The 138,183-nt window shown below is 47.2% G+C and overlaps 14 protein-coding genes, 1 long non-coding RNA gene, 1 other non-coding gene and 1 pseudogene across 29 annotated transcripts in view; 11 read left to right on the top strand and 6 right to left on the bottom strand.

The window, feature by feature from the left end:
- Positions 1–6,456: 6,456 nt before the first annotated feature.
- Positions 6,457–12,609, bottom strand: LOC100821383. Of its 3 annotated transcripts, none has more exons than XM_003564130.4 (6): positions 12,256–12,609; positions 10,828–11,076; positions 10,180–10,353; positions 9,989–10,095; positions 7,603–7,922; positions 6,457–7,320 (listed from the first exon to the last, which is right to left on the bottom strand). In XM_003564130.4, exons 1-6 carry the CDS (start codon positions 12,445–12,447, stop codon positions 6,752–6,754), a joined length of 1,611 nt encoding a protein of 536 aa, XP_003564178.1. In that variant the 5' UTR covers positions 12,448–12,609; the 3' UTR covers positions 6,457–6,751. The 3 variants fall into 3 exon arrangements, with proteins under 3 accessions (XP_003564178.1, XP_024312724.1, XP_010227931.1); XM_024456956.1 differs by lacking the exon at positions 12,256–12,609 and adding an exon at positions 11,612–12,131; XM_010229629.3 differs by lacking the exon at positions 12,256–12,609 and adding an exon at positions 11,587–11,609.
- A 1,718-nt stretch (positions 12,610–14,327) lies between these two features.
- LOC100845044 (probable folate-biopterin transporter 2) lies at positions 14,328–18,205 on the bottom strand. The gene is made up of 5 exons (XM_003560929.4): positions 17,239–18,205; positions 16,334–16,593; positions 15,988–16,083; positions 15,725–15,895; positions 14,328–15,234 (listed from the first exon to the last, which is right to left on the bottom strand). The coding sequence occupies exons 1-5, from the start codon at positions 17,645–17,647 to the stop codon at positions 14,548–14,550; spliced, it is 1,623 nt and encodes a 540-aa protein (XP_003560977.1). The 5' UTR covers positions 17,648–18,205; the 3' UTR covers positions 14,328–14,547.
- Positions 18,206–45,879: 27,674 nt separating this feature from the next.
- LOC100821084 (origin of replication complex subunit 1) lies at positions 45,880–57,995 on the top strand. The gene is made up of 17 exons (XM_003564129.4): positions 45,880–46,721; positions 47,301–47,436; positions 47,526–47,678; positions 47,773–47,916; positions 47,985–48,136; positions 48,213–48,312; positions 48,409–48,531; positions 48,647–48,808; positions 48,948–49,005; positions 49,089–49,267; positions 49,909–50,032; positions 50,201–50,271; positions 50,424–50,519; positions 50,676–50,752; positions 51,754–51,837; positions 57,401–57,545; positions 57,658–57,995. The coding sequence occupies exons 1-16, from the start codon at positions 45,988–45,990 to the stop codon at positions 57,462–57,464; spliced, it is 2,457 nt and encodes an 818-aa protein (XP_003564177.1). The 5' UTR covers positions 45,880–45,987; the 3' UTR covers positions 57,465–57,545; positions 57,658–57,995.
- LOC112270282 lies at positions 47,586–47,663 on the top strand. Its single transcript, XR_002962677.1, has one exon. It is a non-coding gene; the product is annotated as a small nucleolar RNA snoR28 (small nucleolar RNA).
- Positions 57,996–58,597: 602 nt separating the features above from the next.
- On the top strand, positions 58,598–62,752 carry LOC100844736 (trimethylguanosine synthase). Of its 5 annotated transcripts, none has more exons than XR_729670.3 (5): positions 58,598–59,149; positions 59,240–59,375; positions 59,897–59,988; positions 60,114–60,208; positions 60,964–61,093. XR_729670.3 is itself a non-coding variant. In XM_010229628.3 (5 exons), the coding sequence occupies exons 1-5, from the start codon at positions 58,650–58,652 to the stop codon at positions 62,221–62,223; spliced, it is 861 nt and encodes a 286-aa protein (XP_010227930.1). In that variant the 5' UTR covers positions 58,600–58,649; the 3' UTR covers positions 62,224–62,752. The 5 variants fall into 5 exon arrangements, 3 of the variants coding, with proteins under 3 accessions (XP_010227930.1, XP_014752383.1, XP_010227929.1); XR_002964955.1 differs by having other exon boundaries at positions 60,114–60,220; positions 60,964–61,087; XM_010229628.3 differs by lacking the exon at positions 60,114–60,208 and adding an exon at positions 62,215–62,752 and having other exon boundaries at positions 58,600–59,149; positions 60,964–61,087.
- Positions 62,753–71,182: 8,430 nt separating this feature from the next.
- On the top strand, positions 71,183–77,259 carry LOC104581625. Of its 2 annotated transcripts, XM_014896902.2 has the most exons (5): positions 71,183–71,838; positions 71,931–72,066; positions 75,052–75,849; positions 75,992–76,060; positions 76,646–77,259. In XM_014896902.2, the coding sequence occupies exons 1-3, from the start codon at positions 71,723–71,725 to the stop codon at positions 75,472–75,474; spliced, it is 675 nt and encodes a 224-aa protein (XP_014752388.1). In that variant the 5' UTR covers positions 71,183–71,722; the 3' UTR covers positions 75,475–75,849; positions 75,992–76,060; positions 76,646–77,259. The 2 variants fall into 2 exon arrangements, with proteins under 2 accessions (XP_014752388.1, XP_014752387.1); XM_014896901.2 differs by lacking the exons at positions 75,992–76,060; positions 76,646–77,259 and having other exon boundaries at positions 71,192–72,066; positions 75,052–75,985.
- Positions 77,260–77,819: 560 nt separating this feature from the next.
- Positions 77,820–79,435, top strand: LOC100846894 (acetylserotonin O-methyltransferase 1). Its single transcript, XM_003564128.4, has 2 exons — positions 77,820–78,787; positions 78,891–79,435. The coding sequence occupies exons 1-2, from the start codon at positions 77,903–77,905 to the stop codon at positions 79,188–79,190; spliced, it is 1,185 nt and encodes a 394-aa protein (XP_003564176.2). The 5' UTR covers positions 77,820–77,902; the 3' UTR covers positions 79,191–79,435.
- A 1,935-nt stretch (positions 79,436–81,370) lies between these two features.
- Positions 81,371–87,963, top strand: LOC100844137 (acetylserotonin O-methyltransferase 1). The gene is made up of 3 exons (XM_014896896.2): positions 81,371–81,523; positions 81,614–82,449; positions 87,450–87,963. The coding sequence occupies exons 2-3, from the start codon at positions 81,628–81,630 to the stop codon at positions 87,747–87,749; spliced, it is 1,122 nt and encodes a 373-aa protein (XP_014752382.1). The 5' UTR covers positions 81,371–81,523; positions 81,614–81,627; the 3' UTR covers positions 87,750–87,963.
- LOC112271643 lies at positions 85,369–87,140 on the bottom strand. Its single transcript, XR_002964956.1, has 2 exons — positions 86,360–87,140; positions 85,369–85,610 (listed from the first exon to the last, which is right to left on the bottom strand). It is a non-coding gene; the product is annotated as an uncharacterized LOC112271643 (long non-coding RNA).
- Positions 87,964–90,490: 2,527 nt separating the features above from the next.
- On the top strand, positions 90,491–94,757 carry LOC104581624 (trimethylguanosine synthase). Its single transcript, XM_024458110.1, is given in 6 exon segments — positions 90,491–91,290; positions 91,376–91,511; positions 93,990–94,018; positions 94,020–94,073; positions 94,383–94,506; positions 94,611–94,757. Coding segments are annotated over 6 exon segments (1,215 nt in total). The 3' UTR covers positions 94,683–94,757.
- A 136-nt stretch (positions 94,758–94,893) lies between these two features.
- On the bottom strand, positions 94,894–96,853 carry LOC100846585 (UDP-glucuronate 4-epimerase 1). Its single transcript, XM_003564127.4, has one exon. The coding sequence runs from the start codon at positions 96,387–96,389 to the stop codon at positions 95,064–95,066; it is 1,326 nt and encodes a 441-aa protein (XP_003564175.1). The 5' UTR covers positions 96,390–96,853; the 3' UTR covers positions 94,894–95,063.
- A 1,827-nt stretch (positions 96,854–98,680) lies between these two features.
- On the top strand, positions 98,681–100,411 carry LOC100843833 (RING-H2 finger protein ATL13). Its single transcript, XM_003560925.3, has one exon. The coding sequence runs from the start codon at positions 98,884–98,886 to the stop codon at positions 100,204–100,206; it is 1,323 nt and encodes a 440-aa protein (XP_003560973.1). The 5' UTR covers positions 98,681–98,883; the 3' UTR covers positions 100,207–100,411.
- Positions 100,412–107,290: 6,879 nt separating this feature from the next.
- LOC100846281 (serine/arginine-rich splicing factor RSZ21A) lies at positions 107,291–110,872 on the top strand. 6 transcript variants are annotated; one of them, XR_001405261.2, is made up of 7 exons: positions 107,295–107,497; positions 107,712–107,818; positions 108,368–108,459; positions 108,826–109,066; positions 109,726–109,842; positions 109,938–110,070; positions 110,188–110,872. XR_001405261.2 is itself a non-coding variant. In XM_014896988.2 (6 exons), the coding sequence occupies exons 2-6, from the start codon at positions 107,730–107,732 to the stop codon at positions 109,957–109,959; spliced, it is 561 nt and encodes a 186-aa protein (XP_014752474.1). In that variant the 5' UTR covers positions 107,291–107,497; positions 107,716–107,729; the 3' UTR covers positions 109,960–110,867. The 6 variants fall into 6 exon arrangements, 4 of the variants coding, with proteins under 4 accessions (XP_014752474.1, XP_014752473.1, XP_014752475.1 ...); XR_001405260.2 differs by having other exon boundaries at positions 109,938–110,392; positions 110,484–110,867; XM_014896988.2 differs by having other exon boundaries at positions 107,291–107,497; positions 107,716–107,818; positions 109,938–110,867.
- Positions 110,873–118,012: 7,140 nt separating this feature from the next.
- LOC100845062 (cyclic nucleotide-gated ion channel 17) lies at positions 118,013–124,059 on the top strand. Its single transcript, XM_003564122.4, has 7 exons — positions 118,013–118,413; positions 118,998–119,496; positions 119,945–120,157; positions 120,311–120,597; positions 120,860–120,971; positions 121,769–122,005; positions 122,887–124,059. Exons 1-7 carry the CDS (start codon positions 118,355–118,357, stop codon positions 123,538–123,540), a joined length of 2,061 nt encoding a protein of 686 aa, XP_003564170.1. The 5' UTR covers positions 118,013–118,354; the 3' UTR covers positions 123,541–124,059.
- A 657-nt stretch (positions 124,060–124,716) lies between these two features.
- Positions 124,717–127,818, bottom strand: LOC100845671 (UDP-galactose/UDP-glucose transporter 7). 2 transcript variants are annotated; one of them, XM_003564124.4, is made up of 7 exons: positions 127,432–127,818; positions 126,513–126,618; positions 126,164–126,409; positions 125,907–126,017; positions 125,670–125,828; positions 125,272–125,415; positions 124,717–125,173 (listed from the first exon to the last, which is right to left on the bottom strand). In XM_003564124.4, exons 1-7 carry the CDS (start codon positions 127,467–127,469, stop codon positions 125,006–125,008), a joined length of 972 nt encoding a protein of 323 aa, XP_003564172.1. In that variant the 5' UTR covers positions 127,470–127,818; the 3' UTR covers positions 124,717–125,005. The 2 variants fall into 2 exon arrangements, with proteins under 2 accessions (XP_003564172.1, XP_010227926.1); XM_010229624.3 differs by lacking the exon at positions 127,432–127,818 and adding an exon at positions 127,172–127,389.
- Positions 127,819–129,085: 1,267 nt separating this feature from the next.
- LOC100843523 lies at positions 129,086–132,011 on the bottom strand (annotated as a pseudogene).
- Positions 132,012–137,350: 5,339 nt separating this feature from the next.
- Positions 137,351–138,183, top strand: part of LOC104582223 (formin-like protein 8) — a 1,366-nt gene continuing 533 nt past the window's right edge. The window contains exons 1-3 of the mRNA XM_010231612.3: positions 137,351–137,504; positions 137,668–137,929; positions 138,078–138,177. Coding sequence (XP_010229914.2) covers positions 137,351–137,504; positions 137,668–137,929; positions 138,078–138,177 — 516 coding nt within the window. The remainder of the gene's footprint in view (positions 137,505–137,667; positions 137,930–138,077; positions 138,178–138,183) is intronic.

Here is a 138,183-nt window from a genome sequence, read left to right as displayed (position 1 = left end):
AAAGCTCCAAACTCACTTGACAGATGGCCCCTGAGCCCCTCATAACCTCTCCTTTCTTGACCTAAATCTAAAAACTCTCCGTTCTTTCTTTAGCGGCGGCGCACCATGAACCATGTACTTTAGTTTGCATATATCTGTACTATTCTTTAATTTACAGTTGCGTCCGTCAGTCTCACATAATTGCTCAGTTTCTAGGACAATAGCATAGGTACCATAAAAGCAAAATATTCCAGACCGAAAATAATTGAAGCATTTTGGTCAGAAAATAAATTGAAATGACTAGGTCTATTATCCCAGATCTGCAAGGTGATATAGTGGTGTTGAATTTTTTTAGTGCCTTCAACTGATTGATGTGTTTGATTAATTGACTACTTAAGTAGAATATCTGATGCACATCGATTGAAGATTGCATTCAGAGATAAAAAGGCTTATAAGATAAAATAGGCCAGTCACCATTATGTCCATTATCTTCATAAATAAACTCCGTGCATGCATAACTGATCTAAATGCCAGACAAGAAAGGAAGATATGCATTATCCATTTTATTAACAGTTTGTGGGCTGACATGTTATTACATAATTTTTTTTTGTGAAAATTACTTAATTAATTGCCAGTGAAAATACGCAATTCTCTAGGAAACACAAATACATAAAGAGATTTCTGTAACTTAAAGCACCTAACCTCATGCTGAATATTTTGAATAGAGATATTTTGTGATAGGCAGACTGGTATGCAAACAAACACATAAACATATTTGATTGCTTGCTGAATGATCTTTAGTTTTAGCCATGCATTATTTCCAGTTCCAAGCAATACAATTGTCCTATCTGTTGTTTGGTAACGTGGCAGAACACGCAGACAGTGTTGCTGCAAGCAAAAAGGGTAGGCACTGCAATTATTTATCAACTAGGTGTTCACTATCGGAAAGCAACCTGCAGAGGCCCCATTGAGATGGCCATGACAACAAATAGCATTGCAACCTGGTCTGAGACCAAGCATTTCTTCGGTTATCTGCTCCTGACTACTTGTTGGGCCGTAAAAATGCTTAGGTGATTATGAACACCTCGATAATCAGAAAAATAGACACCTTGATATACTTTTACCTGCCCATTTTATAGGGAAGCACTGCTGTTCACGGTCCAGCAAAGCGCGTTTTTTTAAGTTTGCGTCAGCAGCAGGTCGTGAAATTCATATTATATGTAATGAAGCTTATTTGTTTTGTTAGGTTGGAATTTAAACATGTTCTCAAGTTGTCTACTACTATCTGTATTATGGCAGCTGCGGTTTAGTTTCATTTCATTTTGCATACAAGGAGGAAACTATACTTTTGCATCACGGTTGCTGTTGTAAGTCCGTCATGTACTGTCTATTCAATCCCTTTCTGAAGTTTGTGACTTTATGATTATCATTGGTTACCAGCTCACTTTTGAAAGATTCTAACAAATGCTTTTTTGTATGTATGCCTCTCCTGTACGGTGCAAATATCCACTATTCCATTGAAAGATTGACATTGAATTCGTCTACTAGATACATTATATTAGTATTAGTTCTATGCTGAGTTATCTACTCAATGACAAAGATAATCTGGATCAGGGTTTCTAGGTTTGCATCAAATAGCTGATTATTTTGAAGTAATTGATGACTCCAATTGGTGTACAAAGACTCTTAACTCATATGACATATGTTATTTCCTAATTTATTGTTACTCCAATTGGTTCAGAACACTGAGGTTTCAGAGATAAGACAACCAATTGGTTTGAGAACACTGAGGTTTCAGAGATGAGGATTTTTACGGTATCCCGGTACTCCAAAAACTTATATGGAGTACCGAACAAATCTCACGGTCCATATTAAAGAGCAAATTAGACATTTTTTCAAAGGAAAAAAATTGTTGATCTGGGCCGGCCCAAGTGGCGGCTGTCCCTCCCGATCCATGAACGAATCATCAAGTGATTAATTAAATTTTAGCGGCCATAAAGAACACCCGTGAATCACTTTAGAGTTGGAGGGACCCGATCAATTTATCTGGATAAGATGCATGAATCACTTGGAACGTCAAGTGATTAATCAACAAGTCTTTAGGAGAGAAGGAGAGAGAGATAAATCCATTCATCAAAATCCATATGCGTGCATGCATGATTAATCAACACATCGATTGCAGTAGCTGCATCATCGCGGGGTGGCGCTGAGTTGCTCCATCTGTTCGTCCGCTGTCCGGCACGGCAGGCGGCGGCTTCGTCCACTTCGCTCCGTCTGTTCGTCCGACCGCTGGCATGGCGCTCTAATCGCCCACCGGCGCAGCAACATCTGTGTCTCACTTTTTTCTAATTGCAAAGCATGATCCCATTTTTTTTAACGCTCACTGAGCACCAACACCGACACGCAGTTACTATTTTGCCCTGCAATTCATGGTACTCCAATATTTTTTTATCGGCACTCCGTGAGGCTAATGATGGGGTACCAGATAATACTGGCCACTGGATTAAGACAAATGAACGGTTCATATTAAATCCGGGGTATCGTAAAAGAACTCTTAGAGATAAGACAATCAACTTAACTGACTTATTGTGTTGAATAATTTACATAGATCGAGAATCAACTTTTAATTCCCTGGATATCCATAGAATGCCTTGTCTCTTTTCTACTCACTTATAGTTTATCTTACTGTGCTGCTTGTTTCCTACATAATTGCACACTTAATTAATGTATCTTTGTTGAATAAGCATATTTGTTCCATCAGAATTGTAGGCTGTCGATTATCCACGCCTTGCAGAATTTTGTAAGCAGATTGAGTCTTAAGCTTTCAAGTGGTGTACAAAGACCAATTGTTAATGGCTATAATTGGAAGTGGATATGAAATTATAAGCATTTAGCTAACATTTATAAAATTAAGTTCCCATAAATGTATACTTTAATAACATCCTGCATACTAAGTAGCGCATATCACTTAGCAGAATAAATTTCTCATATCTCATATTCACTGCACTGAGCATATATTTCTTATTGGATGGGGTGTGTTCATGTGTGGAAGTATGTCGAGGAATTGCTTTAATTTGGGTCTTAACTAAAATATCGTGTAGCTTTTGGATGTTCTTGATGGAAGAGAGAATGATGCTAAGAGGAAAAACTCTCTCCAAGTGGAAGATAAGATTATTTTGAGATCAGGCCTCACATTCTTTTTAATAGGGTAGAAGTCCTCCACCAGAGTAATCATTATTTATTAAAACATCTAGCTTTGTTTGTGATTTGCTCCTCACGGCGATAGGATGAGAGTATTGTGCACATACTCACATCAGTTAATCAAGTTTCATATGTAGGGGAGGATGTCTTTTTATAACAGAATGATACAATGATCTATCCAGGTCACAGTAGAAAGATTAGCACTGAAGTTGGAGAGTGCGTAGGATGTTGGTTCTGGCATCGTCGGCCAAGTTATTAATCAACCCACTCCCACATCTTGTTCATATAGACAAATGATTGATGATGAGATATGTCAGATTTCTGTAGCACGTGCTGATTCCGGTATTTGAGAGAACGAAGTCTGATTTCTATGATCAGATGTCATTGTAGTAGACCTCGCCGCCTCTTGAAGTCTAAACAAACATCATCTGACTGATCTGCACTTACTAGGCATATTCTTTTTATGCATATATTTTTATGAACTATTGATCAGATCCCTGCTTTAGTATGCGAGTTTTTCTAAGAGAAATCATGTAAAAACAAATAGAATGAAATACGCTAATGTCAGGCCGGGCATTGAAGAAAAGTTTTCATTGGGCATGAACTGTGATTGTTAGTGGTTTATTACTCGGTACTGAAATCATATTCATCGCTCTGATAGGATGGCGTGTCGCCGATGTGCTTAACGGCTACTGCCAGGATGTGCTTGGCTTTTACAGGCTTCCTCATACAAAAAACTAAGTCCGACTATGTCATCACACGCAGCAAAAATATTGTGGTCGCATAAACCAAAAACCAATTTTATCTTGCTAGCTGCGCAGCGAAACGCGCGTACACAACTAGTATAGCTTATAGGCTCTACAAAAGTAATAATCACCATATGGATTTTCAGTGTGCTTCCTAGAAGATGGGAAAAAACGACATACATGAGTTATCTTGACATCTCGTTATGTTTTAGATAACAGTGCATATGATATGTGAGAAAACATATATTGAGTTATGAATTTATATACCGTAGAAAATGACAATGATTCTGAAAATTGACCTGATGAGTTAACGTAAATCTTACACGACCGCCGATTAGCATAAATCGCATCCTCGTCGCCGCCTTCATTAGCAGGCCGCACAGGTTCCCGGCGGGCCGCCTTGGGCGGCGGCGAGGGAGGAAGTGACGGCGGCGGGCTAGGGTTGATGGGAGGGATCGGGCAGACGTACTCTTGAAAGGCAGAGATGAAGAAGGCGGACGCGCAGATCACCCTCCCGACGAAGGAGAGGAGCCCCATGATCCGCGATTCCGACGTGCTGGCCTTCTTCGTACTCGATTCGGCTCTCTCTGGTCCTCGGTCACGACGGCAGGCAACGAGGGGGGGCGCGCGACAGGCTGCTCTTTTTTCAGAGGAATCAACAGCCGCTCCAAATTAGAAATGACCATCGGACCGGGCAGTGAAAAAAGCCCAAAGGCCTGGCGGGACAGGGCCATCACAGACTAACCGGGCCAGGCCGGCCCATTATTTACAACCAAAACTATCCTTCTTTTATCCAAATTGCATCGCGTGCTGATATCGAACGGATTGTCAACCACCATCAATAGAGGAGCACAAAAGTTTTTGAGGTGAGACATGACGTTTAATATTTCTTCTATTATTGAAAAATTATATTTTTAATGAATATGGTTATACTAATTATTATAGATATTGGACCATACATGTCGCATAAAGTGGCATTATTAAACAACTTCTATTTTTGTTTATTTTAATACTTTATACAATTATTTATGTATTTGCATTATGAAATGTTTTTCTTTATTCTGCAGATAGCGTTAATATAATTCATCTTCCTCGTTCCTTTGTGCTACATGACCTACTAAAAAAATAGGCGTTGCTGGTGCTTCATACGAAGTAGAATGGATTGATTATGGTTTCATTGTCATGTTTTTAATTCTTTTGTGACTACAAGAAAGGATCGTGCAGGAATATCTGAAATCATCAATGGAAGTGATGATGTAAGGCTGCGGAAGATAAAGCTGTTGAGTTATTCAATGAGCGCATAAAGTTGATGATATAAATTGGTTGTAGAAGAACTAATATAAGCGTGGTAAGTACCTTGTTTCTATTGAGTTGGAGAATGTTCACAAAAAATATCTTGACGTCGAAGACAAAAGTTGATATTTCATAATGCAGAAGGTTATCACAATATCAATTGGGAAGCAGACATAGCTTCATCGACGGGTCCCGGCCTAGATCTGCTCAGCCACATTTTCTCCCACCTCATCGTTGTTGTCATAGTGTCGGGGAGGGTCACCCCACCATGGGAATTCCGGTCCGAAAGATGTGTCTGTTTTTTTTTTTCAAATAATATTTTGAAAGTTCATAAAAGCAAAAGTAAAAAATTAAAAGTTGAGATAAAAAACAAAAAAAGCAGAAAAGAAAAATAAAAACTATTTCCACTAAAGCTCGTCGATGGGATACCGCTCGGGGCGGTTTACTCCACCCAAACCAACAAGGAGAAAAAAGAAAAGGAAAAAAATCTAATCGGGCTCAGCCAAGCAAGAGAAGATACCAACAAGACGAAGAACAACGGATTTTTGAAATATCTATGCAACAAGCAACACTCAAAAAAAGAAGATAAAAAGCTACAAACCTCCTGCTTAGGAACCAACTTTGGTTTCATGTCAAACTGAAAACCACTGGATATATTGCTGATACCATTAACAAGATTATTATCATGGCTTTAAATAGCGTGCTATGACATTTAGCGCCGGTCTTCTCGAGATGCTATAGACGCTATAGCATGTCAAATAGCATTTTGCAAAAAAATGAATCAAATATTGCCCAAAATTAAAGGTTTCAGCATAACAATGTAATAGAAAATTCTTCAATAATTTACAAGACCAAATCCATGACATAAACAAAGATACGAGACATAATTAAAGCACTGGAGGCGTCGCCTCTGGTCGTGAGCTGAAGGGAAGGCGGCCTATTGCGAGGTGGAGGAAGGAGTCGTCTTCACCCGCTGCTGGTCATGAGTTGGAGGATCTACCACCTCCGCTCTCATGGTGGAGCCGGTTAGGTCTGAGAGACTTATAGTGAGAGATTTTGAGCCTGATCTTTAGTCCGACGTGGTAATATTTGGATTTTGGACGCTAAATTATTTAGCTAATTTAGCGACGCTACAGCAAATAGCGTTTAACGCCATTTAGCGTGCTAATAGCGAGAATAACGTCGTAGCAAGAAAAATTGCTTAAACGTAGCACCGCTATAGCGAGAAAATAGCACGCTATTTAAAACCATGATTATTATAGACAATTTGACACTTGATTTTACAGAACGAAATCGCATGTCTCAAGTTAAAAGAACCAATGAACATTCCGACTACCCATCCGAATCCTGAGACATACAGACAGCTGAGGAACCTACCGGATCACATTTACAGTGCGGGGCATTGGTGACCGAGACACTAGCACAGCTTGCTGAATCAGAAACGAGGGAAGGGGCTTACTTATTGCTCAGGTACAAATTTTTTTACAACGAATTCTTTCATCTGGGAGATGAAGGGAGCAAGCCCTGCAGCTTCAGTTCTCGGAATCCTCTGGAATCTTGAATAGAAACTGTGGTATCGAGGCGATGCGAGGCAGGTTCATCAGCAGCTCTCCAAACGAGTCCTTTCTAGACATGCCAGGCGGCTGGCTGGTATCTGCCGTTTTCCTTGTCGATGCCGAACTAAATTCATCATCTGAACCTCCTGAGTCCTCCCCGCCAATGCTCTCGCTGTCGTTTGGCTCAGGCTTTGGCTTGGTTGTTGGTGCTGAATCTTTCTGGAGCAAACAGCAAAGAGAGTCCACCCTTGCCATCAGTCGCTCGTCAGAGGCTGGTGCCTGTGGACCCTGTGTATCACCAAGAAGGTACTGTGCAATCTCCTCCAGTGATTCTTTGGTAGGCACCTCATCATTGGTCAATGAAGGATTGCCTGAAGTGATCTGCTCGTTTATGCAATTTCCTAGGTGGCTGACCAAATCATCCACTGACATGGACGGTCTAAGCCCAGGCACTTTCAATTGACTCCACCAGTTGGGAATATTGAATTCTTGAGATACACCATTAACATTTCTGCAGACAGCTTGTGCATTTGAAGTACTAGCTCCTGGTAAAATTAAGAACAGATTAGAAAGATATTTCATATGAAAGGCCTTGTAGCATACAATAGAACAGATGTTTAGAACATGAACACATTAGCTTATCACCCTTATTATATTTCAAACTAAATCAGAAAGAGCAAAATAACTAAAGCTGGTGTCAATCTTGAGAAAAAAATATATAATGGCTCCATCCACATGATTGCCCACATACACAGGAAAGGTATTGATACTTGTGTTCCATAAGCAGTGCATCAAGGATCAAGGTAAAGACTAGGGAATTCACGTACCTGGGTTTATTGTCTGAGCGAGAAATTCTGGTTGCTTTCCAAAATGATCATTTGCGTCATTCTTAGCAGACATGGATGAACCAGCACATGGTGACACAGAACCTGAAAACCCAGGTAAATCTTCAGGTTCATCTTTCAAATTTGCGAAGTCACACTTCGATTCCACGGGATCTTCAAATATAGAGCTTCTAGGTTCAAAAACTGGAGAATCCAAGATGATCTCCGCTTGTTGACTCAATTGATTTAGCCGCTGATCACACTGGACAAGCTTTTCAAAATTCTTTCCTAACAAGGTTGAAGGGCACTGCAAAAAATGCCGCCTGCAAATTTTAAAACAGTCATGGTATTAGATAAAGGCATCAAGAATAGGAGCCCCACAAGTAATAATAATAATAATAATAATAATAATAGATAATAGATAATACTTTGGTTATCTTAAGTCTTAACTACTCCCTCCGTCCCATAATTCTTGTCTCAAATTTGCTCAAATATGGATGTATCCATTCCTAAGAAATGTCTAGATACATGTGATATTTCGACAAGAATTATGGAACGGAGGGAGTACTACAGAAGAGTTTGATGCCGGCGATTCATTCACCTCTCCTGCCCCTGTTGCACATCCCTAAATTATCTCCAACAAAAACAGAAGATAGAACTCCTGACAAACAGATCAACTTAAACATGACTAATCTCCTAACTAATTAACTTAACCAGCTTCCTCAAAAATCTCTAGCAGCGGTGGAGCATGGCGCAGCCGCGCAGGTCACAGCAAAAGCTTGATCACGCATGAAGTTGGAGCCAAGAACAAGGTGGAGGCTGAGCACGATGACAGAGGCCACCAGCCAAGGTGCAGCTCGACCAACGACGACAGTGGAGGAAAGGGCATGGAATAGGGCAAGCCAGATAATGATGGCTCGATGTGCTTGCATAGGATAATCCATAGCAAAGTACATACACTTTGCTAGTAAACCAAAGGATTGCAGTAACTAGCAGACTTAGGTTTGAAGATCTACTAGTAGGTGTGCCCGTGCGTTGCTACGGGTCAACAAAACCACAAACTATTTTATTTTTCTGTGTAGTAAGCCTGCCGATGGATACCCGACCTGGATGGTTATAGGTTAAGTGTCGACGTCTATGAAAATGGATATACCCGATGGGTCGTCCCATTATTCATGTGTAGGTTATGGATATAGATTTATACTCCGTAGTAAGGTTCCCGTGCGTTGCTACGGACAAAAAAAAACGTATAGAGACATCAAATAAAATGATATATCATTTCTGAACATGTATTATCTGTAACCAAAATGCAATTGATAATCGTGTCATAACTATTGTGAATAATCTTGCCGAAATACTACATGTATCTAGACGCTTTTTAGGAATATATACATCCATATTTGGGCAAATTTGAGACAAGAATTATGGGACTATATATATTCAACATAGTGGAGTGCCCGTCCGTCCCCTCCCGGTTCTCTTTCCCGTTCGGCAAGGAGCCGCTGCAGAGGGTCTGACCGCCGACCGAATTGGAGCAGGAGAAGCGGGCACGGGGGCTAAGGTGCAGAGCACAGCGGCTGATAGGGCGAGGCGGCGGAGGGACAGCCAGCGAGGAGAAGGCCGACGGGCTGCGGCCAGACGTAGGAGGAGGCCGACGGCCGGCTGTCAGATCCTCTGCTCAGCCTTGCCGCCAGCGCTACTTTCCTCTCCACCCGCGGCAGAGGGAGCGGCTTCTTCCGATGGCTGCAATCGGCTGCAAGGGGGTGCGCTGGTGGTTGGCGGAGGCCGGGAAGGGGTCCGGCGGCTGGCGGATGTGGAGGTGGTGGGAGAGCAGGGGAAGCGGGCGGCGGCGTGGCGGCTTTGCTTGGAGGCGGGCACGCCCCACGCATCGGGCTTAGGCTTGGTTGTAAGACGGAGGAATCGTAAATAAGATGAGAGGGAGAGAAAATAGCGGTCAGTGGCATATTGCTTCTAATTTAAACGAAGTTGACTTAAGGAGCCCAACCATCACCACCAACTCCAATTTAATAGATAGTAATATATTCACATTTGCGTCGACTATTCAGTTTTTGTGATTATGTAGCCGCAGGCTTTTCTGTGAACCTATCTAAGATCTAAAAAGAAACTGAGTGAGTTCTCTCTATTTTTCTAATAATTGAGATGAAATTATAGATATAAATAAAAATCAGGTTAAGCATATGCTACAGAACTGCTGGTAGATAAAGCATGTTCTACAAATGCAATGAGGCTTCCAAAAATATAGAGCAAAGTCAGGCTATAATCGTACAGTCAAAATTCAACTAATCATTACTGTTCATCTCCTGAAAGAATACTTGGCATTTGAAGTTTGAATCTAGCTATGAAGTGCGGACACTGAGTAGTCCTTTACCTGTTCATACTTGCTTGGCCACCAGTGAAATCTGAAGTAGCCTGCCACAAAGTATGTTTTCTTGGTTGAGGATCTGTCTCTTTGAAAAAAAGAGGCGGTCGGGCCAGCTTCATACAAAAATGAAATTCTCAGGGAACAAGGTGTTGAAGTAATTATAATAATAAGCATATACATCTTCTGGAGAAACTTACCACCACTTCCAAGGATCCTTGCCCGTTTTCAGGGCAAGTTACCTTCAAAGCAGTAATATCTGACCACTGAATTTCTATCTTACTCTTAAGACCACCTTCCAGAACTTCCCACACAAGTTTATGCTTCGCAAAGTAACATTTTGCCACCAAATCACCTTCATATCGTGATATATACTGCCCAGAGATACAATTCAGTTAAAACGGTTGGGACCAAAGATTGTCAACCTGTGCTGTTATGTGCGCAACTGAACATTAGGTCATATTTCATATGTATTACAGGACTCATCAATACGCAGATACTAGATTACGCACAACTGATTGACTGGTGACTGCTGGAACAAAATACTAGCAAATTGGATATGATATAGGATGTGCATTGATATTTCACTAAGACTCCACACACAAACAAGAATCGATATTAAAGTTATCAGAGCAACTGTCACTAAATCAGAAGAATTTAATTTACCAACCGTGCCTCAATAAAGCATCACCAGCAAGGATCTTACTTGTCTAAATAGTACAGTTCGTTAATTTAAACAAATAAAGAAGGCCAGAAAGAAGGATGCTCACACCGAAGTACTAGAACACATTCAGATTCTCGCAGAATGATCATAAATAATATACTTAGGCTAAAGTACATTTCCTTACCTCCCATGTACCGATTCTCAATATATTTGCAGGAAAGTTTGAAGCTTTTAACCGTTCACCAGCTGATGATGTACCAGATTTAACATCCTTTTTCTTGGGAGGCTCACCACTGCAGTTGTCCGTAGAGGACTGTCCTGCATTCGAGTTTGCTTGAGAAAGCCTCATCTGAATCAAATCTAACAGAGATGGACTTTTTCTCAGACGAAGACCCAATGGACTAGGTTCGTCGAGTACATTCTGATACATGTCCTGCAATTGATGTAGGCACACAAAATATGAATCCCAAATCCATCGATTCTAAAAATATAACTAGCTAATCATATTTCATTAACTAAAGTTTCATTGGTAAATTGGTGAGAATAGTGATAAAGGAACACCTCAAATGAGTAATAGTTGTGCAACAACAAGAAAGTGTGTGCCCAGATAAATTTAAATAAACAAATATTGGTCTACATCTTTTGGTTCATATAGTTATTCAAATTTTCTTGCCTTCCACACTGACATAAACTATCATAAACATACAGCAACTGCTATAGTATCCCACATAAACTCTTGAAGGATTCCCTAAGCACCTTGCATGGTAGCCAGATAAAGAATTTCGAGAAAATGGCAGGAACACGGTGCATATTAGAAGAAATGGAGCATAATTATAGATGGACTTGCTTTATGGGGAATAAGTCCAGAACCAAGAGCCACATGTTAGCCAGATAATTGACAAACGACTACATCATACACCTCTAATGGGCCAAGAGGTATCACCTCCTTTTCTTTCAAGAATGATCACCTTGTTTGTAAGTACCCTTAATGGTCCATGAAACATTCTCCAATAGTCTAAGTAAGGAACTGAGCAGTTCCCCACCATTGCAACATCCTTAACAATGACCATGACCACGAAGTTGGCTAAACCAGTCTGCCATCCACGGCAAGCCTACAAGCAGTGAACCTTGAACTTCCTCAACCTCCCAGTAACACTGTAATAAGAGCCTTTGCATGGCACCACATATACTCACGGAGATACATTTCAGCCAGTTCATAAGCGCCACCCACACAGCCAGACTGTGACCCTACCTGACCATAGGAGCATCAAGCAAGACTGAACTAAAAGTCCCTCATTTCTCAGTAATTTGAGAATTAACAACATGAATGCCATTTGATTCTTTAAAAAAAAAGGAATCTTTCTAATAACACCAGCTTAAGCACTCTAATCATTCCTCGCCATCAAATTAGTCAACGCAAATTACTGTCCGTTGCAGCCACCGCTAGTCCCCAATCTCACACAGTCCGGATCGAATTAGGAAAGGCAAAAAAAAAAACGGCAGTGATTCGGACCAGAGCTCTCCTGTTCGACAGCAAAGACGAACAACCCCGCGGGTATTCAGCTCAGGCCCAGACCAAACTAAAAACACGGCACGTTCCCCGCGGATCTACCTGCTGCTGCTGCTGCTGCGGGGGCGGCGCTGGCTGAGCCGCCTTGGCGCGCTTGCCGAGCGGGCCGCGGTCGTGGTCCCGGAGCAGCTGCTCCTCCACCTCCAGCTTCACGGTAGCGGGCGGCGGCGCCAAGGCCGGCTCCCCGGCGGACTCCGCGTGCTGCCGCTTCCCCATGACCGGGAGCTGCACCATGCGGATCGCCGGAAACCCTAGGCAGCCCTAACTCTCCCGAGCACACCCGCAACGCCAAGGAAGGCCGAATCGAATCGGAGGAGGCCGGGGGGACGAATGATTCGAGGAAGGGGGAGCGCGAAGGCGCACGAGGAAGGAGACGGGAGGGGGTAGCTTTGGCCCTTGGGAAAGAGAAAGGTCCAGAAATAGACCGGGCACGCGAGCCGGCGCCCCGGGCAATGACAAGGTGGGGTCCCCGCAACGTGGCCCTCACAGGTCGGTCGCGAGCGTTGGGGACCTTAGGGAGTGGATAAACTGGCGGGGTGCAGCCGGGCTGGCTGGGGAATGGCGTTGACAGGTGGGGCCCACGTGGTTTCGCCGTATTTGGGTTCGGGTGTGCGAGTAGCCGTAACCGAGTAGGGGCTGTTCCTGTTCCGCTGTTGTACGAATACGGAGGACAGATGGTGCGGTGTGGATTGCCGGTCGCGTTGCCGCCTTCACGTGGAAAACGTTTTCACGGGTTGGACTTGGAGTTCGTCCGTTTTCGAAGAAAAAAAGGGAACGGATTTCAGAGGAAGTTGCGTTTTTGTACTTCCTTCAAATTTGACCTTTTTTTAAAGGTTATACATGTTCATCCATAACAGAATAAAAAAAGCAGTATAAATATGTGTACACACGACCGGACACATCAAAGAGACATGTGCACTGGAACTTAGCACAAACGATTCCAAGGAAAGAAAAATAATACTCCCTCCGTCACAATTAAGTGACAAAATATTACATGTATTTAGGCGTATTTTAGTATATAGATACGTTCATATTTAGACAGATTTGAGTTACTTGATATGAGACGGAGAGAGTAATAGAAAAAATCCCCTAAACCCCGTGCAACCGTCAAGCGCCGAAGAGGCTTAAGTATCAAAATCTTCTCAAGAAACACCATTCTTACAGTACGGCGTAATTAAGTCGACGTTCCTTGATCCAGCCAAATAGGTTACCCAGTTTTTTTTATCCGGAGAATCTGCATATTCATTGTTATATTTTTTAACAAGGTATCTATTTATTCATTCGAAATCAAGATCACATCTTGCAAGAGAAGAGGTATGATACTTTTAGGGGAATCCAACCAAACAAGATGTGGAGAATATCTAGCTAATTGAGCTAAGAGTTACCACATTCGCTTCACGTGGACAGTGGGTAAAGGATATCCTGACGTAATCAGTGGTAACATAGAAGCAATCGTCAAACACCGCAGCACCAATCCCAGCTGATCTTCCTCCTTGATTCATAACATCAATCACCTCCATACTATTAACGACAAGGCGCTTACATCAAACAGCAAGAGCAAGCTCCAGGCCAAGCCAAAGAGCCATGGCTTCAGCAACAGTAACACTCGAGCAGCAAGTAATTTTTTGGTTCGCCGCCACGACGAAATCACCTTTACGGTCCCGAAGAACAGCCCTAATAGCCCCATCAAGGGTTTCTTGATGGTGCTAGCTCAAATTTGACTTGTGCACCAGAGAATTGTCAACAAACGCCGTCATTCCAAACCTCTTGAGCTCTAGAAAGAAAGAAAGAACGTACGTATTTCATTCGTTTCCAACAGATAGTACGTGTCAGTTGGCTGCTTACCCTAAATTCGTTTCAATCATCATTGTTAGCGTGCACCAGCCAGCAACATCGCTATCGCCGCATCCTTCCCTTCCATTCGTTGTTGAAAATGAGTTGAGGAGAAGCCTAGTCCACTGGACATGGCCACCTTGGCACTAATTTATGGTTCATGACTTTCTTTCTTTTTTTGCGGGCAATGGTTCATGACTTTCATAGCATTGGAGTATCTGAGTATGAAGTGTGACTATCCAGGCCAGGCCCCACGGAAAAGGAGAAGTGGCACGTAGAGGAGCTCATAATATCATACAGTTCCAGGACTTAGCCAAAAAAAGATATATAAAGAGGGAGTTATCTGTATCTAACATTCAAAGATTTACTACCCTGCTGTAAAACGAATGAATACAACAACATGAACAAACAACGTGATGTGATTTTCCAATCCTTTTAACTACTCCGTATTTGTTTGTGTAATGGAGGAGAAAAAAATTAATAATCCGTGTATGCGATTCATCAACTCCTGTTGGCAAGTAGTGAAGCCTCATCGTCTTCACGTTCTACATCAAGATGCTCCTGATTCTTGGACTCTTGGAGCGAACCATTAGTGCGATTCGCGTCCACGGTAAGAGAAGCTAACTCAACAGTCGCTACTTGGCGAGCTCCAGCTTCATCATCCTCAGTCAGCAAATCAGCTGGCAGGAGGATAGAATTCGGGTCACTTCTCGGCACCAAGAACAACAGTGCCAATGGTAGTAGCCTCAGCACATTTCGAATTAGAATCGCAGCCCAGAGGTTTTTGAATTCTGTTCTTGTGATTTTCAACAGATGAAGGAGCAACCCACCAGCCCACGATCCTGATAGCAGGCCAATATTGTCAATGGACATGAGCAGCGCGAAGAATGTGCCCTCGATGCCAGGTGGGCAAAGTTTTGAGCTTAGCACCAAAAGAGGCATCCATTTGAGTCGGTTGATCATTTTGGCGACCCCCTCATCAATCACCGCGAAGTAGTAATCAGGTATGCCAAATTTTAGATTTAGACGAAGTACCAAGATCAGATCAAGCATTCCCGACAGGCTTAGTAGTAATTGACTTGAAAAAAGAAGGCTGCGAAAAGAATAGTCCTTGAGAATATTTTGATAAAGTATAACTCCAACAAGAGATCCCACTGACCCAATTGCAAAGATAAACCCAATGAATCCCTGGTAGAGTAAAATAACAATTATTAGTTTGCGTCAAAGATGGGTAAATACTCAAAAATGGCAATGTCATTTGCATCAGAGGAACCCACTCAGTTTCTTTTCTTGATATTTTAGAATACGTGCAGTCAAACTTACTAAATTTTGCCCATCTATTTGAAACAGTCTAACTGAATATAAAAATACATATAATGCATTTTCCTTGAAAGTAATTCAGTAACACTATTTTTTTTACTAATTTAATAATTTATATTTGCATGAAGTAATAAAAAAGACTATTGTCGAAATCACATGTCAAAGACTGAACAGACAGTAACATCAGATGAAACAAAACAGATGGACTTGTGGAGTTGCATATTTGAAGAGATGGAGACTAACATTACAGATATTTCAAGCACGGAAGAACTTTAACTGCAGACAAACTTTAATTTCAAGAGAAAAAAAAGAAAGCCATAGCAAGTGTGCATTATAGCAAAAATAGTTATAAGTTTACCTCGGAAAAAGATGGCCCTGCGGTTGGATCTGTGTACCAGTAGAACATTCCTTCTTGAATGTCCACACTCAGAGCAAGAGACATGTACATGTAAAAACATGGCCGCCATACTTCAGGGCATCTTAAGGTCGTTAACATTTTTCCACTGGCTTCTACAAACTTCATATGAGCCTAGTTTGTAGTTTCAGGAAAAAAAAATTAGTGCATGCAAACAAAGCCGTTGTATCTGATATCAAACAACATCAAGAACACGTTCTACTAACCTGCTTGTATGGAAAGTTAGGGATATGGACATCCTTTAGCAGCATCCCAGCTAAAATTACCAATGCAGAAGGTATAGTTAACATGCCAAGGGCTCCCTTGAGAAAGACAAGATTTATCTGATATCAGAAACCAGTACCGAGTGAAGTAATAAATGCACTTTCTACCCGACAAAACAGAGGAGCACAAGACCAATGTACTTATTCTCCATGCATACACAGAATGTATCTATGCACATAGTACTCTAGATTGGATTTATCAGGAAGAAATTTAGCTCGACTGATTAGAGATGATCAATGGGAAATACAAAGCGCTAAAACATGAGCATTGAGAGCTGGGGATACTCACTTGAGATCCAATTGCATGTACAAGAAAACCACTTATTGAGAATCCAATAAGACCTCCAACAGATGCACAGAATCCATTTAAGCTTATCATGTCAGCAGCAAGATGAGGGTGAATTAGACTGTTTTCAGCCACACAGGCATCGATAGTTACATCAGCTATTGCTACACTTGCACTCCCAGACATCAATGCCAACAATGCGAAAAATACATGAAGCTTGCTGTGAAGAGATACTATAAGCATCGCAATCACTCCCATTATGCCTGCATCCTCAGAAAAGAGAGAGAGGATAAAATTATGAAAAATAAATCTTAAATATAGTTCAGGGATAGTAGTAAAAATCCCATTGCTACAGGAATAACTGCAGCATTTTTTTAAAGTATGTGCACATACACAGCTGCATTGATTCCTGCCTAATTATTTGTCGAATTTCACATTCCTCTACGAACAAATCCAGATTTATGTGCCCCCACCCCCATCCCTATCACACTGAGTCTCCATTCGGAGGTTTTTCCATTTCTCTATATAGTTCAGTGATCAAATTGAAATATGGTTATCGCAATGGGAAGTAAGTGTGTTTTCTGATGTAGCTAGGATATGCACAACATCCTTCTTCAGATGCACAGCTTAACTAGTGCATGGCAGCAAAGAAATGACAACCCTATATATGAGCTATAGGGTTACTCGGTACTCAACATTCCCCGGTACCAAATCATCAAGCAGTACTGCGGTTCAGTACTCATCACTTGCCCAGTATTAGATCATGGAGCAGAGCACTACCATAATTTAGTCCAGATTTTCAGTTTTCGGTTTCACAAGTAAGCAACGAGTGTCAATTGGGGTACAGTGCAATCCCTGGAATTGACAGTTTTCAGAATCAGAGGTAAGCAGAACACTACGGTCCTTACCTGCAAGGACAAAGTACGGCCGGCGCCGGTAGCCGGCAACAGGGAGCACGTCGGTGAGCAGGCCCCATAGCGGCTTGATCAACCACGGGATGGACGTGACGCCATGGTACACCTGCGCCGCCGACGGCTGCACCTTCTGCACGTCCTTCCAGTAGTAGTCCGACGCGACGCGCGTGATGCCGCCCCCGAGCCCCTGGCTGACGCCGTACGTCGCCACCACGCCGAGCACGAAGCTCCAGTGCAGCTCCTTGACCAGCATCCGGAACCACGCCACCGGGGACGGCGTCCAGCCGGCCCCGCCCTGCGCCGGCGGCGGCGGCCCCCGGGCGTCATCGATGAAGACACTGGCGTCCTCTTTGCTGCCCCCCTTGTCCTCGGGGAGATCGTCGGCGGGCGGCCGAGGCGACATTTCTCTCGGATGCTCTCCCGCGAGATCTTCAACGGGCGCTTCGAGATCGCACGCTAAAGCTTGGAATCTACGTTCTCTCTCCTCGAATTGCTCCAAGCTGAATCTGGAGCTTGGCGCTGTATGTGCAAGAACAGATTTGGGGTTTCTTGATTCCTAAGCGCCGTAGAGACTGCAAAAATATCGGAGCTGGGAGCTAGGTGCATCTCTATCGATCCTAGCTTCTTACAAAACCCAAGAAAATGTCAGGGCTTGTGCAAGAACATCGAATCGAAGAGCTGCTTGAACCTTTCGTCACCCGAGGGGAAAATAGCGAGAGAGAAATTTGGACAAAGTCGCACTAGATTGGTTCATACTGCTCGAGCAGCCAAATACGAATAGCGTAGCGTACAACAAACATCAAACATTGGATGTCGAAAACAAGAGAAGAGCTGAGGAACGAAGAGATTATGGGAGGAACAGCGGAGGCGAGGAAGTCCTAAGAAAATGGGAGAATCCTTCGGGATTTGGGGGAAGGGCGTGGAGGGTAGCCGTTTGACCTGTTTTTCGTCTTAATTTTTTGGATTCTGTTTGCTAACTAACATCAGCGGAAGTTCCCGTCGCTGTCAGGTGGGACAGCCTTTAGGGGGCCCGCCGTGCAGCCGGAGTGGTGCGTTTGACGTGATTGATTAACTGTGGGATGTGTTGCTCCTCGGTTTCAGCGAGGGAGTGTTGTACTTTGTGGACTGGTGGTTAAGCTCTCGATCGGCAGACGAGATGGACCTACAAAGATTGGAGACCTAGTCGCTGACAGCAGCTTATATATCTCAAAGCAGGCCCACTGAGCAGGGGGGGTGAAGATTGGAGACCTAGTTGCTGACAGCAGTCTTTGGACCGACGGGAGAATGAAGTCTCACTCCTGAGACACGTGAAAGTGCTTCGACCACGCGCCAGCTGGACACGGAAAGGAGGCATGCGAACAGGCGATGCGGCATTGTCATCTTTGCTTGAAAAAAAAATCACACGCAAAATGTCTTGCATAAAATAAGTTGATCCGGCTATCTTCCCATTGTGAACTGCTCCCTGATCCAAAATAAATGTGACAGTTTTGAACTATGCTTACTCCGTTATACGATAGTAACAGTCGGTTTGATGGCACTCGTTTCATTTTATTTTGTAGAAATGAAACAGAACTCAAATTTTTATAAGACTTTATTTGGTTGAATTTAAATTTCCTTTTTAAAATCATGTTTGAGTGCCAAATGTATTTGTAGAACGAGAGATAAATTCAAATAAATGGTGCCTCTTGGAAAGTAATTGGGTTTAGGTATAGCCATATAGTTGTGATTCTTCCGGATTGAATTCCTATAGCCAAACACGTTGGTAACCGATATCCAAAGTGAATTGCAGGATTCGGCCCCACATTATGGGAGTCTAACGAGTTGCAAACTTATTTTGTAATTTTCCATGAAAACAGATATAAAAATTTAAAAATATTGTTTAACCAAATAATAAAAAGATAGACAAAAGCTAATAAAAAATAATAAATTATCATAATCAATCTCAACACCAAACTTAATGATAGAAACTATGCTACGATTGAATCTGTTGTTGTTCTCAACAACAATTAGAGTAAGAGGTGCCAAAACTTGGTGGCACAAGTACGAGTATAAAAGTAGGGCGTGTATGCCGGTCTTATAGCGAAGGTCGTCGTACACTTAGACAAATTGACACGTCGATATTTTTTGAATAGATTCGGTCCACCCTGCGGGTGCGACTTAGTCCTATGTTAGGAGAGGCTTCGAAGGGGTCGTTAGCCAAAGTGTTCGGGTCGATCGAGGCTCCCCGAATCACTTAGCGAGAGGTCGAAAGGGGGGCCCTCGTACTTGGGCCGAACGAGGCTTCCCAAGTAGCGAGGTCGAGATACCCTTAAGACTTTAACTCGGTTCCCTCTCCTTCGGGCTCGGGCCGAACGAGGCTTCCCGAGATCCCAAAACTAGAGCTCCTCTCAAAAAGCTTTTCTAGCACTCTCCCCTTAAGTTTATTCAAGTGAGAGTAAATGTTGGTGCATGCCCCCATGGGGGGTATTTATAACCTAGGAGTCCATGACAAAAGACCATGGCTACCCTTGGGGGAGAGAGAAAAATGGGGGCAAAATGGTAAAAGTAGCTTCTTGGTCCATAGCTTTTGTGTGCACCATGTGGGAAAAGTGGGGCTTGGTCCATGGTCCATCATGGACTAAGGGCCCTCTCTTCACACCTTTCTTGCCCCCTACTCTAGCTCAATTGACCCTTTGACCATGGCATGAGAGACTTGACTCGTTGACTTGTCTTCCTTTGCCACGTGGGCGTCTTGACTCGTGCTTGGGAAATATTGACCCAGTCGTCGCCACGTAGGATTTACGGCCCGGCCCATATAGGGGTTTATTTTACTACAACAGTAGCTGGAGGCATTGAGAATGCCTTCGGGTCAATCTTCGATGCGAAACTTCTGAGATTTTCCTTTCGCGAGAGGAAGAGATGTTTTGGTGGCTTTCCTGCAAAAAAGGAGCTGTGGTGGCGTTTTTGGGGTAATTCCATGCCTTCGGCTGTCTTCTTAGTGAGAAATCAGACTTCGGGGGGTATTTTAGCAAAAAAAACGGGACCCTAGGGGTCTCTCTACGAGAAAACCGGTGTCCCAAAGGACTATTTTGCAAAAATCTGGGACCCTGAGGGTCTCCCCGAAATTTCCGGGGTCTTATTGACAATTTTCCTAAAATCTTGGGCTTTCCTGCAAAAGAAACGAATCCCGCCGGCCATGTGGGCCAATTGGGCCGCCGGCGCACGAGGTGGGCCGGGAGCTGGGCCGGCGCCCAGGGAGCCTCCCGACCCTTTTTTTTATGTAGGCCGATTTCTTGGGCCATAGTGGGCCGCGGCCCAACAGGACCCGGTATCGGTTCGGCATCAAGTGACCGGATTGGATGGCCACGGTCGAGAGGACGCCCTAGATCGGACGACCCCTAGCCGTCTTCTTCCTTCATACGATGGGGACCGAACGGGCGGCCTCCCCTACCTTTTGCAGGCGTCGGGCGTAACCAGAGATGACGCTGGTGAGGCGAGGACGCGAGGGCCCGGGCGCGGGGCGCCTTCTTTTGGCCAGGCCGCTCCCCTTTAGGGAAAGGAGAGAGCCTTCCCTTTCTTCTTTTCCCTTCCCTTGTCTTGTTTCACAGTGGCCAAGAACGGCAAGGTGTCGACCTCCGGTTGGCCGGCGCGGACGCCAAGGATGCCCTTGGGGCCTATAAAATGGAACCAGGGGTTCATGGGGGAGCTCCACACCGGTCTTATTTGATCTTTCCGGCGCCGAAGCCTCGTTCGGCGGCGCCCGAAATTTCTTCGGGACTTGGTGTTCTAGGATGTCCTGCAGGGGTGGTAGCTTCTTCCGAAGGCGTCACGGAGCTAAGCATTGTCTCCGTCCGGCCAAAGCCTTTTCTCCGCGTCATCGAGCCAAGGTGGGGGCTTGGCGTCGTTGCGAGGTTACGGGGACCAAGGTGCCGCCGGTGCTTGCAGGTTATCCCGGGGGATCTTCACTGGCGACCGCGTCCTTTGTGCTCTTGTGAAGGTATGGCTAGCTCTCCTTGGGTCGAGCATTGAGCTCTCGGGTGTGGCTGGCCTCGCCGGTTATTTCGTCGAGCACCTTTGGTGCGAGCCGGGACTACCTTCGAGCGACAGAGCTTCGGGGTGCCGGGCGCGGCGGGCATGGTTACGACGCGGGCGACGTGCGCGGGGGCAAGCTGGGAGTTGGTCGGCACGGAGCGAGCGCGCGGGCTTGGAATTGGCCGCCACGGAGCGGCGCGGACGGCGTGCACAGGGGCGAGCTTGGAGTTGGCCGGCACGGAGCGGGTGCGCGCGTCATGTTCGCCAGGGTGCACGCGGGGCGCGCCCGCGGCATGGGCGGCGTGCACGGGGGCGAGCTGGGAGTTGGCCGGCATGAAGCGGGCGCACGGGGCGTGCACTCGGCGCGGGCGGGCTCGACGCGGCGCGGGAAAGGCGCACAGGAGCGCGCGCGGAGCGGCATAGGTGCGCGAAGTGCGGCGTGCGGGCGCGCATGGGGTGGCGCGGGCGCGGGCGCGGGCAGGCGAGTCTCGCGCGGCAGGACGTGGACGTGCCCGGCGTGACGCGCAGGTGCGCGAGCGGTGTGCGGCATTACGCCGAACACTCGGAGGGCGTGGTGATAGTTTTCTCCTTTTTTTTCTTTTGCGCGCGGGCGGGCCGAGGAACTGGTGGGCTGGAGGCTCGTGGAGCTCGGGCTCCCCTTTCCTTTTTTTCCTTGTGCGCGGGCAGGCCGAGGCCTTCGGCCTGGGAGGCTTGGCCTCTCTTCCTTTTTTTTTGCTATCTAGTCTCTTTGTGATTTCCTCGTACTTCCTACTAACCGTTGTTGATTCCTTGTTTGCGTAGGTGAGATGGCGGGTCCCGACGCCGAGCCTGCGACCGAGAGGGGGCCGTCCAAGGGCTCCGCGGCGGAGCGTGCGGCGAACCGACCGTCGATCGCCCGCGTGGGGATCCTCCGGTGGTCCCGATGGCTCCGATGGAGGGTGGTTGGGCTCACAACTACCTTCTCCCGTCTTCGACGAACCCCGAGGACCTTGTCCAGCTGGAGGAGGCGGGATACTTCCCAAGGGGGACGGTATTTTGCCCGACGGGGAGGAGTTCGAGCTTGACCACAAGCGGCGTCCAGGGTGCATCGTGGTGTTTTCGGCATGGTTCCATGCCGGCTTGTGTGTGCCCGTCCACCCCTTCCTGATGGAGTTCTTGGAGACGTATGACATCGAGTTGGCCCAGCTGCACCCTTCGGCGATTGTGAAGTTGAACGTGTTTCACTGGCTGTGCGAGACGGCGCTTCACGAGGAGCCTTCGATGAAGCTGTTGCTGTTCTACTTCACCGTCGCTCATTCCTGACGGCTTTACCCTGAGCGCCTTTGCTTCGGTGAACCTGAGGCTTCGTTCCGGCTTTGGAGACGACTTCCTGCTCATGCCGGGGAGGAGCACGGTGAAGTTGTTCGACAAGTGGGAGTCCCAGTGGTTTTTCCTTCGGGCTTCGAAGACGCGTCTTCGACACTCAGGCAATCTTCCTCGACACTCGGGGGCTGGGGGCCTCAAGGAGGTGCCTCACCCAGGCGAGCTTCGGTCGACCGACCTTTGGAAGGTGACTAAGATCAAGGAGGTGTCCGCCGAGAGGAGCTTCCGTGACCTCATGGAGGAGATGGTGATGGCGGGGCGCTTCATGATGAGGAGCCGTCCAAGGTCTGAGCTTGGGATTCCTCGGGCTTTCCGTCCTCCGCATGCAGTCACCACACGTGAGTGCCGCTTCCTTTTTTCTTTCGGGCCTTGGTTGTTTTTCCCTTGCGGTGGTACCTGACGACTTTGGCTTGTCTTTTTTCAGCGATGTTTTCTGAGGAGAGGGCGGCGTTGTGGGCCGCGCAGCTGATAGGTCCGTACGGCGGGCCGGAGCACTGTGGCTACGAGACCAAGATCAGCGGCGGGGGATGTCATAACATCATCGCGAAGTGCTTCGGGAAGATGGTGCCGATGCAACAGGATATGAAGTTCGGGCGCCTCCTTCAAGGGGGCGATCGCTACGCCCGCTCGGCGACACCGTCGATGCTGGCGGTAGGGTCCAACTTGCGGGTCACCTGCGGGAAGGTGAAGACAGGGACGGCGGTGCTGGGCCGGGCGGTGCCTGTTGCGCCTGTCCCGAAGATACCTCGTCCGTCGAGTGGATGCAAGAGGAAGGCTCCACCGACTCCTTCTCCTTCTTACGACTACACCCTGGCGGATTCAGCAGATCCCATCGTGGGTGAGTAGAGGTCCCCTTTGAGGGTGACCTTGAACCTGCACATGAAGGGGAAGATCGAACTTGAGCACGTGCTTCCTCCTTCGAGCCACGAGGTTGAGGCTTTCACTCGCGAGACAGGGCTTCGGCTGCGGAGCGACTCGGTGGAGGAGTTGTCGACCGGAGCCAACGGTGCGGGCGCCCGGTGTTCTCCATCGGTCGCGAGCGTCCTGAGGAGGATGCTCCTACCTCAGGTGAGTGCCTTTCTCTTTGGCGGTGTCGATCTTCTTTGAAGATTCTGACATGGTTTCCTTGGTTTTCTTTTAGGTGCGAGGGTCGCGGCTCCCGAGGTTCCCGAGGGCGAGCCCCCGACTCAAGCGAGGGGCGGAGAGCTTCCGACGACCGAGGATGGGGTGAGAGACCCTCTCGTGACACTGGAGCTGGTGAGCGTCCGTGACATGTCTCCCTCGATCCTCCGGTTTTGCTTTTGGGCTAACTCCGTCTTCTTTTTAGGTGAGGGGTTTGGTCGGGCGCCCTTCCTGCCCTCAAGACTCAGGTGGTTGGGCTTTCTGCCGCTTTGGACGTGGAGATGTCCAAGTCTACCCTTGCCTTGAGCGAGTTGACTTCGGAGAGGGTGCGGCGCGAGGCCGTGGAGACCGAGCTTTCCCGCGTTTCGGCAGAGCTCGCAGCCATGGAGACCAGGGCTCGGCTTGCTGAGGAGCGCTAGGCGGACGAGCTTGCGAAGACTCGTCGAGTCTACGAGGACTTGGTGGTGGCCAACCTTGATAGGGAGCACGCTCGAGCAGAGGCTGCTTCCCTCAAGGTGGAGTTGGCTGCAGCGAGTGACGGCCCGATGCTCGCTTCTCGTGCTCGCCCTCCTTCGGATCGTCGTCCTGAGGTGGTTTCGCTTTTGCTTGTTCAGGCCACCGAGATTCGGGAGACGATGATTTGCTTGAGTAGCGTTTCCCAGCCGGACCTTCCTCCGTGTCGCCCGGTGGATGAGGTGAGCAAGGTGCTTACTTCCCAGGTGGAGCTCATCGAGCCTACCGTGAAGAAGTGCCTCCTGAGTACGGGTGCTCGACTTGTTTCGTCGGCGGTTGCGGCAGTCCGGGACGGCGGTGCCGGGATGAGCGGTCTTGAGGGTGAGATGTCTCACGGGGCGAAGAAGTTTCTGGCGGACCAGGGTGCTCCTCTTCGTGCTCGGGCTCGACGCTTCGTGCGTTGCCTTGAGCCCGCTCTTCAGGAGGGTGATGGTGAGGTGTGAGCCTCGTCGCTCTCGGAGGTGGTGATGTACCTCAGCTGCTTACTTATGCGATGTTGCATATCTCCACTTGATTTAGCCTCATGGCTAGCATGTTTAGGCTTTTAGTAGTAGAGGTTGTAAGGCAGCTTTTTTGTTGTGTTTCATGCTTCACTATGTAGTCAACATTATCGGAAATGTTAACTTAGCTCAGCATGTATTTCTCATGTTTCACCATGTAGTCGACATTATCGGAAATGTTAACTTGGCTCAAAATGTGTTTCTCGGAGTACTATATTTCCTTCTTGTGAATTACTGTATTTCCTCAATTTATACAGCTCGCGATCGTTCGCGATGATTACACTTTTGTGTCATTGTCGTCGCACGGGGCTCCGACACCGGGGGCGTGCGGCCACGCCCCCTTTTAGGTTCGGAAGGGGCATCGGGGATCGCTCCGGCGATCACCGGCGTGGCCGATGGCCTACGTAACACGCAAAGTAATGTACCCCGGATGCATGCAAGCTAAGAACACATGCACGCATGTTTTTACCCAGGTTCGGGCCACCCGGAGGTGTAAAACCTACGTCCTGCCTGTCTGAACTGGTATTGACTATAGATCAAGTGTTTACACGTTGCCGGGGGAAGGGTCCCCGGGCCTTCTCTTTTTGGCTAAGTGCTCTTCTCTGCTTTATGCTACTGCTAATGGCTAAGTGTGAGTTCGTCTACCCGTCCGATTGTGGAACCGCGGAATCCCCGAACCGGGTGATCGATGGACTGTAGAAAAATGTGGAACCGAACCCTTTGACCGTCGGCGGGGGTCCTCCTTTTATACTGAAGGGGATACCACAGGTGCCGCGGTGCATGCATTACAAGTGCCGATCAGGGAGACATGCCACTCCCCCTCGGTGAGCTGGTGGCCTGCATGCACGCCACCTCCGCTGCTAGGGGTCTAAAACCCTAAAGGTAGGATTGGACAACCACTGTTCACCTGATTTGGACAGGTAACGCCCCTCCTGTCGGCTCATTTAATGCGCCGTGCGCCTCACTCCTCGCCTTGGTGAGACTGCGCATCCGGCGCCCGCCACGCGCCCGCGTGGCGCTGTTGCTCTGTCCGCTGGGACCCACCCTTGTGGCGGGAGCCTGCGCCCGGGAACTCCTCCTCCCGGCAAGTTGCTCCCCGGGAAGCTCCCAAGCCAAACACACCAGGGAACCCCCCTCCCGGGAAGCGGCTTCCCGGGAGGTGTCCAGGCGGGAATATTCCCCGAAGCCCCACTAGCCCTTCCGGGCTGGTAGCTTGCCGAGCTGATCGCAGCTGCTGCCCGGGACGAAATCCTCTCGGGAACTCGGAGACGGGGCCCACACGTCGCGCAACGGTGGTACCCCGGGTGCCACTGGTGCGATAGTAGCCCCCGGGCGTGGGCCGGCATCAGCTGTTCCTAGACGAGCCTTCCTCAGGTCGGTTGCCGGGCTACGCCCACAACCGACGCGTGGGCCCCTATTTGCCTCGGGCCCGCGTCCCTTCGTTGCCCCTAGTACCACACCGTTATAGACGGAGTAGTGGGCGCGTGATCTCCGCCCTAACTTCCCCCTTAAACAGGGAAGTTAAGGCCACTCCGCGCATTACTCCTTATGATTAGGAGTTATCCCCGCGCACCCGTAGGGTACAGAACCGGCCGTTACCAAACGGCCGGGTGTTATAAAGACTTCACCGCTGCCCAAAAGGGGAAAGCACTCTATTCCCCACGGCCTTTGTCTTCACCCTCCTTCGCATCTCGCACCCAAGTGTTCTTGCTAGCTTCCACCTTCGTCCCCCATGGCGCCCCCACCACCAGGAAGGGAAAAAAGGTGCAGGTCTCGAAGAAAGTGGCGGCCAGCAAGAGCGAGGCGGCAACCAAGGCAGCCGCCGCCAAAGACCAGAAGAAGCGAGAGATGCGAGCCACGCTCGCCTTCTACCGGCCTGGCTACAACGACGAGGCGCTGGACAAGGTCCGGCATGCCGTCGCCTCCAAGTTCAACGAGCATAGGGAGACCCTGATCTTCCCGGCGGGCGCCGAGCACCAGGACAATGACTTCCGGGTGTTCGCGCGCTTCCTCCTCACCGGGCTGGTGCCGCCGTTCTCGCTGTTCCTCCACGCACTGAAGGAGTCGTAGCAGCTGCAGGTGGCGTAGCTCCACCCCACATCGCTGTTTCTTCTCGCCACCTTCCAATTCCTCTGCGAAGCGTTCGTGGGGGTGATGCCGTCGGTGGCGCTCTTCCGCCACTATTTCTACCCCCCTGACAACGCGAAGGCGATGTCGTCGGCGGTGGTGTTCCGCGCCCGCGACCAGAAAGTCCGAGTTCATCGTTCGGTCGGGGAAGAAGATTGAAAAGGAGTGGCGGGGCGACTGGTGCTGGGTCCGAGTGGAAGACCCACAAGAGTTCATCCTCTCGTCCACGGAGCTGCCGCAACCCCACAACGGCTGGCAGGACAAGTACCACTGCGACGCCGATCTCCTCCCCATCGTGGAGAAGATCAAGGCGCTGCGGCTAGCGGGGCTCAATAACGTGGACGGGGCGCGCACCTTCGTCCATCGGCGCATCGCGCCGCTCCAGCTGCGCTCCCGGCCCACGTGGATGTACACGGGTCCCGGGGACAGGACACGCCTCCATCAGGACGGCATGGATATGGAAACCCTCCGGACGTGGGTGAGGGGGATCTCTGGCGAAACCTTCCAAACAACGAAGTTCCTGCCGGGGGTCTTTTCCCTCCATGCCGGCGTTGCGGCGCTCAACAACATTGTCGCCGCCTTCCCGCCCTGCAACGAGGGGGGGTTGATGGACGACACCACCACTCGGGCCCCGCTCGCTGCCCTGCCGGCACTTCGCGAGAAGCAGGTGCTGGAGGAGAGCGGGGGCAAATCCGAGACCAGCTGGCCCTCCCTCTAGTCGCTGGATGACGAGGCGGGCCAGGCGGCAGCGTCCCCCGGAAGTCATCCCCGTGGACGACGACGAGGACAGCGACAACGCGCCCCTGATCGTGCGGAGATCAAGGACGTTCGCAGCGGCCCCGGCTATCTCCTCGGCGGCGACATCCGCCCCAGCAGCGGCCGCCCGACCCACGGCGGCAGCCGCTTGAGGGGCGCCCGTTGGTACTTCGGCGGCGCCCGCGTCCGTGGGGGTTGCCGGAGTCACAACGGCGACACCCGCACCGCGACAGCGGCTGCTCCGGTGGCACCCGCCGATGCCTCGGCGGGGGCCACCCGCGACCCAGCATCGGCCTTAGCAGCGACAGCCGCCGGGGGTGTGCCGCTAGCCTCCCCGGGGTCGGCCCCTGATTCCGCGGCGGCTTCGCCCCCGTCTCCCGCGATGCCCCGAGACGCGGCGACCCAGTGGGCACCTACGGCGCCGCCCGCTGGGGGGGTGGTCCGGGGCTTCGCGCTCCGGCGCAACCCCTCGAGGTCCAACTCGCCGGCGGGTACCAGCAAAAGGGGGAGGAGCGACTCCCCGCCCGCTACCGAGCAAGAGGGCGCACGCGGACGCCAGCGGGGCTGCTGACCCGACCGTCACAGGGGCTAGCGGCGCCATCATCACGCCCGCCGATGACTCAGCCCCTACGGGGGCGAGGCCGGCAACTGGTACGCCCCCTTTGCTTCTCCCTTGCTGCATTTTTTCAGTTGTTAGTTAATCATACAAACATACCTTCTTTTCCAGCAAGTGGCAGCTCGCCCGCGGCAAGCCTTTCGGAGGCTCCCGCCAGCACAGGTGAGGCGGGGGAGGCCCCCCTCGCAAGTCCATCTGCCGTGCAGGGTAACCGCCCCGGCCACCCTTGTCCGCTTCTGATAGCTCTCTTGCTTGTCGATCCTCACACTTCTTATCGCTGTAGGCACGAGCACACCCGCATCGGGAGCGGGCGCTACCGTGGTTGATCTCGACCCTGTCGTCGAGATCACGGGGGCGGCGGAGGAGCCGGAACCGGCTCTCGCATCAAGCCCTGCCGTGCCGGCGACAGCGGCAGCGGTGGCCACCGCCACCACCGGGACGGCACTCGGTGATGCGCCTGCAGCGCCCGCGGCTGGCGTGGGCTCGGTCGCCGCCCAGCAATGAACGGCTCCTGCCGGGGGCAGGGAGGCTTCTCCAGCCCCGGGGTCCCCGGGCGCGGGTGAAGGGGAAGCTGCCGGGGAAGGACGACAGGATCCCTCAGAGCAGGTGGGCGACCCCCCGCACAACCCTAGAACGGTAGCAGGAGCTTCGTCGTCCTCGGCTGCCCTCCCCAACACCGACCTCGGCACCCTCGCCGGGATAGTTTGGAATCCTATCACCTGGGATCCGAGCATCTTCGAGCGGGGGCACCGGTTCCTGGACGCCGTCAGGGACCAACAGCAAGCCTTCGTCACCTCTTTCAACGAGGTGAGGGAGCACCACGCCGTTGCCAAGAACCAACTTGGCAAGGTCCTGGAAGCCGTGGAGAGGGAACGGCAAGAGCTCTCCCGGCTGCACGAGACGCGCCTCGCGCGTCTTGCCTGGCAAGCCCTGGAGGACGCCAAGGAACCGGTCGTCCCGGAGGCCGAACTCCACCGGCAGCCGGAGGCCCAGCGCACGAAGCTTCAAGGGGAGCTGGACTTGCTGGCAGCAACCCTCGAGGCGACCAAGAAGGAGCACGCCGGGGTGCTCGCGGCGGCCTAGGCCCGGCTGGACGAGAAGAGCGACCTGATCGCCAACTACCGCGGCGAGATTCAAGGCCTTTGCGTCAAGCTGGAGGCGCAGGTCAAGGCCACCGAGGTCTAACACCCCAGCTACGCGCAAGATCCAGGGCCACGCCTGGCGAGACAGCGTTCAATTACGTTTAGTTCTTAGTGGGTTTGCCATTTAGGTGTCAGCACTTAGCTTTTCGTTCAGTTTTGCGCCGAAGCGTTCACCGGAGGCGCATTCCTGGCTCGTTATCCCTGCAAAGTGCCTGACAAAGGGAAGCAACGGGGACGCCGCGGCCACCCTCGCTGCTTGAAACAAACCCGTCTGAGGGCCGCAGCAGGGACATCATGGCTTCCTCGCCACCACCGCCGAAAGCGGGCGGCAAGGATGCCACGATGTTCCCACAGCAGCCCTCACTGCCTGGGAGCAAAACTGCTCGAGGGCCGTGGCAGGGACGCGGTGATGGGTCGGAACGGACGGCGAACGCCGGCACCGGCGCCATCACAGCGTCCCCGCAACGACCCGCATCTATAGTGGGGCTCTCTTAGGGGAATGCGGCAAGAACACTATGATGGTGCACCCGTCGGCGCGAGGCGCTGATTGCATGCACCACCATAGTGTCTCCGCGGCAGCCCCTGCTCCTTGCGGAGCTGTCCTCTGGAGGGATGCGGCAGGGGCACTGCGGTAGTGCACGTGTCGGCGCCAGACGCCGATGGAACGCACCACCACAGTGCCTCCGCGGCAGCCCTCGCCCAGGAGCCGCTCACTTGAGGAGGCGCGGCAAGGGCACAGTGGCAGTGCACCCGTCGGCGCGGAGCGCTGATGGCATGCACTCCCACCGTGTCCCTGTGATGCCCCTCGGGGCGGGCTCGATGGGGCGACGCGGCTAGGGCGCGATGGCAGTGCACCCGTCGGTGCTAGGCGCTGATGGAATGCACCGCCATCGCGCCTCCACGGCGCCGCCCACCTTAACAGCCCCTTTCTCAGCTTCGCTCTGAGCCGTTCCATGGCTGGGGCACGCCTTTTATAGGCGCGGGGGAGGGGCTTGCCACCGCGCGCGACGGACCAGCGCAGCACCTGTGGCATCCCTCCCTTCGACATGTGGTACAGTCTTAGCAACCCTGCATGCCAAGTTGCTGTGGCACACGTGGCAGTGCCCTCCCGAGTCAAGAGCATCGGAGTGCGGTGAGTCCCTTGTGTTGCGGTCGCCCCACACCACAAGGCACTCTACATGCCGCGACCCGTGGGCAGCCCACGGGTATTACAGTGCGTAAGATTCCACCTTTTCCTGTAGATTAGATTCTTACCAGGCCCGAGGCGCTGCAATTTATTTTCGAAATTCACGAAAATACATAAAGCAACGCGAGTAATCTCCTGCCTCCCATCCCCCGGGCACGGAAGGGTTGATGCCAAACTTGGATGTGAGCACTCTATTTCCCAGCCGGCGTGCATGTTGCGGGGAGCCCAGCAACTGCGTGTCTCGTGATGCACGTTGCGGGTATCCCGGCAACTGCATGTCCCATGATGCACGTCGCGGTTAACCCGACGACTGCATGCCCTGTGGCGGATCGATCCGGCAACGGGGTATTCGTTTTCGAGGCTCCAGCAGACCTGCTCACAACCAAGTATGGAAAGACACTTACGTGCACCAAAAGCAGGAGACAGAAGAAGGGGGGAACACACAAATAAGTAAGGCAACTTTAAAGTTCTGAAAATAAACACTTATCTTTATTCACAATAACTAGTGGTTTACACACGGGGGCTGCCCGGCTACACTAGTTCGAGAGGTATGCATTGGCGGCATCACCTGAGGGTCGGGCTCCGCCGCTTCACGGGTAGAACTTGCGCAAGTGCTCAATATTCCAACTATTTGGCACCGGCAAGCCATCATCGGTTTCCAGCCGGACAGCCCCCGGTCTGGTCACCTGCACTACCCGGAAGGGCACCTCGTTCCTTCTATCCGGCGCAGGACAAGGTCTCCGTTCTCGAGCCCCCGGGGACAGACTCGCCTCTCGTGGTAACGACGGAGTCCCTGCTGGTTGTAATATCCCAAAATTTCAAACCTGTACATGAGCATTGCATTCATAAGCATCATGCCACAATTGCATATTTGAATTCAAATTTGAATCTCAAAAGGGCTTTGGAAAGATTTTTATTTCATTTTAAACCCTAGGGTTTACACCCATTTGAGCTTTGGATCTTCAAACCATTAAGGTTTTATGTATAAAAGGGGTTTAGTGCATATATAAGCTATCTCATAATTTTTGGATAATAATTTGGAGTTGGAAAAGTATTTTATTTAAATAGATATATGGCCCTAAAGGCATTTATGGGGCAAATGTATTTTTATATATTTTATTTTGAGGGGAAACTACTCCCAAAAGTTGTATCATGGTAGAACATGATTTTACAAAAAATTTGGAATTTATTTGGACCAATTTGGAGTTCAAAATCAAAAGATATCAAAGAAATGAGAAAAACAGAAAAAGAAAAAGTCTAAAAGAAAAAAAAGGGGTAAACCGGACCGGCCCGGCCACTTTGGGCCGAACCGGCCCAGTCCGACCACGCCCGATCGCACGTGTGCCGGCCCAGCCCGCCCGGCCGTTCCACGCGCGCGCCCCCACCCGCTCAACCGCCGCCGCCGCGTCCTCCTCCAACTCCAGCAGCCCGCGCCGCCGGTAAACCCTAGAACTCCCCTCGTCCGTCCGATCCGGATCCGAGGGCTAAGATTAGATCCCGTTTTAATTTTTAACCGAACCGGTATGCACCAATTAGATGCTGACACGTGGCACCCGGAATTATAAAGTGAGAATGTAATTTTAATCCCCCGGAATTAATAAAAGGCACTTTTGCAGAAAAGCCCCTGCAACTTCAAATGATAATAACTTTAAATCGGTTTGGCCAAATTTAGTGATCCACACCTTTTTGGAATGCTTAGGAAATTTAGAATCTTGTGGCACTGTCCAATTTCAAATTTGAATATTTGAATCACATTCAAATTACAGATTAGGGTTTTATGCCATTTAAATCATAACTACTTAACTAGAAGTCCTTTTTGAATGAAACCAGTGCCCAAAATTTTGTTTATTGTCCTCTGTCCAATGGGACAGATAAATAAATATTTTGAATTAAATTACCTTGCAGATGCAAATCAAACCTCATTTTAGGGTTTAAAACCCTACCTTTTGCTTTTTGTTTAAAACCCTAATCACATGTGTTTAATTCTCAAGGCATTGGATCAGTAGATCACCCAAATAAAATAAACCAAACTCATGTCACATGTTTTACATTGCATCATGACATACATGTTCTTTTGCTTGTATGATGTGTTTATGTATGTGTATGTTTGCTTGATTGTATAGTTTTCTCGGAGAGCGAACTGTGTGATTGCGAAGAGTGTTTGAATACCAACTACTATCGAGGCAAGTTCACTTTGACCATCATCCCATTATTTTATTATGCACTAGTTTTTATTAGTTGCATTGTTAGGATTATTATTGTATCTGTGATATGCTATGATTCTCCTAGTAGTATAGGGTACCCTTTGCCATGTCCACACCACCAATCGCCATCGTAGTAGTAAAAATGCTATGCTATGATAATATACGAGGGTGGTATTATTACAATGTGAGACTATTGAATTACAATATGATTTTCCTAGTGTATGGCAAAACAAGTAATTCAATGAACCGTCCTGGGTGGGCTGCTTTGAGTATTCGGATGTAGTGACGTTAGGTCCATTTCTATGGGGCCCGCTGAGTCGTCTCTCCGTGTGATTCGGGAGCGTCCATGGTCGTCTCCTCATGCGATTCGAGGAGCGCCTGCGTCACAATGTGGGATGCCACCCGGGATAACCAGAGACTGGACTAGTTTCCTATTTAGTAGCTTCCAGTACAACCACATGGTATTATGGGCTCTGCCAGGATGGATGTAAGAAATATGAACCTGGATCCGAGGTGACATCGGTATGTAGCAGTGTAGGTTGGAACGCGTCCCTCAGGTGGTTTGGGGGAATATGTTCTGAAAATTCCTGTAATCGATGCCGTTGCTACTCTACCCTGAGGACAGCAAGGGATTAACACGTCGATTTCTTGTGAGTAAAGTGTACCACCTCTCGAGAGTGTCAAACTAAGTACTTAGCGGTGTCCACGGTTACGGACAATTATGAGCAACTAGATATTGGAGCTGCAAGGAAGGTCTCACTCATCCCAATTTCCTAATAAAATGAATCGTTTGAACTGGGTAGGAGCATTGATGTTTCTACTCAATGTGCCTAGGTTAATAGGAGCATGGGTGTTTCTACCCCATGTCCAATAGAATTCAAAACTATTTGTCTAAAAATGATAGGATTTGAATAATGATGCTTTTATGCAAAATAGCCAAAAACACCACTTAGCCAAACTATGCATGTACTTAGTAGGTCCTTTATAACTCTAGTGAGCTTGCCAATACATTCAAATGTATTGACCACGTAGTGGCTGCAATTAACAATGCAGGTGGATCCGACGATGAGTGAGGTTCGTCGTTTTGTCATGGGTCATGTGCTTACATTCCAATATGCTCTCACCTTGGAGTAGTGTGGCCCTTATGTTCTACCCTTTTCCGCTGCAGTTTTGAGACATTGTTTTATGATGATGAAACAGTATTTGTTTTATGCTAGCCCAAGAGGTCATGCAAGGTTGTAAGTACTATTTAAATTCTGGATGATGCGATGTAATAAAGTACTTTTGACCTTTGTTTCTGTATACTTCATCATGAAACTGTGTGTGCTAGTGAGTCGATCCAGGAACTAGCATAGTAAGCACAGAGATCAAACCCTAGTAAGGGGGAGGATCGCTTCAGATGGTATCAGAGCAATGTGTTGCCTGTAGGAACGTGACCCTAGGGTGGATTAGGATAAGACAAGACCAAAGACCCAACCTTAGGATTATTTCTTATCTCTATCTGATCTATATATATAACAATAGCTGCCAACCGGGGTGATGAACGCTTTTTTTTCCTCATCCTCGACCGCCATCTTAATTTGCTGATGATCGGTGAGACAATAGCCCCGCTCCGTTGTCCACCAGGACCTTGGTCACCGTCATATTGCTGATGATCGGTGAGACGACGAAGGGTATTACCCCTGAACCCAGCTGCCGCGCTGGGTGAACATCGGCGCTGAAGGTGATCGGCACATGCGACCACCTCAGCGGCTGTTGCGGCTCCGCGTCCGGCAACAGCGTGCACACCTCGCGGGTGAGACGCTTCACCGTGGCGTGGGATGGGAGAGCATATGCTCCCCCATGGATGCAGGCGACGCCGCGAGGCTCCTGGAAGCCCGGCTCGTCGCCACCAGTGCGGTCGGACTCGCGCTGCTCCTCAGCGCGAGCCCTATCGCATCCCCGGGGAGGGCGCTCCCGTCCAGCGCGAGGCTGGCCGCGTCCCCCTTGGGGTTCGTCCCTGCCAGTGCCGCCGCCGCCGGCGGGCCTCGGCCCTGCTCTAGGGTCGTTCGGGCAATCTCGGGAGAGATGCCCAATGTCGCCGCAGTTGAAGCAGGCGCCAGCAGCGCGGCGCTCCTCATGGCGCTGCTCGTGCCGCTGCTTGATCCCCTGCAGGATGCGGCAGTCCTGCGCGTCGTGGGTGGAGTTGTTGTGGATGGGGCAGAGGGGCGCGTCAACCTGCTTGCCACCAGACCCACCACCCAGCGAGGCCTTCTTCGCAGGCCTCGCGGCAGGAGCCCCCCAGTCCGCAGCGAGAACCTGCTTCCCGTTGCGCTTGCGTGAACCCTTCTTCTGCGAACCCTCGCCTGGGCTCGGGCGCTAGGCGCCCTTCCTCGGCCATGGCGCACTTGTGCGCCAGGGCATATAGATCATGCGTCGTCCGGATCCGATGCGTGCTCAGCTTCTCGCGCATCTTGGGATCGCGGATGTTGATGGCGAAGGTGTTGACGATGGCAGCCGCCTCCGCCTCGGGGATAGAATAGGAGAGATTGGAGAAGCGGTTGACGAAACTCCGCAACTTCTCTCCAGGCTTCTGCACGATGGTGTGCAGTTCCGCCATGGTTCCCGAGTGCTTGTAGCCGCCCTGGAACGCGCTCACAAACTGCTCGCGCAGGTCCGCCCAAGTGGCGATGGATCCGGCGGGCAGGTTGAGCAGCCAGGTTCTCGCTGATCCTTTCAGGACAATTGGGAACCAGTTGGCTCTGACCTTGTCGTCGGCGCCGATGGCATGCATCCCCAACGTGTAGGTCAGGAGGAAATCCTTGGGATTCACGTTCCCGTCGTACATACCAAGCGCTGGCGCTCGGAACTTACGGGGCCATGTCACCCGCCGCAGCTCGCGCGTGAACGCGGTGCCGCCGTCCTCGAGGCCCATGGGAGCGTCTTCCTGCTCCTGCGGGCATTGGCGCTCCACCTCGCGCCGGCGCCGGCACTCTAAGCGCTGGCGTAGATCCTCTTGCTGGTGGGCATTCAAAATGCCGCGCACGTCACCCCGTGTGACGGTGGGTGACGAGTCCGAGGACCCCTCCGGGCCCCCGTTTCCCTGGCCTCCATGCAGAGGAGGGTTCTCCCCCTGTCGCAAGGCGCGGGGCGCGTCTCCGCCCTCCGGGTTCTGCCCGTGGCCGGAGCCTACCGGGACGCCCTCGCCTTGCGGCTGCTGCGTAGCCTGAGCGAGGAGCGCGTCCAACTCCTCACCCCACATCTCGTGCGCCGGCGTGCCTTGCTGCGGTTCATACCGCACCATGACGCGCGCGGCGATGATGGCTTCCGCCGAGGTTCGCGTGGGAGGCAGCCGATTTCCCGAGCGCGTGCTGTCCGCTCTGGCCCCGGACGCCTTTTGGGTTCACGAGGTGTGAGCCCCCGGGCGTCAGTCGCGACGCGGTATGCTCATGGTGCCGCTGCCGCTGCGTACCCTCGGCCCGCGACTCGACTCGCTAGCCAGTGCGGACGGCACCATGCTCGCTCGCGCGGCCGCCGGTCCCCTCAGCCGATTGTCTGCAGACGGCCGAGGAGGCGGGGGAGGCACCTGTGATGGCTGCACTCGCGAGGGCTCTAGATCCTCCTGAGCCCCCGATGCGGGTCGCACATCATGCGACCGCGTGTGTGCCGCTGGGGCCTCCCGCAAGTCTATCCGAGGGTCACCAGCCCGCTTGGGGGGCAGATGTCGTCGCACGGGGCTCCGACACCGGGGGCGTGCGGCCACGCCCCCTTTTAGGTTCGGCAGGGGCGAGGGGGATCGCTCCGGCGATCGCCGGCGTGGCTGATGGCCTACATAACACGCAAAGTAATGTACCCCGGATGCATGCAAGCTAAGAACACATGCACGCATGTTTTTACCCAGGTTCGGGCCTCCCGGAGGTGTAAAACCCTACGTTCTGCCCGTCTGAACTGGTATTGACTATAGATCAAGTGTTTACACGCTGCTGGGGGAAAGGTCCCCGGGCCTTCTCTTTTTGGCTAAGTGCTCTTCTCTCCTTTATGCTACTGCTAATGGCTAAGTGTGAGTTCGTCTACCCGTCCAATTGTGGAACCACGGAATCCCCGAACCGGGTGATTGATGGACCGTAGAAAAATGTGGAACCGAACCCTTTGACCGTCGGTGGGGGTCCTACTTTTTTTGCTCTGTCCGCTGGGACCCACCCTTGTGGCGGGAGCCTGCGCCCAGGAACTCCTCCTCCCGGCAAGTCGCTCCCCGGGAAGCGCCCAGGCCAAACACACCAGGGAACCCCCCTCCCGGGAAGTGGCTTCCCGGGAGGTGTCCAGGCGGGAATATTCCCCGAGGCCCCGCTAGCCCTTCCGGGCTGGTAGCTTGCCGGGCTGCTCGCGGCTGCTGCCCGGGACGAAATCCTCTCGGGAACTCGGAGACGGGGCCCACACGTCGCGCAACGGTGGCACCCCGGGTGCCACTGGTGCGACAATCATGAATTGCTGTTCCATTTGGGATACGACTTGGCTTCAGTGCCTTAGGCCATGGTTACGAGCCATGGGTCCTAGTACCCTTGTGAGGGTCGCTATCGATATGCCGGTAGTGATCCGGACATTTCGACCTGCCGTTCGGGAAATTTAATGCGGAATTTTCCCTCTTCGGACTTCAGGAAGCTATGCTTTCCCACGATTATTATGGAGCTTTAACCCGGTTACTATCATGCAGGCCCGCGCACGACGTCTCACATACGGGTAGAATGGTTCTCCGAGGTAAGTAAGCTCACGCTTATTTACGGTTCTCCTTAAATGCGTTTTAAGGAGCTTCCGGCCCTCGAAGGACTTGGTTCTATTTGGTGGATGGCCTCGAGGCAAGCTAGGATCCACCAAGGAACAAGTCGCTAGTAGCGACCTATGTCTGTGGAGTTTTTTAGAGGATGCTCGGGCCAACGGAGGACTTTCCGCGTTCCTCGGTGAGCGGCACAGGGGCAGCGGCTTTTTTACGACGATGAGTCGTGTGAGTGTCTCGTGTCACTCTTAATTTTTCCTCAAGGACTTGTTTTATTAATCCTTGCTTCCTTGTCTTAAGGTATGGCCCGATGGGCGCTTACAAGCCTTACATAGACGCGGCCTCGTTGGCGCTTACGATCTCTCAAAGTTTCGTAGGGAAACGGCCGGTTGGGCGCTGATAGTCTTTTTTCGGGAGCGGCAAGGATTTCCCTTGAAGGTCCTCCTTAGGCGTAGAAACGCCGGAGCTTGTGGCCGTTCCAGGCATGGACAAGATTTTGCCCTTTCATATTCTTGAGGTGGTATGCACCATTTCCCAATACTGCGGTGATGCGGTATGGTCATTTCCATTTAGGGTCGAGTTTGCGCTGGAGCTTTGGATCGACGTTCTTTTTCAGCACGAGAACTCCTTGGGAGAAGGCTCGTTCCCGCACTCTTGTGTTGTAGAAGCGTGCGGCGCTTTGCTCGTAGACGGCGTGCCTCATGAGGGCTTTGTCACGAGCTTCTTCCACAAGATCGATAGCCGTCTTGTGATGCTCTTCATTTTCGATGAAAGCAATTGGGGTGGCTTCTTGGAGCCTTTCGACCCGAGGTGAGCGGAACTCGACCTCGGCGGAAAGAACTGTTTCGCCTCCATACACCAAAGAGAATGGTGTTCGGCCCGTGGAACGGCTTACGGAGGTGTGTACGCCCCAAACCACACTAGCGAGTTCATCTCCCCATGCTCTCCTTACATTGCTAATCGTGTGCTCTACCCTTCGGCGGAGTCCTTGGAGGATTAGTCCATTTGCCCTTTTGCATGCGCCGTTGCTCTTGGGGTAAGCTACGGATGCGAAGTGCAGCTTGATCTCAAGGCATTCGCAGAATTTGATGAATTCTGCACAGTCGAACTGTTTGCCATTGTCCACGGTTAGCTCTCGCGGGACGCCATATCGGCATATGATGTTTTCCCAGAAAAAAATTTGAACGGCCTGTGACGTGATCTTGCCGAGCGGCGCTGCTTCTATCCATTTGGAGAAGTAATCAATCGTCACCACCAGGTATTTGCAGCCCCCGTTGCATGCGGGGAAAGGCCCAAGAAGGTCCATTCCCTAGCGTGCAAATGGCCATTTTATCGAGATATTCTTTAGGGAAGTCACGGGCGCATGGATTGATTTAACCATTTTTGGCAAGCTTCGCATTTCCGCAATATGGTGATTGCGTCTTGCACCATGGTGGGCCAATAGAATCTCTGACGTAAGGCTTTTGCCGCAGTAGCCCTTGGCGCAAGATGGTGGCCGCATATCCCTGAATAGATTTCCAGGAAGAGCTCGGCTCCTCGGTCAGGAGTTATGCACTTAAGCAACGCGGCCGCTCCTTTCTTGTATAGGATGTCGTCAGGGAGGATGTACATCTTGGCTTTTGCGAGCAGAGTTTTGGCGCTTTGGCCTTCCACTTCTTCGTCCACCTCGCCTTTCAAGGCGCGGATAATCGGTGTCATCCAAGAGGGTGGAGCGTCGATGACCATGCTGGTCTTTGAAGTTTCGTCAAGGGCGTCGGCTTCTTCCTTTATGGATGGGGCGCGAATTACTTCGAAGAATGCACAGGGTGGCCGCGGTTCTTTGGAACCAGCTGTTCGGGCTAACCTGTCAGCCAGGTGATTTTCTCCTCGTGGAATGCGTCGCGCCTCCATGCCCAGGAAATACCGTTCCATCTTGCGAACTTCTTCGATGTATTTCTTCATTCTTTCATCAAGGCATTGATGTGACTTGTCCATTTGGTTTTCACCAGTTGAGAGTCTCCCTGGATGAGAAGGCGTCGGACTCCCATGGCCTTGGCCAGTCGAAGCCGAGAAGTAGCGCCTCGTATTCTGCCATATTGTTGGTGGCATTGAAGTCAAGATGAGTGGCGTACTCCAAGATCTTTCCTTCGGGACTGATGAGTATAACTCCAGCCCCCGCACCGTCGAGGCGCTTAGAGCCGTCGAACCTCATTATCCAATGTGGTTCGGGGGGCTCGGTCTTGGATCTGATTTCTTCGGGCGAGGCTGGTGGAGCATGCCACTCGGCCACGAAGTCAGCCAGGACATGGGATTTTATGGCCGTTCTCGTCGTGAGTTCCAACGAGAAAGGCGCCAATGCCTTTGCTCTTTTGGTGATTCTTCCGGTGGCCTCCTTGTTGTCGAAGACTTCCTTGAGTGCGAAGGTAGCTGGCACCATGATGGTGTGGCCCATGAAGTAATGACGGAGCTTTGGAGAGGCCATGAGTAGGGCATATGCGATCTTCTCGATCTGGGTGTATCGACCCTTTGCTCTCCCAAAGCTTCGCTCACGTAGTACACCGGGCGTTGTGACCCATCTTCTTCCTTCACGAGTGATGCGTTTACGGCGACCGGGGTCGCGGCGAGGTATAGGAGCAAAGGCTCCCCCTGTTTTGGGCTCGTGAGAAGTGGAGGGGTCGACAAATAGGTTTTGAGCTCTTCGAAGGCCCTTTGGGCTTCGTCGGTCCACTCAAAGTTGTTTAAGCTCCTCGGGGCTTTGAAGAAAGGGAGACCCTTTGTGGCTGACTGGGCGACGAATCGTCCTAGGGCCGTCATTCTTCCCGCTAGGCGTTGTACATCTTTGACGGAGCGAGGAGGTTCTATCTCCAGGATGGCCCAAATTTTTTCCAGGTTGGCCTCGATCCCCCGTTGGGAGACAAGGAAGCCTAAGAGTTTCCCTCCTCAAACTCCAAATGCGCAATTTTCCGGATTGAGCTTCACGCCGTACTTGCGGAGATTGTCGAAGGTTTCACGCAGGTCCTTGGGATGAGTTCCTGCAATTTGACTTTTGATGACGGCATCATCAACGTATACTTCGGCCTTCCTCCCCAATTGTTCCTTGAGGTTGAGGCTGACGAGGCGTTGGAAACTTGCGCCGGCGTTCCTCAAACCAAAAGGCATCCTGCGATAGCAGAAGGTGCCGATGGGAGTGATGAAGCTGGTTTTCTCCTCGTCTTCCTTGGCCATGTGGACTTGGTGATATCCTGAATAGGCATCCAAGAAACACAATCTCTCGCATCCCGCTGTGGAGTCGACCAGTTGGTCGATCCGAGGGAGCGGATAGTCGTCCTTGGGGCACGCCTTGTTCAGGTCGGTAAAGTCGACACACATTCTCCACTTGCCGTTGGCCTTCTTCACCAAGACAAGATTGGCTGACCATTCGGGGTGCCAAACTTCTCGGATTAGCCCGGTGTCGAAAAGTTTGGTGATTTCTCGCTTGATGACCTCGCAACGCTCGGTGGAGAGTTTCCGAATTTTTTGCTTTACGGGAGCTTTGTCGGGCCTTACGGCGAGGCGATGCTCCATGACGTCGCGCGGGACTCCTCCCATGTTGGAAGGCGACCAAGCGAAGAGATTGAAATTTTTGCGAAGTAGGTCGATGAGTTCTTCCTCGAGTTTACTCGGGAGGTCGGCCCCGATCTTCACCGTGCGCGTGGCGTCTTCTTGGGAGACGCGTTCATCCTTGAGTTCTCCTTCGGGGAGGGGCTTAGGGATGTAGCGCTCGGGGTGATCGGTTCCAGAAGCTCCTGCATTCAAAAGCATGTTGATACTCTTGGATGATTCTCCCTTTTCGGCGCACTTGGTCTCATGGCGGTAGAGGGTCTTCCTGTCAGAAGATGGCTCGCCGCGGACCGTTATCACTCCTTTTGGACCCGGGATCTTCATACACAAGAAGTTGTGGTGGACGGCGGCGCAGAGACGGTTTAGCGTAGTCCTCCCGAGGATAGCGTAGTCCACTACGTCGAAGCGCACGAGCTCGGTTCGATGATTTCTGGCGTCCCCGAAGGTCGTGAGGAGCTCAATTTGTCCGAGCGACTGAATGGCTTTCCCCGGTACGAAGCCGGTGAGAGGATAAAGGGATGGCTGCAACGAGCTGTTCTTGTATCCCCCTTGTGGTTTCATCAGCTTCTTCAAACTGCTTAGATATAGGATGTCGGCGGAGATTCCGCCATCCACCAGAATCTTTTTGAGCTCACAATTGGCGACGATCGCCGTCACGAAGAGGGCGTCGTCGTGCAGGAAGTGTATCCCCTTGGCGTCTTCCTCGGTGAAGGTGATTGGCACACTTGCCCATTTCGGTGGGGGTGTCGGGGTGAAAGTTCCCACGACATTGAGTTCGCGAGCATACTCCTTGCGCTGTCGCTTCGATCCCCGGCCTATGGCGGAGCCCCCGAGTATCACTCCGACGTGATGCGCGGGTTCTTAAAACTGGAGGTTGTCTTCCTTAGGTGCCGGGTCAGCCATGAGGACGTTGGCGGGGCGCGGAGCCTCGACAGTTTTTTCATCCTTGCGCTGGGCCTGCATTCGTGCCTGGAATTCTTCGCGAGCTGCGATGAGAGTGTTGCACCCTCGGTGCTATGGCTTGCCGAGTTGTGGATGAGGCATCTCCCAGTTCCTCCCTCGGTCGGACGAGGTGGCTTCTTTGGTTGCCAGGTCTTTTGGGATGATGCTTGTTCTTCGACGGCGAAGATTTTCCGGGCTTGGTCGCCGGCGCCGTTTTCCCCCCACCTCCTCTTCTTCTTGGAAGATGAAGCAGGCGCAGGGGGTTTGTCGGACGAGGGAGTTCCTTCAGGAGCGGCGCGAGGCGCGTCCTTCTTAGCAATGTCCCCGTCTTCGCCTTGGGCGTATTCCTGCAAGATCCGATAAAGCTCCTCGGTCGTCCTTGGAGGATTGCGACTTATTGCCCGATTTACTTCTCCTTGGAGAAGGCCTTGCATGCATGCGTCGATCACGGTGGTCGACGGTGGGTTGGCGATTTGGCTTCGTACCTTCGCGAAGCAATGGAAGAAGGTTCGGAGGGATTCCCCCGGCTTTTGTTTCACGACATATAGCTCGTGAGCATGTACGTGTTCTTTGAAGCTTCCTTGAAAGTTGGCGATGAAGACCTCTTGGAGGCATTCCCACGAGTGCACGGAGTTCTTCCGCAGGTTATAAACCAAGTTTGTGTCATTCCAGTGAGCGCGAGCGGAAAGAGGTTGCACATCTCGACGGAACCTCCCCCGACGGCCCGTATGACGGTGGAGTAGACATCCAAAAATTGAAGAGGTTTCGACTCCCCGTCGTATGGCCGTATTGTGGGTGGCTTGAACCATGGCGGAAAAGGTGCGTCTTGGATCTCCCACGTGAGCGGGTTGCAAGTCGGCCGATTCTTTTGGTTCCTTCGGTGGCGAGGTCCTCCCTCGTCGCTTTTGTCGCTAGAGGGGTCGCTTGGAGAATGATCTCGGCGTTTTCTTGGAGGGTTGGAGCGTCGACAGGAATTCCTTTCGACGCCGTCACGGGCTCCGGATTCTGCCACTTACTCGTTCCCATGCACGCTGGGGTCTCGTTCCCCGCGAGGCGCAGCTTGAGGTGGTACCTGGTGGCCGCCTTGTTCGACCCCAACGGGGGGAGCAAGAGGCGCTTGTGGGGCACTCGCAAAGCGAGGTTAATGTTGAGTGTGTGCGACTTGGAGAGCGCCTTGCGGCGGAAGCCTCCAATAAGGATGATACCAAGGAGCTCCTTGGGCGATCGCCAGTGGAGGTAATCCCAGGTTGGAGGGGTCGTAGGCCGCGACTCCTTGGTTTTCTGGCGCGGATCCTTCCGACATCACATTGTTTCCTCTTGTCGGTTCCGAGGGCAGGGTCACCACCGGTTGTAGGGAAGGTGGCGCGAAGCCCATTGAGCGAGGCATGCCGAGTTCCGTATCCCCTGCGGGGGCGGCAACCGTAGGCAGCTCGCCGATCTTTGCCACTACGTTGGTGAGTGTCAAGGGACCGCCTACGACGGTTTCGAGCACCTCGGTTCCTTCCGGGACGGCCGGATTGGTGAGGTTCCTTCTTCCTCGGGAGCCCCCGAGGCACTTGCTTTCTTCGTTTGCAACTGTGTAGACTTCGCGGCAAGTTGGGGACCCGATTAAGTAGGCTTCTTCGGGGCCATTAAATCTTCAATTGCAGCGAGGATTCCTCACGGTCGGCGCCACTGTTGTTGTTCTCGACAACAATTAGAGTAAGGGGTGCCAAAGCTTAGTGGCACAAGTACGAGTATAAAAGTAGGGCATGCACGCCGGCCTTATAGCGAAGATCGCCGTACACTTGGATAAGTTGACACTTTGATATTTTTTGAATAGGTTCGGTCGACCTTGGGGGTGCGACTTAGTCCTATGTTAGGAGAGACTTCGAGGGGGTCGTTAGCCAAAGCGTTCGGGTCGATCAAGACTCCCCGAATCACTTAGCGAGAGGTCAAAAGGGGCCCCCTCGTACTTGGGTCGAACGAGGCTTTCCAAGTAGCGAGGTCGAGATATCCTTAAGACTCTAACCCGGTTCCCTCTCCTTCGGGCTCAGGCCGAACGAGGCTTTCCGAGATCCCGAAACTAGAGCTCCTCTCAAAGAGGCCCTCTAGCTCTCTCTCCTTGAGTTTATTCAAGCGAGAGTGAATGGTGCATGCCCCCATGGGGAATTTATAGACTAGGGGTCCATGACAAAAGACCATGGCTACCCTTAGGGGAGAGAGAAAAGTGAGGGCAAAATGGTAAAAGTAGCTTTTTGGTCCATAACTTTTGTGTGCATCATGTGGGAAAAGTGGGGCTTGGTCCATAGTCCATCATGGACTAAGGGCCCCCTCCTGACACCTTTCTTGCCCACTACTCTGGCTCAATTGACCCTTTGATCATGGCATGAGAGGTTTAAATTGTTGACTTGTCTTCCTTTGCCACGTAGGATTGACCGTGCCACGTGAGCGTTTTGACTCGTGCTTGTGAAATGTTGATCCAGTCGTCGTCACGTAGGATTTACGGTCCGGCCCATATATGGGTTTTATTTTACTACAACAGAATCCAACGCCAGATGAATCTTGAGGATGCCAAACACTTCTTAAAAGGTCTGATTGCTTCGATGACCACACACCATCGCGAAGGCACGCTCCTGTGTTACGGTAGGAGCGACTTGTGGAGTAGCGCTTAATAGTGTGGGGGCAAGTTGTAATAGTGTACTTTGTAAGTTTGTGAATAATTTTGTTGTCCAGGGATTGCCGCACCATTTCTTATTTTTGCGTATTCTCCAAAGTAACATATGGAGGAATGATGTGTTTGGTTGATGACCTAGGTAGGGTGCTTCAGAAAAATCCCTGCCTCGACACTAGCTAGAGATTTTGTTGATGTGCGTAATGTGTTTGTCGAGAAGATCTATCTCTTGTTAAGTTGGTGGCCTAATGCATAGGTAAGTTACAAGGATAGCATATGCGCGGGATGCCATGCAATTACAATAATTGTAGAGGATAAAGATGGGGTGAACGAAGCAAATCCCTTACATAGGTCCGACCTTTAAAATATTTGTTTTTTCTATGCTTTTTGTCCGAAAAGACGACCCAAACACATCCCGTATATTTACGAAAACCTTGAAAAAATAAGGCTCTTCACGAAACCTCCTTATCTTGCGCTATATTTTCATTTTCACTTGGAGTTTATAAGGGAAGGTCAGTGTGGTCGCAACAATGCGTAGTTTGCCTTAGCTCAATGGCGGTGGAGGCGGAGGGGGTATGATGGGTGACTGATGCGTTCATCATCACTGCCAATATGAGAAGTAATCATTTGTGTACATATGCGAAAACCATTATTGTCTACGTCAGTGTGGTCATTCAAACTGAAAACCATCTTCTTCTGGCTCGTCTATTTAAGGGGCGGCCCGGCCCCAAAGTACCTCCTCCTGGCCCAAGCATGGCACAAAGCCATGGCACGTTAAGTCTCACTGGCCCACCGAAGCCTCTCAGCACATGGGCCAGATTAGAGATAAAAGAAAAAATCCATTAGGCTAAGGTAGAATAGGAAGAATGATGGGCTAAAAGAGAAAAAAGAAAATGATGACTAAACCTAAAAAACCTAAACGGTCCGTGTCGGCTCAGCCCAGGGGCCTGAGGATGGAGAAGAGGAGTGGCACAAGCCTAGCCATGGGCTGGGCCGGCCCGATTTATTTACTTTGTGCCGGGCCTGGCACACCTTGGACATGGCCCGTCGAGCCGCAGGGCTTTTTGTGGTCCCCGGCCCGATGGGCCCCTGTACTTTACCGTAAATCTTGTTTCTTTAAAGGTCCAAATTGCAAAAGCGCGAAAAATAAACTTTGGCGCCTCTGGGCGCCAAACTGCCGAACCCTAACTCCGTTCATCCCATTCCCATCATCCCCCTCCATTCAAATCCACACCGTACCGTTGCCCCGCCACCCTCCCCGCCTCCGGCGAGCCACCCAAATGGATCTCTCCGCCACGCCTACCAGATCCAAATCCAAGCCCAGATCCACTCCGTCGAAGACCATCGCCGCCTCCGCCGCCGCCCAGATGGACTTGTCCACCCCGTCCAAGCCCACGACCAGACGGAAGTCCAAATCTGTGTCCTCGCCGCCGTCGATTGCCCCGGCGACGCCTTCCACCGTCCGCAGGTCCCGCCGACTCCTAGAGACCCCAACCCGCCGCCTCCTAGAGACCCCAACCAAGGACCTCGTGGAGACCCCGGCGAAGCCAGCGCCTGCGCCCACGCTCAAGCGGAAGCGGGCTGCGCCGTCGCCCAAAACCCCGATCCAGGCCGAGCCCAAGCGCCAGAGGCGGCTCCCGAAGAAGAAGGCGCATTACCGGAAGGTGGTGTATGACGGAGGGGAGTTCGCTGCTGGAGACGATGTGTACGTCAAGCGGCGGGAGGGGGCGGAGTCGGACGAGGAAGAACCTGAAGAGGAGGAGTGCCGTGTGTGCTTCCACGCCGGTGGTGAGGTGATGGTGGAGTGTGACGCGTGCCTGGGGGGGTTCCACCTGCGATGTGTGCGGCCGCCGCTGCGCCGTGTACCGGAGGGGGATTGGGCGTGCCCGTACTGTGAGGCTGAGCGGGCGGGGAGGGCGATCGAGAGGCCCAAGCAGCCCGTGGGGAAGAGTATCAGGAGGACAGCGAAAGAGAAGCTTCTCTCCAGCGATTTATGGGCTGCACGCATTGAGAGGTTAGTGGCGCTCCAATTTAGAGATTTCAAGGTTCATGTGGTGAAAAGTTATCTGAATTGGCTGATATTTTTTACTCATGTGGATTAGATATAGTTGGCTATATTTCACTGCAAATCAGAGAAGTTTGCACAACTGGAAGCGTGCTGTCAGTTTGTAGTAGTGGTAAACTGACTCTACTTATGTGTTTTCTGAGAATAGGATGTTGAACGGTGGGTCCTAGAGCTGTATTTTCTGAAAATAGGATGTTGAATAGAGTATCCTAGAGGAGCATTTTCTGAAAATGGGATCCATAGAATACAGTGTCCAAGTACTAGATGCTGCTGCATAAACATAACTCTTAATTGTGGAATTTTTAGTAGGTTCAAGACATCATTTTACTATGGTTCTGATCCTCCCTTTCCAAACAAAAAAGAGTCACAAACTACAACAATGATTTGAGATGGTAGAAGAATGCATGATTATATTTTTAGACATGCTTGTTGTTACAATGATACAAATAATTCTCAACAATTAACTGAGATCAGCAACCACTGAGCAGTTCACAAGTTTACTTACCAGATATCAATACTGTGCAACAGTTTATGGAGGGAACCAGATGGAACATTCTGGGCAAAGGTAAGGTGGTATACTATTCCTGAAGAGACTGCAGCAGGACGGCAGCCACATAATTTACGGAGAGAGCTTTACCGTACCAATGATCTTGCAGACATTGAGGTTAGATTTTTGTTTCCTGTCTATGTTTGGTTCCTTAAGTTTTTGCATATTTATGGATTGTAATTCTTTTGCTCTTATGGCTTTAACAGATGGAAACTATCCTTAGACATTGTTACGTCATGAGCCCCAAAGAGTTCAGGGATGCTAGTAATGAAGGAGATGATGTATTTTATTGTGAATATGAGTATGATGTACATTGGCATAACTTTAAGCGTCTGGCAGATATTGATGATGAACCTGAGGTACATGTACTGAAACTTTAAAGATGTAAAACTCAGCTCGTAGAAGGTTTAGTGAATTTTCAGTGATTGGACTTGTTCCTGCTCTATTATGCAGACACAAGAAGATCCCAGTGACGAGCCGTACAATGCTGGTAATGATTATAATAGTGATACCGATGAAGATTCAGAATTTGAGGAAGAGGATGGACCGGCTAAACGTTGCTCTGCCAGAAAAAATCAGTCCCATCAATTTGCTGCTGTACTAACTCTTCTCCCTCTCCCTCTGTAGTGTTGCATTGCTTTACTGAAATGCACGTTTTTTCATAGAATTCACGGAAAGGGAGGATATATGGCCTACAAAAGATTGGGATCCGAAAGATACCTGAACATGTTCGGTGTCATCAAAAGACTGATCTGGAGAAGGCAAAAGCTACCCTGTTACTCGCTACTCTTCCCAAGTCGTTGCCTTGCAGGGATAAGTATGTTTATTCATGTTCACTGCATATTTCATCAGCTTCTTATGAGAACTGTTACTGAGTTCAAGTCTTACGTCAGAGAAATGGAGGAGATATCGACATTTGTCAAAGATGCAATTTGCAATGACCAATGTCTAGGACGCTGCCTTTATATTCATGGTGTGCCTGGTACTGGCAAGGTAACCAACCGTCTTCTCCTGGCTGCCTTGTCTGATTTCTTCTGCTGTGGCTGAATGTTAAGCTATATCTGCTGCACCTGTATTTTTGACCTGCAGACTATGAGTGTACTTGCAGTCATGAGGAGGCTGAGATCTGAACTTGATTCTGGAGCTCTGAGGCCCTATTGTTTTATAGAAATTAATGGTCTTAAATTAGCCTCTCCAGAGAATATCTACAAGGTACACGAACATCGAATTTGGTTAGGCAATTGAAAACTCTCGCTCAAGAATAGCACATACCTTCCTCAAAAGTCAACATAGATGTTTAACAGGTACACCTTTTGAAAATATGCAGGTTATATATGAACAGTTGAGTGGGCATAGGGTGGGATGGAAAAAGGCTCTTCATTATTTAACTGAGCACTTTTCAGATGGCACTAAAATTGGAAAGCAAACAAGCCAGCCAATTATTTTGCTCATTGATGAGCTTGATCTTCTTTTGACAAGAAATCAGTCGGTAATAAAGTGTAGCTAAACTTATTAAGTACCTGTACAAATTATTAGTTTATTCTTTGGAAAGAAATGTCCAATTTGGCTTTCTAATTGTTGTATGATATTTTGCCATGTTTACTGACATTTGGACTAATCTTTTTTAGGTGCTGTATAACGTTCTTGATTGGCCCACCAAGCCAAATTCGAACCTAGTCGTTATAGGTACCTACAACTTTGTCTTGACATGTGATTTTCAGTCCCTAGCCTATTTCTTTAATCTTTGGATTTATTTGTACTGAATGCAGGCATAGCAAACACAATGGATCTTCCGGAAAAACTATTGCCTCGTATTTCAAGTAGGATGGGTATTCAACGATTGTGTTTTGGCCCTTATAATTATCGGCAACTGCAGGAAATCATAACAAGCCGTCTTAAGGGTATTGACGCCTTTGAAGATCAAGCTATTGAATTTGCTTCTAGAAAGGTTTGGATCACACTACCATGTGTACATTATTGCTTTTACATACTTCTATCTTTTCGTCCATGATTGTTGACATGCCATCTGATCTAAGATTTATAGAGAGATGATTTGAATCATAAGTTTGCATAATAATACTCAAGTTAGTCAGGGGCACACAAACTAGTTGAACAAGATCATTGTTATGCTCTTCCCTTTTCCAGTAGTTTGATACAAACACCTAAGAATCTGTTTGCCATCAGTTTCTTGTTTCAGGTGCATGTAATGCTTCGGTATTCAATACATATTAGGGAATACCGCAGGTGTTCGATGATTTCAAATATCCAATATTACCAAGCAACTTTAGTTGACATTGATTGAAGGAATAAACAGAGTTTCATTAATGCAGTGTAGTACCATCTAGTATTAATTGCCAATTGGTATTGCTTGGCATTGCTTATACCACTGAGTTTCATCATTCTGTAAAGGCATAGACTCAGAAAACAATTTAATATCTGGATCCAACATAACAAGAATAAAATGGTGGTTTATCTGTATCTCCCTCCTAATTAACTTATCTGTTCTATGAAGTAAGAAGATCAGACCATCTTATAGTTTTCTGTTTGCATGGACTTTCATTCAGCTGAGTAGATTTCCTTTTTGTGCAGGTAGCTGCTATGTCAGGCGATGCTAGGCGGGCTTTAGAAATTTGTAGACGTGCAGCAGAGTTTGCAGACTACCGAATTAAACAGTTTCAACAGTCTGGACAGGCACCCTCGTCTGCAAATAGAGGTACTGTCCCCATGCGTACTGTAGTGGTGAAGGGGTTTACTTTCAGTTTGTTGTATGTTTATATGACTTGACTCAGTAACAGTTACCTGTAATGTGGTTTTAAGATTCTACTACGTCCAGTTGTGTTGACTCATATAAACCATTGAACTTCGGTCCAATACTTTGTAGGAAATGGTGTTGTTTGCATGGGTGATGTAGAAGACGCTATTCAGGAAGTCTTCCAGGCACCACATATTCAAGTAAGTGGAGATAAGGATTGTGTTCGTGTTGGTTTTGCTATGTACAGAATACAGTCGGTCGGCTCAGTTAGGGCAACCACATGTACTTGACTTTCAGATCAAAATGCAATGAAAGCTTCCAACCTTATATTTGCAATTTTCCCCTCTTACAGGTAATGAAGAATTGCCCGAAATTTGGAAAAATTATATTGGCTGCAATGGTTCATGAATTATACAGAAGTGGCCTAGGCGAAGTATTATTTGATAAGGTGAGCACATAAAACTTTTAGTTCCTATGTTGTTTTTAGCATTTCAGTCATATAAAAAAGTTAAGTTAGAGTTACTCACCTAGAAACTAGAATGAGTGCCCAAAACATGGGTCCATTTACAAATGAAATTTGATTGGTTCTCCTTTTATCCTGCAGTTGGCAGCAACTGTTCTCTCTTGGTGCCACGTCAATCGAGAACTATTGCCTGGATATGATACTCTCCTGAAAATCTGGTAAGCTATTATGATTTAGGCTCAGATTGCGGTTGTTGAATTGTGTTGTGCTGACCTTATTTTATAATCTGCTGAAGAGACATAGGCTAAGTTGGTTAGGCAAACGATAAAATAGGCAAAAGCAGGTAGGTGGGGTAATTAGATTATCAAAATTCAGTAAACCTTAATATGTTTTCACATTACATGAAGTTGTGCTGAAATTGCTTTTACGTATGGTTGATTCATGAGTTCATGTGCATGTACAAGCATGTATGATAAAAAAGTTAAGCTAGAGTTACTCACCTAGAAACTGTGTAGGTGTTATCTTTGCCTCGTGCACTGTTGCAGTTCCTTTGCATGTTCTTGTTCCAAGAGAATCATACTATGAAACTGGAAACGTTATTTCCTTAGAATTTTGGATTGCCATTGTTACAGGCACAGAATGGTTGAACTAGTGCTTGTTTGTGTAATCTAAAGTGAAAAACACGGCATTTTTTCCAGCTGAATTGTTCTTGTTTCCTTTCATCACCAATACAGTAACAATTTCTGTGCAAGCAAAAATTTCTTTGTTCTCATTTATTTAATATACTGGGGGAAAAAGTGCTAAATGTCACGAGGCAGTGGGAACTAGGAAAATCATATTGGTGCTATATTTCTTTCACGTACTTTAGTTTAGCTAACGTGCCTAGTTATTCAAAAAAGACAAAAATGGCTGGTTCTTTATGATGGTAATCTTGATTTTGTTGTTCTTCTAGTAAAGGATAAAACTGGTGTAGTCAATTTTGAAGCTTGAGTTTGTGCTGTACTGCTTTGTGCTTACTGCCTTTAATTAGCTGGATATTCTTTGTTTAGATCTCTGTCGCTCTTGAGTATTTTCCTCATTTATTGCACATTAACCATACCTAAAAGAAAAGGCAAACCCCCCTTAGCCTCAATTGCTGCATCCTCTATTTTCATGCATATTTCTGTCGTTTCGGTTCGGTGTTCTCTAGACATTAAATTGTTTTAAGTTTCTCTCGCAGTTGCAAGCTTGGTGAGAGCAAGATCGTTCTCTGTGAGGAAGGCACTAAGCATAAGTTTCAGAAGGTGCAGCTTAACTACCCAAGGTTAGGTTGCGAAACTGCATTGCCCTTTGAAACAGCCAATACAAGACAGCTTGACAATACACCATTAAAATTTGAGAAAGTTCCAATTTGTTTTCCCGATGTGCCTAGGACCCATGCACAAGCTAGGGTCCGCTGCCAGACATAAAGAGATATTTTTGACGAATCAACTGTCATGTGCTTCGGGAATTTGGAAATTAGAGGAAGATCGCAGGAAGTAAGGGTGCTCTACGGGAGGATGAGGCTTGTAACCTCGTCGCCCCGTGGCAGGGAATTGGGGCGCACAGGGCGCAGGGCAAGATAGGGTTTGGGTTTTTTGATTGCTTGCTTTATTGATTGACTAGGGGGGACTATAAATAGCCCTTACAAACTTGGGGATCAAGCTAGACTCCTAATCAGATTGGAAATTCTACGGGACGAAACCTTTCTATCTCCAATCTGGACTCTTAATTACTCAAATTAACTAAGCTGACCCAGATGTTGGGTCCTTCTCTGCCCTAGGTGGCCGGCGCCTATACGTGCACCCCCACATGACATCTCCCCCTCCATTTTGAAACAGCTCGTCCTCGAGCTGAAAATCTGGGTAGCGCTCCCTGAAGACGGGAACATCCTCCCAAGAAGCTGCTGAAGCCTGCTGTCCTGCCCACTGGATGAGGACTTGCTGTACATCGCGGGCAAGGCGAGCACGCAAGGCTTTAGCTGGCGTAGGCTGGACGCGTCCTTGAAACATGGCGGGCAGAATAGGCGGCGCATCCGGGGGAGGCCCATGGTATTTCTTCAAAACACCAACATGGAAGACATTATGGATACGAGCACGAGGTGGCAGCTCCAAGCGATAAGCCACTGAATCAATCTTGCCAATGACCTTGTAGGGACCATAAAATTTAGGTGCCAACTTGCCCTTTGCACCTGCGCCGAGGAAGGCTGCTGGTCTGTGGTGTAAGCGCAGCCAAGCCCATTCGCCAACGTCGAAGGAAAGCAACCGATGCTTGCCATCATAATAATGCTTGTAGTGTTGGGCAGCCTGGACCAGACGCTCACGGATGTCAATCAAAAGCTGGTCACGGTCGGCGATGTTGCGTTCCACAGCTTGATTGCGGATTTCGCTCGATGTATATGTCCGTAAAGACGGAGGATCACGTCCATAGACCACACGGAAAGGCGTGTCCTTCAGGGCAGTGTGGAAGGAGGTGTTGTAGCAATACTCTGCCCAAGGGAGCCAATGAAGCCACTGCCGAGGACGGTCGCCCGTGAAGCAGCGCAAATACGTGGCAATGACTCGATTGACAACCTCTGACTGGCCATCCGTTTGCGGGTGGAATGCTGAACTCATATGCAGGCGAGAGCCAGAAGCTGCAAAGAGAGCTTTCCAAAACCCGGAAGTGAAAACCACATCGCGGTCAGAGACGATGGAGGCTGGAACGCCATGGAGGCGAACAATGTCGGCGAAGAAGGCCTTGGCCACCGACTCCGCAGTGTAGGGATGCGCCAGCGGAATAAAGTGGGCATACTTGGAGAAGCGATCAACGACGGTGAGGATGACGCTTTTGCCACCCACCTTTGGCAGCCCTTCGATGAAGTCCATGGAGATATCTTCCCAAACACGAGACGGCACGGCCAAAGGCTGAAGTAGACCAGCCGGATGGAGCTGCTCAGTCTTGTTGCGCTGACACACCATGCAAGCCCGAATGTAGTCTCGGAGAGCAGCACGGGCTTGCGGAAGGTGGAAGTCGCGGCGAAGCCGATGAAGTGATTTTTGAATGCCTTCATGGCCCTCGTCGTGAGCGGCCAGCAGGACATCCGCCACCAATGGAGATGATGGGGGCACGTACGCACGGTGCTCGAAGGTGACAAGGCCATCCACGAGGGCCCAAGGGGACCCTAACTCGCCAACCTCCAACCGCTCACGCAATGTGACGAGAGCAGGGTCAGTGTGGGCTGCTTGGCGAAGAGCGTCGAAGAGGTCGAAGGCGGGACCCGTGATTGCACAGGCACGGGCGTCGGGGAAGTTGCGTCGAGAGAGAGCGTCGGCCATCGTGTTAAGGTGGCCAGGTTTATACTCCACTGTGAAGTCGAACCCCAAAAGTTTGCCAACCCAATGATGTTGGGGTATTGTCGCCAGGCGCTGGTCGAGGAGGAACTTGAGGCTGCAGTGGTCCGTCTTGACAATGAAGGAGCGACCCCATAGGTACGGCCGCCAGTGCCGTACTGCCTGGACCAGGCCAATGAGCTCGCGCTCGTAGGCTGCCAGGGGCGCATGGCGAGGAGCGATCGGGCGACTGAAGTAGGCGATAGGACCCGTGCCTTGGTGCAGCACGGCGCCAAATCCTGAGCCTGAAGAGTCACACTCCACGGTGAACGGGAGGGTGAAGTCGGGAAGCTGCAGCATGTGTGCCGTGGTGAGCGCGGTCTTCAGCTGAAGGAACGCCCGGTCAGCTTCCTCTGACTAGAGGAACCTGTCTTTCTTCAGCAAGGCCGTGAGGGGCGCAGCCATGACGCCGAAGTCGCGGATGAACTTGCGGTAATAGCCTGCAAATCCCAGGAAGCCGCGGACTGCACGGACAGATCGTGGCGTAGCCCTGTCAATGATGGCCATCACCTTCTGGCTGTCCATGGCGACGCCATCCGCGGAGATAACATGGCCGAGGTACGCCACTGATTCCTCCCCAAAGGCACGCTTGGAGCGCTTGAGATAGAGTTGGTGTTGCCACATGAGCTCCAAGACAACCTTGTCTTGACGGATGTGGTCTGACCAAGATGAGTTGTACACCAAATATCATCAAAAAAGACCAGCACAAATCGACGTAGAAAGGGACGAAGAACGTCATTCATTAAGGCCTGGAAGGTTGCCGGAGCGTTCGTGAGGCCAAAGGCCATGACGAGAAACTTGAAGAGGCCTTCATGGGTGCGGAACGCGGTCTTGTGTACGTCCTCCGGGCACATGCGCACTTGGTGATAGCCAGAGCGCAGATCCAGCTTGGTGAAGAAGCGGGCGCCCTTAAGCTCATCGAGTAGTTCGTCGACGACGGGGATGGGAAACTTGTCTTTGACCGTGTTGGTGTTGAGGGCGCGGTAGTCGACGCAGAAACGCCAAGACCCGTCGCTCTTTCGGACGAGGAGCACCGGGGAAGAGAACTCCGAGGTGCTGCGTCGAATCAGCCCACGTTCCAGCATGTCTGCACATTACCTCTCAAGCTCGTCCTTCTGGGCAGCAGGGTAGCGGTATGGGCGGACAGCTACCGGAGCGGCTCTCGGCACCAAACGAATGCGGTGGTCGTGGGTGCGTGACGGCGGCAGCCCCTTGGGCTTGGCGAAAACATCCGAGAAGTTGGCGAGGAGGTTGTCGAGGAGGTCACGAGCCGTGCTGACTTGGACATGGTGGAGGTGGCCCGTGGCTGAGAGGCCGTACCACTCGACGCGGTGATCTGTCTGCCAGAAGGACATGTAGAGCCGCTCAAAATCCCATAGGATGTGTCCAAGAGTCTTGAGCCAGCGAGTACCCAAGACGATGTCGAAGCCGCCCAATGGGATGGCATAAAGGTCCATCACAAAGCTCTCTTGACCAATGGCGATGGCGGTGTGTCAAAGCAGCCCGCCGCAGGTGACGTGGTCTCCATTGGCGACGGTCACCCGGAGGCGACGACCAGTAGAGAACGGGGCGCCAACATGTGCTGCTAACTCCTCGATGATGAAGTTGTGGGTGCTGCCCGAGTCGAGGAGGGTGAGGAGCTCACGCTCCCCAACCCGCACCACCAGTTGCATGGTGTCGTTGGTGCGGACGCTGGTGATGGCGAGGAGTGAGATTTGGAGGTTCACCTCCTCCTCGTCGTCGTCGGCGACCTCGATATAAAATAAGCGCTTGCAGCGATGCCCACGGACAAATTTCTCATCACAATTGAAGCACAACCCCTTGGCCCGCCGTTTCTCCATCTCGGCGGTGCTCAGCTTCTTGAAGATGGGTGCTGCTCCTGGGATCGCGTCGGTAGCAACAACCTGGGCAGTATTGGGCGGACGCGGCGGCCTGTTCGGGCGTGTGGGGCCTGCTGCTGCGGTTACGGAGGCAAGATGCTCGAAGGAGACAGCCATGTCCATGGCAGCCTCGAGAGTGGTCGGGCGAAGCATCTCGACCTGGGTTTTGAGAGGCTCGCCGAGGTTGTTCGTGAATATGTTGCGCTCCGCTTCGTTTGAAATCCACTTGACGCGGGACACCAATTGTAGGAACTGCCGGGTGTAGTCAGCCACCGAGCCGGTGCGCCTTAGGGAAATCAGCTCGCCGAAGGGGTTGGCGCGTGTAGGAGGCCTGAAGTGCTGGGAGATGAGGTCAACGAATTCTATCCAAGAAGGCCGCCCCATCTTCTCTTCCAGATGGCCGTACCAGAGGGCAGCGACATCCGTGAGGTGGTATGATGCCAGCCAGGTCTTGTTAGTGGCAGGAGTTCGCTGTTCGATGAAGAAGAGATTGCATCTCGTTAGCCAGGGTCGAGGGTCACCCGTGCCGTCGTAGGTGGGGAAATCGAGCTTGTAGAGGCGAGGCGGCTGGTCTTCTCCTGCCCCAAGTGGAGCTGTCGGGCGGCGGAAGGGGCCATGATGCATGGCTGCCCGCGGCGAATCCTCCGCGTCGAGGGAGGGACCACCATGGCTGGCACGTTCCAACTGGGTGATGGCCAAATTTTGTGCCCGTTGCTACTGAGATAGATCGTCGTAGTTCAGCTGCATCTTCCGCAGAGTTTCTTCGAGGGCATCAAGGGTCGTTGTAACGTCTTTGCGAAGGAGTTCGATGCCATCGGCGACTTCGCCAAGGCTCTGAGTGACGCCCTCAAAATCTTCGTGCTCCTTGGCGATGAGTTCCTCTAGGATTTTGGGTGGATTGGGCTGTTTGGGGCTGGTCGACATGGCTTCAGGTGCAGCGGAGATCGACTGCTCTGATACCAAATTGTCACGTGCTTGGGGAATTTGGGAATTAGAGGAAGATCGCAGGAAGTAAGGGTGCTCTACGGGAGGACAAGGCTTGTAACCTCGTCGCCCCGTGGCAGGGAATTGGGGCGCCCAGGCGCAGGGGAAGATAGGGTTTGGGTTTTTTGATTGCTTGCTTTATTGATTGACTAGAGGGGACTATAAATAGCCCTTACAAACTTGGGGATCAAGCTAGACTCTTACAGAATTGGAATAGGACTCCTAATCAGATTGGAAACAGTAGGGAAAACCTTCTACGGGACGAAACCTTTCTATCTCCAATCTGAACTTTTAATTACTCAAATTAACTAAGCTGACCCAGATATTGGGTCCTTCTCTGCCCTAGGTGGCCGGTGCCTATACGTGCGCCCCCACATGACACCAACATAAAGATAATATAAGTAGGTTCCTCTAGATTAGGGATTATTAAGTTTGATAGACAGATAGAAAATTATTTATCCATTTTCCAGTAAACAAGAATCAGTATTCCCCCTCCCCCTCTACCTTTCTCTAACAAAGTCTGAAATCCTAGATCCACAACACAATCCAAAGCTATTATCTGTTCAAACCTCCTCTCTCATTTTACTAATACCTTCATTTTATTGGTTGGCAGCGACGATGTAACCTTTGCCCTCAAGGAGTCCCCAGATCTTCCTTGGTTGTCCAAGTATCTCTGAAGCTTCTAATTCATTGTCTGCATACGTCCCAGCATTGCACCTTGTTCTCTTGGGGGCCCAACAGGTTCTGCACTATCTGCAGTAAGTACATGTGCTTTGACTCTCGCCTCATCAAAATTTGATGGCGGTACATCATGTTTTCTTGACATGAGCAGTCTTTCAAAACTAAGAAAGTTCTGTGTATCTCCTGCAGAATCCTGGAAACACGCATATTCCATGGAGCTGATTCGGAGGGTGCCGCTGCACCAAATGCATCTCAGTTGCGAACAGAAGTTATATATAAGCCTGAAGAAAATTGTATGTCTGGAATTATTTTTTTCACCACATTTCTGGAACTCGTTTGGTAGTTATTGTTTTAGTGTTGGACTGAAGTGTCTCATGTGAGTGGTCCTCCTCTCACTTGTAACTTGATAATCTGTAACTATTTTTTTTGACCGGGTGATAATCTGTAACTTTAAACTGTGTATTTGTTTTGAGAAAATGACAGAATCTGATGGTGCTGAACCCTATAAGGTTAGGGATTTCGATGAACCGCTTAATGCATTGTTAGGACCGAGATGTGTATTCTCGTACTCACAGTGCCCGGTTGATTTGCATAGTTTACATGGATCAACATATTTTAAAGTTTCTGCGGGACGTGTTGCTAACCCAATTCCGCGGCTTCACTTCAGTCTGGTATACAGGTACTGGGTGTATTTGGTTGCATCCACTTGACACGAAAAACGGCCTTTTATTTCAGGCCCGGTTTGGTTAGAAGTGCTTTTTGACTTTTTCAGTCTCTGGCCTAGCAAATCTTCCTCGTATAGGCGTAGCCGAAGCGGTGAGCCGGTGACCTTCCAAATTCAAGTCCTGTTGGACGATGGTCTTCCTCGCCTGTGACCGTGGGGCTGTTTGGTTCATGCCAATTCTTGTGAACAATTGGCTAGTTAAAATATTGATTAGGTATTTTTTGTCTTAAGTTGGTCAAATATTTGACAAAAGTTGTGAAAGAATTGTGAAGTAGGTGGTCAAACTTGCTTTGACTACCAATTTTGGCAACAAACCAAAATGAAGACCAAATTTGCATTGGCTTGCTAAAATTTGGCAACGCAAGTTTGGACACGAACCAAACATGCCGAGTATATTTCCCCAGACCTAGCACAGACTACAAAGGGGAAGACCAAAGAACACATGGCCGTCTAATCGATGGCGAAAATAAGCGCCACACCACGGACCGCTCGCCGCCGACGGCGGGCCAACGCCGTCTGGCTCCTCCCGAATAGGCCCCATTGCTTCCTCCGCCTGCTCGCCACCATCCCCCAAATCTCCCGCTACCGTCGAGGCCTCGTCGCCGTCCCCCCGTCCTTTCGACCAACACTCCCGACCTCCGAGGAGCGGAAATCTGCAATCCAACCCCAAACCCCATCTCCGATCCGCGACAATGAGGTCGAGACGACCTCACGCCAGGAGGCGGAGGAGCCGCAGGACCCCGATGCCGAGGGGGAGGCCGTCGCGGGCAAGTACTGGGCCCACCGGCACAGCCTCTTCTCCCTCTACGACCGCGGCGTGCGGATGGACGCCGAGGGCTGGTACTCCGCCACCCCGGAGGCCATCGCCGCCGCGCAGGCCGCCCGCGCCGCGCCCGCCGGCCTCGTCGTCGACGCATTCGCCGGCGTCGGCGGCAACTCCATCCAATTCGCCGCCAGGTACCCGCAGCTAGCTTCCCTTCGTGCCTTTCCGTTTCCAGGTCCAGTTAAACCCCGTTGCCTCGCCGTCGGCATCTCGTCCTCGTGCAGGGGTTGCTACGTGGTCGCGGTGGAGATCGATCCCCACAAGGTGGAGCTGGCCAGGCACAACGCGAGGATCTATGGCGTGGAGGACATGATCGAGTTCGTGGTCGGCGATTTCTTCCGGCTCGCACCTTACCTGAAGGTATGTATGCATGTGAAATGATGAACACGACCAGAAACAACCGGTATGGATTGGCTTGTTAAATTTTGATAACTGCACATACCATGAGCTTACCAATCGGGGAAAGCGTACGGACAGCATTGTGTTATCTAAGTTCCATACAATGTGGTTGTCACAAAAAACAGCTTTGTTGGGGCAAGTGTCATAATGAAGCTTGTCGTTTCCAAACTCAAGCTGGTACAAGTATTAATTTCTACACCGATGGGACTCAGAGGGGTATTCATGCCGGTTTTAGCCAGTTTTCAGAAAGCATTTAGCATGCAACAATCTGTATTCCCAACAAAAACTTTCACTTGCCTTGTTTAAGTCTAATTTTCAAGATAATACCGTCCTCCTTAATATGATGCGGTTAACGTAAAACTTCATGAGGGATAACTACACCATCTAAGATGAACTGGCACAATTGAGTGATTGTTTCAATTTTCATATGACTGAGTAGCCATTTCAATAATATGGTTTTCTGATCGCTGCTACTATACCAGGCAGATTTGGTGTTCCTTTCACCACCATGGGGAGGACCATCATACAATCAAACACCAATGTACACCCTTGATATGCTGATGCCGAAAGATGGGTATGCTGCTCACTGTATTCCGAATTGTCCTTGCTGCTTGATTATGAAGTAGAATAGAAAACCCATACAGATTTTTAACACTTTATGCTTTTAGGAAGTAAGTGTACTGATCGAGTGCTTTGCAGTTGTTGGTCTATAATTGTAGGTTTGCAGCTGTAGTCTTGAAAGCTTGCACATTCCAAGTGAAACAAAACCGACACATTAATCTTGTACTTTTTTGGTGAGGAAAAAGGTCCACTTTTCATCCTCGAGCTTTCACCAATGTTCACTTTTCGTCCTTAATGTTTTTATTGATGCGAAACGAACCCTGAACTTCCCACATCCATATTATGCAATCAGATGAAGAAGAATTGGATAACTTCGTTTCTCCTCGTAATTTTGTCTCGATTACAGTTATCGTGAATGTTGCCAACAATGTACTGTCTGGTGGCAAGAAATTTCTGTCTCTAATATACTGTTTATAATGTCCGTGAGAATGAAATTTTATGGAGATCAGCTACCAAAGTTGTATGTAGATCAACATCTGCTTAGTTAGCATATAGCAATTTCTTGATATAGTGTACTGATTTTGATGAAGAGAAACACCGAAATAACAGGCTTTGATGTATTGTTCTGAAATAACACTGAAGAAGAGGGACTGTGAACGATTTGGAAAGTTAGGGTTCGTTTTGCACCAGTAAAAATATTTCAGACAAAAAGCGAACTTTGGAGAAAGTTCAAGGACGAAATGTGAACACCGAGTGGAAAGTGGAAACTTCTAAAAAAAGCCTGAGTGAACAAAATGTGAACTCTGGTGGCAAGAACTTGAACATTGCACTTGTAAAAATTTGGTTATAATTTAAACTAAAAATGGGAGCTTCTAAAAAATCACACCTCTCATTCAAACACTGAGCGTAAAGTGGAAACTGAGTGAACAAAATTAACTTTGACGAGTAGAACAACAATTGTATTGTTGACCTATGGTTTTGCTTGCAGGTACACAACATTCCAAGCTGCTCAGAAAATAGCTCCAAATGTCATCATGTTCTTGCCATGGAATGTGGACAGAAGCCAAGTCGAGGAACTTTGCTGGTTGTCTTCTCCGCCCTTAGATTTTGAGGTATGCTATTGTCCTTCCCTAATTTTGGCCAATTCTTCAGGAGGACTGAACATTTTACATCTATCATCCTATGGAGATGCCCTAATATTCAAGCTTTTACAGAGTGAAGAGAACTATATACAAAACAGATTCAAAGGAATTACTGCTTGCTTTGGAAATTTGGCACGATGATCCAGTTCATTATTGAAGTTCTTCCTATAAGCTATTTATGCTTTCCTTCCTAAGTCCTAACTCTCAAGTTTGGGATTATATATAGATGCCCAGTTGGGTATGACAACCATTTACATATCAACTGAATTCTTTTTGGGTATTAAGTGGGGATCCTAGTTGTTTCTTGTGAAATTCTTCGCCGGTGCACTAATCTTGAAGCCAAATTCCCGCACTGATCTTTCGAAATTTTAACGGATATTATCGAAACTGCTAACCCCAAAAATATAACTACTGTTGCATGTTTCATCGATTGCACTAACAGAAAATTGAAGATATAAGAGCACAATGATCTTCAACATGGAGTATATATGCATAATTTGAAAATTAGAACAACCAGATCCACATCGATGTTTCATTGGAAAGTTGAAGATATGCCAATTGCATTGCTCTTCAAGTTGTAGTATGTGTAATCTCACAACTTCAAACAACATGATCCATGCTGCTTAATATCAAGGAACAAAGGGAGTATGACCTGGGTATAGTAAAATAAGAGAGAATAAATTTGGATTTAATATTCAAACACACTAGTACCAAGATGAAACGTTGATATCAAAGCAAAACACTATTACCATCGGTTCTTGAAATTAAATTTTATGCTTAATATCAAGGGACTGAGGGAGTATTGTTTCTCTTTGGTATCAACGTTTCATTTTGGTACTACTGTTTTTCAATATTTAATCTACATTTATTATCTCTTTTTACTATGTCTTGGTTCTAGTTACTTCACTCCATGATATTAAGCAACGGTTTAAAATTTTGAGATTGTACATACCCGATCTATAAGATTAGTGTACTCAACATAATTTGAACTTTCCAATGAAACATTAGTATATGTCATATTGTTTTAATTTTGTAATTATGCATACATACTCCCTCTTAAATATTAATGTACTGAGCATGTATTAAATTTTTAGTAGAATCTATGAAATGTGCAACGTCCGCATGAGAGCAGCCTCCGCATGTGAGCTTTCTCGAGGTGGAGGTCGCCCATGTCTCTCCCCACCTTCCTCAACGCCGACTTCAACCACCTCCCTAAGGATTCCCCCTAGATGTACCGGATTAACGAGTGGACCATCGGAGGCGGCGTCATCCAAAAGGGCATCGTCGTCCACTAAACCAAACCCGTCGACGCTTACCATCTCTTCGGGCACATCTTTTCTTGCGGGTACGAGTTCATCGTTTTGACCCTGCACAACATCTTCACCAACTTTGATGAGATCTTCTCCGATGTCCCCATGAACACACTCCCCTATGAGGAGGCAACCCCGGCCTAGTGACGAGGAGAAAGAGGAGGAGAAGGACAAAAACGAGCTCAGAGTCTTAGTTTTTTTTTTGAATTGTATCTTTAATTTCCGCATGTTTATTTTTATGTTTTAGTTTTTTATATGAGCAGTTGTGATATTCGGCACCAAATCTATCCAAGTTTTAGTTTGTTTAATTTTATGTTTATTTTCATGTTTCGGTTTGTGATGGAAACGAACTAATCTATCGATGTGAACAGTGTTTAAGTTCGTTTATTCCAAATCAAATCTATGAACGCCAGTTTCATCTGAGAAGTTTGATTGGATGCATAGGGGGGAAACGGCAATTTAATGTGCATGCGTAAAGATCGGCAATTGCCCATGTAAAATGACCTCATTCGTGGATAGCATCGCCCATTCAAACTGACTGGATTCAGTTTTGAATTTTCTTTTTGTTTATGGAAACTGAATCGAATCCGTTTCAATGGGCGACGCCATCCGCGAATGAGAGGTTGTTGTACATGGGCAGTTTCCGATCTTTACGCATGCAATCTAACTGCCATTGTGCATCCAATCTAACTTATCGAATGATACTGCCATCAATAGATTTGGTGCTATGAAACAGACTTAAAGATTGTTCACGTCGATAGATTAGTACAAATCAGAAACTGAAAGATGAAAATAAACATAAAATTAAGCGGACTTAAACTTAGATAGATTTGGTGTCTGATAGCACCATTGTTAACATCACAAACTAAAACATAAAAATAAACATGTGGCAATCGAAGATACGATTCATAAAAAAAACTAAAATACTTCGGTCTCGTCGTCCTTCTCCTCGTCCAAACTGGGCTGGGGCCCTCTTCCTCCTCGTAGGGGAGGGTGTGCATGAGGCTGTCTGGGAAGGTCGCGTTGAAGTTCGTGAAGATGTTGTGCAGGGTGAAAGCGATGAACTCGCACCCGCAAAAAAAGACGCCCCCGAGAAGATGGTAAACGTTGAAGGGGTTGGTGAAGTGGATGACAGTGCCCTTCTGGATGACGCCGCCTCTAGTGGTCCACTCGTCGATGCGGTTCATCCCGATGGAGCCCTTAGGGAGGTGGTTGAAGCCAGCGTTGAGGAAGAAGGCGACCTCCGTGTCGAGAAGGAGACTGCTCTCTATGCGGACCCCAACCTTTCCTGGGATGCTTGCAAGTACATTCAAAGTACTCACGTGGCTTATTATGAGGCCAAACATGGAAGAAGCTCAAGATACCAAAAGATGTTACAATGCTTAGTATGGGAACTAGGGCGCAACCTGACCTATTGGGTTTGGCATACCGTTGTGCTCTGAAGTTACGTTGCTGTTTCGTGTTATTCACCTCTATGAAGAAAAACTCTCCCTACCTTCCTCAACGCTGACTTCAACCACCTCCCTAAGGATTCCCCCTAGATGTACCGGATCAACGAGTGGAGCATCGGATGCGGCGTCATCCAGAAGGGCATCGTAGTCCACTAAACCAAACCCTTCGACGCCTACCATCTCTTCGGGCACATCTTTTCTTGCGGGTACGAGTTCATCGTTTTGACCCTGCACAACATTTTCCCCAACTTCGATGCGATTTTCTTCGACTTCCCCATGCACACCCTGCCCTACGGGGAGGCAACCCCAGCCCTGTGACGAGGAGAAAAAGGAGAAGGACAAACACGAGCTCGGAGTCTTTTTATGAATTGTATTTTTAATTTCCGCATGTTTATTTTTATGTTTTAGTTTTTGATATGAATAATTGTGCTCTTCGGCACCAAATCTATTCAAATTTTAGTTCGTTTAATTTTATGTTTATTTTCATGTTTTGGTTTCTGATGTGAACTAATCTATCAGTGCGAACAGTGTTTAAGTTCATTTCATTCCAAATCAAATCTATGAAGGGCAGTTTCATTCGAGAAGTTAGATTGGATGCACAATGACAATTTAATTTGCTTGCCTAGGGGGGAAAACTGCAATTTAATGTGCATGTGTAAACACCGGCAATTGCCCATGTAAAATGACCTCATTTGTGGATGGCATCGCCCATTGAAACTGACTAGATTCACTTTTGTATTTTTTTTCTTTTGTTCATGAAAACTGAATCCAATCCGTTTGAATGGGTGATGCCATCCACGAACGAGAGGTCGTTGTACACGGGCAGTTGCCAATCTTTATGCATGCAAACCATGTACATGGGCAGTTGCCGATCTTTTTGCATGCAATCTAAACTGCCATTGTGCACCCAATCTAATATCTCGAATGATACTGCCATCTATAGATTTGGTGCTATGAAACAGACTTAAATATTGTTCACATCGATAGATTAGTTCACATCACAAGCCAAAACATGAAAATAAACATAAAATTAAACGGACTTAAACTTAGATAGATTTGGTGCCCGGTAGCACCATTGTTAACATCACAAGCTAAAACATAAAAATAAGCATGTGGCAATTGAAGATACAATTCATAAAAAAACTAAAATACTTCGGGCTCGTCGTCCTTCTCCTCGTCCCAACTGGGCTGGGGCCCTCTTCCTCCTCGTAGGGGGAGGGTGCATGAGGCCGTCTGGGAAGGTCGCGTTGAAGTTCGTGAAGATGTTCTGCAGGGTGAAAACGATGAACTCGCACCCGCAAAAAAAGACGCCACCGAGAAGATGGTAAACGTTGAAGGGGTTGGTGAAGTGGACGACGATGTCCTTCTGGATGACGCCGCCTCTGGTGGTCCACTCGTCGGTCCGGTTTATACCGGGGGAGCCCTTAGGGAGGTGGTTGAAGCCAGCGTTGAGGAAGGTGACCTCCACATCAAGAACGCCGACATGTGGAGGCTGCTCTGTACGCGGACCCCAACCTCTCCTGGGATCCTTGTGAGTACATTCAAAGTACTCACGTGGCTTATTATGAGGCCAAACATGGAAAAAGATCAAGATACCAAAAGAAGTTACAATGCTAAGTATGCGAACTAGGGTGCAACCCGACATATTGGCTTTCTCATACCGTTGTGCTCTGAAGTTATGTTGCTGTTTCTTCTGCAAGACTAGTGTTTCTCATCTATCTGGCTGTAGCTCCAGATCCTCGACTTCATTTTATATTTACATGTAAGTATTTATTTATTTATGGATGTTCATTTTGTTACCAAGTTGATCTGTGTGTACTAGCTACTGATATTGGGACTAGTACAACATACATGATGGGTGTTCTGGTTGTCATACCGGAGTCCCCAAAACAGCACCCAATCTGTTGTTACCTCACAATCACGTAATACTCAATTTCTATGAATAACTTATCCAACTATGTACCTGGACATGCAGTCATACAAACGACTGTCAAGTAATTTATTGTTCTGTTGTAGCAACTTTAGACCAGTTGAGGGGATGACCTGGTAGTTTTTCTCAGTTCCTTTGCACAAAATTTACATGTATATCAAAAAAAAATCATGAACATAAATTGGTCAAAACTGTTCCTGTTTTAACATAGAATAAACCAACTCTGCTAATTGTTCCTGCATGCTTTGTTGATTAATTATCTGTTTTGTTCTCTCCAAAGACAAACAAGTACTTCCTCCGTTCCATAATTCTTGTCTCAAATTTATCCAAAAATGGTATCTATTCCTAAAAAGTGTCTAGATACATGTTATATACATGTTATATGTCGACAAAAATTATGAAACGGAGAGAGTATATGTTTTTTCTCCCAAGACAGACTTCATTAGCTAACAGCAGAATGGAATCAGATCAAGCACCCCAATATTTTTTGAGAAACACTGTACAAACCCAAACGCTTACAGAGACGTGTGTACACTCACCCTTATTAACGCCCGCGCACGCGCACACACACCCGACCCCTCTAAGCACCGAGATACTTGAAAAAAGCACCTGAATCGGTACTACTGATGTGGCTGTTCCTTTTAGCTTTGTCAGTAACTAAACTGAAAATAACAGAGACACAGGCTCTTCTTGCCACAGGCGCTACTGCAGTGATTTCTGCCTTGTTTCCATTCAGTAAAACACTGAGCTGCCCTCCTTTAACTGTGCTCATTATGCAGCAAAACACTGTTGAGCTTCATGTAACCTTCACGAAAAACAACTGCACCATTCAAGATGAACTAGCAAGATTTTGTCATTTCCATCTTCATAGTTTTTTGATTGCAGCTGCTACACCAGGCAGATTTTGTGTTCCTGTCAACACCATGGGGAGGGCCATCATACGATGAGGCTCCAATTTACACCCTCGATATGCTGAAGCCGAAAGATGGGTATGCTACTCGATGAATTCCGTTCCGTCATTTCCACAATACGACGAGTAAGAATCTACACATACATGTTGTAAGGAGTTTAAGTTTTAGACAAATAAACATTTTCATGAAAACTTCACAGTTGTTGACCTGTAATATCACAACTTGTAGTCATGAAAGTTTGCAAATAATAAGCAAAACTGGACTGATGGGTTATTATTTTTACAAGGAAGAAAATGCACCGCTATTCTATCAACTTGGCTACTATGTGCAGAATAGTAGTCGTACATGAAAACCGTAGCAAGTACATTTATAACCTGGCAATTTTGAGCACTCGCTGTAAAAATTATGTTTCGGCATTGCTGACGATCTGATGTGGACAAAACGGGTCATGCCATGTCATTTTGGCACAAAAACAAGTTGGATTTTTAGAGAGACCCCTGAACTGGTTTGGCAGGGGCTATATATTGCATTATAGGAATTTATACAAAATGGCACAGTTGAGTGATCGTTTCAATTTCATATGATTGAGTTGTCATTTCAATGATATGATTTTCTGACTGCCACAACTATGCCAGGCAGATTTGGTGGTCCTTTCACCACCATGGGGAGGGCCTTCATACAATCAATCACCAATATTCTGATGCCGAAAGATGGGTACGCTGTTCACTGTATACCAAATTGTCCTTGCCACTCGATTATCTATAACTATGTAAAAAATACGGACCGTTCCTTTCAACGTCGTCTGTCAAACTTTCCAAAAATTTGTGAGCCCCCAGGATTACATGTATATTAGGCCTACTATGTCGGCTGTCCCGTTACCTGCATTAAATTGGGCTGGAACTACTAAGCCAACTAGCCCGTTACCTGCACCGAATTGGACTGAAACTTCATGAGGGAATCCATCGCCAGCGGGATCGTTACGAGAGTCAAGCAACAACTCCGAAGCTGACGAGAAAAAGATCGCTCCAACGAAACACTACGGGAGCCGGAATATGAGACCCGATCAGGCACCTATCGGGCAAGGAACCGAAGCCACGGCCGTCCCCTCTGTCTCCCAGGCGCGGCCATGGCTGGTCCCCTCTTTCGTTTCCCAGCCACGACCGCCTCCTCCTATGGCTAAATTACACGAGGAGATGGCGAATTGTTAGAAGAAGCTAATGAGACAGACCGTGAGAGAGAATGGTGGTGGCGCCTAGGACATAGTAGAGAGAACATTCAACTGGCAAAACATAAATTTGTTGTCCCTTCTAACTCTTTGTTTTAACGGGTGAAGTGAGATAGTGGAGAGAACTAAAAACATTAAGCGATTCCGTCTCAAAACTTCTTTGACCGGGTGATGTTATATAATTTTCAGAAGAAAGTGTATTGTTCTATTTTGAGAGACTAGAGTATAGAGACACAGTCTTTGGAAGAAAAAAAAATTAAATGGATATTTGGTGATCGTTAAAAAAGAGCAAAGAGAGGTTTTGATGCATGTTTTTGAATGTATTATTTTATTTTGTTGTTCAAGCGGACTAATCGAGCAATTGTAGGTTTACAGCTGTAGTATGAGAGCTTGCACATCCAAGTGAAACAGAACTGATGCATTGATCTTGTACTTTTCTGGCAACTTCAGGGTGTTCGTACGAGAAAACAGGTCCACTTTTCATCCTCGAATTTTCGCCAAATTTCACTTTTTGTTCTAAATGTTTTTATTGGTTCGAAATGAACCCTGAACTTTCCAAATCCACATGACGGAATAAAATGAAGAATTTGATGACTTTGTTTCTCTTCTTAGTTTTGTCTCGATTACAATGATAGCGAATGTTGGCAACAATGTATGGTCTGGTGGCAAGAAATTTCTGTCTCATATACTGTTTGTTACAACTAGCATTGTGGCCCTCGCAAATGCGAGGGCGTCACGGGAAGGTATCTGAGAAATAAATATAAGATTTCATATACTCCCTCCGTTCAACAAAGGATGTCTCAACTTTGACTAAATTTGAATGCATCTATACACTAAGTCATGTCTAGATACATTCAAATTTTGACAAACTTAGGACATCATTTGTTGGACGGAGGGAGTATAAATGTTTATATTATGTGACTAGAAGCGATGGGCTTGTTTTGAAAAAAAAACTATCCGATCACCTGCTGAGATTGTTTGCTATGCTTGTGCTTTTCTGCGATACTGGGCAGATCTCCAAAAAGAAGAGGACAAAACTAACCTTCTGGCAGGTACTGCAGCTCTACAGGCAGAGGCGCTGCGACACCACGACATGCAGGCATGCTTGGATGAGGATTAGGCACGTGACTCACGCCGGAAAGAACAAGATGACAGGAAGGGCAAGCGCAAGATTGATGATGATGGAACCAACTGAACAGCGGGGTTGATGCTGGGAAGATATGGTGGGCAGCTAGAAGCTGGAGCCTCCTGACGATAAACAATAACAATCTAACTTTTGTGCTAGCCCTTGGTGCTAGTGTTTGTTCTGTTTGATACCTGCTATTAATACTTTTGTGTGTGTTCTTGTTAGCCTTCCGGCGGCAAGTATGTATGGACATACGTGGGTGAACTTGGGTTTATTCCGTTATCTCCTGATAGTGGAATCCGATCGTGATCGTATGATCGTTTTAAAAAAAATGTGATTAGAAGCGATATAAGGTTTTGTAGCTAGGCACCACAATTTTTTTTATCTAGAAATAGTTCAAACCACACATGCCTCTGTGTCAAGCAGACGCACGCAGCCAAAAATTGTTATGCTAGATAAAATATGATTATTGGATCATTTGAAAAATATTAGAAATGTGTTGTGTTTTTTACTTGGTGATATTAAATCAACATATAATTAAGTTTCGGATCACAAAGCTAGCTAATAATTTCTTGTGAATGCTTAATTAGTTGCAAGGTTAAAATCATTGGTACATATCTGTTTTGATCTAAAACTAAAATGGAGGCTTGAGAAGCTCAAAAGGGTTACAAAATCCTAACCATACACTACAAATCCGACTATCAAAATCATTTGAATGATGTGGGTTAATGTGATACTTTCGAAGGGAAGGAGAAAGGAGCACCAACATAGATAGCTAGGCATGGAGTTCAGGGCATCGTGGGGTTCTGAATAGCAGCAGTATGTAAGGGCAACTATAGATTATAAGAGAGCACATCCTTTACTTGCAAGAACTGAATTGATTATGATAAGCTGTGTGTGTGTGGCTCACATGAGCCACCCCCATGTTCATGTGTCCAAGGTTCAGTCAGAGGAGTCTGTGCAAAATAGAGGTAGGCTCAAGAATTCTCTATTTATTTTGAGCTATATGTTGGTTCGGTTAATCTATTGTATAGCCATGATTGAATTCAGACATGGTCTGTCCTTTTCCATGCACCGGTAAACTGAGTGAGCTGAGGGTACATGACCATGATGATGCTCGTGTAGTGCATGGAAAATTAGTTGTAGCAGCAGACAGTCAAAAATGCCATGAGATGGTAGGACCTCTAATGCTCTGTTCTCGCCATGGCTGCTCCTCCAGCAGTCCAGCTGCCAAAGCATGCCCTGATGATCAGAGACTGTAAATAAATAAACTGCCTACATGTACCACCTGCTCTGTTAATTTCCGCACTGTCAAATCTGTTACTCCACTATATTACTTTTACTCGTGCTAAGTAGCTTGTGTTGATAATTCTGAAACGTGGGCTCTGTTGGTGGCTTGGTGCAGGGTCTCGGCCATCGAGCAAGGGGAAGCCGCTGCACTGGACGTCGGGCATGAAGATCGCCGAGGACATCACCGCGGGGCTGCTGCACCTGCACCAGCATTCTTCTGCAGGCATCATGCACGGGAACCTGAAGCCGTCCAACGTGCTCCTGGGGCCTGACTTCGAGTCCTGCCTCACCGACTACGGCCTTGTGCCCGCGCTCCACAGCCCCTCCGCGTTTCTCCTCTACTGCGCCCGAGAGACGCGCTTCGCCTCATCCGCCTTGGAGCTGATTCGGAGGGTGCCGCTGCACCAAATGCATCTCAGTTGCGCACAGGGGTTATATATAAGCCTGAAGAAACTTGTATGTCTGGAATCATTTTTTTCACCACATTTGTGGAACTCGTGTGGTAGTTATATTTTTACTGTTGGACTGAAGTGTCTCACTTGTAACTTGATAATCTGTAACTATTTTATTTTTTTACCGGGTGATAATCTGTAACTTTAAACTGTGTATTTGTTGTGAAAATGACAGAATCTGATGGTGCTGAACCCTATAAAGTTGGGGCTTTCGACGAACCACTTAATACTTGCAGTGCTCGGTTGACATACTTAATTTGCATAGTTTACATGGATCAACATATTTTAAATTTCTGAGGGACGTGTTGCTAGCCCGATTCCGCGGCTTCACAGTTCCTGGGTGTAGAGGGAGTGAGGGACTGGGTGTGTGTTTGGTTGCATCGGCTTGACGCGATAAACAGGCCTTTTCACTTTCTGGACTAGCAAATCTTGCTCGTAGGCGTAGCCGAAGCGGTGGTGACCTTCCAAATTCAAGTCATCCCGTTGGACGATGATGGTCTTCCTCGCGCTGTGAGTATTATTTCCCCAAACCCTAGCACAGCCTACAGGAGAAGACCAGAACACACCACGGACCGCTCGACGCCGACGGCGGGCCAACGACGTCGCGCCCCTCCCGAACAGGCCCCATCGCTTCCTCCGCCTGCTCGCCGCCATCCCAAAAATCTCCCGGCACTGTCGAGGCCTCGTCGCCGCCCCCCCGTCCTTTAGACCACCACTACCGACCTCCGAGAAGCGGAAATCTGCAATCCAACACCAAACCCCATCCCCGATCCGCGACCATGATGCCGAGACGACCTCGCGCCCGGAGGCGGAGGAGCCGCAGGACCCCGATGCCGAGGCGGAGGCCGTCGCGGGCAAGTACTGGGCCCACCGGCACAGCCTCTTCTACCTCTACGACCGCGGGGTGCGGATGGACGCCGAGGAATGGTACTCCGCCACCCCGGAGGCCTCCCGCGCCGCGCCCGCCGGCCTCGTCGTCGACGCATTCGCCGGCGTCGGCGGCAACTCCATCCAATTCGCCGCCAGGTACGCGCCGTTGAACTCCCTTCGTGCCTTTTCCGTTCCAGGTCCTGCGCGCTAACCTGGTGGCCGCCGGCATCTCGCCCTCGTCATTGCTGGGGTTGCTACGTGGTCGCGGTGGAGATCGATCCCCACAAGGTGGAGCTGGCCAGGCACAATGCGAGGATCTATGGGTTGGAGGACATGATCGAGTTCGTGGTCGGCGATTTCTTTCGGCTTGCGCCTTACCTGAAGGTATGTATGCATGTGAAATGATGAACACGACCAGAAACAACTGGCATGGATTGGCTTGTTAAATTTTGGTAACTGGACATGCCTTGAGCTTACCAATGGGGGAAAGTGTATAGACAACAGTGGGTTATCTAATGTTGGGGCAAGTGTCATAATGAAGCTTGTCGTTTCCAAAGTCAAGCTGGTACAAGTATTAATTTCTACACCGATGGGACTCGGAGGGGTATTCATGCAGGTTTTAGCCAGTTTTCAGAAAGCATTTAGCATGCAACAATCTGTATTCGCAGCAAAAACTTTCACTTGTCTTCTTTAAGTCTAATTTCAAGATAATACTGATCGAGCGCTTTGCAGTTGTTGGTCTATAATTGTAGGTTTACAGCTGTAGTCATGAAAGCTTGCACATTCCAAGTGAAACTAAACCGACGCATTAATCTTGTACTTTTTTGGTGAGGAAAAAGGTCCACTTTTCATCCTCGAGCTTTCACCAAAGTTCACTTTTCGTCCTAAATGTTTTTATTGATGCGAAACGAACCCTGAACTTCCCACATCCACATTATGCAATCAGATGAAGAAGAATCCGATAACTTCGATTCTCCTTATAATTTTGTCTCGATTACAGTTATCGTGAATTTTGGCAACAATGTACTGTCTGGTGGCAAGAAATTAATGTCTGTCTCTCATATACTGTTTGTTATAATGTCCCTGAGAATGAAATTTCAGGGAGATCAGATCAAGCGAGCTACCAAAGTTGTATGTAGATCAACCTCTGCTTATTTAGCATATAGCAATTTCTTGATATAGTGTACTGATTTTGATGAAAAGAAACACCGAAATAACAAGCTTTGATGTATTGTACTGAAATAACACCGAAGAAGAGGGACTGTGAACGATTTGGAAAGTTTAGGGTTCGTTTTGCACCAGTAAAAATATTTCAGACAAAAAGCGAACTTTGGAGAAAGTTCAAGGACGAAATGTGAACACTGAGCGGAAAGTGGAACCTTCTAAAGAAATCCTGAGTGACAAAATGTGAACTCTGGTGGCAAGAACTGTGAATTGTAGTATGTATAATCTCAAAACTTTGGAGTATCAAGGAACAAACAGAGTATAACCGGGTATAATCTCGATGTTTCATTGGAAAGTCGAAGATATGCCAATTACATTAATCTTCAAGTTGTAGTATGTATCATCTCAAAACTTTGGAGTATCAAGGAATAAACGGAGTATAACCCGGGTATAGTAAAATAAGAGAGAATATATTTAGATTTAATGTTCAAACACCCTAGTACCAAGATGCAATGTTGATATCAAAGCAAAACACTATTTTAACCGGTCCTTGACATTAAATTTTACACTTAATATCAAGGGACGGAGAAAGTACAGTTTTTCTTTGATATCAACGTTTCATTTTGGTACAAACTCCATTGAACAAAAGATGTCTCAAGTTTGTCAAAATTTGAATGTATCTAGACATGACTTAGTGTATACATAGTGTATACACTAAGTCAAAGTTGAGACATCCTTTGTTGGACGGAGGAATACTAGTGTTTTTCAATATTAAATCTACATTTATAATCTCTTTTTACTATGTCTTGGTTCTAGATACTCCACTCCTTGATATTGAGCAGTTGTTTAAAATTGTGAGATTATGCATACTCTATCTAAGATTAATGTACTCACCATAGCGTGAACTTTCCAATGAAACATGAGTATATGTCATATTGTGTTAATTTTGTAATTATGCATATATATTCCCTCTTAACTATTAGTGTGCTAACCATATATTAAATTTTTAGTATCATTGTAATCTATGAAACATGCAACGTCCGCGTGAGAGCAGCCTCCGCATGTGGGCTTTCTCGAGGTGGAGGTCGCATCTCTCCCCACCTTCCTCGACGCCGACTTCAACCACCTCCATAAGGATTCCCCCTAGATGTACCGGATCAACGAGTGGACCATCGGAGGCGGCATCATTCAGAAGGGCATCGTCGTCCACTAAACCAAACCCTTAGACGCCTATCATCTCTTCGGGCACATCTTTTCTTGCGGGTACAAGTTCATCGTTTTGACCTTGCACAACATCTTCCCCAACTTCGATGCGATCTTCTCCGACGTCCCCATGCACACCCGGCCCTACGAGGAGGCAACCCCGGCCCAGTGACGAGGAGAAAAAGGAGAAGGACAAAAACGAGCCCGAGGCCTTTTAGTATCTTTTTATGAATTGTATCTTTAATTTTTGCATGTTTATTTTTATGTTTTAGTTTTTGATATGAACAGTTGTGCTCTTCGGCACCAAATCTATCCAAGTTTTAGTTCGTTTAATTTTATGTTTATTTTCATGTTTTGGTTTCTGATGTGAACTAATCGGTCGATGCGAACAGTGAATGACGATTTAATTTGCATGCCTAGGGGGGAAACGGCAATTTAATGTGCATGCGTAAAGATCGGCAACTGCCCATGTAAAACGACCTCATTCGTGGATGGCATCGCCCATTGAAACTGACTGGATTCAATTTTTTATTTTTTATTTTGTTCTTGAAAACTGAATCCAATCAGTTTCAATGGGCGATGCCATCCATGAATGAGAGGTCGTTGTACATGGGCAGTTGCCGATCTTTACGCATGCAAACCATGTACATGGGCAGTCGCCGATCTTTACGCATGTAATCTAAACTGTCATTGTGCACCCAATCTAACTTCTTGAATGATACCGCCATCCATAGATTTGGTGCTATGAAACAAACTTAAAGATTGTTCACATCGATAATTAGTTCACATCACAAGCCGAAACATTAAAATAAACATAAAATTAAACGGACTTAAACTTAGATAGATTTGGTGCCCGATAGCACCATTGTTAACATCACAAACTAAAACATAAAAATAAACATGTGGCAATTGAAGATACAATTCATAAAAAAAACTAAAATACTTCGGGCTCGTCGTCCTTCTCCTCGTTTTGACCGGGCTGGGGCCTTTTCCTCCTCGTAGGGGGAGGACGTGCATGAGGCCGTCTGGGAAGGTCGCATTGAAGTTCGTGAAGATGTTTTGCAGGGTGAAAGCGATGAACTCGCACCCGCAAAAAAAGACGCCCCCGAGAAGATGGTAAACGTTGAAGGGGTTGGTGAAGTGGACAACAATACCCTTCTGGATGACGCCATCTCTGGTGGTCCACTCGTCGATCCGGTTCTTCCCGGGGGAGCCCTTAGGGAGGTGGTTGAAGCCAACGTTGAGGAAGAAGGCGACCTCCACGTCGAGAACGCCGATATGCGGAGGCTGCTCTCTACGCGGACCACAACCTATCCTGTGATGCTTGCGAGTACATTCAAAGTACTCACCTGGCTTATTATGAGGCCAAACATGGAAGAAGATCAAGATACCAAAAGAAGTTACAATGCTAAGTATGGGAACTAGGGCGCAACCCAACCTATTGGGTTTGGCATACCGTTGTGCTCTGAAGTTACGTTGCTGTTTCTTCTGCAAGACTTGTGTTTCTCACCTCTATCAGGTTGTAGCTCCAGATCCGACTTCATTTTATATTTACATGTAAGTATTTATTTATTTATGTATGTTGGGACTAGTACAACATACATGGATGGGTGTTCTGGTTGTCATACCGGAGTCCCCAAAACAGCACCCAATCTGTTGTTACCTCACAATCACGTAATACTCAATTTCTATGAATACAACTTATCCAACTATGTACCTGGACATGCAGTCATACAAACGACTGTCAAGTAATTTATTGTTCTGTTGTAGCAACTTTGGACCAGGGGAGGGGATGACCTGGTAGTGTTTCTCTGATCCTTTGCACAAAATTTACATGTATATCAAATTTACATGAACATAAATTGGTCAAAACTGTTCCTCTTTTAACATGAATAAACCAACTCTGCTAATTGTTCCTGCATGCTTTGTTGATCAATTGTAGGTGAAACAGAACTGGTGCACTAATCTTGTACTTTTCTGGCAACTTCAGGGTGTTCGTATGAGGAAAAAGGTCCACTTTTCATCCTCGAATTTTCACAAAATTTCACTTTTCGTTCTAAATGTTTTTATTGGTTCGAAATGAACCCTGAACTTTCCAAATGCACATTACGGAATAAAATGAAGAATTTGATGACTTTGTTTCTCTTCTTAATTTTGTGTCGATTACAATGATAGTGAATGTTGGCTACAATGTACGGTCTGGTGGCAAAAAAATTATGTCTCATATACTGTTGTTACAATGTCCACAAGAATAGAATTTCTGGAGACCTGATCAAATGGGCTACCCAAGTTTTATGTTGATTAACCTCTGCTTATTTTATTTATTTATTTATCATATTCTTGATGTAGTGTATTGATTCCAGTAAAGAAAAGCACTGAAAGAGAACCATATACAAAACAGATTGAAAGGAATTACTGCTTGCTTTGGAAATGTGGCTCGATGATCCAGTTCATTATCGAAGTTCTTCCTATCAGCTATTTATGCTTTCCCTCCTAAGTCCTAACTCCCAGGTTTGGGATTATATATAGATGACCAGATGGTATGACAACCATGTACATATGAACTGAATTTCTATTGTGCTTCGTTTGGATGTAGGTATTGGAGGCTGAGGAATTGAATTGAGCTCCAATTCCAATTCACCCAAGAATCTGAATTGGGCTGGAATGCCAATTCCATTGTTTGGTTTCTCACTGGATTGGCTGATGGAATTCAAGGGAGAGACCAATTCCTATTCCTGATTCCAGGCCAGAATACCTACATCCAAACGTAGTGTTGGGGCATTCCGTGGAGAACTGGAGATCCTAGTTGTTTGTTTCTAAAATTCTTAGCAGGCGTACTGATCTTGAAGCCGAATTCTGCCTTAGTTTTCAGCATGTTAAAGATGGCCGGTCCCTATGCACGAGCTCGTGGCTCCCGTCGGCTCGGAAAAAAGGAGCGAAGGAAGATGAACTGAAGGAATGGACTAGTACCTACTTAAGCGACAGTGGAAGCCAGAGAGTGGCTTTTCAGAGCGAAGCATTGGAGGTTGGAAGTGTTCTGTTCTCGCGGCTGAACAAATCCATCTCCAACTGCGCCACTAATGAAAATGAGTATTCCAGTTCTAATGTTGCTGTTCAGTTTGTGTCCTTAAAAAGTACTCGGATACATAAAAAGTGTCGCCTATTTTCTTTTTTTTGAAAAAGGGAATTTCCCCGGCTCCATTAACGAAACCTTAATTAGTCTTACAGAGGTTTAAATAATCTGAAAAAAACGAGGCAAATTGGCTTCCAAACACAAGGAAGGAAGTCAAAACACCCCACAACTTCTTCAGGTAAAAAGCTGAAGGAACCGACAACATCAAGAAACACCGCCCATTATGTACTACCGCATGTTGAGGGATCCATTTAAATAAGGTGAATTTGCTTCTTGCAGTACTGCATAAACTGCCAGGTATAGGCTATCAACCAAACTGAACAATGCCGCTCATCTTGGATATCTGAGCATCGATCGTGCACAAAAGGGTGTTCTTCCTCTGTAATTTACCACACTACCTTCCTGCAGTTGTTAATTGGTTTATTTTGCAAGATATGAAATCTTTCATAAGGTTGTTTAAAAAAAGTTGCAAGATGTGCCATGCTGTAGCATGTTGTTCTCATATACTCCGTACTATATATGTATCACCCTTAAAGTGTTGATCTTGACTCTTGAGGTCGAGATTGTTCACCTGCCCCAAAACTTCACAGATATCATCCAAATATCTTGACTCTTGAGCCTGACTGGTAGTAATGCGCATACCAAACAATCCTTACCTCTTCTAGTGTACTACAGCACTTCCTGTGTTGGCTCAAATTGGACCACTCTGCCGCATGTTATATGGAGTTAGCTCACGTTTGTATGTTTTGCAATTCCACACACAGAAACAGAGGCACTCCCATGGAAGAGCAGCAGCGCACTGAGGAGCTGCTCCAGGGCCAGCTGGAGCTGTGGCACCACGCCCTGGGCTACATCAAGTCGATGGCTCTCAAGTGCGCCTTGGACGTGGGCATCCCCGACGCCATCGCCCGCTGCGACGGCGCCGCCACCCTCCCGGACCTCCTTGCCGCCACCGGACTCCCTCCGTGCAACCTCTCCTACGTCCGCAGGCTCATGCGCGTGCTCACCATCTCCGGCATCTTCCAGCAGCAGCAAAAGCAACCTGCGTCCTCCGGCGAGGGCCAGCAGGAGGCCGTGTACGCTCTCACCCCGGCCTCCCGTCTGCTCGTCAGCGAAGACGGAAACGGCCAGGGGGCGCCTAGCTTCGGCCAGATTCCTGCCATGTCGCTCCCGCTGTGCCGGACCTTCATGACTCCCTTCCTCGGCATGCACCCTTGGATCGCCGACGAGAGGGCAGCCGCCACATCTCTCTTCGAGCGAGAGCACGGCCAAGCCTTGTGGGAGATGACCAGATCAACCAGCATCAACGATGAGTTCAACCAGTGCATGACCGCGGACACGAGACTCATCATGCACGCCGTCCTCACGTTGAGCCCCGACGTCTTCGAGGGGGTTACCTCGCTCGTGGACGTCGGCGGGGCTAACGGCACGGCCGCGGCTGCCATCGCCAGGGCGTTCCCGCACATCAACTGCACCGTCTTGGACCTCCCTCACGTTATCGAAAACGCTCCTGCCCCAGATGAAGCTGCCGGAGGCAACACAGTGCGCTTTGTAGCCGGCGACATGTTTCACCACATCCCACCCGCTCATGCTGTACTGCTCAAGGTACGTACGGTGATCGCTAGTAAGTACTACACACATATCCATCTATGATTAATATCGCTAGTAATTTGCTTAGTACTCCGTATTTCTTTGTTGAGTTTTGTAGTGGATTCTGCACGATTGGAATGACGATGAGTGCATCAAGATACTGCGGCAATGCAAAAAGGCAATCCCTATCAGGGACGGCGGAGGGAAAGTGATAATAATAGATAGCGTGGTTGGATCAAACCCATGCGACAACATCTGCAATGAAACTCAAGCCTTGTTTGATCTGTATATCATGTTTATCAACGGGGCCGAGCGGGAGGAGCGTGAGTGGAAAAGGATCTTCGTGGAAGCTGGATTTAGTGATTACAAAATTATGCCTATCCTAGGTTTTCGGTCTATCATTGAGCTCTACCCTTGATTTGGGGGCTGATCAATATGCTTCAACAAATAAAATAGTATACCATATAAGTACGAAAAATCACTCATCGGCTAAGAGTGGTTGATGAAGGCACTCATGTCTTAGTAAGCATTACTCCTCTAGATATTTCAGAGTGCGACCTCTTACCTCTATGTATAGATCTGCAAACGAATCATAAGTGGATTGTTGAAATTGTATTTTTATCAAATGTTCCTATTTTTTTGAGTAAATTTCAAAGACCTACACATTCTGTGTCATTTCACGGAACCACCGTTGACACTAATTATCTCACAGAACCACGGCTCTTGGGACATGACTTTTCAAATGACGTAAAACTTCCAGTTTAATGGTTTTGACAATGTTTTCACATGTAAGTGTCTACGATGGCCCTTAATCCCTATACAATTCCTGAATTAGGAGGAGATAAAAAACGGGTCGAGTAAAAGTTGAGTAAATAGCTCATTAAGAGATGACACAACACTTGCACGTGGGCTCATCTATTGGATATCACTGTCAAGGCATACTAAATTGGTAGATTTGGGTTTCTTGACACGACATGTCTCAAAAGTGGTGGTTTTGTGAGAAAATTAGCGTCAACCATGGTTTCGTGAAACCCTAACCATAAAATATGTATTTGTATAATTTACTCTATTTCTTACGCGTTTATAGGATGGCTGCAATTGTGCTTAGTTCTAGTCATTATTCAAAACTACACTCCAAAGAGACCCTTTTTTATTAAAGGAGTAGAGTGCATGCTCCCAATATCATAATTCTATTTTTGCCTTCACGATGCAGACAACCGTGTGTCTATTGAAATATAAGTGAATTGTGCTCTTTTTCTCATCAATTTAAACTTTTGGATGAACCGGTGGTTCGCTGCATAAAACTCAATGGGCTATAACATCCTCCTCAAGCTCACAACCTACTCCAAAGCTAGTTGTCCTCCAATCTCATGCACTACCACCGGCGTCCAACCTCCTTGTGTTTCTTTCTTCTTTTTTCCCGAGTACAACCTTCTTGCTTGTTGAAGAACTTAGTGATTGAGTAGAACTATTACCGGCTTGCTGCAAAGAGACCACAAGACGATAAGGGATGTGACATGGTTGTATGAGTAGAAAAAAGTACTTAGTGAAGATAGCTTCATGGCAAGTTGCATACATACATGTGTAAGATACTCCTAGTAAATAGGTGTGAACAAATTGATGGTTTGTTGATGCTTGCATGTTTGAGGTAATACTTAGTAGGAATGGCTTGTATGTGTACATAGATATGATATAGGATGGTAGCTTGCCATCTGTGTCAAATATATTTAGCTAGCTAAAGTTTTGGTGAAGGCTTTGTCCTGAATTGACCAAAGCTAACAAAAATGGGTACCATTTAAACATATGTGACTTTGTTTACCTTAGCAACTTTGGTCTTTGATAAACTTCGTGTGAATATGGTCGTGCATGTGACGTCATGGAGTATCTACAGGGGAGGGGTAGGGCCACGTGTCACTGACCTTGCTCCAGGAGTATATTCTCAACAATTTAAATAAAGGGTGTGGTTATTTCTCAGTCGTCTGATTTTTAAGCAAAATATTTTTTTTAGACCGGAGTCCGATGGACTCAATCCATTAATTAAGAAGAATAGATTTGCTCATTAATTAACAAAAAACCGGGCAAAAACCGTAACAAAATTCCAAATCACCGTCATGGAACATGACCGCACTAGGACCACACTTGGCGACCTGACCACCCACACTCACTCAACGCACGCTGCCGAAAGAAGATTGCCGTCGAGGTTGCACGCAGAAATCGTCGTCATCACGCAAACACTCCTCCTGAGCTGTCAACTCCGACTCCCCCACAAGCACCCAAGAACGGGGACCTGCCTCCGTAGGCACGTGAGCTCGCGCCGGCCCATGCCAAACAGTCGGCCACCCTCGCTAGCGAGCAAAAGACGCCGATTCGGAGGAGCGATATGCAAGGCCTGCGCCGAACGAGAACCCCAAAGATCAGATCACCTATCACCAAGTCATCGTCATCACACATCAGATCTGTGTGGAGTTTTGGTTTTGAAAATGCCTGACAATATAAATAGTAGGTTTAAGTGTTGATCTTGACTCTTGAGGTCGAGATTGTTCACCCTGACCCAAAACTCCACACAGATCATCCAAATATCATCCAAATATCTTGAATCTTGAGCCTGACCGGTGGTAATGCGCATACCAAACAATCCTTACCTTTTCTCATGTACAGCACATCCTGCCTCTCGGGCTACCTTAGCGCACAACGGACATTGACCGACCGGCGAATATTCAGCACCACCAGAAGATTCTGGCTGCCGACATCGTAAGTGTTTAGCTCAAAACTGGACCACTCTGCCGCATGTTATATGGAGTAGCTCACGTTTGCATGTTTTGCAATTCCACACACACATAGACAGAGGCACTGCCATGGAAGAGCAGCAGCGCACGGAGGAGCTGCTCCAGGGCCAGCTGGAGCTGTGGCACCACGCCCTGGGCTACATCAAGTCGATGGCTCTCAAGTGCGCCATGGACGCGGGCATCCCCGACGCCATCGCCCGCTGCGGCGGCGGCGCCACCCTCCCGGAGCTCCTCGCCGCCACCGGCCTCCCTCCGTGCAACCTCTCCTACCTCCGCAGGCTCATGCGCGTGCTCACCGTCTCCGGCATCTTCCATCACCAGCGAAAGCAACCTGCGTCCGGTGAGCACGAGGAGGAGGCCGTGTACGCGCTCACCCGGGCCTCCAGTCTGCTCGTCAGGGGAGAAGGAAACGGGGGCGCGCCTAGCTTCGGCCAGCTTCCTTTCATCTCGATCCTCCTGGGCCGGACCTTCGTGACTCCCTTCTTCGGCATGCACCCTTGGATCGCCGACGAGCGCGCAGCCGCCACGTCTTTCTTCGAGCGAGAGCACGGCCAAGCCCTGTGGGAGATGGCCAGAACCAGCACCGGCATCAACGACGAGTTCAACCAGGGCATGACCGCGGACACAAGACTCATCATGCACGCCGTCCTCACGCTGAGCCCCGCCGTCTTCGAGGGGCTTACCTCGCTGGTGGACGTCGGCGGGGCTGACGGCACGGCCGCGGCTGCCGTCGCCAGGGCGTTCCCGCACATCAACTGCACCGTCTTGGACCTCCCTCACGTCATCGAAAACGCTCCCGCCCCAGATGAAGCTGCCGGAGGCAACACAGTGCGCTTTGTAGCCGGCGACATGTTTCACCACATCCCATCCGCTCATGCTGTACTGCTCAAGGTACGTATGGACTACACACATGTTGAGAGACAGCATTGCATACTTAGGAATAGGAATTGAATTGAATAGGGACCAAAATTATGGTGCGACGGCTAAAATGACATCCGCACAGAACTTAAGTTGCATGCCACCTCATAGACTAAAGTTGCCATCCCACGAAACTAAATGTTCGCTCCATAGCCTTCTGGCGGACGGGGTAATGTTGTCAACAGCACGTACTAAACTTGGTAAGCGACGATTCTACCGGCATCGCTATGTAGCGGTGCCGGCAGAAGGTGGCACGTGGTGTTAGGCCGGCCCATCTTATTATTATATTTTGTGATGGGTCAATGATATATTTTATTGGTATACAGTATGAATGATATTTTTATTGGTATATGGTATCAGTCAATGGTATGTGGTGTTTGTACATGTGTCAGTCAACGGTATATGATATGTTTTAATGGTATATGGTGTATGATGCCACGTGTCAGCATGTGGCAGGTTGCATGCAGCACATGGATTCTGCCGGCAAGCGGAGCCGGTAGAAAAGAGTTTCCGACTAAACTTTCCACCATATAGAACTAAAGTTGCCACCACACAGAACCAAAGTTGTCATCTATCAAAACACGTGGCACGATCCCATCACTATTACAAAATCACTTATTTCTGACGTGTCAAAAAACCTCTAGTCTGACGCAAATGGGACGTGTCACTAATCAAATGTCAGATATGACCCGGGAACTTCTGACGTGTGTGCAGAAGCATCAGAAGTATGGAAAAACCTACCGACGCTTCTTCTAGGACACGTGTCAGGAATAGTCTTCTCCGAGCCTCGTTGGCCATAACAGGGTATTTTTGCTGACTCTATTGGGCCTAAAGAAGCGTCAAAGTTGGTTATCTTTGAACAAGAAACGTCAATGATGGTTCTTATATGAGAAAAAAAAAGTTACAGCTGACGTCTTTTTCTGTCAACGTTAGAGTCAGCCAATATAATTTTAATTTAAATCGCAGGGAAACATTAAACCAATCTGAATTTTATTCATTGCATGCAATGTCTGCTACATTTCATACAAGATCGACCACATTACATTGCATTGCATACAAGATATTCTACATTTAATACAAGGTACACACATCAGATCGTTATCAACAAGATCATGTAGCGCCCTGATATGTCGGGAACATCATCCATGAGCAGCGCCACGCCGAAGAAGGCGAGGTGCGCCGCCCGGGACAACAAGAGGAGCCGGTGTTTTCGGGAGGAGAAAAGAGGAAGGTGCTTATGGTGGTGGAGGTAGTTAAGGCAATGAAGAAGAACAAGAAGGGGATTTAAGGAACGCAATCACGATCATCGTGATATCTCGTGGACATTTCTCGACACCGTTTTGCCGCCGGAGCCTCGTCGACGGTGAACGGCAGAATCCTCGACTGAGGCGGAGGCAGCTGAGGTTGAGGCTGAGGCGGAGGCGGAGAGCCTGCATGAAGACCCCTCAGAGGCGCGGGCTCAGCCAACGGCGGAGCGAACGAACGTGGTCGCTCCTGTATCTCCCACCCAATGAGATGGCATTACGCAGATATGATAGTGCGAACCATGGTGGAGTTCCTCGCCGACTTGCACCGCATCCAGCCGCTTTTATAGCTGAGGCGAGGCAGTCCATGTACCGGAAGGGGAGGCGACGGACCGGATAAAGAGGACTACCCTCGTCTTCCCGATGCATCGACATGGCTCTGCATGCACCTATACTGAGCTCGCTCTGAAAGTCTGAACACGCTACCTTTTTTACCAGCGCCCGTGAACTTATATACTCCCTCCATTCCTAAATACTTGTCAATTTACACTAAAACCATGACAAGTATTTAGGAACGGAGGGAGTAGATTCCAAACTGAAGGTGAACAACAGATTGTCCAATGAGAAGCTCAAACTAGAGTTCGATCTTGCTGCCAAGGATGGGGTGATAGAATATCTCAAAACGGATATACAAGAAGCGAAGAAACTGATTGAAAATCTCAAAGTTCAACTAAAATAGCAGACCAACTATTGTATGGCATTGCAGCGGTATTAGCTGTTTTTTAATTTGTATTTTTCTTAGTTGTAGCGTCGCTTTGAATTAATTAGCAACTACGCCGTGCATGTAAAAAAACCGAGTTCCAACAAAGCTTTGACATTCGCTAGAACAAGAGGTCAGTGACCATCAAAACTATACTGACATGACGACACAAGAGTCGAAGAATTCCTTGTGAACAAAGTTGACGCTTCCGCAAAGGAAAGAGTCGCAGCAGCTAGAGTCTACTCTGACGCTTATGAAATAAGGAAGTGTCAGTTGAAACGAAGCATCAGAAGTGTGGAAGTTCTTTGACACTTCTCCGAGGTAGGTGTTAGAAATATCTTGTTGCCGCGGCCTCCTGGATGCTACCTGTGACAGTCCTTATAAGGAGCGTGAGAGATAAGGATCTGCGATGCCGTGTTTTAGTTTTGTGTCAATGGGGAGCTTCCAAGAGTAACGAATTCTGTAGTAGTGCAGGTACAGTCTCCCTGATCAAATGGCCATCGGAGCGTTCGCTTTGGGAGACTAAATAGCAAACGGTCACTCATTATAAATTCCAGAGGGGTTGGATGAAGAGGAATGATATTTATCATCAAAGATCCTAAAGTAAACTTCATGAGTAAGTGAGAATTATCTAAAACTAATATATATTTTTAGAGTATTACAGAGAATAGATATTTTTAGGTGTAACGTTTGGGTGGTTGCCACTTGCCACTAATCCAACAGTATTGTAATCCTATGCTAGTAAGGTGCCCGTGCTTTGCAATGGACCACAAATCGCCATGATGTCCAACATACAAGGAAAACAAAGATTGAAAACAAGGTGTTTGTGCTTTGTGACGCAATATATAACACTTACCGTAAGGTAAAAAAAAATCGGCAATACCAAAATATTGAAAAACAATGGTAACTAATATGAGATCTCAAGAATATGAACTTGGTTCCTACACAAGATGTGGTACATAAACAAAAAAAAACAAATTTACTTCTAGCGATCCTTATCTCATATCAGAAGGAAAAAAAACAATAACTTTTTTCACATGGCATATTAGATCTATGATGTGAATACATCTGTATACAGAACATTCTTGGTAACTGTCCCCTTAGATCGAGATCAGCTGAAGGTCCTCTTCCTGAGAGGAAAAGGTAACCTATTTCAACTCACAGGGGGAAAAGAACATGAGTTTCTTCTTAAGCTTATAAGATAGTCATAATGATGCAAAAGGACATTGGACTTATAGATAATGTATTGGACATATATAATAAGAAACCATTGATCAACCAAATCCATAGTTCACAGACAAATTGATCGTTTTGGATCACTTGCTTTACTGTAGGTCGGAACTCAGAATATAGTATCACTGTAATTCAACTACGTGCAAGAAAAAAATATAATTTGCTCATGGAGAAATCAATTAAAAGAGTATATTTTACATGGTTGTATTGTTAGAATCATATGATAAAAGGTGTAGTGAATATGGAGTTTGGAAAACATTACAGAAGATCATGGCTTAGAATGGAAAACATACCAGAACTGTTTCTGGTACTTACAGTTCACACTGCAGGTGAATAAAATGAGTCTGAGATACGTACATGTTGTGTCATTTCTTTAATTTAATCAACAGATAGCAGACAGACTCACAGCTCAAGTTTCAGTTTGCTACCGCATCTTTTAGCACATTACAGAAGATATAAATCTTTCTCAAGGTGCAGAGCATTGACATAACATCTTTTAGCACATTAGTACATAACTACCTAACTCCAAGTTCACAGATTTAGTTTAAAGACCCCATAATCAATGTACGCATGGCAGTATAATCTTGGATACCACCACAACAACACCAATTATATAACTCTAGAAAAAAATTGTGGTGCACGGAACCTGCCATCCGTCACATCCATCGACCGTCGGGGCACCGCCACATCCCTCGGCGGTCCACAGGCACTACACGGAACCTGCCTTCCGCCAGTTTCTCCTATGCAAAGAGAGAGTTGAGAGGGAGATAGGGGGTGAGCATCTTCGCTTCCTGGGAAGAGTGGTGGAGATGGAGGAAGACCTTCGGCGGCGGAGGAGGAGCGGCTCTGGCGGGGCAGGCGAAAGGCTTCAGCGGCGGCAGAAGAATAGCGAGGAGGAGATGGGGCGGCGGCGCCGATCTGGAGGGCTGCGGGGAGGCGCGCCGGATCGGGAGACTGGATCAGGGTGCAGGCAGAGAGAGGGGCGGTGGTGGATGCGTCTGCGGCGGGGTAAGGCGTTGGGTCATTCGTAGGGAGGAGGCGGGGAGGAGACTCGCCCCAACTCGTGTTCAAGTCGCGGGGCAGGGACGTGTTGCGCTCCTTCATTTGCGGTGACCGACAGGGGGCAGGGACGGAGGCCGGCGGCTACGACAGATCGATGAGGAGGAGGGGGTGAGCAGAGTGAAGAGGGGCGGCAGCGCACACAGGGGAGGAGGCGGCGGGCGGAGGAAGGGAGACGGTAGGGGATTGTATCGGGCTGGTTTTTTTCTTTCATTTTTTGGTTGGGAGGGAGAGAGTCGAGGAGGGGGCACTGCGTCGTTGGCAGGCGGTGGCATACGCGGTAATCTGCATGAAGTGACGGACGAAGAGGAGGACGGACGTGACACAGACTGCAAATTAAACAATAGTATAGTATAGATAAATAGGGATCTCTCTCCTCCCATGGGTGCGCTATAACCACACCAAGAAGTAGATTACCACCGTGAGAAAAGTTGTAAGCTACCATAATCGACTAGTATGGTTTTGTAGTAATATGGTAGCCACTAAAATAATATTGTACCGAAATTGTGAATAAAGTTTTGAGTTCACTCTGTGTAAAATTGATCTCCCAAGTAGTAGAGGTGTGCATAAGTTTTCAATAGTGGCTGTTAGGGTCCCGTCGAAATCTATACAACACATATCTATCTATGATTAATCGCTATTAAATTGCTTAGTATTTCTTTATTGAGTTTTTGTAGTGGATTCTACACGACTGGAATGATGATGAGTGCATCAAGATACTGCGAGAATGCAAAAAAGCAATCCCTACCAGAGGCAACGGAGGGAAAGTGATAATAATAGATACCGTGGTCGGATCAAACACATGCGACAACATCTGCAACGAAACTCAAGCCTTGTTTGATATGTACATCATGTTCATTAATGGGGTTGAGCGGGAGGAGCGAGAGTGGAAAAGAATCTTCTTGGAAGCTGGATTTATTAATTACAAAATTACAAGTACCCTGGGTTACCGGTCTATAATTGAGGTCTATCCTTAATTTGAGTGTTGATTTAGTACAACTTGATGATGTGATGATGCAGGTGTGAACAAATTGATGATGTAACAATGTGTCGTGTTTCATATTTATGAGAAAAATACATAATGTGGATGCTTGATGACAAGTTAAATATATAAATGTGCAATGATGTGACATGTTTGTAATGACGATGTAATGATGTGAGATGTTTGGATGTGCATAATAAATAATTTAATGGGGGTGGCTTGTATAGGAATATAAAATATAAACTATGAGGTTTAACTCCTAGTTTCCAATCTATGTAAAATATATATTTTGCTAGTTAATTAAAGTTTTTGGTGGATGCTTTAGTTTCCCATTAGGTGATCAAAGTTATTCTAGTTTAACACTCAATCGTCGAGACTCGGTTGCTCAAGTCTTAAGAGTTGATCCTCCTAATGTTATGTTTTCGACGGGAAATTGTTGGTGCTTGTTTGATAGCTTGTGAGGCGCTTCATGCTAAGTTAGAATCAATGCATCTGGTTAATTTCTTTCTTTTGGGACTTGTCTTCGTCTGGAAATTATTCTATCAAATCTCCATATAGGCTGCTCATCAACTTAGATTGCCAGTTTTGTCATAAGATTATTTGGAAACTGAAGATTATTCTTAAAACTGAATTTTTTGCTTGGTATCTTTGTTGCGGGGTGGTGACGTCGAAGGATAATTTAGCTAAAACGAATTGAGTTGGTTGCAAGGAATGTGTACCCTTTTTTTTAATCATGATGAGACCATTCAACATTTGTTTTTTCTATGTCCAAAGGTTTGGAAGACCGTCTTTGTGACATTTAATTTACTCCTCCATCTTGTCTTACTGATATGCTTAGTCACTGTCTTAGGGGTTGGGTAATCTCTAAAATCGCTTATCCTTGTTGAGGCATGTGCGATTTCTTGATCTATTTGGAATTGCAGGTATGATATGTTTTTTAACAACATAAAAGTTTCCAATTTTTGTAGGTTGTTCTTTGAGCATCTCATTGGTTCCGTACTTGGTTCGTAGTCCCTACTGCTTTAGACGGAGGACCAGAGGTATATGAAATCTCGATGCAACTGTTTGGAGAGATGGTCGCACGTGGATTCTTCGGCTGGTTTAGATGACACGCGGCCTTAGGCTTGAGGGCGTGTATTGTGATTTTGCTCGCCCTTTTCAGTTGTATGATTAGAAATTGTATGTAATTGATGATTTGCATGTGGATTTCTTCGGCTGGTTTGGATGACGCGCTGACCTTAGGCTTGAGGGCGTGTGTTGTGATTGTGCTCGCCATTTTTCAGTTATATGATTAGAAAGAGTACGTAATTGATGATGATTTATAATAATATTATGACTGTGCGTCGATCGATTTAGAGGTCGGGGGTTTTCCTCCTTTCCGAAAAAACCAAAACAAAAAAGGTAAAAACCATTTAAACACATATATATATGTGACTTTGTTGATCAATCTTTTCAACCTTTGGCAACTCATAAATTGTGTGAATATGGCTGTGCACGTGGCGGCATGGAGTATCTAGACATGGGTAGGGCCCACGTGTCATCGACCAAACCTCAGGAGTATCTGCTCAACAATTTAAACAAGGGTTTGATATTGAGAAGTCGTCTATTTTTAGTGAGAGATAAATTGATGTGCTGACTTTGTTGCATCAAATGAGATTTAAGCTTTTTATTAAGATTCACGCCAATCAGTTTGCACCTCCCCATCGAAGGAGGATTCCCTGACGTATGGTGCTGTGCCTGACACGTGGGGCTAGGCCCACCTGTCAGAGCATCTTCGATGCATGTGCTTAAGGATAGTGCTTAAGAAAAAAAACGGGTTTATTTTGGTTTATTCTGCCACGTTAGCTGGACGGAGTGCTTGCAGGAGGCTCGAGGTGCTCCGTTTTGCTTAGACTCTTGCCCGGTGCCTCCGAAAACAAACTGCTCTCGGGTGCTCCACAGGGTGCTCTTCCCCTGGCTTCGCTGCTGACGCCCTGCGGCCCGACGACCTGCTTCCTTCGCCTTGGAGTGGAGCGGCGGCGGCGGCGCGAGCAGCAGCAGGCGTGAAGGGGAGCAGCGGCGGCGCGTGCGCCGAGGGGAGCGGCGGCAGCAGGCACGGGTACCACCCCGATCCGGTCTATGGGGTTGAGGGACGACGAGCATGTACGCGGACGACGAGCTCCTCCTTCCGGATGTGGGACGACCTCAGTCCATGTCTCCGGCCACTCCGCCTGCGCGCAGCGGCTGCAAGAAGGCCTTTTGCAGGACGTCGCGTGCAGCGGCAGCACGCAGGCCCGCGCCTCCGGCTGCTCCGCCGCCAGTCGATGCGTGCTTTGCTTCTGGCCTTCGTCCATCGGGAGGAAAGTTTCTGCAGTCATGCGAGATATTTTAGAGAAGGGCCGTGCAACAAGGAGACGGGAGATTTCTAGTCTCAACGAAGCGCAGCTGGACGATGAAGATTCAATAAAATTTTGTTCCTAATTTTTGTTTAATGAAGAGTTGCGCACTAGACAAAAAAACATGCCACGGTGAGTGCTAGAGGGAAGGAGACACAGACTTAAGCACCTGCCTAAGCTTTCTAGCGTTGGAACAAGTTTATTTTAGAGGGATGCTTAGTGATATGGTAAGACTCTCCACAATCCGAAGACGAGCCGGTGACGGAAGGAGAAGAATCATTGTGGACATCCCCGAGAGGCCCGGACCCCCCTCCCCACTCAAAGTGGAGAAGGCCAAACGACACGAACACAGGGAGGAGTGATGGCAGAAACAAGTGCCAGTGCCACCACAACACCGCCGGCCGCGGGCTGCTGCTGCCGACCCGACGCCGTGTCGTTCCTCCCCAGGACGCGCTTCTGCCGCCTGGTAGCCGCCATCCCAAAGTTCACCCTCCCCCGCCCCGTCCTCCTCACAGCCGTCCGCAAGAGATGGCATTGTGGAACCCAACCACCAACCCCTCCGTCGACACAAGATGAGGCCGAAGCACCGGAGAAGCCCGCGCGCCCGGAAGCCGAGCAGCCACCGCTTGAGGAGCACGCCGCTGATGCTGATCCTGATACCGCCGCCTCCGCAGGGACCCAACCCCCAACTCCTCCGCCGACCAGCGAGGAGGCCGATGCACCGGGCAAGCCCACGCAGCCACCGCTGGAGGAGCACGCCGCTGATGCTGATCCCGCCGCCGCCTCCGCTGCGCGCAACCACCGGCGGGACGACTGCTCTCTGTACGAGGTCGGCGAGCTTAAGGGCGCAGATGGCCCGTGCTCTGCAACTGCAACCCTGGAGGAGACAACGAAGAAACGGAAGCGCCGGAAGAAGGCGAAGAGGGAGAAGCACACCTCTGATGCTGATGCCCCGGAGGCGGCCATCGCGGGCAAGTACTGGGCCCATCGGCACAGCCTCTTCTCCCTGTACGACCGTGGTGTGCACATGGACGCCGAGGGCTGGTACTCCGCCACCCCGGAGGCCATCGCCGCCGCACAGGCCGCGCGCGCCGGCCCTGCCGACCTCGTCGTCGACGCGTTCGCCGGCGTCGGCGGCAACTCCATCCAGTTCGCCGCCAGGTATATACGGCCCAGCCGCTCAACCCCCCCCCCCCCCTACCCTTGGTCTTTCCGCCAATAATCCCGTCGACTGCATGTCGTGCAGCGGTTGCTACGTGCTCGCGGTTGATATCGACCCCTGCAAGGTGGAGCTGGCGAGACACAACGCGAGGATCTACGGCGTGGAGGACATGGTCGAGTTCGTCGTCGGCGACTTCTTCCGCCTCGCGCCTGCCCTCAAGGTATGCTTCAATGCTTGCTCATCAGTGTTGCTTGACGAATTAAAAATGGCCGAAAACGTCAACATTCTTGTAAAAGCAGAGGTAAGCTGCTAAGCTAGACATATGGTTGACTGGTATACCTGGGCATGGGTGGCCCGGCCCGAAGCCCGGTGTACCGGGCCGGACCCGTGCTTCACTTTTCTGCCCGAAAGCCCGAAAAAAGCTCGAAATGACTTAAATTGAGTATATTTTAGAAAAAATAGGTATAAAAATACATTTATTTATTCAAAAATAATTATTTTAATGCTTGAATGACCTATTTTTCGGGCTTCGGGCCGGGTCGGGCTCGGGCTTCAGGGCTGACCGTCAGGCTTTTATAAAGCCCGGCCCGAACCCGGCCGGGGTTTGCCCAGGTATATTGATTGGTTGGTTCATTCTTTATCCTTAGTCAGAGTGTTATTTGTTATGTGTAGATTCGAATAGTGCAAATAGTTGCATAAGTAAATAAATTACTCTCTCTGTTCTTAAATATAAATTGTTCTAGCTATCTTCCTACTCAAACTTCTTAAACTTGGCCAAAATTTAGAGAAAAATCTATCAACAACTACAACTCCAAATTATTTTATTGAATCTGTCATGATATTCTTTATAGTATACTTATCTAATATTGTAACTGTTAGTACATTCTTCTGCAAATTTGATAAAACTTTTAAATGTTTGATTTAGGAGTCCTAAACATTTTATATCTAGTAACAGAGGTAGTAAAACAGCAGTTCTATACATACGGCAATTTTTTGTCTGATGCTACTCCATCAACCTTTGATCAAATTGCTGTATGAAGGCCAGACGTCGGATCCAGTATCGGATGCAGATCGGACAGAAAACATCGGATGCAAAGCAATTTCGATAGTAAAAAGCATTCTACTGCCAACAATTGGTATTTTTTAAAACTTACTCGTATTTTGATATGTTGGAGATGCACGGTTCGGCTGGTCATTGACTAAGCTTGTAATGCGCGAGGAGTTTAGTAAAAAAAGTTGAAAAATGGGTCCAGGTGGTACACTAACTTGTAATGCGGATTCATGTTTGGTCACAGCCGATGCGGTGCTGACACGTGTCTCGCCACGCGGCTGCCTTCAGTGGATTCATTTTACAGAAAGACCCCCCGATCATTAGATATCACAAAAATAGCCGACTCGGTGGTTTAATTTGCTTTGCCGCTGCCACTAGCTGACGAGCAGAAAAAGGCTCGATTCTGATTTTTTGATGCAGTCCAAGTCCAAGCCTGGTTGCAGCTCTGTTGCCGTGTCGTTTGCGTGATGGAATCGGGCGAGCTTGGCACGCGCAAAAGGCTGGCGCGCGCGATAGCTCTGTTTGCCTCTCCGGTTCACTTCGCTCGCCTGGAAGCCGCGACCATCATTCCCCCGCTTTGCCACCCACCACCTCACGCTAGGCACAGCAGCAAGCCCACAAACCACCACCAGGAAGAGCTAGCGCGAGATGGCGCCCGCGTCGCCGTCGTGGGTAATCCTGGGCAAGTTGCCGCGGGTGGCCGCCGCCGACCTCCAGCCGGGAGCCGACCTCTCCCTCGCGCTGACGGCCACGCGGCGCGTGCGCTCCTCACCATCCCACTGTGCAGGTTCGGCTTGGGTTGGGCCGCGCCCACCATGGACGGAAAAAGGGGAGCAGGACGCTCGCGGGAAAAGCTCGCCGGCGGCGGCGCAGGGCTTTCTGGGCACGGATCCGAGGGGAAAAAGAGGGGGAGAGGAACGGGGGCTCACTGCGAGCCGGATGGAGGGGTTGGTCTGGCCGGAGGATGGCCGGAGCGGGTTGTCGACGGCAGGGTTGCAGTTGCCGGGGGAGAGGACGACGCGGGGAGGCTCGGGGCGGAGAATCTCCAGGGGGAGGGCGGCGCTTGACTCAGGGAGATGGCGCGAAGCTCCTGGCGGCGTCAGAGAGGCGGGGTGCTCCAGAGCAAGCTCGCGGGGGCGGCGGCGCTTCCCGCCGGAGTTGAAGAAGAAACCACAGGAGATGAGGGAGCTCGGGGGAGAGGAGAAACAGAGGTGAGATGAAACGGTTTTGCAAATTTACATTTCGTCTGAGATCGGAGGACCTAAAAAACATACCGAAGGGCTTCGATGCAAAAATACAATCCAGTCTGAACTCCATCTAGCGCTGACGTGGCTAATTTTTGGACTAATATCACCACCATGCAACTGCATTACAAGTTATTGTACCAACCGACCACATCTTACAAGTTGTTGTATTAAATTGCTCACGCATTACAAATTGTTGTACCATTTGTGTTGTTACCTTTTATTATGATAATTCTGCATTAACCTCAATATCGTGGGTAAGGGTGCCTGATTTTTTGTACGCAAGGACCGTCTACATTCTTCCATATAGAACAGGGGGTTTTTCATTCAAGATGAACTGGTAAGGTTTTTTTCATTCCATCTTCATATTTTTCTGATTGCTTATTTCCTTCTGCTACACCAGGCAGATCTGGTGTTCCTGTCACCACCATGGTTCATACAACAAGACTCCAATTTACACCCTCGATATGCTGAAGCCGAAAGATGGGCATGCTACTCACTGAATTCCCTTTTGTCCTTGCCACAATACGACGAGGAAGAATCAACAATCTACGCATACATGCTGTAAGGAGTTTAGAAAAGCAATCATTTTGATGAAAAAAATTGTAGTTATTGACCTGTAGTTTCAGAACTTTCAATAATGAAAGATCACACATTATAAGCAAAACTGGACTGATGATTTTTTTTACAGTGCACTTACTAGTAAGTGAAGATAAAGCAGAATAAACAAAACCTAACACTTTTAAGTATTACAACAGGGGATCCCTTACAACAATTGTATCCTTGAGCAATGCAGGTACACATTATTTCAAGCTGCTCAGAGAATAGCTCCCAATATCATCATGTTCTTGCCGCGGAATGTGGACATACGCCAGGTCAAGGATCTTTCCTGGTTGTGTTCTCCTCCGTTGCATTTCAAGGTAAAGAACCGTTCTTCCCAACCACTAGTTGCATCATTCTTTCAAAAATATTTTACAGCTATGATCCTAGGAAGATACCCTGTCCAACATTCAAGTTCTTTCAGAGTGAAGAGAACTATGTGCAAGGCAGATCGAAAGGAATTACAGCATATTTTGGAGACGTGGCAAGAAGTTGATAATCAAGAAGAGAGCTCTTTTATGTGGTAACCATTCCTGTACGGAACACAGGCCCTTCATTTGTGGAGATCCAACGTTAGACGCCAAATCAATGTTGTGTGATTGACTTGAAAATACATTGCGGGATTCATATCATTCTATGGCGCACGCTAAGGCATTGATACGAGAAAAAAAAACGTTTTGAGTTCTCTCCTGGTCCAAGCATGCAGATTGAAGAATTTTTCCTCGTATTTCCTCAGAAATTACAGAAACAAGAATGGTCAGTCTGTCTTTGATCAGAGAGCGGAGGACCCAGCCACGCACACAAAACAAATTAACAAAAAAAATCATACATGTTTTACTACAACAATACATTTACCGATCCCTAAATATATATATCATCACAAGTTGCTGAAGGTGTGTGTTCCCCGGTTGTATCCGTAGTAAGAGAGGTACCAGCGGACGAACTTCTTGAGCCCCATCTCCAGCGTCGTCGTGGGCTTGTACCCGAGCTGCTCCCTCGCCAGGCTGATGTTGGCATGCGTGAATGGCACGTCGCCATTGCCGGGCATCTCCACCACGTTCTTCTTCGCCTCCACCCTCAGGTACCTCTCCAGGATGGACACCAGCGTCGGCACCGTCACCGGCGCCGTGTTCCCCAGGTTGAAGATCCTGTACGGCGCCGGCCCTCGCTTCTTCCCCCCCGTCCCCGTGCTCCGGCCCGCCGTGTCGAGGGATGCCAGGCAGCCGCGCACGATGTCGTCGATGTAGGTGAAGTCCCTGGCGAGGTCGACGTGGTCCTTGCCCCGGTACACGGTGATGGGCTTCCCCTGGAGGATGTTGCGGGTGAAGGAGAAGTAGGCCATGTCGGGCCGGCCCCATGGGCCGTACACGGTGAAGAAGCGGAGGCCCGTTACGGAGAGGCCGTAGATGTGGTTGTAGGTGTGGGTGATCTCTTCCCCGGCCTTCTTCGTGGCGGCGTAGAGCGACGCCGGCCGGTCCGTGCGGTGCGCCTCGGAGAAGGGGACGAGGTCGTTGAGCCCGTAGACGGAGGAGGATGAGGCCCATACCACCGCGGGCTGCGGGTCCGCGTCCTTGCAGGCCTCCAGGAGGGAGACCAGGCCCGCGATGTTGGAGTGCACGTAGGAGGAAGGGTTCTCCATGGCGTAGCGCACCCCGGCCTGCGCCGCCAGGTGGAGCACGTGGGTGAAGGGGACGACGTCGAAGAGCTTGGCCAGGAGGCGGCCGTCGTTGATGTCGCCCTCGACGACGAAGACTCCGTGGGAGGCGAGCAGCGCGCGGCGGGCTTTTTTGAGGGAGGGGTCGTAGTACTTGTTGAAGTTGTCGATGCCGACGACGCCGTCGCCGCGCTTGCGGAGGGCGAGGGAGCAGTGGGTGCCGACGAATCCGGCGGCGCCGGTGACGAGGACGGAGAGCCCGGCCCCCTCGGCGGACCCGGGGGGGCGGCGCGGCGAGGCGGAGGCCCGGATCTGGCGCTCCCAGTGGAGGCCGCCCCAGGAGGCGGCGAAGTAGCGGGAGGAGGTGTCGACGAAGGAGTGGAAGCTGAGGTAGGTGGCCGTCATGGCGACGAGGAAGAGCGCCCAGAGGAACATGGTCCCCGTGGACGCGAAGCAGCGGTGCAGCTGCCGGCTCATGGCGCCGGCGCGCTCGATCTTCACCTTCCCCGGCGTCGACGGCAGCATGTCCTCCTCCAGCACCCCCCGCATCCTCTGCTCATATATGCAAAGCGATCCACCACACAGGAAACAAACTCAAATTGTATTTTGCTAGATCGATCGCCCCGCCCGCCCGCCAACGGCCGGCGACTCCTCGTCCGGCGATCCTCGATCGTACGATCGTCCTCCTCTCGGATCGATCGGGGCTCAGCTGCTCGTCGCAAATTGCGATCGGATCTTTGCGTGCGCTTGGATCGATCTGGTTGCGAGAGCGCTGTCGCCGATCATTCTCGTTTCCCCAAGAAATTTCCGGCGCCTGCTCAGGAAGGGGTTGGGTTATAAATAGGGGCTTCCTGGTTTTGTGCTTCGGGTCGGGGGCTCGGCGATGTTCGTGGACGCCCCTGTAATTTAGCCCCGTTTATTTTTAGCTAGACTCTCCGAAGAGGAGAAGAAGAGATGACGACGAGACTGCATGCTCTCTCTCTCTCTCGCTCGCTTCTTTGCTTCTGCTCAGACCTCACATCAGATAAGCGCGCTCGTTCAATCCATCCGAGGATTTCGAATACACAATCACTTCTCAAAGAAGGACTGCGCTGCGCTATGGGGCGAATGTTCGTGCCATAGGCGTTGGTGTCATGGTGTGGCCCTTCTTACTCACGCGCCTCATCCGATTTCTTTGCGCTGCCTCCGGCCAGTCCGCTCGACATCCTCGGCATCCCTACAACGATATCATCACGCAGCTCCGGCTTTGCATCGTTAAAAAATATCGGGAAAGGAAAAACACTGCTCAGGCAGTGGGAGGAGCTTAGGCAGATTGTGCTAAGTGTGTCCTACACTGCAGAGCAAGATCAGATGGTTTGGAAGTTACATACTTGCTCCGTCCAACAAATGATGTCTCAACTTTGACTAAATTTGAATGCATCTATACACTAAATCATGTCTAGGTACATTTAAATTTTGACAAACTTGAGACATCTTTTGTTTGAACTCTTTTGAGTACTTTCCACGGGAAGATGATATGGCGGCACATGAGCCAGCTAGGTTTAGTTTTCAATCGAATTCTTCTTGTTTTTAAGGACGATGGCCCCCCTAACTTTATTTTGCCTATATTGGCATACGATGCATCTATGTTTGATTTTTTTTTCAAAAAAAATGTATCTAAGTTTGCAATAAAGCTCACCAAATGGCTCCCAAATCCACATCGAGCTGAAAATCGTTGCTCTTCCAACAGAACATGCTACTTGCCACAAGGAGTGGCCAGGGATGTCGGCATGGCCATGAGGCCGTCAAATCCGAGATGGCAGCAACATGTCCGCGATGGAGACAACAATGCATCTTATGTCATTCATGGCAACCCTTCAACTATCACGGAAAGAATAATCCGCTTCAAATGAGACATCACATACATTGGCCTCAACCTGGGTTTGATTCCTAACGGGCTAGGGATACAATCACCCCCCTAATCATCTAATCAAAGGTTGATCGGTTCTGACGCGAACAAATTTTTGGGCAACATATGAATGATGAAACGACATTCTTAAAAGATAAACAACGAAACGACGAACCATTTAGACTCCCCGTCCATCTCGAGATCATAGATGACGTATTCTAGGGTATATGTTTGGTGCTTGTCCAAATTTGCTTTACTTAAATTTTGACAATTAATGCCATTTTGTTTTTTTTTTCGAAAAGGAGGGAACCCTCCTGCCTCTGCATCAATCGATGCACACAGTCATCATATTATTAAAATTCAGCACAATATCATCATTCAAAGTTACATCTCAAAAATAAAACAAGAGACCAAGAAAGTAGTCCGCCTAAAAAATAACAACATCATTTTGGTTTTATTTGGTTGATTGCCAATGAAAATCTTACCAATTAACCACCTCATGAATTTCTTCACATATTTTTCCTATCACTATTATTTTTGCTAACCATGGGTCAAACAAGTCCTTAACCAATTTGTTGCTGGCCTATGATTGATAGGCTTTAGAGTTTAGATGGGCAAGAACCAAAAGTACCCTAGACTCAATTCAAGTACCACCCAATAGTTAACACAGAGTCAGTCGCGCAAGCTGTATCACTTGCAGCAATTTTCCTGATTTCCAGAACGGATGCGCGTGGCCGTGGTGGTATAAACTATTTGCAGTACGCGAGTACGTCGTGCATTTGCGCGTATGCGTCTTTATTGTAATCGAGTAAAATCTTTATTCTTCCAAAAAAAAAGTAAAAATCTTTGTTCTTTAAAACTTTTGCGATGGCAATAAATCTGAAATACGCGGTATATTAATACAGTACAAGGCAAGAAAACGTTCTCTTCTCCCTGCTAGTATAATACCCCGTCGTCTCTTTTGATTTTCCTGACACTCTTTGCAGTGCCTTCACCGCACACCATCCCTCCCCTGGGCCGGATCTCCTCCCTCCAAATACCTTAACCATCAGTCCATCACTACACCAAAGTCCAAACCATGGCTTCGCCTGCGCCTCCCAATACACACATCACGGCATAGGCGCGGCTACGGGCTACCCCTATACCTTAATTACCATGGACGCATCCGCGTCTTCTTCCTCAGCGGCGGCGCCGCCAGCGCACCCGTCCGTGCTGGACACGATCCAGACGAAGCTAAGCCCGGGCGTGCTCCTGGTGGTGGCCATCCTGGCCATGGTGTTCTTCATCTTCGGCCTGCTCAACCTCCTCGTGCAGAACATCCTCCGCCTCCGCCGCGCGCGCCGGCGCCGCCTGCGCGTGGGCGACGCCGACGGCAGCCCGACGGCGCTGCAGGGCCAGCTGCAGCAGCTGTTCCACCTCCACGACGCCGGCGTCGACCAGGCCTTCATCGACGCGCTCCCCGTCTTCCTCTACCGCGACATCGTCAAGGGCGCCGGCAAGGAGGAAGACGGCGGGGGCGCGTTCGACTGCGCTGTGTGCCTGTGCGAGTTCGCCATGGACGACGGGCTCCGGCTGCTCCCGACCTGCGGCCACGCGTTCCACGTGCCCTGCATCGACGCCTGGCTTCTGTCCCACTCCACCTGCCCGCTCTGCCGCCGCAGCGTCCTCGCCGATCTCGACCTCGCGCCGGAGCCCTCCAGCCCGGCGCTGCTCGTCCTCGAGTCCGAAGTCACGGCCATGGAGGCATTGGGGGTTGACAACGAGGGGGCCCCGAAGGCAGAGGAGGACGAGGAGGTCGTCGAGGTGAAGCTTGGCAAGCTCAGGTGCGTGGACGGCATCGGCAATGGCGTCGCCGTGGAAACCACTGGCAGAAGCAGCGACGACAACGGCAACAACGGCAGGAGAAGCCTGGGGCAGAGGCGGTGCCTGTCCATGGGATCCTACGAGTACGTCATGGACGGCCGCGCCGCGCTGCGCGTCGCCATCAAGACGCCAAACAAGAAGCTGCAGAGCGCGAGCAGATCGCGGCGCCGGCGGCACGCGCTGTCGGACTTCGACTTCGGGTTCGGGAACGCCAAGAAATTAGGCGCGCCGGCGTGGGAAGCGGCCGTGAGAGACCAGGCGGCCGATGCTGTTGCTGCTGGATCAATGCGTTGCGGGGGCGAAGGTGCCGCGGCGGCAGGAAGCAGGCTGAAGAAGGACAGCTTCTCCGTGTCCAAGATCTGGATGGTGCCGGCGGCGGCGGCTGCAAGGAAGGAAGAGGGGCGGGCGTTGGTGGGCGGCGGGAGCAGGCGCTCGGTGTCGTTCCGGTGGCCGGCGATGGCGGCGGCCGAGGCGAGCAGGAGCAATGAAGGCGGGGACGTGGAGGCGCAGCCTGGGGGTGGAAGCTCCGGCAACATTGCCGGGGAGAGGACGGCGCCGTTGTGGGCCGCCGGCGGGTGGCAGACCAGCAGCAGCAGCGCCGGTAGCCATCCTTGACTTGCATTTGATCGGTCGCATTTCTTCTTCTCGAAATTCAGTTTTTCTTTTTAGTTACTCGGAACATGGAAGATTGATTGATTTTTCATATTTTTCTTATGCCTGTGATGATCCATTATTAGCAAATAGGAACATATCATTGATCGTACCTTGTGAGATTATCAAAAAGTTTTTGTGAAGCATTCGAACTAAGCTATTTTGGCTAGTAGTACTCTGGTTTGCAAGTTCGATCAGCAGAATTGGACCAACTTGGAAGCCACTCTTGAAGACAGGAAGCATCGATGGGCTTGAAACAAAACTGCAAGCCATTAATTGGCATTCAATGGCGTTAGTGGTGGCACATTTGACTTGCAAATAAACCAGGTGGGCGCATGTGCTTGTGCATGTGACGAGAAGGTGACAGGAAGCTGGACGGGGCGTTTCAAAATTCTGTTCTTCCAATCTTCCCACGTTCGGTTGGTTCTGTTGGCTGTTCTTCTTCCAGACGGGGTGGAGTGCAGACAGGCTGTTGCTGTTGCAATGCAACACAGTAGTAGTTGCACTTTCCTCTGCATGCCATTGCAACGGTAAAAAAAAAACTGCAATCTCGACTGTATCATGTTTAACCGTCCATTTTGTTTTGCACATTTCTTGAATTAAAGTTGCACTCCCTCCGCCCAACAAAAGATGTTTCAAGTTTGTCAAAATTTGGATGCATCTAGACATTACTTAGTGTATAGATGCATTCAAATTTAGTCAAAATTGAGACATCCTTTGTTGGACGGAGGGACTACATAAATTTAAAATGTCACACTATTTAATTTCCACACATTAAAAAAATTCTACACAATAGGTCATCAACTTAGCAAATCCAATCTTTAAGTGAATGGAAACTACGCAAATTAAATTACATGCACACCAAGCTCGCAAGCTGGCGAGTCAAGTTTTTTGGTAGAACAGTGGACCACGCAGCTACAGTAAGGTGCACCTTTCAATTATTTTTTCTCCCCCGTTCCTAACCTGAGCAGGCGGATTGGAGGGGTTCATGCTACATGCATCATTAGCTCACAAGCACAAAAGCAGGCGAAGAAGAATTGACCAGATATGCATGCATCATGCATGTGTTAGTTAGCTAGGAATAGGATGCTGCTGGAAGCTGAGCTGAAGCTACTCTAGCAAGCAACATCATGATCTGGAGTGGATGACAAGGAATTAGGACAAAGGAAGCAAGCATGTGTGCTTCGGAAATGGTAGGCCTGCTTGAGATCCATGGGAGCAGAGGTCAACGATAAATAGGTCTGGGCCAACAAATCGCAAGAATGTTAGTGTGTTAACTGTTAACTCACACATTAGCAGATAAAATGGTCTGTGCCAACAAATAGCAAGTAATCCATCCGTTTCATAATTCCTGTCTTAAATTTGCCCAAAAATAGATGTATCTATTTTTAAAAAGTGTTATACATGTAAGATTTCGACAAAAATTATGGAACGGAGGTAGTATATATTTTAGTGTGTTAAGTAACATTAGTGCGAGTAGCTTAAAAGATCGGAGACGAATACTCTTCTAGCACATGGAGGAGTTGCTGAGAAATAGTCAAGAATTGCCATGATGAGTTGGATATAGAAAAACGTGTGTACTTTTTTTTTTGAAGGGATTACTCTCCCTGAGCTCTATATGCTGACTAATTTATTTATTTTTTAGAAACACAACACAAATGCAGACGCTCACAACACGTGGGAACACTCACCCCTATGAACGCACACACGCACACTCTATCCCTATGAGCACTTCCGAAAGACTAAGCCGGCAGATCTTAAAAGATTGACGAAGTCACCGCAGGCGTCTCGCTCTGACTAATTTTGTTTAGAAGACCGACAGATTTTCATTTGCTGCTTGTTAATAAATGATTACACATGAGTGCTTTTTTCAACAAAGATCTTAGAATAGAAGGCAGAGTAATTTGCAAATTAAATAGCACTCCTGCAAAGTCAGAGTAAACAAAGAGCTCAATTAGTGATCTCGTTTGATCGCTTCTCAAAAGCTCACCCCCGTCGCATGCTTGCTTGCTAGCTTCATCACCAACAACCCTTTGACTAGATCCCAAAAGGGGCTAATTTAAAGGGGATAGATGGTAAGCGTGACACAGTGCTACTGCTTCTCACTCATTAACCCTTTTGTCGGCGTGGAGACGACTCTGCCTTTTCTTTGTTGCTTCTTTAGATCTTCTCCTCTCGACGATCTTCTTTCTAATCCTATTGCATTTCAGCATTCAGCTCAAGCTACTGGGAGACCGTCTATGCTACTGGTTCAAGGAATTGTTACTCTGATTGTTGAATAGCAGCGTTCACCCCAGTACAAAAATATTTTTTTTTTGACCGAAGTCGGAAGGGGAGTTTAGATTAAAAAAAAGGGAGCCGAAAGAGTTCCAAGCCGTACAAGTCCCAACAGGGAAATTACAAAGGATAGGAAAGCCAACATTAAAACAAAGAGAAGGAAATTACAAGAGGGAAGAAAGGAATGCAACTAGTCAGGCCAAATTTCTAACCAACGATGAGCAGCGAGCTTCTCTTTCCCCTTGAGACAATGATACCAAATTTTCAGCATTTCAGAACAGTGCTTCGCAACAATTGTCCGGGGAACAATGCGATTATCAAAGACTTTGCGATTTCTTGCTAGCCAAATATTCCAAAGCACAGCAACAACAACCACCTCCCAGGCAGCCACCTTATCAGGAGCGGCAAGCGTTTTGCCAAGAGTAATAATATTCTCAACTTGTTCCATCCCTGAGATAACAACACCCAACAACTGACAGATGAGCAGAGAACGGGGACACACCAGGGCCAAATGTGTGGGAGATTCGCTCGTAGTACCGCCCAAAGGGCAATCATCATCAGCAAGAATATGTTGTTTCTTAAGCACAGATCTCACTTTAATTCTCCCTTTCAACCAGAGCCAAACAAACACCTTTTGCTTATTCGGAGCTGAACAACCCCAAAGAACAGAGCATGCAAGATCAGAGACACCCCCAAAGTTTTCAAGCTAATACAACGCCTTGACAGAGAAGGATTTTGATTGTTCCATCCTCCAAAATCTGTTGTCAGTCTCGCCTCTAATCGGAACCCAACCTGAAATCTGAGGAATGATGGCATTGTATTCAGAGCAAGCTCGGTCAGAACTAAGATGTCTCAAGAGAATATCCCACACTCCATTACTGTAATAGTTAGCCACCGAAATGTTTGGGCGAGTAGTATGAGAGTAAAGCGCCGGGAAGAGTTCAGCCAAAGTAGAGTTTAGGATCCAAACATCATGCCAAAAAGAAGTAGATTCCCCGTCACCAATATGAACAGCCACACGAGTTGTCGGTAGCAGCCCGCAAATTCATTAATTCTATTCCAAACCAAGCCTCCAGATCGTGTAATATCCCTGAGATCTCTCCTAGGATAGTGAGCTTTTTTAACCCAAAGAGCCCATGACGACCTTGGGTTAGTGTGGAGTCTGTGCACAAATTTAGCAAGGAGACATTTATTTTGAGTTGCAAGATTTTTAACTCCCAGCCCCCCTTCGTCAAACGGACGGCAAACTTGCTCCCAAGAGACCAAGCAATTGCTACCATTAGAGAATTTCTTTCCTTTCCAGAAAAAGGATCTTCGTAGCCTGTCAATTTTCTCAATAACCCACTTCGGCAAAGCAAGACAAGACATGAAATAGGCGGGACGGGCCGAGAGCACTGACTTGGTAAGAATCAGCCTTCCACCTCTAGAAATAAAATTCATGGAAAAGCTGGCCAATCTTTTGTCAACCGAAGAGATCAAAGGAACATAAGCTGTTTTAGGAAGTTTAGAATCTGAGAGTGGCAGAGCCAAGTAAGTTTGAGGGAATGAGGCAACCGGACAGCCGAAAACTTATGAAATTTCAGAAGCTTCTTCTGTCGAGAGATTGATGGGAATAAAAGCAGATTTAGTGAAATTAATATGCAGTCCTGAGAAGCTAGCAAAGCATCCAAAATTTCTTTGAGCAGCCGTGCCTGAAAGATATCTCCCTCCATCACAATCAAAGTATCGTCCGTGTACTGCAAAACAGGACAAGGCTGGTCCCTAAAAATGGGATGCTTCAGAGCACCATCAGCAGCAAATTTCTTGGTTGTTTGCTGTAGAACATCCACAATCAAAATGAACAAGAGAGTAGATAGTGGGTCACCTTGTCTCAATCCCCTCTTCAAATTGATCCATTTCCCAGGAATCCCATTAAGGATAACAGCAGTTTTGGCGGTATACAACAAGCTCTGTATCCACATACACCAAGTATCATCAAAGCTCCGGACTGACAAAATTTTAAAAAGAGCTTGCCAAGAAATAGTGTCAAAAGCTTTACGAAAATCTAACTTCAGAACTAGTGCCTTTTTCTTTCTTTGCCTGCAAGCTTTAACCAAATCCATGGCATATAAAAAGTTGTCCGCAATGCATCTAGATTTAATAAAACCAAATTGGTCATCATCCACGAGCTTGGTAATCACATTTTGCAATTTTGCCGCTAGAACTTTAGTAATCCACTTAACCAGATAATTCAACAAGGATATTGGACGGAAAGCACCTGGCGAACTGTCATTTTCTTTTTTTTGCAGTAAGATAATGAAAGATCTATTAATTCTGTCTAGCTGCAAACTCCCATGGAAAAACTGCGAAAAGAACAGCAAGATATCTTCTTTAACGATAGGCCAAAAATCTTGGAAGAAATCAGAGCCAAAGCCATCTGGGCCTGGACTTCTATCCCTTGGAATATTTTTTATAGCTTCATGAATCTCTTGGAGAGAAAAAGGCCGTGTGAGATCAGATAGATTCACATGACTTTCATACAGACAACCAATCTCAATGTCATTAGAAGACCAACCCTGTACCCCAACAAGCTCTTTGTAAAAGCCAGTGAGAATTTGTTGTTTTGCATCATGGGAAAAAATAGTAAATGTCATTATCATGAATAACCTTAATTTGATTGCTTCTCATTCTAGCCGAAGCTCTAGAGTGATAGAATCTGGTGTCTTCGTCCCCAAGGACACACCAATTAATTTTTTCCCGTTGTCTTGCAGCCACAGCAATAAAGTACAAAAATATTCACATGTCAATCCTATTTTTTTTGGATAAGAAGGCAGATAATTGTCTACCTTATGTATTCCAATGGACTCAAAAAGACCCTGGAAAATGGGTCAAAACGAAGAAGAAAAGAAAGGCGGGGATATCATGTTAATCCAATTCGTTTACCACAGAATCAATCACAAGCAACTACTGAGAAAAGAAAGCTCATTCTTATAAATATATCCTGTATTCACTTCAGTCCAATCTGCTGTGCCATTCAACACGGTGTGATATGCTCCTGTTATGAGAAGTATAAAGCAGGAAAAGCACAACGATCGACATGGATAATATTTAGCCTAATCATCTCTCGTTCATTTATAATTTTATACTCAGTATATGACTGTACGAGAACAGTTTTCACGAGTTGCATGCATGAAATGTCTGTTTCATACACATGAATGTTTTGCATAGAAGCATGAAGAAATATCAAATAATGTTTTTGTACAATCATTTTGTAGAATTTATATTATAAATTTAAGTATTAAATGTGATTTCTAAATTATATTTTCTGCGTTTTTAAGGCATGTAGCTTTATTGATTTAATAGTGAGAGTACAAAAGATCAAATAACTAAAACGGAAACTTACAATTATGATTCCTGATAAAAATTATCAAGATTGCTTCCGTCATTTATATCTCCATTTCTTTTCATATCTACGACAATAAAACTTCAGAAGATCAAACTTAAATATTGTACTAACTATAGGTTTTAGTATCTACATAAGTCGTTCACCCCAAACGTGAGAATTTAAGATCGTCGACGCATTAAGATGAGACTACCTATTGCAAGGTAGACTGTCGAACCACTGCTTCGTCATCGAAATGATATTACAGAAGGTTAAAATAACAAAAGTACAAACTGTGGTATCTAGTGGCTTCAAGGAGCAGATTGTGTCACCCGCAAAAAAAAAGAGCAGATTGTGATGACTAGTTAGGACATAGATAGAGCCAGAAGACCTCACAAAGAAATTTCACAAACATCTTTTTAAACAAAAACTACTTGACATAATTTTCTTTTTGAAACAAACTTGATGTCAGTTCCTGGTTTCTCAGTCTCCAATTCTGGATGCTTAATTGACAGTTGTGGGAGACGACCTGTCAACAAAAAAAAGTTGTGGGAGACGCGGGGAACTCCGACTTTTTTTTTAGTTTTTTTAGGGGATACTCCGAGGGTTTTTCTTCCCCGTAGTTTTTTTTAGGGGGGCCCGTAGCTTTTTTCTTTAGAACAACGATCTGGCTTTATTTATTCAACGAATAAAGTACATCTGATCGAATAAAGTACATCTGATCAAATATCTTTGAAGCCAACTTCTCTAGCTGCGTCTTTTGCATCTTGATTTTTCTCCAAATCTCTGGTGACGAAACAGTAGAAGACCAAAACTGCATAAGCTGAACTAACCTTGTAAGTTTTACTAAGCGGCATGAGCCACCCACCCCAGCGGGTGAGAACTTAAGATCGTTGAACATGCGGTGGCCGGGGACACACCCCTCGCAAGACAAGTTGTCAAAACATTGAGTCATCGCCGAACTGACGAGAAGACCAAAACGAAATTACGAGTTGTGAGATCCACAAACTCCATGAAGTAGACCATGATAGCCACGCGAACGGGGATGGAGTCGGGAGACAAAAAATCCGAGCGTTGTCGCATCTACTGTCAGGACGCCGTCGCGAAGGATACACAATACCTTATAAAAAAAGATACTAAGACGACGGCCACATGTTGATCCGTGGTTCCCTCACCTCCTGATGACCAAAAGGCTACCGGAGATGAGGGGAACCGACGAAGATGACACCGACAGCTTTTCTCCCTGTGGCGGCTAGGGTTGCACGAGCTCGACGGCTGTTACACCGGCCGGTGTTGGCTGGTGTCCTCAGGGGGCCCGTTCAGTGTCAATTGAATTTCCTGGTGTTCTGCTCCGCGATACATGCGTGGAATCGCAGCCCAAGGGGGCAAAGCCCAGTCGCACGACAACTCGCGTGGCTTCGAGAACGTATCCGACACGGGCGAACGGATCGCAGCACCCAAACCCGAGTCGCAAAATATATCCTCCTCTCTCCGTCTCGCATATACACCTCTCGATCGCCTCCCCGTCCACCAATCGCATCGCCGCCGTCTCCTACCCAACAACTCCCCGGCGCCGCCTCCGTCGCCATCGTGTCACTGAAGGCAAGACCGGCGAAGGTGAGGGACCGATCTCTTCTCACGCCCCCTCGAGGCCCCAAAACCCTAGATCTAGCTCGTTCGTGCCCGTGCCCGTGCTGGAGCTGGGTTTCGTCACCGTCTCAGATCTGCCGCTTTCCACCCGATTCCTGTCATGATCTGTTTTGTTTCTCGCTCGCTTCGCTGAAATCTAATGGCTCCCGGTACCTGGAATTGTTTGTTTGGTGATTGATAGGTAGGGTGGTCCGCTGCGATGGCGCGCGTGTACGTCGGCAACTTGGATCCTGCTGTGACGGCTCGGGAGCTCGAGGACGAGTTCCGGGTGTTTGGGGTTCTCCGGAGGTTAGTCATCCACCTTTGTTCTTTATCCTGTGCGATTATTCTAGTTTATACTTTAATTGCGGGTTTATGCGACTTCTTATCGTTGAGAAGCATAAGCGCGCAGTGAGCCCCGATCTAGAGCGAAATAATCAACTCGTTTTAAGGTTGGGTAGTGCTGTATTTCATTACCTAGTGAGCATTCGCTACTATTATTTATGCCCAAACAATTCTGCTGTCCTTCTTAGGTCCATTATTGCAGGATTTTTCATTGTCCTTAGTTCTTATGTCTAATGTGCTGAAGGGCTTGATTTGTACATCTTAGACTGGCTTTTGTCAGGAACTCGGGATAGTAGGGACACAAATAACAACTTCAAAGTATTTTGGTAGCATATGCTTTATCCCACTGGCCACTGGATCAAATCCTGAAGTGCCTGAATTGCTTATTTTCTTGATGTGCTTATTAATTAACACATCAGCTAAGCATGGTTATTTAGCTTTTGCATTCATAAAAGTATATTATGCGTGATGCTGATGTTACTGATACAGTCTGCTTATTTTCTTTTGTGGTAGCAGTGTATGGGTTGCACGAAAGCCACCTGGTTTTGCATTTATAGATTTTGATGACAGGAGGGATGCTCAAGATGCAATTCGTGATATAGACGGTATGTGACCAGTGCTTTTTGTTTAACATGTTCCGTCAGCTGTACTTGGAAATCTTCCTTCTTTCATGGTTGTCTATTTAAGTAAATGTGAGGGAGACACGTTTCAGCTTGTGAGTAATATCTATATTATGGTAGCATCATTTTTTTTGACAGCATATTTATGGTAACATCATTATAATATTGGATCATAGGCTTGTTTTGTTTACAGTTGTTGGAATTGACTTATTTGAACTTATAAAATGTCAATATTAATTTTTGTGGATCTGTTTTGTTGTGATGTTATATTCGCACATCGCTGTTCCTTTACAGAACAACAATTAGTTCCAAGTATAGCTAATTCAATTGTTTGCCTTTTTTACCTTTTAGGCAAGAATGGTTGGAGGGTTGAGCTGTCCCGTAATGCCAGCAGTGGGCGTGGTGGACGTGATCGATCTGGTGGGTCTGAGATGAAGTGTTATGAATGTGGTGAGTCTGGACACTTTGCTCGTGAATGCCGTTTGAGGATCGGTTCTGGGGGTCTAGGCAGTGGAAGGCGTCGCAGCAGGAGTCGGAGCCGCAGTCGCAGCAGGAGTCCTAGATACCGCAGGAGTCCAAGCTATAGCAGAAGGTAACCAAATTGTTACTGTTGAGGACATGCACTTAAAAATAACTCTCTTGCAATTTGCTTATAGCACTAATTTTAATAGACAATACTGTCTTTACCAGTAACTTGTGAAGTCTTCTTCCCTTTTTGGAAGAGGTGTAAATTTTGTGGGTAGGCTGGTATTCAGTTCATGGATGTACTAACTAAATGCTGGCCTGCCCACAAAATTTATACCCGAACAGGGCCTTAGTGACTGGCAGGTTATTTTTAAATACTGGTTATGCATTTTAAATTGTTTTATGTTCTGCGCTATAATAGTAATTACTCCATTCCAAAATTATAGATTGTGAGTTTACTAGATTGCATGAAAAGAAAAAAAAACATGAATCAACTCGTCTTTTGGTTCATAGTTAGGAATTCTGAGCTACATGTTGTTTCTTAATTTCCCTTTGTTTGAGGTTTGTCTACCTGTTGCCGCTGCCTACTTGCAGACTAAGTAGTGAGTAAGATAGTGATAAGTGGTTGCATGAACATGTTGTCACTTTCATCACCATAGTTATCTTGTTACGTTGTTTATTTGTTGTACTTGTTGTTTAAGTTTGCGTTTTTATACTAGTTCTGTAACTGTATTATACAACATGAAGAAAAATACATCTCATAGAAAGTAAATGCTTTGTAAACAGAAGTTACAGCCCTGCAGGGCGCTCCCCAAGGCGTCGTAGTGTGTCCCCCGCACGTGGACGCAGCATTAGCAGGTCACCAGTCCGTGGCCGTGATGAATCTCCCACCTATGGCAATGGGTAATGCAGATGCCATTAATTATTTTTCCCAGCTGCTGATACACCTTTCGTATTCTCCACTTATCTAATGCAATGTATAACTTTTATGGTTCCAGATATCGCCGCAGCAGGAGCTAGAGCTGTACCTGTCTGGACAGTGACGTTACAGATATTGCTCCAAACCCATCGGCTATGAACAGTGCCCTGTTTGAAACATCTGCCATCGACTGCTTGACTTTGGTGGTTAAGGTTCCCGTAACTTTTTCTGCCTCATTATGCTTGTGTTTGATTTCAATCACCTGAGAAACTATGGATGGATGTATTGTTTAACTAAGACCAGCTGTCTTTGTTTTGTGTGTTCAAAAGGCATCGTCCTGCACTGCTTAAACGACTCGGCCGGCTACGGCTTTCAGTTATCTCTCCATGGTTTTACTCTCCGCTCTTCGTTGCTCACATGCCCTCGCCTGCTCCATGCAAGCAAATGAGAAAACCTTGTGTAGTAGTTCCGGCAGACAGCCGCTCTTCGCTATGCCTATACTCTGTCAAAGAAGATGCTGCTCGTCGAAAAGCAGTAACTACCATTCTTATACAAAATTGGTAAGGTTTGATTGTGTTGATAAATGCAGCTTCTAAAAGTGTTAGAAGCACAAATCTCTTTGTAGGCCAGAGTCTCCAGGAACTGAATCTGCTGCCCAGAAGCTGCAGTATTCAGTTGGACGACTTGCTGCAGGAGTACAGCGAGAGGCTGTCTAGACTGCGGTGCTGACTGCTGAGTTCGGCACCTGGTGTCATTCTTCATGATACGTTCTTCGCTCTCAACTTACCCCCAGCATGCTGCTTCAACGCCCTTCCTGCCTTCTGCTACCTTCACTGCGGCACTGATTGATTTCCTCGTTGCTGTAGCATTAAGCCAAACGTTTTCCATTGGGATGTCAAATGGCATATATATGTGCATTAGATTGGTGCTACCTGTGAGGCCGAAATTTCAGATGCTATTTTGTTGGTCTTTGAAATATCATTTATATGTTATTTCACTTGTTTCTCAAGCGCCTGATCCTGGAAGCGATCTCTGCTCCCCCTGTGAACAATTTTGTTTGAATCTTTGCTGGAGCTTTTCTGCATTTCATTGTTTCTTTGTCGGTTCTTCAAATTTTGTCGGAGCGGCACGTGGTGTTAAAAAGTTGGTATTAGCAGTTGGTATTAGCATATACATTTCGGGATCAGCGGCCTCCGCTCCAGCAGAACATGATACCTGTTATGAATGAAATCTGTGTTTTGTTCCATTGATTGATGATTATATTTATTAAAGGGGAAGAGACACAAATACATGCATTGGTGTCTCAAGTTTTGACCAAAATTGGGACACGAAAAGTTAGAACACTAACCGCCTAATTAACTATTAATTAATCTTAATTGATCATAAATAATTATTCTCAACACTATCAATTTGCTCCGTTGATTTGTATATTCTTGAATCGTCATGGAATCTTTTAATCTTGTAATTTCCTCCAAAAACTCGGAAAAATATTGAGAAAATAATAATAATATCGATATGTTATGAAAACTCTTTTTAAAAACCTAATGGGAAAAATAAGGAGAAAATGATATAACATATTTTGAATAATGTTTCTTGATAATTCATGTCGAATTATCTGAACAATAAATATGTCTTGTATATTATCTAAAAAAACCCTGGTGGGAAAAGTAGAAAATATGACATATAATTTTATTTTAATATTGTCTCATTAAAAACCTTTTATGAGAAACCAGTGACTAAAACTTATAATAGAAAAAGAGTGCAATATGATGTTATGAACAGGTTAAAATTAGGTGAATACCCCCCTTGATGCTTGCAAAGTTTTAAGTCGTCGCATACCAATCCCATATACACATTTCTGAAATGTGGAGTTGGGTAAGGACTTAGTGAACAAATCTGCGAGGTTATCACATAATTTGGTTTGCAAGATATTTATCTCCCCATTTTGTTGTAATTCATGTGGATAGAATAGTTTAGGTGCAATATGTTTAGTTATATTGCTTTTTATATAACCTGTTTGCATCTGAGTAACACAAGCAGAATTATCCTCACAGATAATTGTTGGTGATTCAATCGAACCAATACCACACGATTGTTGTATGTGGTTAATCATTCTGCGTAGCCATACACTTTCACGAGATGCTTCGTATAAAGCTATTATTTCCGAATGATTTGTGGATGTAGCCACTAGAGTCTGCTTGGAAGACTTCCATGATATGGCTGTCCCACCGTGGCGCCCACGTGGCGCGGTCAATTCTATGTGGCAAAGGAACACAAGTCAACAAGTCAAGCCTCTCATGTCATGGTCAAAGGGTCAAATGAGTTAGAATAGAGGGCAAGAAAAGTGTGAGGAGGGGGCCCCTAGTCCATGGTGGACCATGGACCAAGCCCCCCTTTTCTCACATGGTGCGCACAAAAGCTATGAACCAAAGGAGCTACTTTTACCATTTTGCCCCCACTTTTCTCTCTCCTTCAAGGGTAGCCATGGTCTTTTGTCATGGACCCATTAGGGTATAAATACCCCCCATGGGGGCATGTACCATTCACTCTCACTTGAATAAACTCAAGGGGAGAGGGCTAGAGTGCTCCCTCTAAGGTTCGCTCTCGCACGTCGCTCTCGACTGAAAGTCGATCGGCCTCGAGGAAGCCTTCTAGGGGACTCTAGTTTCGAGGCCCCGAGCTGGCCTTGGTTGGCTCGGGCTTGAAGGAGAAGGGGTTGGGTTAGAATTTCGAGGGTATCCTAACCTCGATACTTGGAAAGACGCGTTCGGTCCAAGTACGAGGTGGCCCCGACGAACCTCTTGTTAAAAGGTGTCTTGGGAAGATCCGTTCGGCTCAAGCCCTTGGCTAACAACCCCCTCGAAGTCTTTCCTAACATAGGATTAAGTCGTACCCGCAGGGTCGACCGAACCTATTCAAAAAATATCAACGTGTCAACTTGTCCAAGTGTACGGTGACCTTCGCTATAAGGTCGGCGTACACGTCCTACTTTTATACCCGCACTTGTGCCATCAAGCATTGGCACCCCTTACCCTAATTGTTGTCGAGAACAACAACAAGACCATCTTGTGGATGCGTCGATTAATACCATGAAATACCTAAATGGTCCAGATAATGGTTGGATAGGATCACAAATATCACCTTGAATTCGTTCAAGGAACTGCAGTGGTTCCGCTTGTATTTTAAGATAAGAAGGTACAAAACCCTGAGATTTTGGGAATTTTGCTTTATTAAGATTATGACCAACAGAATTATTAATAATTTTCCGTATCATCCCGATACCGGGGTGACCAAGGCAATCCAAGTCTGGAATGTATTGACATTCTGAAAAATTATTTTATACGCAACATGGGCTACATGTTTTATGTATGTATAGTACAATCCGGACAATAAAGAAGGAATTGTTTCAAGAATTTGTTTGCCATATCCGTTTCTTTTTGTAAATAGGAGAAATTCCTCATTGTTGTCATCGTTGGTTTCAATATGAATCCCATTTTGACGGATATTCCTATAACTTATTAGGGTACGAGTTGAATCAGGATACAATAAAACGTCATTGATTATTACTTGTGTACCCATAGGAAGTGTGATGATGGCATGTCCAGAGCCAACAATTAATGTATCGCGTCCAGCGATTGTGAAAATATTCCCTTGCGTTTTAGTAAGGGTTTGAAAATATTTTGTTTCCCTAAGTATAGTGTTTGTGGTGGCGCTGTCCACAAGGCAAAGTTCTTCGTCCATTTTGGATTGACTCCATACAAAAACTACATATGGAAAAGGAATAATTTTAAATATCATTTTGAATAGATATATATCATACATACAAATTTATTTATGTATTAAATTGATAATACAATATCGTAATTTGCAATACATATGTCAAATATGTAGGTACCAAAGTGCTGATAAAATAATGTAATATTACAATATAGATGACAACGGTCACTATAATCTATTTACAACAATACTTAGGAACGTAAATATAGATAAAATCTATTTCGGAGATAGGTGAACTAATTTAGGTCTCCAAACATATCATTTGAAGTGAATTCAATGATCATGTTCTCCGTGCTCATTAGATCCTCAGAGGATCGGATTGTCGGGTTGTTGCATGGTTCCTCCTTGATATCATGCGACCAACCAGCTTCCTTGGAATTGTTGGATTGGAAATTGAAGTGTGATTCAAATCTTGGTCCTTGATGAGCAGGTCGCTTGCGTCCTACGGATTGGAGGTACAGATCTACCAAATGACGAGGGGTACGGCATTTCTTTGTAATATGCTTGTAGCACCCACATTTTTGACAAACTTTAGATTTGTCGTATTGTGGTATGAAAGTGCCTTTCCCCTTTTCCTGTACACGTGTCTTGTTTTTCTTGTTGCCCTTTTGCTTGCCTTTGAAGTTGTTTGGTCGATTAGTTGATCCATTGAACTTGTTGTTTTTCTGAAAATTAGCATGTACTTCATGCAAAGGTGCAGCGCCTACAAGACGCTGACGATGGTTCCTCATTAGAAGTTCATCATGCTTTTCGGCTTGAAGTAAAACATGGATAAGATCAGAATATCTAGTAAATTGGCGTGCACGATACTGTTGCCGGAGGATCCTATCGCCCGGAAGCATAGTGGATAAGGTCTTTTCAATCTTTTCCGCTTCAGAAGGTTCCTTCTCGCAAAATTGCAACTTTGAACAAATTTTATGAAGGGCATGATTGAACTCTCCAATAGATTTAAAATCTTGTAGGCGTAGTTGAGTCCATTCATGTGTGGCTTCAGGCAAAATCACGGCCTTCTGCTGTTCATATCTAGTTTGAAGGGCAAGCCATAGTATGTATGAATCTTCTTCCATGAGATACTTTAATTTGAGATCAGCATGGATGTGGTTCCTTATAGTATATAAGGCATTATATTTGTATAAATCTGCGATGGGCGGTTGTCCCTCTTGAGGAGGTTGTATGGTCGCTGAAAGACCACGTGACGCAAGGCTCACTTTTACGTCCATTGCCCAAGTTGGATAGTTTTGACCGTCGAGGCCGAGTTCCTCAAATTCTTTCCCGGTCATTTTGTCCTACATGGGGTTGAAAAACCATGAATTTTGTCAATTACTAGTAGGCAAAGCCAAAATATTGTGGTCATTATTGTAATTAAATTGCAATAAAATGCATGTAATTTAATCAATGTTAAATTCATATAGTGTAGATCTCAAATAACACTTTGAAGATAATCACCGGTTATTGGTGTAGATCTCTCAGCTCTAAGCGAAAATTTTGCTGCTTTCAATAAGGTGTATATTCCCATGGAACATTCAACGCCATTTAGCATTTTACCGTTATTGAAAGACTGTAGCACCTTGTGTTATTTTTTAATTTAATATTGGAAGAGCACGTTGGAGGTAGTCATTGTGTGTATTCAACAGAATGTAGACCTCTCAGCACTACGCGAAATAATTCGTTGCTTTCAATAAGGTGTATGTTCTCACGGAACATTCAACGCCATTTAGCATTTTACCGTTATTGAAAATCTATAGTACCTTGTGTTTCACATATATTAAATTGAGGTAGTCACATGGTGATAAATTTTCTTATCACTAATGGAGATTTTTCTTGAATCAAGTCTAGTTTGGGCATTTTTTATGCCATTTTGGGACTTAATCGTTGAAGCAAAACTCTCAAATATGCAAGAAATAAAGATCTCAATTGCAAGGTATAAATATCACATGTAATAGGGGATGTATATTATACAAACACATTGAACACGACAATATTTACATTGACATTTACATTAGAATATGTCTTTTGATAAGAATCTATCCTAAAACTACATGAATCTAAATAAATATAAGCGCAGAGACCTATAAGTATGTAAAAATACTACTGTTAAATAGATACATGGACCAAATCGCAAATAGCCGAAAACTTTGGGCTTTTCTGCAAAATGGCGTTTGCCAGAGGGGGGGGGGGGGGGGTGGGCGCGCGCGCAGGGGCATGGGCCTGGGCCTCGGCGGCCTTTCTGCCGGCCCAGGTTGGGCTGAGGGGTGCGGGCGGTTGGGTATAAAGGGGGTGGGGGGGGGGGTGGGGGGACGGCGGTTAGGGTTCCCCGCCCATCCCGCCGCCGCCACATCCTGCCGCCGCCGTCGTCCCGTCGGCGCCACCGTTATGCCGCGGCCGCCGCTTCCCCGCCACCACGTCGCCGGCGCGGTTAGAGGGATGGAGGCCCCCCCTCATTGGAGGAGGAGAGGCCGAGGGCCTTCAGGTCCCACCCGCCGACGGTCGGACCGGCGCGGTTGGCGGCCATGGCGGCCGCGAACTTCCGGAGGAGGCGCCGGGCTTCTGGGTGCACCTCGTCTAGCACTTTGCCGGAGTTGTCGTCGTCGTTGGCCGGTGGGGCGAGGTTGGCGGCCGGAGGCGCAGCAGGTCCGGCGCCCGGTGCGGGCGGAGTAGGCGACGGAGGTGGCGGCGTCGTGCCGTCCCTCGCCGGGCACGGCCCGAATCCATGGATGGGGCAGTACAACGGCCGCGGAGGCGGTGCAAGGGCGAGCACGAAGTCATCCTCGTCTCCGAGCATGGGCGGCGCCGGTCCGGCCATCATCCCCTCCATGGAAGGAGTGTATTCCGGGGAGGCCGGCGGCGCGGTTGTTGACGGCGCGGCCGTACTCAGGCCGTCGCCGGTTGCCGTGGCAGTAGCCCTGCGGCCTTGGCGTGGGGTCGGCGGCGTGGTGGCCAGTGACGGCGAGGAGCCCACCGGCAACGAGTCAGGCGGCGCCGGCGTCCACGATAAGCACCCCGGCGGTATCCTCCATGGCCGAAGAACTCAAGAAGAGCAACAAAAACAAGAGGCAGATCGTAGATCGCCATGTTCCTCACCTTCTTCTCTTCCATGTGATTGTAGAACTAACGTGGCTGATAACGTGTTATGAATGAAATCTGTGTCTTGTTCCATTGATTGATGATTATATTTATAAAAGGGGAAGAGACACCAATACAACACTAACTGTCTACTTAACTATTAATTAACTAATAACTAATCCTAATTGATCATAAATAATTATTCTCAACAATACCTATGCGCCCAGGCTAATAAGCTGGCTGCCAGGTTCTCCACTAGCGTTGCGCTTTTGTGACGAGGTCACTTTGTTTCTCGGCCGGAGACGGAAAAGAATCCGCGGCCCAGCTGGACCAGCTGTTTGAGCGTACCGGAAACATTGAGAATGAATGAGAGGCGGGCGGCTGATTCGGGCGCAGGGATTGGGTGGTTACGTAGCGGTTGGCACTGACAAAGACGGTTGATGATGAGGGCAGGGCAATTCCTGTGCCAAAACGAGCGGATCGGGAACCTCCAGGAGGATCATTGGATGATGCGTCTCCAAGCTGAGCTACGTCAGTGCGCGCTTGCCGGGTCCTTTGTCTCCTCGAATCAACTTGATCAATCGTTCCTGAAGCCCGTGTAGCCAACTCCGGTACCGGGTTCCTAAAGATTATCTGGACATCCAACGTCCCAAGTTCATCGTAGGATGTACTCCCTCCGATTCTAATTTGACGTAAAACAATAAAACAACGATAACAGTTCAGGATCCGATGATTCTAGATGCTTCAGGGTTTCTTTTTCGGCGCTTGCCCGACTCCGTTCTTAGCAAGGTGTTTTAAGAGTTGAGGTCAATCACGTGACGATGACCGACTCCTTGTCCCTCTCCTGTACTGTAGTGGGATCAACTTGGAGCAGCTAGGATCGCTTTTGCACAGACGGTCATTGTGACTATCACGTATGGCTAAACTCTCCAGTTCATGATTACTTTGTCCAAGGCTAATACCGACCACAACTTGACATTGCCAGCAAAAAGTTACTCGCAAAAAAAAAAACAGCTAAAAGTTTCACCACTTTTTGCGTGTACCCCATCAAATGGTCTTACCCGGGAAAACAGCCACGCGTAAGTAAAGCAACGAGACACAAACTGTAAAGTAAAACGTGCTTCGATCTGAATTGCTTAACCGGAGTACTTTCGTACCAGCAACACCCGGATGTGTTTCGACGTACGGACACATGATTAGCAGCTGACCAAGTCCACCTCTTGACAACCACCCACAGTTTGACATTTCAAAGAAACCAGAAAGAAAACATTGAAAAACAAGAAATACTGGTCTATCTAATTTTACCACTCCAATCGCCATTGGAGTCAACAGGAAATAGATCTTTTTGTCGCAGAGCCCGTTGATTTGTCAGCGACAACCAAAGCAAAGCAATTAATCCCAGCTTCGCTCCGCTCCCTACCTCCAGCTTCCAGGTTGGTAGCTTCGTTCCATTCTCAGCTTTCCTCGAGCTCCCCGCGGTCCCGCACGGTCCCTTGTCTCCTCCTCCGGCCGGCGTGAGGAAGGTCCGCCGCCACCGGACGAGCGGAGGAGCCTGCGGGTTCTAATCTCGCCTTCTCAGCGGCTCCGTGGGCGGCTGTCACTCTCAGGCTGCTGTGGGGAGTTCATGGTCCTTGTGGTTGGATTGTGGAGTACGCCATGTTCGGGTCCAGGAGGGTGGACGACGGGATGGCGCTCAAGAAGCAGAGGACCGTAAGGTGAGCTCGTGTTGCTTGCTCTTCTCTTTGCTGATTTTGTCATTTTTAGCTTGGGGTCGAGGTTGGGGGCGTGGAGGTGGATGCATGAGATGGGCACGATTCTGCTGCCTTTTATTTTATTTTTTGCTGTTTCCGTGGAGATTTGGGAAGGAAAAGAAAATCGGATGGGGATGGGTTGGTGCTTGCTGTGTTGAGGAAAAGGTTGTTGCTGGACTGGTACTTGGTTCATAGTTCCCGTGTGGCTTAATTGCTTGATTTTAATTTGTTAGCAGCACCGTAATCTCGTGGTGAGTCGTGCAAGTTGTTCGATAATTGTGATAGTCTGGAATAGATGGGATACTTTAATTTCTGATGAGCAGAGTAAGATGTGGTAGAGATTTAGAAATGAGGATGAGATAGGAAAAGTAAACTGCAGTAGAATAGTTGTTAGAGGAACAGATAGTCCGGTCGTCCCTGCTGGTTATGCTAACAGGTGATGAGCTTAAAGGACCATGTGTAGAATCGTTTAAGACCTCTGAAAACTGTTCTATCAGATTTTTTAGCATCACTTTCAGTTTGAATGTTGATTCTGTTTTCATCTACAGATTCCATGATGAGAGGACAAAACCAACCATGCCTGTCCACCAGAAACAGGCTGGGCTAGCTGCCCGTAAGCTCGGTGTGGGGAATTTTGGGAAGAACAGGATTTTTTTAGCAGGACATGGCCTTCGCAACAAGAAGATTATCGATCCAACAAGCGATTTCATCTTGATATGGAACTATGTCTTCCGTGTCGCATGCTTCGTTGCTCTATTTATGGACCCTCTGTACTTCTATGTGCCTAAAGTTGACTATGGCACACGAACATCATGCATCGGGAAAGATAGACACCTGGCTATCATCATTACTGTCTTCCGATCAATTGCCGACCTTTTTTATGTCATCCAAATTGTGATAAAGTTTATGACTGCATATATTAATCCAAGCACCAAGGTTGGGGGTTTCGGTCGAGGAGACCTTGTTACAGATCCTAACGAAATTGCAAAGATGTATTTGAGATCTGACTTTGCAGTTGATTTAGTGGCTTCCTTGCCTTTACCACAGGTAATTTGAGTCCTTTCTGATGCATTTCTTATCATTATTGAAAGGATTTGTTTAGCGCCGATGTCCGTATATTGGTTCATTTAGACACACCTACATGGCTGTGAGCTGCTAATGAAATAATATGATCTTGAGCACAGAATCATGTCTTCACAAGCCACACTATAAATAAGAAAGGAATAGGCAGTCATGTCTTCTGTTAAGGAATTATATACGAGTTTCAGAGTTTGTATACGATATTTTTCTTTAGGTCAAGGAAACTACTCTCTCTGATCCTAAATTCTTGACTCAAATTTGCCCAAGTATGGATGTATCTTTTCTTAAAAAGCGTCTAGATACATGTAATATTTCGACAACAATTTAGGATCGGAGGGAGTACATTTTTATGCCCAAAGTTAGAATTTTGGCTTTTAACTGATATTTTTTCTTTCTTTCTTTCTTTCTTTTGCAGATCATTACTTGGTCTGTAATACCAGCTATCAAGTATTCGTGGTCGGAGCATAACAATGCCATACTGTTTTTGGTTGCTCTTTTTCAGTACTTTTTAAGATTATATCTCATATTTTCGTTGAATACAAAAATTGTCAAAGTCACTGGTGCTTTTTCAAAGACTGCTTGGCAAGGAGCTGCGTACAATCTGCTGTTATACATGACTGCTAGCCATGTATGATACTTCCATACTTATATGAGTTTCCATATGCAGTATTCCTCCATTTGATGTCTTGAAATTTGGCATACTTCTTGTAAGTAGTGGTGACATGTTTTCTGTTTTACTATCATGTAGTGGAACTGCTCAACATGAACTTCTCCTTTTCAGGTTTTAGGAGCATTATGGTACCTGCTATCCGTTGATCGCCAGACTGCGTGTTGGCAAAAGTATTGCAGCAATGAAACCAGTTGCCATAATACATACATGTCTTGTGACGTAAAGCCAGATCCAAATTGGGCAACCAGCACTACTATCTTTACTACCTGCGATGCTAGTAAGAAAGAACCAAGTTTCGACTATGGCATGTTCCAGACGCTGTTATCAAACAAAGCTCCCAGTCAGAGATTCCTGAGGAAGTACTTCTATTGCCTTTGGTGGGGCTTGCAGAATCTAAGGTATGACAATAGCTGGCGCATCTTCTCTTAAGACTGGTAATTTGATAATTGAGGTGCCTATGTTTGAACATTAACCACGTTAATATTCTCTGTTGAAGAAGTTTTGCTACTATGTCTCCTTGTAACAGCCGTGGTAAATTTTTTGAAGCAAGAAGTAGAGGATTCTCTACCTTATGATTGCATTAATAGCTATGTGGGAATAACAGTATCTGGTACAAAGATTCTATTACTTTCTAACAAGCTATATGATTTCTTTGAACAGTTGCTATGGCCAGACTTTGAGTGTGAGTACCTATATTGGTGAGACATTGTATGCCATATTCTTGGCGGTGCTTGGTCTCGTGTTGTTTGCGCATTTGATTGGCAATGTTCAGGTATTTTTACATCATGATCTGCACCTGCTGTCATGTGCAACTCCGGAGTAATGTACTTGCTTTCGCTAATCATGTTCTGGTATTTAGATCCACCACTTGTTTGGTATTTCTATCTTCATATTGAGCCATCTTTTTCATTTTTTTGCTCTAAATTCTGGTGATGTTTCAGTTTTGTTCTTTGTACTAAATCAGCGACACTTATTATGGAGTGGAGGGAGTATGTACTAAGGTCAATGCTTACTATGCAAATGGACCAAACTTTGTCTTGGGGTGTGGGTGGGTGTGTTGGGGTGGGGGGTGGGGGGGGGGGGGGAGGGACCTTTGGCCATAGCGTTAGGAGCAGTTGTGCATTGGGGATTTCAATATATTGCTCAGACTAACAAGTAGTATTATATACTAAGGTGGGGTTTTTGTCTGCACAAGGTCATACATGTACATGCACATCTATTGTAGATTGTGTGTTTTAAACAATTGGGTTAGTGCCATTGTGGAATCTGCTCATAATTTATTTTTATTGTTTTTGTCTTAGAGCTAGAATAGATATAAGTATTTAGCCCTTGACCTTTTCGAGAGAAGCCAACAAACTTATTTTATTCATGCATTAGTTAGATTTTTGTTTTATATGGATTGATGACAACAGCTTTTTACTTGGGTATTTGCCATGGCATTTTCTGCTCTATCAGCTAATATACTATCACTATCATACTTGTAGTACCAAAAAAGTCCCTTCATTTTCAAGTCCATATTTCTCAACTTATTTTTTTGCAAGAAATGCTTAATACATTTTCTTTTTCTAGACCTACTTGCAATCTATCACCGCAAGGGTTGAGGAGTGGAGAGTAAAGCAAAGAGATACTGAAGAGTGGATGAGACATCGCCAACTTCCACAAGAGTTACGACAAAGGGTGAAAAGATTCATTCATTACAAGTGGCTTGCAACTCGAGGTGTGGATGAAGCATCTATATTGAAGGCTCTGCCAGTAGACCTTCGTCGTGACATCAACCGTCACCTTTGCTTGGATCTTGTCCGTCGGGTAAAATTAGCTTTCTAACTTTTTTTTGTTGAACCTCAGAGCCATCTAATGTTGTTTATAGACCATTTGGACAAATTAAGCCATTTTTTCTAGTGACTATCACCTGTCACTCCATCATTTCTAGTTACAATGCCTGTGGATTTACAAAAGCATTGAGACCACGAAATTAGTGAGGGATGGAGAAATAATAGGGATAAGGCGCTACCTTTTGTTTTCCTCTATTGTTTAAAATCTAAATTAGAGCATACATTAGCGGAAACTATGGCATGAAAAGTAACTGCAACTGTTATACTCTCCTCCATTTCCCTTCCTTTCAAAACTCTGAGCGAGAAGGAAAACTTTCACCCCAGATTGCTTTACTTCTCCAAGTGCTATCCTTCCTCAAATCTTATGTAATTGAGATGTTGAGAACAGGGAAATATCATTACTGTTTATTTGAATTACCTTGCCCAAATGCCAACACTGAAAGTTTAGTGGGGAATCCTGCTAACCTATTAATCCTAGGTATGCATCTATTTGCTGCTTGAACGCTTGACAGTTTGTGAGTGCCGCAGGATCCACATATTCTCCTACAGTTGTCCTATGCTTAACTGCTCTTACAAGACGAGAAAAGCACTTACAAAGCAAATCGAGGACTTGATTTGCAACCACCCAATGCTCCCTACGAGTCATTAGCCACACTACTTCTAGATTTGTGCAATTAGGTTTTGGGAGAGCACCAGACATTGCTCTTGCAGGAATATATATACCTTTTCCGCTCATTTTTGGGCTGTGACACTATGTGACTTGTGTGTGAAACGCATATAATTTCTAGGAGTTAATGACTTTGCAGATTGCTTGATGATTGAGTCTCACTATTTCTTCATACTACAATGTTTCAGGTTCCATTCTTCTCACAGATGGATGATCAGCTTCTAGATGCAATATGTGGGCGTCTTGTATCTTCTTTGAGCACAAAGGGGACATTCACTGTCCGTGAAGGTGACCCAGTGACCGAGATGCTCTTTATCATCCGTGGGAAACTGGAAAGCTCCACAACAGATGGTGGTCGGACAGGATTCTTTAATTCAATCACCCTCAAAGCTGGCGATTTCTGTGGTGAAGAATTGCTTGGATGGGCACTCGTCCCCAGGCCTACTGTCAACTTGCCATCATCCACCAGGACGGTGAAGGCACTCGTCGAAGTGGAGGCATTTGCTCTCCAGGCTGAGGACCTCAAGTTTGTTGCCAGTCAGTTCAGGCGGCTCCACAGTAGGAAGTTACAGCACACTTTCCGCTACTACTCTCACCAGTGGAGGACCTGGGCCACGTGCTTCATCCAAGCTACTTGGCGCCGCCATAAGAGGAGGAAGCTAGCCAAGGACCTGATCACGAGGGAGTCATTCTCCTCCACAAGATCATACGAAGACAACAAGTTCCTGGAGCACAATTTTGCGCTGAAAACTGCAGTCAGGAAAGAATCTGACAGACTCAGAGAACTGCCCAAGTTTAGGAAGCCCTCCGAGCCAGACTTCTCAGCAGAGCATGACGACTAAGAGAAACCCGATATATTACTCCCTACAACGAGATTGCTGATCCTGCCACATGCTGTGCTGCCTGTTGGCCTTGATCTATCTGCAAATGCGAATTGAGATTGTGTTCACAGGTAACTGATTGTTCATGTCAGGGAAATTCTCAAGCTGAACTTTGGAGCCACCTTATACAGGATGCTACACCACTCCGGGAAGGGCAGACTGTTTGGTGGGATTGTTGGGCTCAAAAGAATGATAGGTAGCCACCATTGATTTGTTTTAGGATAAAAGTTGCAACACACTGTTGCTTGTAGGTTAGCTTCAGAGTCTATTGTAAATGCAGATGTAATTATGTTTGCTTTACTTTTGTGACTTCACTGTAGCACCACTACTTGTTGCTGCAGTGACTGGTCGACCAAATTCTAACGCGTCGGCTAGGGCTCCACTACTTATTCTGGAGTGTGTAAATTGTTTGGCTGTACTTGGTAACCTTGTTCTTTCATTGGCATGGTGATGTAATTCTGTTAACTGCTGTGTTGCTTATCTGCTGTGCACTCTGTTTCACTATAATTGCTTACCTTAAAGAACTGTGCCACGCTTACAGGATTGGTAGTGTAGTTATTGCAAGGTCCTCGACAGAGAAGTTTCAGCATCACCCCGTGGATTATCCTGAAATCCTAGAGTCCACAGCAGTAATTCTAGTGGCGACCAGGAGGATGAAATGATTAGTAGAACGATGAAGCCGAGTTAATCCACTAAGCATGTTAATTTAGAGACGTTCCAGCTGAAGGATACATGCTCAAGCTAGGTCGTTAACTTGTTGCAGATCAGTATGCAGGCAGGATGCGATTGCGTTTTGCATCAATGGATCAACCCATGGCTTCAGCAATGAATCACCGAAAAGAAAAGACATGTTTTTTACATTCCGACGTGTACTGCCAACGTCAAAACCTTTGCATTAATTGAACCTTCGATGCATTTAGGCATAGGGGAAAATTTTGGTTAGACAAATAAGATTATCACAATCCACCACAATGCCAAACAGAGCCTTAGAAGTTAGAACCTTCCAAAACCAATTAGCAAGCAAAGACCAAGTTATGTTTTGCTATCCTCATCCGAGGAAGATTGCCATTTCAACCACATCGTTCCCCTTCTCAAGCCTCACATACTTGTGTGTTTCTCAACAAAGAAAACAACACATGTTTGTTTATCTTCAAATAAGATACTTTAGGGGCAAAACCCACCGAGAATCTTGTTATTCTAATTGATAGGGGAATACAACATTACAGTTATGTGATTCACTGACTTCACTCCGCTATGGTACTGCTGATTAACTCATAGTGCTATTTGGTAAACACAAAAAAAGGAAGAACTTTACAGATACCTGATTAATGGGAGTCCAGAAAAACATATTAAAACTGATATTTAGTTATTATCCCCTTAAAGAATGCAGTGTAACTACAGAAACTATTTAGTACTAACCCCGGTGCTACTTGTGGGGATGCGACTCTTCGTCAGGTGCGATCTTTCGTGGCATTTTCTTCTTCTGTGTATACTTTGCATAGGAATACCAGACACCACCAAATGTGTTGATCACCAACCCAGTAACATTAAGAGCATGCACTTTGACGCCTCCCAACACAACAAAACCCAGGGTCTGAAAGGTCAAGAAGATAAAAATGGTGTCATGTGCTAAAATGTGTCAGGGGTTTCAGTAACCTATTGAACTGTTTGAACAGAAAGAGGTAGACTTACGGTAGACCCGACTCCCTTGAGAACTCCTACTATTGTGGTTGTCAGCGCAGAGTTGACAATTGTACACCAAAACATGGTGTAATTGAGAACGATACCCATCACCAGTGAAATAAGAAGAATCACACTGAATGCTAGAGAGGCTGTCTGCATTTCAAGAGGCGACGGATAAGTATCTTTGAAAAGAGTGAAGTAGAAACCATTTGATGCAGAAAACATTCAATTAGGCTCAATGGCAAATTGTACGTATTTATCAACCTTTAAGTGTAAACCCAGTTGTTCTAGAATCCCAGTATGAACTATTATCATGTAGTCATAAGCTAATGGGGGTACGAAAAAGAACCAGCAAATGGACTTCTTATATTTGCTAATTATGTTTGACGAACATCCATACTACTAACCTTTTCAGACAGTACTGAAAGAGAATGGGGGAATTCTCCAGTTGCAATAATGATGAAGAACAGAAATGGAAGTGACAATATGCTGTTATAAAACATCAATTCCATTGAGGAAAGACCATCATCTGCACCAGATTTCTCCACCAGAATCAAATACATTGTCTGCATACACATTCTGTCAGTTAGATGTGTGTGATTCCCTCCCTCTCTCCCTCTCAGTGTGTGATAAGGAAAGCTAACCTGGAAGAAGACTGATGTAAGGGCCATGAGGTATCCATACAAGTCGAAGGAAAAATCTCCAAGTGCTGCAACAAGGACACCTGCGGCGGTGCAGAGAACTGAAAGGGACACCTAAAACAAATTTGTACAAATGAGGAAGTTCCAGATTATTCTAGTACTAAGCCATTCCTTCCCAGAGGGAAAACTCTGCAGGCCTATGTTAGGTTATCTGTGTTCGTGGGAAAATGAAACCATTGCATGAGGGGAAACATTCTTACCTGTGTTGGTGGTTTCCCCTTTCCCCGTAAGAACCCAGACACCAATACAGCAAGAGGGGTGAGCCTCTTAATTGCAATATACATAGGGATGTTAACCCCTTTCAAGCTTGCTAGAGCAAATGCCACATTTGCATTATAGAAAATTGACAATGGGAGAAGCTTCTTTGCTGTTGCCATGCTGAGATCTTTCCTTTTAGACAATCCTAGAACTTGACTAAACTGTATGATAAGTCCTGTGGCTAATTGCTGTAGAAACATAGGAGATGAACAAAGCAACATGGATTATTTTTTCGAACATAGAAAGAATCAATTTTTTATCGGGTATTCAGCTGTGTATGTTCAGCCATACCTGTAAAGTGAGAAGAGTCATGGAGTGAACATACTGCATAACAACTGCTTTGTTCACAAAAACCATTGCCATAGATGCAACTCCATAGGAAAAGGCCGAAGTAAAGCTGCAAGGGCATATAAACACGGAAATGGTCAGACCCCCTCAATGCACTTCTTATCTCATTCTGATCCTACAGAAAATCCCAATCTTTTTCTCCAGATAACACAATCTAGCAGCAGGTATGAATTGTAGGCACACAACAATGTTCTGGCTTTCTTGGCCTATAACAATGTTTCTTCATTACCCGCAAAAAAAAAAGTTTCTTCGTTTGGTACTCAGTAGCTCTTTGGTTTTGTAACAAATGTTTGCTGTGGGCAATTGGGCATTTTTATGTAGAAGCCAGGGGTAATAAAAATCTTCCATTATCTCATAATAAATAACTTGCTGTTGTTCTTTGGAGGTATTGGTAGCTCCATACATATGAATTGCGGTGCTGACTACCAACCAAAATGGAATCTAGTACATTTCATTTAACAATTGCCAGTGGTGTGGATTGACTAGAAATCTTATATAATGTCACCATATCATGTGGCCTATCCAGATACTACTTGACCCCTAGTTCATTTTCTGAGGTGGAAAACAGACTCTGACACTCAAATCTAAACCAGTTAGCCTACCACAGCGGTGAATGGCCATCCATTCCTCTCACCCGGACCAGATAGCCTCCAACATTAGCCTTCAGAATTGCCACCAACTGCTTTCGTCGGAGGGAGCCCGTAAATCCAATCTCAGTTTCGCCCCGAAGCAAATCAATCGCGAAAAATCTCACACAATCCGCGCACAGCTTCCTCCTCGGATTTCTCGTTCTATTAAAAAGAGGGGAAGGGACCCCAACGAAGAAGAGGACAGAGCAGACGGGAGCGGGAGCGGTTGTCACCTGAGGAAGGAGCTGGTTTCGCCGGCCTCCACCCCCATGGCTCTCTCTCTCTCTCTCTCTCTGCTCTCGCGCCTCCGACAACCCGATGCCCACGCCTGTCCGTCCTGCCTGGCGCGGGCTACACGGGTCACGGATGGACCTGCTTCAGCGGGAGATCTGAGCTGGGGTTGCGTTGTGTGGGAGCGCGTGTGGCGTGGGGGTGGGGCTCGCGGCTCGCCCTTGGCCGAGCTCGAAATTGGCGGGGGCGGGGTTACGCAGGGGATTCCATTAGCGAGTTCTCCTTTTCTGTTTTGAGGGGAACCACCATTAGCGACTCGGTTGATCACCAATGGGGAGATCGAACGAGTGGAGCGCGGCGTGACGGGGACGCGAGGTGCTCTGCTTTCCACGCGGCGGCGCCAGTTGCCTGGGCGGGCAGTGCGGGGGATCTTCTTGCCAAGTTGCTTCATTCTGAGAAAATCCCGTAGAAAGAATCTCCGGTAACCGTGTGCCACCTTTCTTAAATCTCCGCCTAAACCTATCGCCCGGGATCGGTTCCTCTCTAATCTTTGGGTTTGTTCCTCAAAGAGTCGTGAAATTTATTATACGGAGTACCATACAAAAATTCGTAAAAATTGCATTGGTGTGTCAAGGGATCCTATCGATATGGCGACCGCAAAGGGTCCACTAGCGCACGCACACACGATTCAGTTCAGTTTCAACAGAGCCGACAAGACTAGCCCTCTCGGTTAAATCAAAGAGAAGGGGGGTTTTGCAATGTCCAAAAGTTTCGAAACTAATGAAACATGTAAAATGTTCGGAGTTGTCTATGCGCTTGCGAATTTTCCGGTTAAAAACATTTTTGCATGCTGGGCAAAAAAGTATTATTGCCCCAAAAGCCCAATTCTAAAATTCCTTTTTGATACATGATGTGGAACATTTTGTATATGGAAAATTATAGGCTTATAAAGACGCGGACATGCACGTGTGATTTTGTTTTTCAAACCTTTTGACATTTGAAAAATATTTCAAATTGGACAAACAAACCACTAAGTTTGCACAACTGTTTCATGGCACCTTTGAAAAATAAGAACCGAAGTGTGCATCACAGCAGCAACAAAAAAAGCTACATCTCCACAGATTGCTAATGCTGGATTCTGGAACCTGAAACTGCAGCTACAAGGTGCTCTGAAACTCGGGCGTCAAAGCTTTCCTCTGGCAATGCAACATCCGGAGGCATTCATCATACGTGTGCTTGCGAAGTTGCGAAAGTGAAGTCATGCATGGCAGTAGCCTTTGTTGCAGCTTCATGGGGCTGATATGCGCCATCGCCATTCCACAAAAGACTCGATGCATCATCCTTTGAACATCTGCCATTTCCAGTTCTTGGTGCCTTCATTAGCTTACCATGTGTGCTCCTGGTAGACGAAGATTAGCGAGACCTAAAATGGCGACACGAAAATGTGAAGCAGTTAAGTGTTAATGTGACATCATGGTTCATGGTAATCGATTGTTGCAAAAGTGGCTCATTTACCTGATCAGCCCAGCAACCAAGAACCCAACTCAGCATTCTCATCGCAGCAAGTTTTTATCTCCCGGTAGCAAAAGTCCAAAACCATCAGCACGTATATAAGGTCATACACTAGTATACTACTGCCACCATTGGGATGGTACAAATAATAATAAAAGTACCATTATATTTCCGGTGAACAAATATAATTTTTACTGGCCTGATCATATGAAAATTAATCAGCAACAACCAAAGTTGCATGTTACTGACTGCATCATTTATCTATTTACAAACAGCGTTAGGGAACACATTCTATGTAATATCTATCTAAACAAACAAATACACACATCTCTACTACGCAAAAGAGGAAAAAGTAATCTATTCTTATCTAACCTAAGGTGTGGAATACAGCATCGCTTCGGTAGAAAAGTGGAAAGAGAAGCAGCAGTGAGCATCTGCCGCTTCCCTAGCAGATTCATCTCAGGCAGTGCTCATCTCAATCTGAACATGTTCTGCAGACACAGAGCCGCTGTGGATGCCATTACAAGGCACTGGGCTAGGGTCTTCGTCCCCAGCATTTTGGCTACTCCCATGGACACCATGGGAATCACTGGTGTCGGTTTCATGGAGGGACGGTTGCTCAGGGCTGGGGTCGTCACACATGCCATTTTGCAAGGGACGGGAATCGTCACCAACATCATTGTGACTGACGCTTTCCACGTTGGCCCTTCTCAACTCTGTGCACTTGGTATAAGCCAACCTCACAATGCTTATCAGTAGCATAAGAGTTGAAACAGATCCTGTGATGACGAAGAGACCAGCAAAACTTTGTAAAGTGAGAGGCGCAGAATCAGTGTCAGTGACCGTGCTAGCACCCATGCGTGGTGAAGCTGTGCCAAACCATTTCGCTTCGATTTTCAAGCCATCAACATTCTCTCCTTCTAGGCTCAGGATGGCATTCGAAAGATTATGCACAAGCGGAGAACCTAGACGAAATGCCTGAAGATAAAAAATAAAATGTAAGCAATCATAGCACTGCAAGAGAAAATCATGAATATACGAAGTCATTAAGTTGAGAATCTTATGAAACCGAATCCAGGAGTCTTGTATATGCTCCCGACCACCCTAAAGTCATTTTTATAACGAGGGTAGGAGAGGAAAGAAGTTAAATAGGGGATCTCATCAACGATAGCCGACACTCCCCCCTTCTTGGACCCCTTCCTCAACGCGTCAGCATATTCTTCTTCATTCATATAGTTCCTTAACTCACGTTCACTGATATTGTGCTTATCAAGATGGACCGCACAAATGAATCACGTTGGTATCCTACAAAGTCACCATTGAGCCGGAGCTGGTTAAGGTCTGTCACCGAAGGATGGAGCCGCTTTACGGTCAAAATCGATGAGAAGCTTGCTGTGTAGCTCTGGACTAGAATCAGCAGTACAAAGCACCATATCACGACAACAACTTTTGTCAAGGGGCTTCTTACATTTTGACCTGTCAATAGAGTAACCAAGTGACTACATTATTTCAGAACTATGTTAAGAAACTAATCAAACCAATAATAAGGCATCAAATGCTGTAAGGAAGTTTAAGCTCGAAGTGCTGACCATGAGAAAATGTCAAAGTGGAGAAAACAAAGTAGAGGGCATTGCTACACTGTCTTAAAATGGATCCTTGGTACTCCTGATTTCTGGGTAGTTCAATCATCAACACAACAAAGCCAGTACAGAAGAAGAAGAGTATGGTAGTAAGCCAAAGCCACTTATCTAGTGGCTTTATAAATGTCCACTGGATTGTTTCTTGTTCATCCACGGCGAGTGTGAGTATCGAAATGCCAGACTGTGTGTATGGCATTGTAAAATCTGTGATAGCCACTCGGTCTGCGTTTATGGTCACATCACCTACTGCTCCATCATACACCTGTTTATCATCGTACAAGATGAAAAGCTATTCAGGGACAAGAATTTAAAATGTTAACAAGTTAATCATCGTGAAAGCATGAGACACAAGTATGTGAGAGTAAGCCTCACCCCCAAAGACACGTTGCCTACCATCTCATCATAAGTACCACTGAAGATAGAAAAGTTATAGCACGGAGAAGGATTTAATTTCCCCATAGCAGCCACGAAGATATCAATACTGTAGCCGGTGACACTCTGTTCCCCTGAAATCGGATCAATGGTACCATTCACAAAAACTTGGAAACCTTCTTTCTTCGGCACGACAATCTTGAGTATCGGCTCACCTCTGCAGTCGTCGCCTGATTTTATCATATCTAGTTTATTGCTGTTTCTTCTATTCCGGTTAAGGAAGGTTATAGCGTCACTTCCAAGTGTAAATCCAATCTTGGCATGGCCTCTAGAAGATTTTGCACGATTTTCTAGCCAGAAGGCACAAGATGTTGCAGAGATGCCGGAGAAGTTGAGAACGGGGATGTGGTTACGGCGGCACAGGTGGGTGACGCGATCTGCTTCGGTCAGTGTCTGATGGTCCCAGATTATGGCTTGCACTCGGGCATTCTTGATCAAGTCTTCGGCTGCAGAGCTCATCACACGCATCACACAATTAGCCGAGCAAATTGGTCAATCTGTTGTTGTTTTTGCGGATAAAATTGGTCAATCTGTTGCATAGGTAATTGAAGTTTCAAATCGAAGTGAGAACTATTCGCTGCATTTGCTTCAGAGATGACAGAAACGAATGGAACATTTGGCCCTACCACTCTGAATCTGAAGCGAGCCAGTGGAGGCGGTGCCGCGTACATGGACCCGGCAAGGGGCTGCGTCAAGCTTCTTCTACCTACGGCGCGGGGAACAGAACAGGTTGGGGACTTGCGGGTGGGCGAGGCGCCGAGGCAGAAGAGGGAACCTTGTGGGCAAAGGCGGACAAGGCGGCCTCGACGACACTAGGCGCGGCGAGGCCGGAGCCATGGCGGCGCGAGGGCAATAAAGGAACTGGGGGTGTGCGGCCATGCCCGGAGGGTGGTAGATCGGCAGGCGATAGATAGCATGGTGGGAGGAGTCAGGAGTGGGCACGCCGCCGGCCCGCTGTCTGTGTGGATTGTTTTGTCTTTTTTGTCGGTGTTGTCGACGGTTACGGAGTTTGCCCAATAGTAAATCCTAAATTAAGGAGACGACCGTTCACTCGGCCGCACGGTTTTCATTGGTCGAGTAGCTTTTAGGGTGGAGATAATTCTATCATTTGTACGCATCGCATTGTTAACCTTGGCTTGGATGCACGGTTGACGGCTGCTTGCAAATCATGTGCGATGCTAATTAGCCATGCTTGTATGCATGCATTTTGTGCTTATCAGTGATAAAATTTTGTCTTGGAGTCATGTATGCATTTTGTACTAACTAATTTTGAGACTTAAATATTTTATAGCCCGAACCGCTTGCACGATTCACAATCCGTTTTTACCATTGGCTTCGTATCAACGAGAGTTTCAAAACTAGATACCACTCAAATATTTTTGACGGATTTTTTATTTTCCGTGTTACCAAGCGATAATGCACAAGTTACCATCATACTCTGAAAGAACTTACCACCGTAAGCATGCGGTAACTTGGTACTAACAGAGTGACAGTTTCGTAAATTGTTGGGTGGTAATTTTAATGCATAAGTAACCATCCTATTTTTTATGAAATTGGCATTTGCTAACTTATTACTAACAGGGCGGCAACTTCATATATTATTGGGTGGTAACTTCAACACATAAGTAAGTAATCATCCTATTTTGTATGAAGTTTTCACGTGATAACTTGTTAGTAACAGGAACGGTAAGTTCCTATTTTATCTGGTTGGTAACTTTAATGCATAAGTAACCATATATTTTTTTATGAATTTATCACGTGGTAACTTGTTATTAACAAGGATGGTGACAAGGGAATGACCCTTCGGGTCCTCACATTTGGTATACCTACTACGGCCTAACAGAGGGTCCACTCGAAAGCCCACTAGAATCTGTGAAGTCCAACTACCTTGGCTTGCGGCTCAAGATAAGAACAGATAATTAAGGAAACCAAATCAGGGTTTATCTCTAATTGTAACCGATCCGGACTCTACGTCCGAGATCTAGCCTCCTATGTAAAGGACTAAGAGGAGGAGCCGGGGAGAACAGAGCCAGACAGACTAAGACGGATTCACAGATCTCATCTCTCATACACGCCTCCATGGCAACCTTGTAATCTCTCCATCAAATACAGATCAGACAAGCAGTATCTAGGGGTATTACCTTCCGAGGGCGCTGAATCTGAGTAAATCTTGTCCTCCTGTGTCCTTATTAGCCGACGAAATCGCCAAGACACACCCGTGCTCTCACTACTTGAAAGCCGTCTAGTTTGGATATGCCGAAATAACCCTTCGTCATTGGTGCCGTGTGTGGAGAAGACGTGTGTTGGATTAACGGTTCCGGCGGTCTCATGGCAACCGGTCGGCAGCTCGCCGAATTGATGAAATCAAGAACGAAGACAAGCTATCCGGCGAGATTGTTCGACTACATCCAGCTCTTCTTCGGCTACGTCAACTCGCGTAGCAGTATCGACTACAGCACGGTAGCCAGTGCCGGCGACTACGGGCTACAACGTCAACAAACATGCAGATTCAATATACATCAATTTCTTGGGCAACTCCAACGACAAGCACGCAGCGCAGCTAGGTGCCCGCGCGTGGCGAACCAGAAGCGCCGGCAGCCGGAACGCAGTCGATCCAACCAGCAAGACACCAGATCCCGGCAGCAGCGAACCCACGCAAAGCCAAATCGTCCCCATGCATGCTCCATCCACGAAGGAAATCGATCAGGAACAGGGAAACCGCTAAACTCGATACCCGCGGCCAGCCTTTGCGAGTCCTGTGCTGCACGAGCTAGGGGAAGCGCCAGGATCGGCCAACTGCACGATCGATCAGATCGAATCAGGAACCAGGCCAGAGGCCCACGTCCAGATAAGATTTTATTTTTTAATCGCTGCTTTAATTACCTACATACACGCACACGCACGTGGTTGCTTCCAACTCCAAGATGAGAAGATGCAACGAACGTGCACACGTACACATGCGCATCTCTAATTCCAAATTTCCAGATCGAAGTCTGCACCAGGAAGGAGTCCAGGAGTACGGGCAACACAAGACCAATGAATATATCTGCGGTTTGTTACTATCAAGTAATAAGTTCATATATTATTGGGCGGTAACTTTTGACACGATTTTTTTGTCAAAACATACCAATATGGGGATCTTGTTTTAAAGATCTCATCGAGACAAAATGAACCGTGAAAACGGATCGAAAATCGAGTATACGGTTTCAGACCTGTAACTTTTAAAAGTTTCAAATTTTACTAATACATTAACAATGCATGCATGTGACATGCACCGTCTGCTCTTCGTGTTTGGTCTTAGTGTACATACGCCCTGACCAACGCGCGCGCGCGTACGGTCGTGCATTAGCAATAAATTCATAATAAATAAACAACAACTTTTATTTTGCACGAGCACTCGTTGGCTTGCAGGTTCCTCCTATGTCCGATTACATGCATTTCTTTTTCTTCCCAGCAATATTTTTCCACTCACTTCCATCCAAGTTAATTATTCTAAATTTATCTAGATACGCATGAATGCGTACCGAAGCTGCGATTATTAATTTGGATAGGAAAGACTCAACCTACTCCTTGTCCCCCCTTTACTGTCTCTCCCAGGCGCTGCCTCCTCCGCCGAGCTCACCCAGGCGCCACCTTCTTGTCCCCCCCCCCCCCCTTACCGACTTAGATATGGAGTCATGTTTTTTTAGATAAGCATGATAATGGGTTTTCATGTACTCCCTTCGTCCAACAAAAAATGTCTCAAGTTTGTCAAAATTTGGGTGTATCTAGACATGACTTAGTGTATAGATGTATTCAAATTTGATCAAAGTTGAGACATCCTTTGTTGGACGGAGGGAGTATGAAAAATAGCTTTGCTATATCTAAGTCACATGATTTTTAGTTAGAAATAAATTGATTTCTCAGCCATTGGATATAATTTGTGCTTTAAGATTCGGAACGAACGATGAAAAGAGGAGAGTGATATGTTGTTCAAATAATAATCCAACGGCTCTGATATGTTAACGAGATTTAAGATTTTTACGTAAAAATCAAGCGATTGAGATAGAGCCAACTCTTTGTTAAGAGTTTGATTAATTGTAACAGCTCGTTTGACATCCATTATTGAGCAAAGAATATTTTTGTAATTCATTTTGGATTCCAAGGCTCAACTTGTTTGGTTGGCGCAAAATTGGGTACAAGAATTTAATTTGAAATTTCATGGAATCACAATATGATTAACTTAAATTCTCCTCTAAAAGCCATATTTTTTCTGAAATTAATTCATGTGGTAGACAAACGTGATTTTTGAATATGGAATTTAAATTCAAGCAAATGAAATTCTATTAAAATCCATTTCATTTTATTTCGACGCTTCTCCCACGAGGGAAATTCTCGCTTAAATATATCGCCACATACGCTCATCTGCTACGGCCAATGGGGTTAATTTAAAAGCGAATTGAGCTACATACTTGATGCATATGCAGATTTCAGAGACTGATGTATATATCCTAAATTGTTGACTCAAATTTGCCCAAATATGGATGTATCTATTCTTAAAAAACGTCTAGATAGATACATGTAATATTTCGACAACAATTTAGGATCGGTTGGAGTAGTATCATGGTTGGGACGTGGGAAGCTTACCAGCTTGTGCCGCTGTGACGATCTCTCCGCGGGAATCCCTGACGAGCAACTCCACCCTTGCGGTGTAGCTCGGGTGCTCGAGGAAGAAGCCTTCGAGGGCCTTGGAAATGCAGGCGCGTCTCTCCCTCCCGGCGCCGCTCGCCAGGTCCGGCACGACGCCCACCCGCACCCGCACGGCTGGTGATGCGACGGCAACGACCACGGTGCTGCTCGAAAGCAGGATGAATGCGAGCAGCAGGCGACTGATTGTTGTTGGCCACCCCATGGGCGCGGTTGATTGATTAAATTTACCTTGTTCACTTTGAACGTCTCGCGTAATATTAACGTATATATATACACACAAGCGCGCCGCCGGCCTTTGTCGTGGAACATACTCCATTAGTGTATACTACAATACAGGCATGTTCATTTTCACCACGTAGCAACACGCGAGTTATCGGCCAATGGTAAGGGGGCGTGGCCGGTGGGGGGATCGGAGTTTCCTGCAGTCTTCCCGACGGTTTGGCCGATAGCGCGAGCACGGTAGCACCAATGCCATATTCTCAATGAGACCAAACCTAAGCTCACTGATAGTCTGGTATTCGATCCTTCCTACTCCGTGTGAACGTTAACGTTAAAATCGAAGCCCCAAGGCAGAAACTATTTCGATTGGTCAATTGATAACAACTATACATACTGTTAGATTTGCGGTGACCGGTGATCGAGCAAATATAATTTGTACTGTCATGATCTTATGGAAATTAATTAATCAGCAACAATATATGTTACACGTAAAGACGACATTATTGTCTATTTACAGAGCTAGGGAACGAAACATATTTTTTTTGAGGAGAGGGAACGAAACATATGTAGGTAATATCTATCTAAAGAGACAAATATGCACATCACTAACCGGACATAATGTCTACTAACTGGACATAATGTCTACGAACTGAACAGATATGCACCTCACTAACTGGACATGACGTCTACTATGTAAAACATAGAAGAAAACGATCTCTATCTAATTAATCTAAGGTGTGGAATGTAGCAACGCTTCAGTGGCAAGAGAAGCACCCATGAGGATCCCTAGTAGATTCATCTCAGAGACTCAGACAGTGATCGATCTTCTCAATCTGATTGCGTTGTGCAGGCATAGAGCCAATATGCATGCCATTTTGCTGCACCGGGCCAGGTTCCAAGTCCCCAGCATTTTGGCTGCTCTCATGGACACCCTAGGAATCGCCATTACTGGATTCACGGACAGGGTTGTTGATCAAGGCTAGGGTTGTCGCCCAGGCCAATCTGCAACAGAAAGGCATCATCGCTGACGTCGCTGTAGCTGAGCTTTCCACATTGGCCCTTATCGACCTGGAATACGTCATGCACCATCGGTGACCCTATGGGGAAAGCCTAACACATATAACAGGAATTAAATCATGCTCATTCTAGAGTAGCTAAAAGCTTAATTTAACTGGCGAGAGGAACTTACAAACCCAAAGACTCCCAACTTGTATGTTGGGCCAACCATGGTGAAACCTTAACAGTACTGTGAAAGGAAGATCTTTAAGTAGGGGATTTCGTCAAATATTGCAGAGACCCCTCCATTGTGGGATCCCCTCCCCAGGGCATCAGCATACTCCTCCACTGTGCTATAACCCTGTAAAATTTCCTTGCGGAAGCCGATTTCCTCAAGCCAATATGCTGAAATGGAGCCCTTGTGATAGGGCTAATGGCTCATACCGAGCTCATGAACGACTTCAAACACAAAAGCGACCGCGTGAGTGAAGAATCGCTCTGCCCGATAGTAAGGAGTGAAGCAAAACGCAAGAACCGAGTTGGGGGCGGCCGGAGAGGGCAAAGTGCAAATTTGCCAAAACTGACAGGTGGGGACGACTTTAACCGTTGTTGTTGTGTTAGCTTAAGACCAAATGACACCGTGTGGGACCCACATAACAGAAAACGAGAGCAGGTGGGACCCCCTTACTTGCCATGTTGGCTTGGTCCTATCTGCCCTTATCTGCTCGTGCCTGAAACCCCGACAACCAGTCCACGCGCCGCCGCCGCCGCCGCCGCCGCTCATCGCCTCGGCTCAGCTTGATGAACGCAGCTGCCGCTGGCCAAGGAACCCTTCGCCGCCCACCAAGCTCTCAGCCGCACCCGTTCCCAGCCTCCGCCCGCCCTTGCTAGTTCGTTCGTCCACCGACGAAGCTGCTTGCGCGAGGCCCATTCCGTGCGACGAGGAGGTACCCCGAGTCCCCGACGACCGACAAGACCTGACATCCGCGAATCCGACTCCGGCCTGCAGGAGGTAACCCTTGTTTCCATTCCCTCTTCCGTTTGCCTCCCCTTATTCCCCTCAATTTCGGATTTAGGTTTAGAATTTCCCCCAAATCTACGGTGCACATGAACCCTAGTTTGACCTGAATACCCAAAATTGAGGTTGATTTGGCGTGTAGAAGGATGCCGCGGACTGGATTTACGGACGACGGGGACGCATCGATGTTTTCCTGGCTCAGGGATTCGGATGGTAGTAGCAGTGTGGGTACTGAGCTCAAGGTGAGT

This window comes from Brachypodium distachyon, chromosome 1, assembly GCF_000005505.3.
Source record: "Brachypodium distachyon strain Bd21 chromosome 1, Brachypodium_distachyon_v3.0, whole genome shotgun sequence".
In the NCBI taxonomy this organism is placed as follows: domain Eukaryota; kingdom Viridiplantae; phylum Streptophyta; class Magnoliopsida; order Poales; family Poaceae; genus Brachypodium; species Brachypodium distachyon.
This window is presented reverse-complemented; position numbering and strand designations above follow the sequence as displayed.

Bases quoted from the DNA above. Each gene is read 5' to 3' on its own strand.
- LOC100845044 (XM_003560929.4), bottom strand. From the start codon at position 17,647: ATGTCGCCTCGGCCGCCCGCCGACGATCTCCCCGAGGACAAGGGGGGC. The intron at 16,594-17,238 runs GTAAGGACCGTA...CTGAGGATGCAG, and splicing joins GCCGTACTTTGTCCTTGCAG to GCATAATGGGAGTGATTGCG. The intron at 15,235-15,724 runs GTAAACTTATAA...TTACTCTACCAG, and splicing joins CAGGGCCATCTTTTTCCGAG to GGATTCATTGGGTTTATCTT.
- LOC100844736 (XM_010229627.3), top strand. From the start codon at position 58,650: ATGGCGAAAATAAGCGCCACACCACGGACCGCTCGCCGCCGACGGCGG. The intron at 59,150-59,239 runs GTACCCGCAGCT...GTCCTCGTGCAG, and splicing joins TCCATCCAATTCGCCGCCAG to GGGTTGCTACGTGGTCGCGG. The intron at 59,376-59,896 runs GTATGTATGCAT...CTACTATACCAG, and splicing joins GGCTCGCACCTTACCTGAAG to GCAGATTTGGTGTTCCTTTC.
- LOC100846585 (XM_003564127.4), bottom strand. From the start codon at position 96,389: ATGCGGGGGGTGCTGGAGGAGGACATGCTGCCGTCGACGCCGGGGAAG.
- LOC100845062 (XM_003564122.4), top strand. From the start codon at position 118,355: ATGTTCGGGTCCAGGAGGGTGGACGACGGGATGGCGCTCAAGAAGCAG. The intron at 120,598-120,859 runs GTATGACAATAG...TTCTTTGAACAG, and splicing joins TGGGGCTTGCAGAATCTAAG to TTGCTATGGCCAGACTTTGA. The intron at 122,006-122,886 runs GTAAAATTAGCT...ACAATGTTTCAG, and splicing joins GCTTGGATCTTGTCCGTCGG to GTTCCATTCTTCTCACAGAT.
- LOC104581625 (XM_014896901.2), top strand. From the start codon at position 71,737: ATGGTACTCCGCCACCCCGGAGGCCTCCCGCGCCGCGCCCGCCGGCCT. The intron at 72,067-75,051 runs GTATGTATGCAT...TCCTCCTCGTAG, and splicing joins GGCTTGCGCCTTACCTGAAG to GGGGAGGACGTGCATGAGGC.
- LOC100845671 (XM_003564124.4), bottom strand. From the start codon at position 127,469: ATGGGGGTGGAGGCCGGCGAAACCAGCTCCTTCCTCAG. The intron at 125,416-125,669 runs GTTAGTAGTATG...CTTGAAATGCAG, and splicing joins TTTCAGTACTGTCTGAAAAG to ACAGCCTCTCTAGCATTCAG. The intron at 125,174-125,271 runs GTAAGTCTACCT...TTGACCTTTCAG, and splicing joins TCAAGGGAGTCGGGTCTACC to ACCCTGGGTTTTGTTGTGTT.
- LOC100821084 (XM_003564129.4), top strand. From the start codon at position 45,988: ATGGATCTCTCCGCCACGCCTACCAGATCCAAATCCAAGCCCAGATCC. The intron at 49,006-49,088 runs GTACCTACAACT...TACTGAATGCAG, and splicing joins TTCGAACCTAGTCGTTATAG to GCATAGCAAACACAATGGAT. The intron at 49,268-49,908 runs GTTTGGATCACA...CTTTTTGTGCAG, and splicing joins TTGAATTTGCTTCTAGAAAG to GTAGCTGCTATGTCAGGCGA.
- LOC100846281 (XM_014896988.2), top strand. From the start codon at position 107,730: ATGGCGCGCGTGTACGTCGGCAACTTGGATCCTGCTGTGACGGCTCGG. The intron at 107,819-108,367 runs GTTAGTCATCCA...CTTTTGTGGTAG, and splicing joins GTGTTTGGGGTTCTCCGGAG to CAGTGTATGGGTTGCACGAA. The intron at 109,067-109,725 runs GTAACCAAATTG...CTTTGTAAACAG, and splicing joins AGTCCAAGCTATAGCAGAAG to AAGTTACAGCCCTGCAGGGC.
- LOC100821383 (XM_003564130.4), bottom strand. From the start codon at position 12,447: ATGGTGCAGCTCCCGGTCATGGGGAAGCGGCAGCACGCGGAGTCCGCC. The intron at 11,077-12,255 runs GTAGATCCGCGG...CATCAATTGCAG, and splicing joins CGCAGCAGCAGCAGCAGCAG to GACATGTATCAGAATGTACT. The intron at 10,096-10,179 runs GTAAGTTTCTCC...TTTTGTATGAAG, and splicing joins AAGGATCCTTGGAAGTGGTG to CTGGCCCGACCGCCTCTTTT.
- LOC100843833 (XM_003560925.3), top strand. From the start codon at position 98,884: ATGGACGCATCCGCGTCTTCTTCCTCAGCGGCGGCGCCGCCAGCGCAC.
- LOC100844137 (XM_014896896.2), top strand. From the start codon at position 81,628: ATGGAAGAGCAGCAGCGCACGGAGGAGCTGCTCCAGGGCCAGCTGGAG. The intron at 82,450-87,449 runs GTACGTATGGAC...GAGTTTTTGTAG, and splicing joins CTCATGCTGTACTGCTCAAG to TGGATTCTACACGACTGGAA.
- LOC100846894 (XM_003564128.4), top strand. From the start codon at position 77,903: ATGGAGTTAGCTCACGTTTGTATGTTTTGCAATTCCACACACAGAAAC. The intron at 78,788-78,890 runs GTACGTACGGTG...TGAGTTTTGTAG, and splicing joins CTCATGCTGTACTGCTCAAG to TGGATTCTGCACGATTGGAA.